At 41.3% G+C, this 142,424-nt stretch overlaps 9 protein-coding genes across 17 annotated transcripts; 5 read left to right on the forward strand and 4 right to left on the reverse strand.

Annotated features, from left to right (window-relative positions):
- The first annotated feature begins 391 nt into the window (after positions 1-391).
- sgip1a (SH3GL interacting endocytic adaptor 1a) lies at positions 392-58,022 on the forward strand. Of its 9 annotated transcripts, none has more exons than XM_083970672.1 (24): positions 392-621; positions 1,488-1,532; positions 26,777-26,840; positions 27,740-27,764; positions 28,654-28,716; positions 29,275-29,338; positions 30,236-30,411; positions 34,454-34,465; positions 35,888-35,909; positions 36,002-36,086; positions 37,475-37,560; positions 38,662-38,742; positions 39,410-39,484; positions 39,651-40,496; positions 41,368-41,489; positions 42,143-42,296; positions 46,756-46,815; positions 47,818-47,929; positions 48,986-49,141; positions 50,291-50,426; positions 51,144-51,346; positions 51,623-51,687; positions 52,942-53,106; positions 54,458-58,022. In XM_083970672.1, the coding sequence occupies exons 2-24, from the start codon at positions 1,523-1,525 to the stop codon at positions 54,478-54,480; spliced, it is 2,805 nt and encodes a 934-aa protein (XP_083826798.1). In that variant the 5' UTR covers positions 392-621; positions 1,488-1,522; the 3' UTR covers positions 54,481-58,022. The 9 variants fall into 9 exon arrangements, with proteins under 9 accessions (XP_083826798.1, XP_083826802.1, XP_083826799.1 ...); XM_083970676.1 differs by having other exon boundaries at positions 39,687-40,496; XM_083970673.1 differs by having other exon boundaries at positions 37,478-37,560.
- Positions 58,023-58,775: 753 nt separating this feature from the next.
- On the reverse strand, positions 58,776-61,399 carry insl5a (insulin-like 5a; the record flags this gene model as incomplete). The annotated part of the gene is made up of 2 exons (XM_083969701.1): positions 58,776-58,945; positions 61,228-61,399. 2 exons carry the CDS (start codon positions 61,397-61,399, stop codon positions 58,776-58,778), a joined length of 342 nt encoding a protein of 113 aa, XP_083825827.1.
- A 5,584-nt stretch (positions 61,400-66,983) lies between these two features.
- Positions 66,984-70,326, forward strand: pars2 (prolyl-tRNA synthetase 2, mitochondrial). Its single transcript, XM_083969732.1, has 4 exons — positions 66,984-67,153; positions 67,950-68,292; positions 68,795-69,040; positions 69,127-70,326. Exons 2-4 carry the CDS (start codon positions 67,969-67,971, stop codon positions 70,006-70,008), a joined length of 1,452 nt encoding a protein of 483 aa, XP_083825858.1. The 5' UTR covers positions 66,984-67,153; positions 67,950-67,968; the 3' UTR covers positions 70,009-70,326.
- A 1,117-nt stretch (positions 70,327-71,443) lies between these two features.
- Positions 71,444-75,034, forward strand: ttc4 (tetratricopeptide repeat domain 4). The gene is made up of 10 exons (XM_083969865.1): positions 71,444-71,725; positions 71,912-72,029; positions 72,130-72,291; positions 72,442-72,519; positions 73,093-73,217; positions 73,345-73,431; positions 73,514-73,758; positions 73,913-73,997; positions 74,278-74,360; positions 74,606-75,034. Exons 1-10 carry the CDS (start codon positions 71,615-71,617, stop codon positions 74,703-74,705), a joined length of 1,194 nt encoding a protein of 397 aa, XP_083825991.1. The 5' UTR covers positions 71,444-71,614; the 3' UTR covers positions 74,706-75,034.
- A 1,385-nt stretch (positions 75,035-76,419) lies between these two features.
- Positions 76,420-78,041, reverse strand: LOC310985320 (cornifelin-like; the record flags this gene model as incomplete). Its single annotated transcript, XM_083970896.1, has 4 exons — positions 77,897-78,041; positions 77,603-77,790; positions 77,347-77,493; positions 76,420-76,461 (listed from the first exon to the last, which is right to left on the reverse strand). Exons 1-4 carry the CDS (start codon positions 78,012-78,014, stop codon positions 76,420-76,422), a joined length of 495 nt encoding a protein of 164 aa, XP_083827022.1. The 5' UTR covers positions 78,015-78,041.
- A 10,286-nt stretch (positions 78,042-88,327) lies between these two features.
- On the forward strand, positions 88,328-99,297 carry LOC310985321 (voltage-dependent T-type calcium channel subunit alpha-1I-like; the record flags this gene model as incomplete). Its single annotated transcript, XM_083970897.1, has 30 exons — positions 88,328-88,405; positions 88,597-88,733; positions 88,922-89,010; positions 89,622-89,784; positions 90,211-90,493; positions 90,618-90,710; positions 90,799-90,950; positions 91,060-91,114; positions 91,196-91,321; positions 91,423-91,571; positions 92,143-92,328; positions 92,419-92,536; positions 92,647-92,802; positions 92,909-92,983; positions 93,064-93,123; positions 93,247-93,332; positions 93,426-93,549; positions 93,888-93,956; positions 94,180-94,364; positions 94,470-94,596; positions 95,141-95,266; positions 95,521-95,610; positions 95,745-95,925; positions 96,029-96,180; positions 97,926-98,035; positions 98,189-98,319; positions 98,467-98,525; positions 98,630-98,708; positions 98,854-98,975; positions 99,109-99,297. 30 exons carry the CDS (start codon positions 88,328-88,330, stop codon positions 99,295-99,297), a joined length of 3,750 nt encoding a protein of 1,249 aa, XP_083827023.1.
- Positions 99,298-101,977: 2,680 nt separating this feature from the next.
- Positions 101,978-102,740, reverse strand: LOC310985322 (cornifelin homolog A-like; the record flags this gene model as incomplete). Its single annotated transcript, XM_083970898.1, has 3 exons — positions 101,978-102,112; positions 102,364-102,551; positions 102,683-102,740. The coding sequence occupies 3 exons, from the start codon at positions 102,738-102,740 to the stop codon at positions 101,978-101,980; spliced, it is 381 nt and encodes a 126-aa protein (XP_083827024.1).
- A 5,700-nt stretch (positions 102,741-108,440) lies between these two features.
- ttc22 (tetratricopeptide repeat domain 22) lies at positions 108,441-113,356 on the reverse strand (the record flags this gene model as incomplete). Its single annotated transcript, XM_083970546.1, has 8 exons — positions 108,441-108,977; positions 109,060-109,212; positions 109,352-109,513; positions 110,258-110,376; positions 110,743-110,858; positions 110,957-111,012; positions 111,445-111,748; positions 113,094-113,356. The coding sequence occupies 8 exons, from the start codon at positions 113,354-113,356 to the stop codon at positions 108,441-108,443; spliced, it is 1,710 nt and encodes a 569-aa protein (XP_083826672.1).
- A 5,576-nt stretch (positions 113,357-118,932) lies between these two features.
- Positions 118,933-131,596, forward strand: lurap1 (leucine rich adaptor protein 1; the record flags this gene model as incomplete). Its single annotated transcript, XM_083970899.1, has 2 exons — positions 118,933-119,148; positions 130,566-131,596. 2 exons carry the CDS (start codon positions 118,933-118,935, stop codon positions 131,448-131,450), a joined length of 1,101 nt encoding a protein of 366 aa, XP_083827025.1. The 3' UTR covers positions 131,451-131,596.
- Between the last annotated feature and the right edge of the window lie 10,828 nt (positions 131,597-142,424).

Here is a 142,424-nt window from a genome sequence, read left to right on the forward strand (position 1 = left end):
TTATTTGTTTGTTTTTCAGCAGGATTGCCTAATTGTCAGTCCCCTCTTCACCTCCTCTTTCTGTCCCTCCCTCCCCTCTCCGCTGTCTCATAGAAAATTAATGAGCGCACACACATGCACACAGACACAGGAGCACACCCCTCTCCAGTGGGCTGGCCTTTCATCGGCCCTGCCTGCCAGTTGGTCGCAGCTGTAGCCTGCGTTGCCATGACGTCACACCGATCGATCCTGTTCCTCCCGGTGCAGTTGGGAGAGCACAGGGACAGGAGAGGAAAAAAAAAAAAAAAAAAAAAGAGTGAAACAGGGCTGCCAGAGAGAGGGGAAGGTGGGAGGGGGAACAGAGAGAGAGAAGGAGAAAAAAAAGAGAGGGCAGAGTGAAACCACACCGATATACCAAGGAGGGCGGGGACACGGAGGCAGGCACACACAAGCAGCCACTACAGGAATAGTCACTGTGCAGGCCAAAATATTTTGTGCAGTGGTGTGTTAATATAGAGTCTGTGTGTGAGCGTCGTCAACATGGGTTGTCACTTGGCTCACGCTTGCACGTTATTCACTCTGCCAGCATGAAATTAATGCCATTCACCGCTGGCCAGGCACGACACACTGCACTGACATAAGGTAGGATGAAAGGGGGAGGGCACATGTATGTGAGTGTTTGTTTGTGTATCTGTATTATGTTTTTGTTTACTCCGTCTGTTTGCTCCGTACATGTCATTGTCGTTATAGCTTCTTCTCTGTTTGTATGTGTCAACAACATGTCTGTGTGTCTAGTGCATGTGCATGGTGGTTTGTTGGGAAAGGGAGCTTACTAATGTAGATTTCTCCTGAGCCATAGTGTCAGGAGATTCAAGCTGTAAGCCATGTGACTCCGCCGAGAGCTGCAGGGATTGGCTGAGGCCATCCGTGACCTCAGCAAACTACCTCCGCCCCCTCCTCAACACTCCCACCCCCCTTCCCCGAACAGACACATACACACACCCACACCCCCTCCCTCTCAGTCTCTCTGCCTCCCTCCCTCCCTCCCTCTCTCTCTCTCTCTCTCTCTCTCTCTCTCTCTCTCTCTCTCTACCCTGCCTCTTTTATTTATTTTTTTTCCTCCAGTTAGCTTTCCCCCCCCCACCTCTCAGCATCCTCGGCTGAATGTGTAGGTTAGAGTCCGCAGTAGCAGCAGCAGCAGCAGCAGCAGCAGCAGTAGTAGTAGTGGCACCCATGGCTTAAGCCCCAGGTCTGATCGGCAGCTAGCCCGGCCAGGCCCCTACCCCTCCTCTCTCTCCTCTCTGTCTTTCTATCTCTCTCTGCATCTCTCCCTCCTGGGCTAGTTGACAGGCGACGTCTGGGGGTGACGGAGGCTCACAGTTAGCCAGGGCGTTAGCCACACGCAACACGGCTGCTCTGCTGCCCATCAATTCTACTGTATCTCTCTGGTAACCGGAGGCTTCTTCTCTATCTCCATCTCCCCCCCATACCTCCTGCTTTTATTTCAGGCTCCTTGGAGATAGAGGAATGCAAATCTGCAACCATGATGGAAGGTAAGATGAATATATATATATATATTTTTTTGTTTTTATATTCTTCCCTTTTTCTGTTTCAGATCAGGGTAATCCTCCTTTATGTCCTTGTCCATTGGCGGTACATCTGCCTGGAAAGCGTGTATCAGTGCGTGTGTGTGTGTTGGGGAGGTTCAGATGTCATAAGCTGCCCTGCTATTTTGAGTACATACATTCTGGTGACTTGCATGTTATCCTTAGGAAAAGGGCACAGCCTCTGAATGTCTATCCACAGAGGCACAATGGCGAGGCTAATTGAACCGTGTGTATCTTTTGTGAGTGTGTGTGCATATGTCTGAGAACCCCCCCCCCCCACCTCCCACCCCAGGCACACACACACACATACACACACACCCCTTCTCTTGCTTCCCATCGTATAGGATTATTTGGATTTATTGTGCAGCAGGGCTTATGTGCCCAGCTGGCTCACTTGTATAAATTCTCTTTGTATGGTGTACTCTGAAATGAATTCACACACACATACATGCGTTCTTGCTGTATGACTCCGCTGTGTATCTGTTCACACTGCATTGCCGATTTGCCCAGCACTCGGGTGTGGATTGTATGTCTGTGCGGGTGGGTACATGTGTACGTTTGCACCCACCCATGGTTGGACTGATCCATCTCTGTTGGGTTGATTGTAAAGAGAAAAAAATAGAATTGATGATCGTTTTAGTATCATGTCCCTTTAATTGATGACATCATCAAGGGGAAGGCCAGTGATGGAGGGATGAAACCCTACAGCTCTGCAGCTGTCACGCAAAAGTCTCCATTTATCCATCCATTTACAATATATCTCTTATTTATTTCATACGGCTCAGGGCTCTTGTATCCAGCTGCCATTATTGTTTTTTTGTGCCACAAGCAACTGCACGTTGACTTTTTTGAATCAACCTTGAATTATGTAAGCATTCATACTCAACAACACAGGCATTTTGAGGCAGACTAGGTTGTAAAGTCGCAGCTAAATGCAGTTCTTTCAGTATGTTATTTTTAGTACAATATGTAAAGCTGGATGATGTTGGCATATGTGTTTATTCCAGCTCATTTAGTAAATTAACTCAATGCCAAAGTGTCCTCCAATGAGGAGGAATCTCATTAGCTTGTTGTCTGGTGTGTTTGTCTGTCAGTGTTAGGATAAGAATGATCTTATTGCTTTCTGTTCACGTGTTGAGGTTTCTCGGCTTTCACATCAGAGAATAAATAAAATTGTTTCAACAACAGTGAACATAAGATTAGGGATGGAGTTGTTGGGTGGACTGGGGCCTATGCATCGATTTTGAACACTTAAAGTAGTTGGCATTTTCCACTAAATGTTGAATTTGGGGATTGTTTTTCTTATTTTGAATGGTGAGCCTGCATGTAAGCTTAAACTGTGGCACTTCTCTGTAAAGATACAATGGAGGCTGCTGTTATGTTTGTTTAGCCAACATGTTGAAGTTTTGTAGTTAAAATATCATGAAATCTTGAGTAAATAATCAAAGTCAGAGACTAATCCAGTAATTCAGAGTTTATTGTTCAAGAAAAGGTACGTTTGGTTTGCAGAAAGAGTAAACTGGAAAGCACTGAACAGTCCTGGCTGGGACTCTTTGAGTCATATGCCACAATGACATTTTAGCTCATGATACAATAATATACTGATTTAGAAATTTAACTTGTAATTGTGGAATCGGAATTGTTAACTGAGGAGATGTGTTACATTACTCCTGAACTTTACAGCTGTCAAATAGTCTCATGATTAATATGTTATTTTTCGGAGACCTTTAAATTGTTTTCCATGTCTGTTCCATTGTTAACTGCTCTTGTATGCTAAATAAGGGTCTGTGAACTGGCCCGCTGTGTAAATTCAGACCTGGTCTAAATTTAATGAATGATGTTTTAATCAGTTGAAGTGGCTGATTCACCAACAGTAATGGCTTTTCCTGAACGTCTCATACCTGTGTGTTAAATTGCCCTGCTAGTATACGTTCAGCCTGACAGTCTGGAGCAGGTTGTAATGACAATGATTACGACAGAATAGCTGTTTTTCATGTATATGTCATTATATAAAATGCAATGCTGCTCAGTAGGTTATAATTTAGATGACCACAAGACACAAGTCTACACCCTTTTTTTGTCCCTGTCATAGTTTGGACAGAGCTTTGTGGCTCATGCAATGATAAGCTGACATAGATGTGCATTATTTAGTTTTCAATATTAGATCACTAAGGACAATAATAACACAACACAATTACCTGTAGTTAATGATCAACCCAAAGTCACTGATTCTGTGTTATCCCTCGGGCTTATGTTTTATAAACCAGTTTGTCTTCTTTAGGGTGTTCATTAGTTAGATAGGCTCCCAGAATTGCTAATGTTTTCAACTTTTTTGTCTATTTGTAGGTATTTTTTACTCTTGCAGGGACCACACTAAACATATCCTATGGTTCACTATTTTCTGTACAAAGAAGCACAGAACAAAAGCGATTGAATCTCCCATAAGTAAGGATCTAGCTTTGCTTTAACAGCAAAGACTGATAAGCTAATCGATTGCTCCCTCTTCCCTGCAAGTGTGCTGTCCTGTCATTGTCTGCTTTTGTCATGAGCCAAGTTGTTAGGTAACAGTGGCGAAGAAGAAAAAAACTGTCTGCGAACAGCTTCCCTTTCATTAGCATGGCTAGCACAGGCTTAGCATGGACTGTGTGAGGGCAGGATTACAGTCAGGTGTTAAAATTGGATGCTAATCCTTGTTAGTTCTGCTTTTTAAAGCCCCATGCCATGGCCAGAATGGCTGTCCCTGGGTAACACAAAGGGAAGAGGACATAGGGTGATTACTTCATTTTAATTCAAAGACACAGGGTTATGCCTAATGGGGGAGGCCATTCACCACCAGACAGGTTCCCCTTTGTAAAACTCAATCATACATGTTCAGAAAACATTTTGCCACCAGAATCATTTGCTGTGGATTTGCTGGATCTTTTTTCAAAGTGGGATAACTGGTTGTGACAGACATTGTGTATACATCATTGTTAGCCACATGTCAGTTTAAATAACAAATCTTCTGTATGCTTTTCTGTACTCATGAGAGTTTGCACTTGCGTGGTGGTTGTTTGACAAGAGACTTAGTCATTTCTCCTCAAGGTAATTGTGCTGTGTAGCACGGGATTCTTAATCTCGTTGGACTTTGACGGTAGCAGCTGTGAGGAGGGGGCTCATCATCAAGGCAATTCTGAAGTTGAATCAGTTTCTAAATACATAAAAAGTAGTTGGTTGAAGGATTGGTTTAGTTTAGTTTTCCCATAGGAAACGCCCTGTTGATTTTAATCACCCCATTCCTTAACCATTTCCTGTTACACCACCACCAGGAGAAACTTAGCATCATGGTTTCAGCACTGACAAGTCTGGCGAGCGTAGCATGTTGTTTTCTGCAAGGTCTCAGTGTGTTGTCAGCATGTTGTCGGCTCCATCCAACAATTTTGTGGTTGATAACAAACACTGCAAACTCTGGTAGCCACTAGCAGGCCTTAAGTCATGTCGTCTTCTTAATCCTAGTTACTAGCTCTAGGAATCACACTGTCACAGGGAGATCCAGTACTTAGAGCTTGCCTGGCTGAAACCTGGATAAACCCTAGACAGGAATGCTGCAGAACAAAGGGCACAGAGGACATTTGGCCATATGGTGGGCTCCACTTCATTCCTTTAATGGTCTATTACTGTATTATGAAACGATATATTGGCAATTATTTGCTTCTGTTATTATGGCTGAGTTGGGGGCTTCTCAAATAGTAAAATCTTTCAGCATAATTATGTTGTTTGTTTGTTTTTCCTATGATACAGTTAAAAACTAATTAATTTCTACATTCCCTGTCCGTCTGTTTCATCTCATGACACACAGGCATGCAGGGTCATAACCACTGACTCAGCATGTCAAAAGCTGACTCAGCTCGCATGTAGCATGTATGATATAACATTATCTGGAGCAGTCATATGATTCTGCCTGCCACACAACCTCATTCAAACAATAATGATCATAAAGTTTACATTTTTAGTTATGTATGCCATGCCATGACACATTAACATTAACCAGAGATCCTTAACCTGTTACTTCAGGAGGCATCGGAGAAGGATTGTCGTTGTCATGTACTCAGCTTATCTCTAGTCAACTGTGCTCAATTGACCATCACATCCAATAGGCCCTAACTCTCCCTCTCTGAGGGACTCTGCTGCCATATGGTTTCCTGGGTAACAACCATGAGGCTGACTCATGTGTGTTTAGGCAATAAGCTGGACAGAGGCTCTCAAGTGCATATTTTCATTGATTTCCTCAACAGATAGGTATCTGGTTTGTTAAGATCGGCGTAATATCGTAGAAACCCTGCTTCCACACTGCTTCGCTGTTTCTTGCCACAGATTCAAATGAGTTATTTAATGTCCTGCCATTGGCCCCAATCACATAACTCATGTGGGCCAATGTGTCGGAAACAGCCCTCAGTAGCCTAGGAGAAAGTTTGTGATGGTTTGAAACAGAACAACGGTACCGTCTGTGAATGTAAAATGCAGAATGCAGAATTTATCTCATGCCATCAGTCATAGATGCCATTCTGCTTCCTGAGTCATAGTTGGGCTCCATCTGACACTGTTATATCCATCCACTTCTCATTGCAAGTACACACATCCATGCATACAAATATGGGATTTCTTAAAATTTCAATCTGTCACAATTTATTTAGGTGTGAAAAAACAAAAACAAAAAACTCCCCAGTCCCCACATGTTTTTTAGCCTCACACCAAGGGATGTAGTGATAGACAGGGCTACCTTTAATGTCAGTATTCTTTAGAAGTGACAAGTTTGACTCACTGGCCTTTGCTAATGATAAGTATGTGTCAGCATGGATACGACATTAGACAGTGCAGACAAGATGGACTTGTGCATGTACTCTACATGTCTGTTCAATTATCAAAGTGAATGTTTGTGTGTGTCTGTCTCACAAAGTGTGGCAGACACAGAGGAAAGCGTATTGTCGGATGTGTCACAGAAGAATGGGTCCATTGTAGCTGTACTTGACAATACGTTTGATAGAGACCCAGAAGAACTTTCCCACAACAAAGACACAAATGGGGCAGAGGCTGGGGTGAGGAGGAGGAGGTGAAGGGAAACCAGTCAAAAAGAATCGGCTCGTTCTTGTACGGACTTTCCATGCCACCATGTTCATTCATTGATAGACACAACAGCAAACCAGCCCATCCAAATTCCATCTTGTTCTCTGCGCAGACACACCCACTTGCACACACAAACATAGACAAGCTTATGTAATGATGCCCAAGATTCAGAGCCAGATAAACAGACATGTTTGTGTAATCCAGTGTCAGCTCGGGGAAGACAAGGCTCTCTCATAGGGAATCAAACTGTTTCCTTGAGTGACGACTGGATTCACTGTGAAAAATGTCCCTAACCCTGGCATTAGAAATAAACCGTTTGTTGTCAAAAACAAAACAGCAATGCATATAATGTAGCTGGTAATTTTCCTTGACTACATTTTGTTTTTATAAATGATGATCCATGCAAAATTTGCCTCTTATCTCTTATCAACACCATTATCAATGTGGTTTATTTAAATCGCAATATTACACATAGCCGTTGAAAACAAACAGGAAGTAGGACAGACCTTTAACCAACGGTCTAGGGATGCTGTTTTCAGTCTGACAGGGCCCACACAGGGACTAGCAGAGCATGCTGTCAAAACAGTAGGTGATCTGCTGTCAAAGATATGTGGCCTAATCTAATCACTTGCTCCAGTTTTAACATGAAAAGATGCTCCAGTGTTGCAGCATTAATGTCATCACTCTGATGGCACCGTGGTGAGTTCGTGTCATGGTTTATGACAAGAACGGAGCAAAGAAAGGAAGTCTCTGGTGAGTCCATTAACAAGCAGTATTCATGCAAGAACCAATTAAGCGTAGTTCAGTTCCCTGTTGGCAATGTTTATGATGTTGTATGTGTGTTGTTTCACACAACAATGTTGTTTGACTGTCCTCTCACACACATATCACAAGGATGTGGTCAGGTCACAGCCTGTGGATTACAAAGTCCTTGTGTATCTACTATCTCTGACTTCCCAGGACACACTAACGCTAAAATGCTGCTTTCATAATAGTGTCACTGACGGAGTCCATAGCAGCGCAGCTAGGAGAGCAAACCACAGTACCTAATTAGAGGAGGGACACACAAACAGTCACACACACACAGGAAAAAGGCTGACACAAGCTGGGAGATAGAAAGGGAGAGTGACGAGTCTGCCATAAAGCAATTTCCAGGAAGAAGCAGGTAAACAAAATGGGGAGTGGTGGAGATAGAAAAGGAAATGAAATGAGTTCAAATAAACAAGTAGGATAGCGTGAGAGTGGGAAGACAGACTTGGAGAGCAGCAATGCATGTCAGAGCCCCGGAGGGAGAGGGCAAGACAAATACATAAAAAGGGAGGGAGGGGGGAGAGAGAGGACAGTGTGATCATCATTAAAAGCCTGTGTTTTGTTTAGTCACTTCCTTGTTCCTTGGAGTCTGCTCAGCTCATCAGGTGGGAAGGCTGATTTAGAAACGAATCGTGGGGGGAGTTGTAGAGACGTGGTGCCCTAGATTTTATTTTGTTTTGTTATAATTTTACCTTTCTCTATCTGGAGGCTCATCCTGTACTGTCATTACAGCTTACACAGGGAGAAAAACTAAAACACTGACGATCATTGTGTTGTGCAGTCCAGGTAGAGGCTTGTCCACATCACTAAGCTCATGCAAATTGCTATAAAAACTCATTCATTGTTGCATACCTCACTTAACAGCACTCTAATTTAACATAAGCGACCTTCTCTCTAAAGCATCTAAAGCGACCACCTATTTCTATCTTCACTCATCATATCGTCACTTGTCCATGTGAGAACTTTTGTCTTGCTTGAAAGGTCTTTCACTTTCACTTTCATTCCCCGAGTGTCTCTTATTTCCCCTGCTCCTCTCATCCCTCCCTGCACTGTCTGCCATATTACTGAACTGGGCCTGAATAGACATGGTGGCAGGGAAGGCCTCAGGGAAATGGGATTTATTTGGCTATATAATATTAATGCACTTATCTGCATAATGTATTCAGGTCCCAAGCTGACTCTTAGTGCTTGGCTCAATCTTCCTTGACTATATTTAATTAATGAATCAACATGAGCTCTTATTGCAGCTGAATGGATTAAATTTGTGTGGGGTTTTTGGGTTTTGCTTGTGCCAGAGGTAAACAACAGTACACATGGTCATTATACGAGTAATAATGATGCACTGATGAGATGTGCTGTGTGTTTTTACCTTCAACTTGCATCATCTACTTAACAGTTACTGATTTCCTCGGTTTCCCAGAATACCTTTCAGTAAGCCACGGGGAAATCGCATAACTTATTCTGCGATGGGTTACAAGTGCAGCAATACTGTAAGATGGGGAATTAGATGAATACTGATGTCGTACAAAAGCCAATACACTTTTTATACTGGAAAAATCAATTAATTGTGCCCCAGTTTCTTGAAACATCACATTTTTGTCTGTGCATAATTTGGACTAATCCTTTTTTGAAAGTAGTTTCACCCTTGCTCTAGAAAGAAGTCACCCTTTGCTCTTGGAGTCTGGAAACTGACAGGAAAGCTGCATTCTATCATTGTTATTTCAGCTCACATTATGTGTCCATCTTTATCGAATTATCCATGGGAGTTGGGAAAAATACAATGAAAATACATGTAGGCCATGAAATACAAGATAGAGAGCTGTCTATTAATATCCTTCTGCTGTCATATGTCACTTCCTTCCTCCTTCCATTTTGTAAGTACGTACTCTCAGCACTAGGTTCATTAGAAAAGGTGGCATTGTATTCGTCCATGTATGTGTGACAAATCCGCTCGTTGCCATATCTGTAGATGTCTCGGGGTCAAGCACTCTGCCTGTATTCACACTGTATGGCTACGAGCCAGACCAGTGCAAACAGATGTCAGTTTCAATCAGCGGAGGATGCACTAGCACAGTGACGCAGAGACACAGCTACAGGAAGAGATTAGCAGCGTTTAGATTGATAACTGGTTGGGTTGAGCGATGTAGTAATGAGGGAGGGATTGAAAGGTTGGAGGGAAAGGGAGATGTAGGGATTGAGGGTGAGAGGAATGTGATTCATGACGGAGAGACGGACCAAATGTTTTGAGGATGTGTTTAACGGGAGAATCGCAGCACGCGTAGAAGTGTCTCACCAGCAGGACAGCGTCGTTTGCATGGAACATTTCTGATTGTGTGAATGTCAGGCTTTACGTGTCTGTGCTCCCTCTGTGTACATTACAGCTATAGGCCTGGTTTACATCCAGGTTTAGGTGAAAGAGCAGAAGGAAAATCCCTCAGCACACTAACCTCACACATTCATGAGCGTTTTAACACAGCATACATCAGTGTGTGTGTGTGTGTGTGTGTGTGTGTACATTCACCGCGCTGTGTGACTCTCAGTTAAAAATAAACATGTCTGCAAACATGATTCTCAAGTTGATGTCATTCTCCGAATTGAGGTCATTGTAATTGGTGCTTCAGATTTCACTCCATGATCACTGATTTTCTACCTCTGCATTTGTAAGAGCACTGAGTGAGCACTGAGCAGTAATCATGAGTGTGTGTATGGAAGGGAGAGATCAAGTGGGGGTGATGTGATGACAAAACACTGGCAACTGAGGTGTCTATGGAACACATAGACATCCTACCTCATCTTATAATGCTACAAATCTAAATCTAAAATCTCAGCTGTTTTTTTTTTTTTAACAAATTTTCACATAAATTTTAACCTTATAATATATTTTCTATCTAGGAATTAATTGCAAGCTGGGTGGGGGCATGCCGCTCCCATAACTTGTGTCATTATAAACAAACTGAAGGATCGCTAAGAGCACAATCAAATGAAGACGTACTTTGTGCTTGGCTTGTACCAGCGGTGTGCTTTTAGCTGAATAATGGTAATTAATTAGTACGTTTATTGCACTGTTGCTTTATGTCCAACGCTGGCAAGGCTTAATGCACTAGGAGACTAACTTAAGGACATTGGCTGTTTTACAGTTTGCGCAGAAAAATGCAGATTATGTTGACCGCAATAGTTTCTATAGAAAAACCCTGTACAAAACCATGACCTCAAAAGAGCTACAGTATATGTAAGAATTTACCAACAGCTGAATTTATACTCGGGGGGGGGGGGGTAGCATATCACCAGGAGGTTGGGCTGCTGCTGGCTTTGATGTTGCTGTCATTCTCTTTACTGACCCTCTCTCTGTCATTTCATATGAATGTGTTCTGGGACTGGCCTCACTGGCCACTCGTAGAAAAGTTTCAACTCTGATCTTGAGTAAATCTAACCTCAGCATAGGCCGTGTGTTGACATGTTGCCAAACTTGCATGGATTAGGGAGTAAAGTTTTTTTCCTCGCAATCTGATTATGTAAGTAGAAGTTGTTTTCCCGTGCAGTGTTTGGACTGTTGACAATGTTTCACATCCAGTTTGCCCAATCTGACAGAGAAGATGTATTACAGTAGTGGCGGGAGCAGAGGATGAGGAGCCATAGGGAGTGAGCGAGCAGCTGGAGCAACAGCATCAATGGCTGAGTTTGAGGGAAGACTGGAGGAGTCATTGCTGAGAGAGGATAGCTGCAACACGGGCTGATAGTCTCCTCACCGCTACTTCTTTATCCTGTCCTGTTGGACCGAGGGCAGACTGGACGCTTCAGTGACTCACTGTCACTTCTTGAGGTATGAAGTGGTTTTATCAGACAGGGCAGGTTTAGACTAGCTGCTTAGCATGCTAACTTCAAGAGACATGTGTGATACATAGATACCTAAACTTCTCTGACATTATCTTCCAAACCTTTTTTTCCTCTCATTTTGTTCATTTTTTTTTATGTTTTAAACTAAAACACTTCATAATACCCTTCTAGTTTGCCAATGAACATTTATCCCTCCAAACTCTAACCATTGTATTTGAATAATATATTCCCAATTACAACAGGTCTAAAATAAGACAGTTGCATTGTCACTTTTCATAGAGACTTGTATCTCTGCAGTCATTTTAATATGGACAGTTACATTTGGACATTAACCTAAGTTGTCAGTGTTTTTACCTCAGCATGCAACACATTTACGTTTGCATGGATGATTGTGCCCACACACGTGTTTGTGTGGGTGCAATAAGATGCTGTTTGAGATGCTGAAGATTCGGTCCTTCAGCCCGTCGCTGGCCCAGCAGCCCATCAGATGGATGACTCATAGCAGATAGGATTTCATTAGCAGACATCAGGCCCTTCCAGGGAATAGAGGAGCCATTGATTTTCACCATATCAGCGGGGAGTGAGACAGAGGAGGGGTGGGGGGGGGAGAAAAGGGGAGGACAGGAGACATGAGTACAGAGAGCACTGCAGCTGAGAGAAAACTGCACATCGGTGAAACTAAACCACACGACACAAAGCACCTGTCATTTGTAGTCCCACTGCAAGACACTGCTGAGGAGCACTGAAAGAAGTGTTGGCTGCACACAGCTCGGTATCTGTGTCGGTAATGAAAGATGACTGCAAATGATTCTGATCATCTGTTTGTCCGTGACTCATATTTAATTGTCAAGATTCACCAGGTGCGGATGGAGAGGAAAGCTTCTTCTCTAGACTTTCAATTAAAAAAAAACATGTCGTTCATTAGGGGGATTACACTTTATAATATGTACCTCAGTTTTGGTCTGAGTTTTGACAGTATTTCAGTCTGGCATGACAGTATTTGTTTTTACAGCATTACTCCACATTGGGACTGTAATCCTATCCTGTGATGATTTCAAGATACTTAAGTGTTTTGTGTGATTGTATAAACATCTGACTTCAAGCGCTGTTATAAACAAAAGGAAATGACTTGACTTGACTCAGGCGCTTTAATTTCTACTCTGGGATTACTTGTTGAAGAATTAATTCTCTCTGCCTGGATGTGTTGATAGAGGAGTTGATGGGAAAATTCTGCATAATCAGTGGGAACGAGTGAGGCCTTTACAGGCTTAGTCTGTTTTGGTAGGCACTAGGCAGTTTAATATGAACCAGGTGAACTGTCATTGGTAGCACACACTCCTGTCTGTTGCCTTTTAACTCCCCCACGGCCGTAAGGTTATGCTCTGTTGTCCAAGTATGAAGCAGTGGTGTCACCTGAGATTTCAGCCTTTATGAAATGTTATCAAATCGCTCACTTGATTTTGTGATGCTATAAAGGCAGAAATGGATGAATGACAGGCAGCGAGGGCAGGGAAGAAAAGACAGATTGATAACAAAGTGCTTCCAATTACACCACTATTGATGCCAAGCTGCTGTGTCATGCTGAGGTTATAAATGTCAAAATAACCCTGAATCGACATACAGTCAGCAAGCCAAACTTATTTCACACTTTTGTGCTTTGCCAGATTGCACAGAAGAAAACGACACAAAGAGAGGAGGGTGACAGCTTTTTTTTTAAACAGAAAGAAAAGGGACTAGATTGAAGATGCTTTGCATTTCTCATTACACCACAGGCCCATCCTTCTGTCAACTTTAAACATTTTCTCAGAGATTCAGTGCCTCATTGACCTTATTGTTCAGGGACTGAGTGAGATTGATATTTGATCATTTAACATCCTTTTCCAAAACAAATGGGCCAGGCAGACCAATGTGGTCAGAGTGCAGTTTGTCCAAATTAGAAGGGAGACTGCAGGAAAAGGAAGTTACTCCCCTCACTTCACCACGATGTTAACAAGTAGTATCTATAGTTGGTGACAGTGATGCAGGAGTGGGAACGTCTCCCTGTCTTATTTCTTATGAAACAGGATTAGGCTGTCTAACTAGGTCTTTAAACATCAGCAGAGTGTTTCTTTGAGGGTTGTTCAAGGATGATTTGCATTAAACAGAAATATAGGCAGTTTGACAAACTCCTCTCCGCCCATGCTGAGGGCTTTTTTCCCCCCAGAATCACAAGGTGTTGTTTTGTACTTTCTCTTCCCCTCTGGCAAGTCATAAGGCTCTGTGTGCAAATAGTTCTATTTGCTAGCATTTGGAAACTTAGATGAAGGTTTTTGTCAGCGCTGTTCAGAAGCATTTGTGTGTACATCAGGTATTCCCTTATGTTTTAAAGAAACATCTACACGGAGCTTCGTCTTGAATTAAAATCTTTTCCGTTCTCATGCACTGACAAACCTGAATATATATCAGCTTTCTACCACTGAGACTACGTGTTATTGAGACCATATTATGTTTTGTGCGTAGTGTGTATGAATATGTGTGGTTTACTCACCATCAGTGGTTTCACAAATGATGTGCCACTGCTGGTAAAAAATGATGCAATTGAACTAATGTTTAGTTGATGTTTGCTGATGACATTAGGTGGTTTATTGCACTGCACATTCCCGTTTAGCTGACTTGTGTTTACTCTTCTTGATCATGTCTCCTGGATAAATAACCCCAAATCTACTGTAACAGACCTCATCTCTGATAAAATATTTAGAAATGATGCCTTAGATATCACAGCATGAACCACAGAGGGATGGAAAGCAAAGCATGGTGTCATCCAGACCAGCGCCCACATTAGACTATTTCAACCTTTTACACTGTTCTTATTACTTGGTACAAGCTTATATGCATCAGTGTCAGTGTATACAAGTATTTGTGTGTGCTTGCAACTGCTTGAGGAATTCTGTTTGATGCGAGGCCACATTGCCCTCCATTTTGCATTACTTTGGTGCAGCGGTTGTAGCAGGAATCCCCTGCAATGAAGTACCAGCGCGTTACATAACATGTAGTCACTAAGAACAATGTTTTTTGTTCTACATTATGTGTACACAGTGTTTGCAGCACTCACTGACAAGTGTTAAGCAAAAACATGTCATGAACAATTACTTGAAGAAAAAGAAAAAGAAAACATTACTGTATTTCTTCTTCTTTCCTTTTTCTTTTTCGCCTTTTTGATTTCATTAGTTTTTAGTTTTGATATTTCATGTATAAGGCAGGAAATGGATGGAAGAGAAATCAAAACAAGTGAGTCATGATTTAAGCTGATGTCTTTGCAAAGGCTACATGTGGTGTTTGTGTGTGTGTGTGTGTGCAACCAAACTGATCCAACAATATAACTTATGTTAGCAGCAGCAAGGGTTTCTGTACTTAATGTGTGATAATATCTTAAGGTCTATACGGTACGTGCACCAGGAGGGACACAGTCTGCATGTGTTGCCTCAGTCAACCTGCAGGTTATGTAAGCTTTTCCATAACAGCGGCTTGTTGGGCGTTAGAGTGACACTGGAATTGATGGTGTGTTCCCCTCAAAACAGTTCCAGATCTTGTGGTTTATCATGGTTTCTCCACAATCCCCTCTCTTTTTCTGACCTTCTCCCCCTCGTGTCACTCTCCCTTTCACTCCCCTCTCCCTCTTGAGAAGCACTCAATGTTTTTTTTATTTTTTTAATTGATGGCAGTGGATCTTTATTTGAGGATGTGACTGTGAGAACATGCAGTCAGAGGTTCTTAATAAGCCCTTGTCTTAATGAACCAAAGACGGTCAGGACATTCCTCTTCCCACCAAAAGCAAACTAAAACCTATAATCAGGGTGTGAACTGGGGAGGGGGTGGAGTCGGCAGCGGTCTGCCGTAACCAGCATGAACTGAGATTAGATTGTTGGGAGCGAATAACAGAGATGTAATCCACAGGAATTTGGGCCATCTTTTTTTGGATCCTATCACAATGAGAGGGACAGGATATAGTAGATAGTAATTTTGCTGCTGATCTCATCCATTAATGAAGTGTGCAGCGGCACTGACACCTCCTCCCTGTTTCTTTTCCTCCATCACTCCTTTCCTCCATCTATTTTCATAATTAGTTGTTTTTTTTTCTTAACAAACAAAGTAATTTCCTGTTCTCCCCTTGGGGCGTGACCAAGCAGCATCTGAGCTACTGATACATATCAACTTTCTGTCAAGCCTCATCTGGACACCACCACACATACACACATGCACACACACACACATACACATGCAGCTTACTGCTCATGTGGAAACTTTTCATTCTCTGCAGACTCACAATCTGACCTGCAATCTACTGCACTGCCTCCCTGTGTCCCATTCCCTCTCTCACACACACCACATGTACACACACTCTGAAACAACAGTGCCTAGAGGAGAAGTGACAGGAGTCTGAACACATCGCTCGTCCATGTCTCTCTCAGTTGACACCTCATTTATCTATTTCTTCTCTCAACGTACAAACAGTTTTTGTTTATTTAACCAAAACAAAGAAGGAACTGACCTGTGGAGTAATTGAGAAATGGCTGTGTTGCTCTCTGGAACTGAATATTACACATTTGCACTTGCACAAAGTTGGAGAACTTAGTGGTGAGCTTAGATAAGTAAGTGTCACCCTAAGCAAACGATGTCTTTGTCTTTTTTGCACCAGTGTGGTGGAGTTTGAAAAGGTTCAGTTGGCCAGTCAGTCTCTTAAGAACAACACATCTTAAAGGTAGAGTCTGGAGGTTTTTGCTAAAAAATAAACGCAATAAAATCTGTCTTAATCATCACCTATGGGCATCTACTCACTTCTGGGTGTTTTCTCTCCAGCCAATGACGGGGCTCAGGTGAAGTTTCGTGCCGCACGAGTAGGAGGGCCGCTAGCTGTCACGGATGCTAGCGGATACTATCTGCCACCGCTAACACCCGCTAGCCCGGCGCTGACTTCCGCTAGCGGCTAGCATCCTGCCGCTTCCCAGCTCACCACAACAGACCTCCTACTCATTACAGCATAATACTTGAGGCTCCCGTTGCTGGTAACGGCCGGGTATCGGCCCGCCGCTCCAGCGCTTCACTCGAACTGTATTTCCTTTTCTTTCTAGGCCTGACAAATGCTGCTGCTGCTGTTGCTGTCAGGGGCAGGAGGCTGCACAGTTGAGCCCGAGAGGAAGGGCCCAGTTTGAATGTTTTGTTTACAAACTGCAACGAACAAACCTCCAGACTCTACCTTTAAGAAAACAGTCCCATTATTTCAGTGTCATCCTGAACTGTTGTCTAGCTCATGTTCTACCCTGACCCACATTTATACTTAATATTTGTATTGCCATTACACATTCATGCTCAGAGGTGATCCTCATCATGACGAATTGTCAACCTACAGCTCAAATTATCTGGCCAATTTCAGGGCACAATACTGTCCGAGGACATATTTTATTTTGGAGACCTTATGACCTTTCCTGTTGCACCTTTAGACCATCCACCCACGAGTCAAACTTCAGAGTCTGTCCAAGACCTTCATGATTAAGGATATAACACAATCCCACAATATGAAAGTGTGTGAGCAGCTGATCGGCCCACGAGGGGGACCGTCACATGTAGCTGTTTATTCTTAATCATTACATGGCCAGTCTGTTCTGTAAAATTGGAAAATTGATTCATCATTTAGTCATATGAAATGCCATCCTCTGTTGCTTTGAATGTAATTTTTTTTTTGTGTGTGTGGGTGTGTGTGTCCAGTGTTTCCATACCACAGACCCCCCAACCTTCCTCCTCATTCTCCTCCTCCTCCTCCATCTCTTCCCCTCACTACAATGGAGGGTTCATACTCAGTGCAAATACAGATCTCCCAGTTTTGGATAAAAAAAAAAGATCTGTCCTGTCGTCTGTGAATCACACTTTATTATACACTCTTTGTTTTTGTATTTTGCCTTGTGGCTTCACATCACTAGAATTAGTAAAATGCTGAAAAATCTCTGAACAGTTCAGTCAATAACAATTTATGTAGTATACGTATTCTCTTTTCCACAATCTTTAGTCTGTGGTTCAAGCTGATCCATATTGTTTGGCATTGAGTGACTGCATCAATATCCTCAAATTAGTCGAATGTAAGGGCTGTGGATTCTGTCATTTAAGCTCTGCCTAGGTCATTTATTTAGAAAAATGTGCTTCCCTCACTCAGTGTTTGACTTTATTCACCAGTTACTTCAGCTCTTCACCTCCTCCATTGATGGGGTGACACCTTACAACTGGCTTGTGTTAATTCATCATCTTGAGGGCACAGGAGACCAGCGAATCAAAATGTTGAGTTAAGTGTGGCTGAAAGCACCATACAACTGCATTTTGGGCTGCTGATTCATAGTTACGTAGACAGCGCCTGCAGCTCCTACAGTCATTTAAATTGTAAAAGATCATCACTCAACGTGGCTTAAAATTGTTGGTTCCTCATTGGTATCGTGCTGCAGCGCTGCAGCGGACAGATAATCCTGACAAACATGCTTATGGGATCGAAACATTGATCACCTCATAGTAAACACAGATCACATGCCAGTAAACACGCAGAGGATCATGTTGATCAGTGGGCAAGCTCTAGTTTTAATCTCTCACACAGGACATGCATAAATGAAATAAACACATGCTTCAAGTGTATGTGGGAGCTATTGCAGTAGCTGCAAATGTTTATAGACTGAGAGAGATTTCACAAATCATTTATTTATCTTTAGATTTTTTTTTTTAAGACTTCAGTCTCAAGGTAATGAGGGCAGTGATAGTAAAGGTCTGTTTTAGTCCTAAACTAACTCGAAGACAAACAGGGACCTACAGCAGGGAGGAAATGCTTTCAAATTGAATTTGCTTTGTCCTTAAAGGTCAATACAGAAGCTTTTTAAGTGCAGTTAGAGATGCAGTCAAGCCCCTATAAGCAGTGAATTAATTGTAGCTGCTCTTTTCTATGATGACAAACACTCGAGCAACGTGTTGTTGGCATCATTTATCAGAAAAATACATTTTATATCAGATCAAAGGAGGATGCAGTAATTCTGGTTTTGTTAGAGGGGCACCTGTGCAGGACACTCATGAAACTTTACAGGTGTCCAGATCAAAATGAAGGCAGAGGTTGAAGAGTGTGGTCAGGCCTAAGAGTATGGACCAGTCATGTGATAATGTTGCTCAGCCCTCTGTTACCGTGCACATTTTGCCATTTGTCTGTTATATAGGTGTGTTGCACGCATGTATTAATGCAGCGTCTGATGACTTATAAAGCAGGCACAGAAATGTGATGGTTGAGGACTGAGGTCTTCAACAAGGGTCCGCCGAGGTGCTGCAGGAGGGTTGCCAAATTTTTGGTTATGTAGACACATTTTTTAGTTTCCATAATTATGTTCAAAATAAAAATGTCAAAATCAGCCTGTATGCATGATTATCATGCAATCAACAGACACAGATGATATTGGCATTGGTATCAACAAGGTCCGTTTACATATGGCAGTGGCACTGCCCCCTACTCACTGTTCCTATATGTTTAAAATAAAATCATTAATATTATGAACATGTATTATTTGAATAGCTTAGTATTGAATGCACAATAGCAAGGTAGGTTTATACCTGGCACTGGGCCCAGTTTATTATAAAACAGCGTTATACATTATACAGTAGGCCGGGTCTCTGCTCCATCTCTCCATCAGTTTGGGGGTCTTTGACCTGAAAAACGTTGAGAGAGACAGAAGGATCTTGTCAGCTCTGGAAGCATCTCGCATTAGTGTTTTGTTGTCTTAGCGGCTTCAGCCTTGACAACCAGACAATATGAAACTAACTGACGTCACACGTGGCCTCGCCGTCCTACGTGAGGCAAGAAAACATCTCTGTCCAATTTTCTTTCTAGAGGCTGATCTTCAGGTTGCTGACATGAAGCCAGCACCTCACTTACAACCATCAGAATGTTTTTTTTCCTCTTCATATTAGTATGTTAATTTATGCAGAAAATTGTGAATACAAGATGTATTCGCCTGCAACACTGTTTTGCCGCTTGATTCAGGGTAATTTATTTTCGAGACCCTATATGTGAATAGAACCATTACCATGAGGAATGAGGAACAGCAGGCACATTTAGCCAGCACACAGCATGCTGGTGACAGAGGCTGATGCGCACAGTGAACATACTTTGCGGGGAAAACACACCCCGAGACTGATGGCCTTGCTTTTCCTCGGCGTCTGTACAATGACTGCTGATCTGGCCGAACTGATTATCGAGCGTCACTCCAAAGCTAAATCAATGTGCCAGGTGACGGTGGCTATTATGCATGAGAAGAGGATTTTTTTTTTTTTTTTTTGGCTTTGCTATTTCATCCCTCTGTGGTGATGGGGGTTCAGTTCAGCTGTGAGGCTGCAGATGACATTTCTGGGTACTGTCAGATTAATGTGGCTGAAAGAAGGCGTGAGGATTTCTACTTTTTTGTTTTTTTTCCTACCCTCAGTGGTGGCTGTGGTGATCTGTTTTGATTGGGGAACATGACTGAAATAGCCGAGGACTCGAGGGGAGAGTCGGGGGAGATTTTGACAACTGTACTGTAGTCTGGCAACATCCGAGTGCAGGGGACATTTGAAGGTGCATGTATGTCAGGAAAAAGAAGTGTTGCCCGACAACTATAGGTCACCCTTAAGATGTAGTTATACCCAAGTTTCTGAACTGTTTTCTCAATCTTCAAACTTGTTGCAGTGTTTGCAGAAGCACTATACATTAAGTTTGATAACAAAGAACTATGAGCGTGGAGCAATGATCCCTGCTGATTCTCAGGAGCTTAAAATCCCATTTGGGATGCGATGTACTTTGAGAGATGCTTAAACTCTCACAGCATGTATCTTTAATTGAATCATGCGAGCTAACAGTCGTGCATTGAGCAAGCAGCTTCATTATGAATCACATTATCTGCTAAGAGACAACCATTCATTTTCCTTCTACATGGAACAAGCGGACTTTGTAAGAGACGGTGGAAGTGTCAGACTGTGGCATGAGCGGGAGCGCTTTGAGCACCAGCTGGAGGCAGAGAGGGCACTCGGTTCCCATATCTGCCTCTGTGATCTGAGGAAGTCTTATGTCAATAAATGAACAGACTGGGGGAAAATACATGTCCTCCCTGTGTCTTTGTGGCAAAATCCATTTTAAAAGCTACTTTGTTGCCTCTGCACCAGGGCCCTTTGCCACACAGTCCTTGGTGGATGCTATTTGAAGCCCGGGGATGGGAACCATGAGTGCTGGCTGTTTATAGAGACAGAGGGGGTGAGGGGAGGGGATGAAGAGCAATGATGAGGTAGTGTGGGAGATGAACAGATTGATAATGAATACACGTACTCAGTGCATCTTGTTAAACACTTCATCTTACCGTTTTATTTATTTATTTTTTACAGTGCAGCAGATTTGGCATAAGGTCCCCACAAATAATTGCTTAAAGAAAAATCATAATGTTCATTTCTCAATTCATATACTTATATGCTAATATTGTGAGTTTATTCATTTTTTCATCAAGGCTTAGTTCACACAGAACGCCATGACATCTAGTGACCTGATATTTGAAATGATTCCTGTATTAACCAGTCATCTTTAAATGAGAAGCATGCTCTAGTTCCAGCATCACAAAATTATCTCCTTTGCTCTGTTTCATACTGTATAATTATATTTTGACTATTTTGATACTAAACTGACTAGATTTGGCCTGTTACTCAGAAAAAGACAAGCAACAATAAGTACCTTTGTTTTTTATGGTTGTTTTAAATCTTTTTAGAGAGTTAAGCGATCATTTATCAGTTATTTAAAGATATAATCTATTGATTGATTGATAGTGCTACCTGTAGTGGTTCCCATGAAAAATAAATTCATGCTAATAAATGAATAAAATATTAGATGGTGAATAGAGCGGGTGCACAGATGGATGCATCACCACCATTTCCAGGTCTTTTGTTCATCGCTGCACCAACTGCTGCTTTATGGTTTCTGGCTCTGACCCACTTTTCTTGGAGGTGGGTGACGTCACTCCATGAAACATTTCTCTTGTTTTGTTTTTTTTTGTTTTGTTTTATTTTTTCTTTCCAAAGGCTGCATCGGTACAACTAAACAAGACTTGTATTCGCCATCTGTGTGTGTGTTTGTGCATGCACGGGGTGCATTGTTAATGGAAGTGTTACAGTTGACAGCTCACAGCGCAGCCACCTGGACAGTACAGTCGAGGCCTAATTTTAGCATCCGCAGGCACAAACGCAAACTGACACCATCTCTTTGTCGTTTTTTTTCTTTCCTCTTTTTGCCACACCAACAGTGACTTAAACACACACATGCACGCACACACTGGCACAGATACACACAGTGAGGCTGCAGGTCATGGCTGTTGATGGTCATTTCTGGAGTTTTTCTGATGCCCTTCTCCCTTACCTTTCTGTTTATGCTGCAAGATACTGTATCAGTACATGTTTTTTTTGGGTGGGGGGGGCTCCTGGCTTCCTGTGTCAGATCCACCCTCCATCTTTGGGTTTGTGCCAGGAAGGTTAGAGAATTAGAAGATGAAAATTCTGAAACTGGCAGGGAAAATGTCGGTGGGGAAGACTGAATTAAATGGCTGTCGTCCTTCCTGTGCAACTTGCAGTTTGTATTTGTGTTGGGGTATGAAACTGCGTCTGAATGTTTGTTATTTCTGAGCGTGTTTGTAAAATACCTGATGAACGGGACCTTGTGGTTTTCATTAGCACATGCACCGTCTTTCCTGCTTTACCTTTTTTAACGGCCCAGCTCAGTGTTGCAGGCTGCGCTCACATAGCTGCGCATCACGTGTCTCCTCATGACATCAGAGCATTTTTCTGCCTCAGCATCATTGCAGCGTTTGCGAGGTCGTCGTCGGTGCATTTGCCACTCTTAAGCAGCATGTCTTTCCTCACCTGCCTCCTCCTCCTCCTCGTGCCTCTCAGGGCCATGAGCACAGATGAGTCACTCCAACAAAAGAGCCTTTTAAAACCTCCCGTTCGCAATATGCCTGTCTATCTCTCAGACTGTATGTCAGTCTGCCTACCTGCCCGTCTCCCCTTCTTCCCCTCCTCCCTGTTTTGTTTGTGCCTGCCAGCCTTCGCCTTGTTCCACTAATTACATGTCTCCTTGTCTTCTAACCTGTCTGACTGACTGTCAGTGCATCCACATGCTTTCCCATGTGCTTAGTCAACAGCTTGACTCAATACCCACAACAACCTGGCACATCGTCCTTGCACTTAAATACTCTTATCCCATACTCCAACCTGAGCGTGCCCTGACCTGCTTATCACACAGGATCATAAACATCAACAGTTTTTTCCCTCCTCTTTTAGATTTATTGACCATCTTCCTTCGATGCTGCACTTTATAAAACAAAAGCACCAAATCTGCTTCAAATCAGTATTTAAAACACATACACAAACACTCCTGCTTCGAGATCTCAGTGGCGTATTATCGTCCTGCCTACTTACTATGCACAGCAGCACAGGTCTCCCATTCAGACTCTTGAGAGGCCTGTCCTGGTCTACTCCGCCGTGGCTGACAGCACAAGCTGTGTGTGTGCATGTGTGTGTTTTTGTTGGTTGGCCAATAGTGCCGTTTCATCTCCTTCCCCTTTGGAGCAGCTCGTTAAACAGCATCCACTCCAGAAGTAGAGCTCTGCTTTTAAAGTTATCTCATAGAGAAGTATGTGTAACCATGTGTGGTGTTGCCCTAGATGGAGGAATGTTTCATGGACTTTCTTTAGGTAGTTTTGAATTTTTTTAGGCTCTCTGGAAAAAACAGTCAGAAAACCAGTGGCTATTGTTCATCCCTCTCTCAAAAATCAGGTGTAAATCTGCATGTTGATGGGGAAAGCTTGGTGTGAGTTCTTTTGCATGTGCGCTCTATTTAATCATGGGGAGAAAGGTATAATTGTAGTGTTTTGAAGGTGGTTCCTTTTTTTTTTTATTGAAGGCTATGTTAGTGGCACCCACTTCCTGTAGGTCGAAGGGTGGACCTCGTGTTGCTATAATAATAACACGTTCTCTGTGGCGGTGGTGTTCCTCCTGTTGTGAGGTTGTTTCCACTTCTCGGGACATTTTCTAAAGTTAGAGTTCCACTTTTCCAAGATTATCCTGAACCTTAGACTATAATATATTGTCAGAACTGAAAATATCATATTTTGAGTCCCACCGATGCTAGGAAAAGGGATTCATGTTTTCTTTTTCTATAGGTGCTTCCCAGAGCTATGACTCAATGCTGGTCAGTGTGCTGCTTTTCTTCAGTCTTCATGTAGTTTTTTAGGTTTGGCAGTGTCCTGTCCTGGTTGGCCTCATGTCCTTCAGCTTTTCCTACAATTACATTACAGTGTCTTGAGAAGAGACTGCAAATTACGTTAGCACTTCTGCTAGCAGCCCTCTGAACGGAAGCAATTAGGTCATTAAACAGTGTGCACCACATGCTGTTGTTCTCCTCTCGGTTAATGAAGCCCCACACATTACGTATTCTTTCAGATTCATGTCATTCAGACACATTTAAGTCATTTTGGAATCCAAACATGGCATAATAATTGACAGCCACTTTCAAATAATGTTGATCAGTGGAGTAGTAGTGCAGTTATTCCCACCCATAGTTCCACACATATACCATGTTGGAAGAAGGCAATGCATGCTTCTACTTGTTGCTCCCTGTTGTACCTATGCATGTTTTGCAGTAACTTTTGGCAGACTTCCAGTGTTTTGTTTTTTTAATCCTCAAAACAATTTCACAAAGAACAAGTCATCAGAATAAAGAGAAGCATTATAAAGGTCACAAATAGAAGTGAAACAAGCAACAAAAACAAAAAAACAAACAAACATGAAAATGAAGTGAAATAGAAATGTAGGTTTTATAGCATATATTAGTTGAAACACTATTTCTGTGGCCTTGGTGCAGCTGCTGTGTGCATACTGATATTGAACTAACACACACAGAATACTCTTTTATTAACACAGCTGTAAACCTGTCAGCACTTTCCTGGGGGCACCACAGGATATACAGGACAGTGACATTAAAGGAAGAAAAAGAAGGGAGGCCAAAAGAGGGGTGAGAAATATAGAAAGGCATTTATTGAAGACTGTCCTAGCCTGAAACAAGATGACTGCGTAAAGAAAAGTGCATGTATGTGACATGTTGGATGGAAAACAGCTCACTGAAAAAAGTGCTGATAAAAGAAGAGATAAGACCGAGAATCGTATGTTTTGATGGGGCCCTAAGTCAATAAGAAACTAGGAAGAGAATGAGCTAGCAGCATCATGGAGGATAATTCTGTACAACCACGTGTTGATAATGCACTTGAACTGAAATCGCACCAGTTGAATAAATATGAGGACTGAAGCAGATGGAGTGACCCCAAATCCTCAGATTCAGTTTGAGGCCAGACTGACTTACTTTGAGGGTCAATCCAGATTAGAAGATGCCAGACCCCATGGGGAGCACGTCGTGTGTTGCTGCCTTTGTAGAGCAGCTGTTTTAGGAACAAATGAAGCTCTATCACCCTTTTACATTACGGGCTGAGCGAGCAACACAGTGTTCATGCCACACGACCTCTGACAGATGCCTCGCTGCGATCAGAGGGAAGGAAACTGTTGAGCCACTGGATGAGAGAAGGCATCTTTAGTCAGGCTTTGATTAGATGAAACCTTTGTGGGTTGAGCTTGATGTCAGCTAGGGGCGAGTTTCTGTTCATAATTGCATCTCACACATATGTTTGTGTTCTCTTCGTTTCTTCGCTTCAGTAGAAATGCGTTCTTGTTTGCCTCCAAATCCTCATCACCTGGTTTCCATTAATATTCATCAATCTCTTTTTTTCCTTGAGGTGTGACCATGTCTCCACATATGCTCTTAAAGTAATCTGTGTGTGTATAAGGACAAGCCTCTGAATTTGAGCTCAGAAGCAAAGCAAGGCTGAATATGTTTGCAGGATCAATGAGAGTATTTCTGGGTAAGACTCCTTATAACCAGCAGACCTTTTTTGGATCGATTTCCCATTTTGGTTCCAGCCACGTCGATGCAAAGATCAGTGTAGTAAAAAATACAGTATCTCAAATCAAGGGAATAAAAGGTTAACACTTTCAGTTCAGGTAAAACTTAGATTCAACAGGATATTCGATTCACTGTGGTCTCATGTGCATCTTCGTGACCTCAAAGTGATGTAATTCCTTATTAATTTATTACGATGATGACGTTTGTCTTTAATTCGCAAGTCAACGGTGTTGAATTTGAGTAACTCAGGATCAAGGACGGGAGCATGATACCTTGTTTGTGTGTGTGTGTGTGCTTTCCTGTGCGTGGGCCAGTGAGAAGTACTGTAGCATCAGGTTCCTGCTCTGAGGCTGCAGTGTGTGTCTGCATGCGGTATGAGGAAGAGATCGGTTGGTCATGAGATGATGAGCTCACGATCTGACAAGGACGAGGAAGAATGAGAGTTGAGGAATTATGATGGAGGGGGAGAACTGGGCTTTCATCTGGGGTAAGAACAAGACGGGAGCGTTACACATGACGACAAAATATTTACGGGACAAAACAAATCAGCTGTACTGTATCTCTAACTGAACCGCTTCATCACGACGTTCCAGTGCTGTTTTTAGTTCATTTTGTGTAAACTATTTGTTCAAGATGCATCCTGGTAGTGCAGGAAAAACAAGAGCTTGAGCTCTTTCTTTAAAAAAAAATATGGTATGGGAGTTAGTAGTATTCTCCAGTTTCCTTTATATCCTACTTTTGTTTTCCAGCTACACTGAGCTGAGGTTGGATGTGCAGCTATCCAACTCCTGTACCTCTCTCAAAGTCTAGAGTTTGTGTGAGACCTGCCTTTATTTTTCCCAAAAGCTACAGAAAGTTTTCTTGAGGCCAATACACACACTCACAAATGTTGCCTTAACAATCCACTCAACAGTTGTGTTTCTGGTCGGTGAGCTGCTTCATTAGAGCAGCAGGAGTGCGAAGCCTTGTTCAAGGACAAGCAATTTGAACTGGCAGCCGTACGGGTAATCAGTACATCAGGGATCTCACATGCTATTTGTAGCGTAATGGACTGTAGTTTTGTATATTATTAGCTGTTTTCTATGTACTCCATGGCTGTCTAAGCTGTTCTCGTTAAATACTTGGCACATTCATCATTATTTTTATTTTTTTATAGCTCTAATGATTTTTTTTATTTCAAAAAGCAGCCTTGATGAATCCAAGGCAGTCTGTCTGTCTGTGGTGACCATGGGCACATTTTTAGTTTGCCCTCACACTGATAGACCCAGCCACTCAATAATACATAAAAGAGGCCACCTTTAAACCCCCTGGATGATGGATGTGGGACAGCTTACCTCACCTACCCTTTAACCAACCCACAGGTGCCACCTTTTAGCCACAACCCCTTGGTGTCACTTCTTGTAACGGTTTCTCTCCTCTGTTCCTTCAGGATTGAAAAAACGTACCAGGAAGGCCTTCGGGATACGGAAGAAAGAGAAGGACAATGACTCTACGTAAGTCCTCACCCCCCTTCCTCATGTGTAATCCAAAGAGCATATTAGTCGTCTGTCACTGCTGAGAGTATTTACAGTGTTGCTGAGCGGTGGAGCAGAGAGCCAGCTCAAACCTCAGAACTGGAGTTTGTTATTTTAAGTAATAAAATTGATACAGGAACAGCAGGCCGTGCTTATACACGCACACACACACACACACACACACACACTGCAGCAGAACAGGAGGATTACAATAAGTAAGAACAATTACAGGATTAGTATTAAATACAGTTCCTGTGGAAAAAGAGGTTAGACAGCTGCAGCTCCATTAACTTTGCAGTCTAAGAGGTTAGAGCGGTCATGAGCCACTGTGGTATATTGTGTATTGTATTGTGCAAGTGGATCACTTAAACTGCCAGTATGTATCATCTGTGACGTATCATCACAGAGCTTCAAATTAATGTCTCAGTACTTTAGTGCATCCAGCGGCTTTGACTTAGCTTGTTTGCACACAGCTGATGTTATTTGCGAAATGTTCTGAAATTATGCAAATAACACATGACTCAAAATACATGTAATAGACCAATTAGATAGGGTATGAAGTACTGGGAGGGTCTGATGAATATTTGTAAAAAGTGAAATCAGGGGTGTTTATCCAGTTTCTAACTGTGCGCGAGACACTCAGACACACTGTAAATGGTCTGTGTGCTGGGATGTCTGTGGGAGTCGATCTGTGGAGTGAATAAGTATAGCCGGAGTGTGGTTATGTGAGAAGATTTTCTTTGAACACCCCTTTTTACATATTTAGGCTCAACTAATTAGCCAAAGCACTTGATGTCAGAATGAAGAGCTTGCGTGTTAAATGACTTTTATGTTCTTCTCCTCTTTTTTTTTCTTCTTCTTCTTTTAATTTCTCACAGGGGGTCCCCAGACAGAGACGGGGGTGTAAGTAACGGAAAAATATTTAACATATATCAGACGTTTTATTCATTTGTAAATTAGTCTCTGATGTACTCATCAGAAATCAAGTCTGGTGACTGTGAGGTACATTATTTGCTTTCTGTGCTCTTTTTACTTGCCAGGAACCCCAAGAGGTTGAATCGGTACTGAACACAGCTCCAGTCCTTTAGAGTAGTAGTAGTAGTAGTAGTAGAAGTAGTAGTAGTGGTGGTAGTAGTAGTAGTAGTAGTGGTAGTAGTAGTAGTAGTAGTAGTAGTAGTAGGACAGTGTAGTGTGTAGAGCTTGGATTTGTTATAGACACCACAGTATGGGTTCTTGAGCTCATTAGCTGCCAGTTTTGCAGTTTCAGCCCTGTTTTCATTAGCAGCCTCCTAAAGAGGGAAGGAAAGAGGGGGGAAAAGAGGGACAGCAGGAAATTCCCCAGTGACATTTTGGGATGGCCTGGAGAGATGTACTGTACTGTAACTTGAAATATTATACAGCACTGCTGGCCAATCTGCACCATGTAGGATAATAACAATAAGTCTCATCATCACCAAGAGTCCATTAGCAACCGGGCAGATATGAATTTACGTTTGCAAAAATGTTTCAATAATGGTATTTAGTTAAATGAGTTTAGACGATGCAAACAAGAAAAAGGGGCAAGAGAGACAGAACATCAGTGCCTGTGAGAGTAATTGTAGACACTTAAGAGCAGTCTCAGATGACATGATATTCAGACACAGTACGATCAGGCTTTGTAAGGTTGAGTTAGTTGCACCATAGTTCCACACTACAGTAGAAAAAAAACATCCAGTTGTAGTAGTGCAGTGTACAGTATACTGTAGCTCCAGTGCGTGGTTGGTTTTCACTCATCCTGTTTCTCTCCTCTCAGTCTCAGAAGAAGACCAACGGGGCCCCAAATGGTTTCTATGGAGACATCGACTGGGACAGATATGTGAGTAGAAAAAAAACCCACATGTGGAATATTTATTTTACACTTATTTGATCAGGTGATTCAGCTGATTCAGTCGACATCAACTCACCTTTCCTCTTCCCCATTGAAAGCTGCTGTTTTGTTTTCCCTTGCACCGGATTAGCTTTTTGTATTGATCTGCATCATTGCAAAATCAATGATGAAATGAAATCAGTGATTACAGGCAGTAAGTCAAGTCAGTGGGTTACTTTCACTATTGTCATTTGCTACATTTTATTGCTTGCATTGTAGGCTGGGATTATGACTCTGTCAATATGTACTCGGTCATGTTTCATTAAGCAGGGAGCCCAGTGTTTGTTATGACTGAAGGTCCCTGTGTTTATCGTCTGAAAATGTCAATGGGAACTTAAACTGTAGCTTAATGAACCTGCAGCACACCAACTGAATCAACTTCTGTTTCCATTCTCAAGTTTTTATTTTCTTCCAACTAGTATCTTCACGATGTGTCACATGCGTATACAACATGACGTAATACAGATATTTTAGGAGATTTACACTTACTCACCGTTTGTGTTTCAGAACTCTCCTGAGGTGGATGATGAGGGCTACAGCATGAGACCTGATGAGGAGGAGGAGGAGGGAGATATCCTCACCTATTCTTAGTCATTTCACAGAATTAACTTGCCTTATGTTTCCCTGCTAACTTAGTCACACTGGCTTGCTAAAAATGGATTGCCTCCATTGTTGAGATAAGATTAGATTTTTTTGTTGTAAATCTCATTTACCGGGGAATGTATTTTATCCCCTTTTTTATAAGCTACTGGGCCAGTGTGGGTGTGCTGGGGCAGTCAAAACCATTCCATGTATTTTTTTATTTTTTTTACTGCGAAAAACACATGAAAATCCTGTCAATCCATTTGCATAGGATGATTAAGTGCGCCAGCTGCTTAACAAAGTGTCAAAACATCCAATTACAAAGCGCTAAATAAAGCTCAAAAGGCATGAAACAGTGCCACAGAAGAATGACTCATTGATGCACCAGACGTGAACAGGAAGTTGAAGTGAGGAAAAGCCCCACAACAAATTTGTGAAATCAATATACTGATTCATAGAGACATTTAATGTGTGCAGTAAATGCAAACTTAAATTTGTATTAGATCTTGGCCATAATCCCTCACTGTATCTCTTAGTTTATTCATTAGTAATGTGTGTAATGTCGCAATAGGTGTCACAAGCAAAAATACAGAATAATATTTTGTCCCTCCACTTTATCAGCTGCACTCAGATGCTGTTGTTTTTTCTAGAGCAGTAACACTTTCAAGACTAATTAATTAGGTGGTAGAGACACAGAGCAAAGATTGACCTTCCCCGTTTCAACTGATAAATTAGTTAGGAGTTACCAAGGATGTGGTTCTAAGTTTAGACGCCCCAACACAATCACATATAGTTGCTCTCTTAACATGTTTTATAAATACTAGACTGTTTGAGGAAAGGGACTTTGCTTTCCAAGACTTTGCTTTCCTTGACTCAGTGCTTCCACCTACCATCAAGAAACCCCACTTCTTCTCCTCTGACGAGTCGGAAGGAGAGGAGGACCACAGGAAAAAATTCAAAATCAAGATCAAGCCGCTGCCGTCAAATCAGGTCACGTCGACACCCTCGGTCGACGTGCTCAAAGCTTCCATAGGCAACATAGCTCTGTCCCCGTCTCCTCTGGTGAGTAGCTCTGACGTCACTGCTGGGTTTCACTCACCGAGCGTCTCATGTTAGTGTGCAGTTGGTTAAAATGTGCGTGTGCAAATCTCTCCTGAGTCCTCATTGTCTAACTTCCCTTTGAATAATGTAGAAGTAGTAGAAGTAGGCATAGATTTTTATGTGCATAGACATGGTCGAGCATGCGTCTTACATACTGATGATTTGTTTCCCCACTGGGATCCTGCATGATATGTGAGTGCTTGTATCTACTGAGCTGCTGCCCGTCTCTGCAGTGTGTATTCTGCTTTATTCCACTGTTTCAGGACTCTTAATGGTCAGTAATGCCAGTATGCAAGACTACGTAATGTCTCTGTGTGAGTCCTAGACTGAAATCACAATCCGTGTCCTTGTAATGAATAGGCGGCAGCTGATTATATGATTCCATATAGTTAAGTCTTAATGATTGTGATACTTCTTCTCACGACGTGCAGCTGTCAACTAGTGCAGAGTGAAGGTCCTGTTTGAAACGACACAGCTCAACTTATGAGTCAAGCTCACATCCAGTCTCTGGACAGCCTGTAATTAGCAGTACTGGGACTCCAAATCAGGTTTTGGCCTCCCCTGCCTTTATAGCTCCTACCTACATTTCCAATGTTCTCCAGTGAGGGCGATTAGCTTCAGTGTCCGCTTTGAATAATTCAGGTTGGAAAGTGGGCACAATGAGCCCATGAGTCGGTCTGCTGTATGGTGAGATTGCTTGTGGTCATTTGAGCTTCAGCCCTTAATAATTCAGTCCAGACTCAGTGTGTTGATCCACAGACTCTGTTCATCTGATCAGGTGTGAAGGTCTTTTTGTGCTGGCAATGGTAGCGTGCACATGTGAAGGAGAAATTAGGAAAGCACTGTTTATTTTTTTCCCCTGTTTTTTTTTTTTTTAATTGGTAAATAAGACAAATGTTTCATTGGTATATTCCAGTTTTACTCAGATCAGTTCAAGTCTAACTAGTTTGAGAACTGGTGTGAAATTCAGCCAGATGAGTTGACAGGGGTCATGATGCCACAATTGTGTTCCTTAATCTGTGGCTCAAATTGATTCTCACCATGTCAGACTTTTTGATCCATCTTGTTTCACGTAAAGCTTCTGTTGAATGATTTTGTAATAAAAAATAAAAAAAAACATAGTGAAAGGTTAATCATTAAAACCATCCGTTTATTAAAAATGCCAAACGTTCGACCTCTTCACATTTGAAGATTTTCCCCTCCTACATTACTGTGGTTGTAAATTGAATCTTTTGGTTCTAGACTTTGTGCAATTTGAAGAAATCAAATACTGACTCCTGAGTAAATAATGATGAAATGAAGAATTAAAGAAATGAAGTTTTGCTCTTCATTGCATTGCAGTGTTATGGTCACAATCAGGAAGTAATGTATGGGACCTTTTTTTCCTCAGGCAATTTACCCAAAATAAGCTTTTTGAAATTCCTATAACGCAGTCAGTGTCAACCAGGATCAGGACATTGGAATTACTAGTCTGTCTGTCTTTGTGATTACGAAACTTCCACCTTCACCTCGACCAGTTCAAATTAGCATCACGTTTGCCCAGACAGAGCTTTTCCCTCGCACATAAATTAAATGAGTCACACAGTCACTCCCAGTCCCTGGCAACACAGGCTAACCTTGGCTGTGGACTGACAATAAAAATGGTCTGATGAAAAGAGGCCGAGGAGCCAAATGTTAACTGGCCTCCGAAAGCAAACACCGATTCTTTCCACTTCTTTCTTTCCCTTGAACTAGTCCAGTCAAACTTTACTCCCAGACTAAAACATTCAAAAAAAGCAAGCCTCACACTGGATAACAACCCAGAGCCATTTGAATATCCCTGAAATATCTTACACACTGATTTTACTCTTCCTGTCCTTGTTCTCTTCATTTAATATGACATTGCAAGGTCTCACCCCATCTTAGAGACACCTGCCAAGTATTACACACCCATATTGATATCGGGTGTTGCATATAGCATTCTGCATTAGCTTCTTTTCTGTGCTTATTATTTGGCATATTCTGCATGAATTATTCATACGTACACAAGCGCTGTGAGAGGGACATGATGATGCAGGTTAACAGCTTATTTCACATAAAAGCTAAGCCAGGATTCTGTGTTGACATCATGTTAGACGGAGTCGTGTGTAATGTGTAGGTGGGGGAATGAAGGATTGACTGAATGCATCGTGGAGCCATAGTGCTACACCGGCTTTATTTGTCTATGTTGATGATTGCAGTTGTTGTAAATGACTGCCTGAATTTTGTTTTTCTTTTTGATGTTGATGCACTGTCTGCTCCAGTCTTGTAACGACGTCACCCGTCTCTTCTCTCTGTCTTTTTCACTCATCCTTCGCTGCCTCTAATGATGATGCTAACCTCTGTAGAGGAGTCCGGTAAGCCCCTGCTTTGCATGTTTGATGTATTTATGTCATTTTTATGTTTCTTGGCTGTTCAGTCTCTCATCGCTCATGACTGGCCTGTGAAATCTGCTGTGTTGCTGGAAATAAGCAAACCAGAAATGAAGCAAGATATTAACCAAGTGTGTTTCAACTGTAGGTTTTATAATAGGCCCAGCATTTATTACACCAATATAATGCATGTATGTGACTGCTCAGCATTTTTATGACACATGGAAGTGGATTTGTTTGCCTGCTTACAAGACGGCTTATTTTAGTTTTTTTCCCTGCTGACTAAGATATCTTAAATCTGATTTTAATTGATTCTGGAGTTTCCACTTCTCAGTCCAAGTAAAAGACTTAAAGCAGTGAAGGAGGCAAAGGGAAGGTCAAAGTTGGAGTTAAAATGTTAGAAGTTAAAAAAAGGAAAGAAAAAGACATACTTACTTACATCTTACACCATGTTTTCCATCATCTTACTGTCTGCCAGTATTTTGTCTTACAACATTTTATTTTTGAGAAATTTTTCATGTTTCAGAATATCTTCCACTGATATAGAAAGCAACAGCGCAATCTGGTCTACACAGGGAGTCCCTTCAGGGAAAGCCACTCACTCTGTGTTGAGATATGAACTGCCACGATTACAAAATGCTTCATTACTCGGCACCAGAGGCAAACATGCAGTGTTGAATTTCAAAAATGAAAATCTCCTCATCTTTTATAATGCCTGATTTCAATTATATCACACACTGTGCTGTCTGTGTACAACAGTTTTCTCATTTTAAAGATCAGTGACAGTAGCTGATGGAGGCTAAAAGGTCACAGTGCTTTACTCTGAACACTTCCTGTTTACATAGCGCAGGGAGACACTGATTGGCTATGACAAACGGTGTTGCCCTGTATCCTGCACCAACTCATCCAATAACATTAATCCTTTCCACCAGCATGTCCCACCCCTTTGTTGCATCACTTTAATCACTCATGGCTCACTGAACAACTGGAACAAGCACGAGAGAGAGAGGGCTGATGCGAGGGGGAACTGGATGCAGGCAGATGGAGAGATTTCCGTAGAAACGATCGAGACCAACAGGGCAGATGGGAGACTTACAAGAGGGAACGAGGGGAAACATACAAAAGATCAGATGGCAAAAACTACAGTTTTAACACAGAAATATGACCACATAAAGACCCAGTGATGGAGAAGTGATTGCAGCAGCTCGGCAGCGTATTTTGGGTATTATCCAAACACACGGGGTTTACATACAGATCATATTAAGGATTCAGGCAAATACCCTTCAATTGTAACATTTTGTTTTCCCTCATCATCACAAACAGAAGATTGCGATGTAAGCATAAAGACAAACATGCAGAGCTGCTTCCTGATCCCCACTTGCCTTGTTACACACGACTTATTGAGCAACTTGCATGTATAGACAAAACTCCTTAAGCTGGATAAGACAACAATCTAACACAAAAGAGCCTAACACTGTTTTTATGGACAAATCTGAGCCACCAAGCCAAAATTCTTCCTCACCCCTCCTGGTATATATAGTATGATGTCTGCTTTACTGATTTGTCACTCTCTGACCAGGTATCTCTTCTCTCTTCCTTTTTGCTGGTCACAGAGACGTAGCCCGGTAAGTGTCCTTTTCTTCTGTCTCCCAGGGGTCAGGCTAAATATGTCACACGGCTTCTTGTACCCTTTTTTTTGCTTGACAACTTGACCTTGGGTTTGGTTGAATAAGACTGAATACACATAGGTGCATCAGCCGCCGAATCGGTGGGTTAAAGCTTTAAGATAATTTGCAGATTTATGTAGAAATATTTCCAGATTCTCAAGACAAGTTGTGTGCTTGGTGCTTCTCTTTCATCTCAAATGGCGTCTACCTCAGTCTGTGTAGTGGGTAAAAATTTGCACTCTTGAGAGCTGGATCTTTTGATGTCTGTCTTCAGTCACTCCCCATCGTTGTGTCTTCTCATCTGCTCCTGTCTCTTCCCCTCCCTCTGTCTCCATATCTGCCCTCGGCCTTTCTTGGCCTCTTGTGTCCCTCTCATGGCAAATTCATACATATGCTTAAATACGTGTTTATAATCCCAGCTGGAGAGTGTTGTTTGTGCTGGTGCCTCTCCAACAACAAAAACAAAAACTCATTTCTCTTTTAATCTTCTTACGCTTCAACCTTATCAGTCTCGCACCTTCCTGAGTACCAGGGATGACTTCTTAAGACTTCAAAAGCATGTTTTGAAAGCTTTCCAATATTTCTCGCTTTGACACCTCAAACCAGTGCTCACGGCTGTTAGTTGACTGCAGACAGCAGCAGCATGTTACCAAGATGCCATTTTTTGGCTCGTGTGTTATGGTTAGTGAGCTTTACATCCCCTTAATTTGAATTTAAGTGATATAATGATATAGATATTTATCTGATATTGCTGTTGATGGGATTTGTTACAACTCTCTGGCACATATCAATGAATGTGTTCAGTTTGTGTACTGTAATGTAGTCTAAAAATACTACAGTATCACTGATAATGATGCTATTTATATTATAATCACCTCTGCAATGCAGGCCAGCAGTAGCCTATTTTGTTTGTTTGCAATTAATAAATAAGGGTATAAATAAATAAAGGATTTAAATGTGTTCTGCAGTCAAGAAGTTGATTTATGGCGTAGAAATAAGAGTTTTTCCTGCACCGCTGTGTGTGTGTGTGTGTGTGTTTGTGTGTGTTGTTGCCTGCTGCTGTGTACTGTAGCTTGTAGCTGCCACTGGTCAGGAAGTTCCAGAGGTCTCATCAAATTAAGTCAACCCAAGGCTGCAGATCATCCTCTGACCTTCTCTACTGTACACTCTGCGTCACTGTTCTGTTTGAGCCACACAGCTTTCTCATAATTAATCCAGTTGAGAGCTCTGACATTTTACATTTTTCTGTGTATTTTGCAACAGCGTGCTTCTCAGTGGTGACTTGGCTTTTGCACATAACTTTAACTCTTTGTTGTCTACACTCTGAGGGTTTGTGTGCTTGTGTTTTTACGTTTCACTGTTTTCTTTTCCTATTAACAGGGTTTGAAAAGGAATACATCCAGTAAGTATCAAGTTCACTTTTTAATGGTGATGAATTAGGAGAATTTGATGCAAGGGCCACACTTGGTAACACATCTATCATGTGGTTCCCAGGTGAGGAGATTGCCAGACCGAGACGTGTCGTCCCTACTGTTCCCACTGTGGCCCCCACACCAGCTCCAGCACCACAACCCCCCAGGTAGGTACCTCACTGTTGACTCTCCCCCCACAGACATACTGTGTGTGTACTGTACATGCATACAACACAGTCACAGCAGTTTATTGACAGAACGCTTAAGTATTAGCAACAACTTTAAGCATAGCCACTAATTGCCTTCATGGCATTGCTTTCATGGTAAATCTGCCCACACAAGCAGCCATTGCAACACATTTTGCTATTACAGTGGAGTTAGCAACCTGTTACTTGCAGCAAGTTCTCTCCACCTCTGAAACACTTCACCAGTATTTACACTTATGAGGAAAATGTAAGCGCAAACAACCAATAAAACCCTCTGAAAAAAACCCATAATTGGCTCTCACTTCTGGGCGAGAATTTCTGAAGCAAGAGAGTGTGTCAATGCTCATTACTTCTGTTTGGTAGATCCTACTATAAATTGCATCGCTTTCGTTTCGCAGCAAATCAGATTTTCTCAGTTACTTCTATATTAAATAACTACATTTATAATGGCAATAAATCTTTCAGAATAAACTTGGCCTGATAAGGCAAACCCCTTTGGATTATACTCCTGCTTGATAAACATGTTGTGCGTTAAACATATGGCTAATAAACACTACAAATATTTACAATGAATTTCCTTGACGTTTGCCCCCCCCCAAAACTTTGAGGCAGATACTGAAATAGTGTTGCTGCAGGGACTCTTGATGGTGAGAGTGTCTCTCCATTTAACAAGACTATGAAGTGCTTTGTGCCACAGGAACTAAATCTCAGATTTTTTTTTGCTCGAATTTACGATAAATTATCATGACTGTTCCTAAAGACAAGTGGGCCTTAAAGGTAGGGTTGGAAATCCTGGAAAAACGGTTCTAGCAGGCCACATTTTGAAAATACACCAGTCAAAAGTCCAAGCCCCTTTCCTCAGACTTCTCTCTGAAGCTACGCCTCCAGAGCGTCAAGGTCACATCAAGGTGAAGCCTCGCTACACGCGGCGGTACTTTCCCTTCCCTTACTTTCCTCAAGCAATTGTGTAAAAAATGCCACAGAACAAGATCCCCAACCCTACCTTTAAGTCATATCATATTGTTTTTTGAAGTTTGATTGAGAGTGTGGTACAGAGCTATGGTACAGATCATTTTCTATATATCCTTTTGTAACTCGTATCCATGTAACCTCCATTATATCCCTTTACATCACTGTGATTGAATGCAACACAGGGTCCTTAGCATTTCACATATCTTAATAACCACTGAGAGTTTGATTGTACTGTAATTGTGATATAAATTGTAGGAAAGTAGTCTTTGGTGACCTGCCACTAGGTGAACAGAAATGAGACGGTACTGTATGTGCTCTGCAACTGTTCCCTATTGTGACCTGCTGTAAAAACATCTTCTGTCCTTTCTCTGTCGCAGCAGTCAACAAACACCCTTCCCCGAAGACACCACAGCCTTATTTGGGCCTCCTTTAGAAACAGCCTTTGGAGAACAGAAAACTGAAGGTAGCAATCCTCCTGTGTCTTTGTCAGTTTGTGTTTGTGTCTTTGTCACATTGTGTGTATGTGTCTCTGTCTGTATCGGTTATTAGAATAAGTTTTGCAGACGGGTTTTTCCAGCATTGGTTTTGTCTAAATGTGTAAACAACACAATAAGAAAGGCTTTGTGAAAACACACGTATTGTCTCTCTAAGGCTGCCAGCTAAGCCCTGCTTGGCTGTCATAGCAGATCTCTCTCTCTCTCTCTCTCTCTCTCTGTCTCTCCTTCTCTCTGTATCCCTCTGTCTCACCTGTTTCTCTAGCATCACTGTTCTTCCCTCAGTCTCACTGTTCAGCTGAGGTCAAAGTTGAAATTGTTACTCAGAGCTCATGCTCATGTGCACACTGCAGCTTGTTAATATGCAGATTCTGTTGCATCCCGCTCTCTCATCCAGCCCAGTAGGATTTGGTGATGCAGGCTGTAGGAGAGCTCTTAACTGTTACGTAACTGCCATGCCAGGCATAACTAACATCAGCTCGACACAAATTTCCTTTATATATTCATTCATTCAGACCAATAGAGCCACTCTGCATCTGCCAACTGTTTATGTTTTACTGTCTCTCATATTATAGGACTATCTTCACACAATATAAGAAGCATGTCAAGTAAGAAAGGAGTAGAACTGTGTGATACTAATAAAATAATTTGATTCATGAAGTTCATTAGGACTGTCTAGCTAAACTAATAACGTCTAAATCAATAGTCTTGCTAAAAACTCTGCCCTCATTAAAGTACTCACAATCAGTTTGAATGGACTAGGCTGCAACCACATCTTCAGTTGTTCCCGTCTTGAGTCTAATCCTGTCGTACACTGCCCCATTAGCACTGACATTAGTCTTGGCAAGACAAAAGTAATGAGTTGTCTCAATGTTACAGCACATTCTGTAGTTTGCCACTAAAACTGGAAGCCATTCTTTTGCTGCCTAAAGGCGTTTATTGACATATTGATCTTTGCTCTTCTCAATCTCAAACCTTTTGCTCTTTCGAGCCCTAAACAGTGAGAAAAAATTAAGTGTTTTGGTGCTAATGCCCCTGACTCGGCCTGTTCTGTCCCCTCCTGAACTTAGCGGTTCTGTCTGAGACCGATGCGTGGGGTGCTCCTCTGTCGGAGCCAGAATCCCCTTTGACGAGGTCCTTCCCAACAGGAAGTAAGTTTTGTAAAGCCCTGCATCTTGTGCCGCACTAACTACTTCCTCTTCTCCCTGGAATGACTGCACAGACCCATCTGCTCACCTCATGAACCCCCTCATCGTCCAGAGCTGCGGTCTGATGCAGCCGGGCAATAACACTCACCCTCTCTCTATATAAACAGCCAGCTGTAATCTATTTCATTTCATAAGCCATTTCACAACCAAAATGATGCGGTGTTGGTTGTAGTTTATTAAATGGGAGGCATTCGGTGCCTGGGTCCCATACTGCACCAAACCCCTCCCCCCCCCTCCTTTGCATTTGGGCATGGTGGTGGTGACTAAATATTCTGTGTTGCATGGTGGATGGTTTGTGGGATAAAGTTTTCGTGGTTGTGTTTGGCAGGTGGAAATAACACTGTCATGTTTGAAACGTTCAGCTTTTGTTAAAAGATGATCTGTGCCGTTTAAAATCAATCTATAAATCCTCTTTTTATTTTTTGTCAAAGTCAGCCTTGTATGCAGCCCCACCGTTATGTAAAGAAAATTCCCCCAGTGACATAAGTGACCGTTCCCTTTATACACACAAGTGCCAAATAAACAATCGCTGATCATTATAAGGCACTGATCCAGGAGGCACCTGTTAAAACTGACAAGACTATTTATTTTTGTGCTTATGTCGTTGCAGCTCCACCTCCACTCCCACCCAAGAATGTCCCAACAACTCCCCCAACAAGTGGCCCCCCCTCTCCAGATGCCGACAGTAAGAAATCTTCTTATCTGTTTCTGTCTCCTGCTGTAGTTCTCCAACTTTTTTTTACATTTAATCTCAGCAGCCGCTTTATCTGCAACTCTCTGTCTTTGACTTTCTCTGTCTGTTTACTCATCTGTCTGTCTGCCATGTTTTATCTCTCTGTGTAAACAAATAGAGGCCTCTGATTGGTCGCCGGCTATCTGTGTTTCAGAAGCGTCAACAGAAGCCGACGGCAGGAAGCCCTCCATAGCGGACTTGGACAACATTTTTGGACCGGAGGCGGCTCCCCCTGCTGGCGAGGAAACGAACGACATGTGGGTCTGCTTCAGTGAAGAAGCCTCTAACCGGCCGCCTCTACCAAAGGACCCTGCACCTCCACTCCCCTCCTCCCCGCCTCCTCCAGAGGAACCAGCACCTCCGTTACCAGCCTCCCCGCCCCCGCCTGAATCCCCTGCCCCTCCTTTACCTACATCACCGCCTCCCCCAGAGGACCCCGCACCACCTCTCCCTGCCTCCACTCCCCCGAAACACGACCCCGTTCCCCCACTACCAACCTCCCCGCCTCCCTTAGAGGAATCTGCTGCCACACCTGCCGCCCCTTCAAATCCTCCCACACCAGAGGAGCGAAATCCTCCCACACTCGCCTCCTCTCCACCCCCCGCGCCACCAAAGGAGCTCGCATCTCCCCCGGCTTCCTCTCCCCCTCCTGCCGACTCACCTGTCGGCATCCCGCCAGCTCCCGTTCCTAAAGCTAGCACCCCTCCAGCAGTGACTCCCCCCTCCGAGGAGCCTACAACAGGACACTCCGTCCCACCGCCGCCGCTCGTCCTGTCTCAAGAGGAGCAGCCCAAGAACACAGACGCCGCCACCCAACCCAAAGAGGATGTAGGCGAAACCGTCAGCTCGCCCAAAGATGCCAGCCAGGGGAGTCGGAGTACGCCTCCCCCACCCCCTCCCCCCACATACCGGGCAGTAGTGTCGTCACCAGGGCCCACATCTGGAGCTGGTGGCACAAACAGCGGTGAGTTGACTGTGATGGAGGACACTGACTGATTGGCACAGTCACACAAAGAAGAGACACATTTTTATCTGGTGATTATATCGGTTAGATAACAAGTTATATCAATAGCATCCACATGAACAAGGTCAGTTCATTTTCTTTCAGCTGATTGCACCATCTCTCTAATAAACTTGCACAAGCTGAGCCGTGATTCTGCAATTTTTATTCCCCAGAAAAGAGGTCAGGTTTTGCCCTGGTTGGATGAGCAATACCATTCTGCTGCAGGACTGTGTTACGCTAACAGAGTTTTTTTGTTCTGACTGACACATAGTTAAAGGTCAGACTTGACATGGGTTGAACATTTTCATTTTTTATTGCAGATTCAGAGGGAGTTTTTCTCCTGTCAGAATCACTTTAAGGTCTTATTTGAACTGCCCATGATGTGGGAAACTATTTAAATTGTAATGAGCCAAGCAAGGACTAAAACATGAAATAAACACAAGAAAGAAAACGATTCAATGAATAAGTAATACTTATAAATGTATGATTTACTAGGTTAGTAGTTCACCAAACAAAGTGTTTGACTTAAAGCTGAGCGCAGACTTGGGGTTTAGCAGAAAGAAGTAGAGTCGTCAATAGTCAGCCGTGACAGATACGGAGGGGAAGGCCACCAAAATAATCCTTTATAGAAGTATCCATGATGGGAAATGACAGGCAGTAATTTGAGTCTGTTTTAGTGAAAATAAAACACTGCACTGAAATTGAGTAAAAAGTAAAAATAATCAATGTGTATCCAGTCTTCAGTCTGTTCTGTGTCATCCCTGTCGTGGTCCTCCAGACTGAGGTGGACTGGTTTCATTGAGGCTCGATGTCCCTCTGTTCTTCTCTGCAGGTTCCTCCTCTCCAGTGAGACCTTCCACCCCTTCGTCAGTCAACCCTACCCCACCACCTCCTCCACCTCGCCCCCCTTCAAGGCCCAAACTTCCTCCTGGGAAACCCAGTGTAGGAGATGTGGTAAGATTTGAAATTGTTGTGTTGCTATTCTCTTGTGTTGCTGTCACTCTGATGACTTTTCTTACACTAATGTGGGTGTTCAGTCATTGATTGTCTGTCATGTTGTACAGTAGCTGGCTTATGTTGAAATAAACTTTTATAACAGTGGTCCCATCAAACAAGTTTAAAGGGATAGTTCAACATTTTGGCAAATTGGCCTATTGCCATAATCCCTATAGCCGTACCTTAATTACCTTAATTGTTGGTGCAAGCTGTTTTTGGATCCGCAGGACAGAGACGCGAGCTGCTCAGCTAACGCAACGGAGACGAATGGTACTTGCATAATTATTTCATAGTGTGGTGAATGGTCACAACTTGTAAACGAGAGCGTCTTCGAGTTGTTGGGTTGTGTATTTGATGAGTTTGATGAGGGAAAGGCGAAAGTACCGTTAGACTCGAGTTGCAGCTTGCGTCTCTGCCCCGCTGATCTAAAAACAGCTTGCACCGACAATTAAAGGTAATGAACCTACCCCTAAGACTAGAGGAAATATGGCAATAGGCCAATTTGCCAAAATGTTGAACTATCCCTTTGACACAGTCTGTGTTTAAACTGATTATTCCAAACGATTTTTTTTTAGCTCATCACTCAACATTTCTCCCTTTCATCTTTTCAGAATCGGCCATTCAGCCCACCGATCCACTCGGCCAGCCCCCCTCCCATCGCCCCGTTAGCCCGGGCTGAGAGCACCTCCTCCATCTCCTCCACCAACTCGATGAGTGCCGCCACCACTCCCACTGTCGGCAAAGAGCTCTCCGTGTCTGTGACAGGTGTGTGCCCCATCAGTCGTCACTGAGCTGTGCAGCCTGTCGTCTGTGGTCACAGAGGCAGCTGAACTTAACTGTTCATGACTGATATTAAAAGTTTGTTATTGATTTTATGCACCGGCCCCGTCCTTCCTTGTGCTCAGAGTCTGTTTGGAATGAGTCATTCAGTTTGTATTTATTTATTCATCTTTTTTTTTTTTTTTTTTTTCTGGAATTGCTGACAGTTTCTCAGCAATGACGATCCACTGAATGATGAATATTAATAATTCAGCGGCACGCTCACTTTTCTAATTATCATAGATGATTAAAGCCAGTTCATGTAAAATGCTACCAAACAAATATGTAAAAATGACTACAGTTATTTTGTATACTGATTTCTACTCATTAAGAATAGGAACTAATTACTCCTTAAGATCTTATTTTATACAGTCAGTTATTAAACTGTGCATAAATATTGTGTCTGGTTTCGGTTACCGCACTAATTCGGATTCACGCACACAGTAGGAGGTGAGAATATGAAGCCGGGTGTTAATTTTAATGTGCGAACGTCCCCGGTAAACCTGCCCTTAATGAATTAATGACACAACAGTTTATACTCTGCCATCTAACTTTAGAGAAGTCAGCGGTGGAAGGGCCACACAGTACGGAGCTGTGAGTTGATAATAACGGATCTCAGTCGACTGTAACATGGCTGAGTCATAGATTAAAAAATACACACTGGAGGCAGCAGCAGTTACATAAAACCAAAATATAGTCCCAGGTTGTTGGAGGTTGCTTTTTTAAACAGATTGCAGGGACAAATAAGACAAATAGCTTCTCTAGATCCAGACTGCAACATGAGAAATTATATCTGAATGGTGATTTTACTGAAATCTCTATTACAGCCTATAATTCATACATAATTTATGTATTGTGGCTTTGTTTATAGAGCAGAAAGCTGATGATTTTTTTAATTAGAAACTTTCCCACTTTCATTGCTCTTTGATTTTGATATTTTTTCCATCATATTTATTTTATTCAGTCATATTTTCGGTTGATTCACTTTTGTTTTGTGTGCACAACAATGCTTTTCTGATTTTTCATTGTTTTGATTTTTTTTTTTCTGTTTTTGTTTTGCCGTTTGTTTGTCTCTTTATTTGTCCTTTGGCTTGTCAGAAGACGATGCTTATGTAGACAAACTGCCCACCTTTGAGAGACACTTTGATTCATTTGCAGGTATAGTACAGATCCCCTCAGAAAGTGGGAAGGGGGAACGGGTTGGGGAAAGGGGGTTTGGAGAATGTGTTCCTTTGTCAGTTTCAGTCCATCGGATGCTCTTTACCCAGAGTGCACTTGACATGGAAGGGTAAAGGCCATCGTTGAGTGTTTGTGCTTTTCTCGATTGATGTCAGTCAAAGTGCGTCGGTGTTAGGACAATGAGAACAAGACTTGTTTTTTTAATCATGATACCAGTCTTTTTTTTAAATACAAAAAGTACAAAAAGACATCTGCGTCATTGCCCTAACACCTGCCTATTTGACTAGTCTGTTCAGGTTTTGCTGGAAGTTATAGGGATATACCACACCTTCATTTTTTTTTCTTTTTAAAGTGGCAGCATTTTTCAGTGATATCGTCATTTCTCATTGTTTTGCTCTTTACAACTCAACTTCCCACACATTTCCCAAGCATTTAATAGATATGATAGCCTTTCACTCTTTCTCTCTCTTCTATTGCATCTTATTCATTCCCACTACACTTGTTAGCCTCATACAAAATCTGCCAAAAAAATGAAAGCTGTGGTGACACAAAAAGCTCCATCTATTGCATAATATTTTTCCTCTAAAAAAAGTTTTAAAGTGTCTTCCCTTTTGCCCATCTGCCCACTCGTGAGACTTTTCTCTCTGTTTTTATGACTGTGCACCAGTGGCTGTCTTGCCATGTCGCCATGGCAACCTCCCGTCTCCTCTCTTGATGACACACATTATTGTGTGTGCGTTGCGGTGCAGTCACTCCCAGTCAGATACCTTCACTCTGAGTCTGCGCCACAAGAGTGTGTTTGAGTGTTTGTGTGTGCTGTGTGTTCAATGAGCGTGTCTGAGGAGCTCCTTATCTGTGGGCCCTTGAGATCCATGTTGTCTGTCGTTCTCTCTCTCTCGCTCGCTCGCTCACACGCACGCACACACACACACTCCCAACACAAACTCTCACGCATACTGTCAGATCAGAGCTGCTGCTTACAGAGTCGTTTGAAGTCTGGCATGAGAATTAGGCTGAATTAGGCAGGCAGCAGCTGTTTGGTATTCATGCCACCCTCCGCTGTGCCGCTGGAGTAGCACGACACAGCCTCAAGTTCAACCGATCTCCACCGGCCGTAAAAGCCTCCCGTTTACTCCCGTGCTCGACCCCTGACGCCCACCTTTCACACTTGTCACTCACGCACTCTGCAGCCAAAGAAAAACACGACCCCAGTCCCCCCGTGCCGTCCCCATCCAAACACCTGCCCTTTTGTTCTCTTCGTGAAGCTTTATTATTGTTCTCATTGATTCATCACTGGACACTCACTCGCACCACACACCTTAACTGATGCGACCTCACAAATGATCAGGCAGACATTAAAACAACGTATTTGACACGGCAGGTGTCCTGTTGTTGCTGCAGACAGACAGATAGACACCCTCTCTGGTTTAGCATCTTCTGGTCCAACTGGTGCTGTGTCCCAGCTCAACATCTAAACACCACCAAGTCTGATATCCTTGACCAGAGACAACACGATCAGCTGGAAAACTCCTTTTCATGAAAGCCTCCACGAAACGTAGCTGAGAAAATGTTGCCTTTAGTTGACACAACCGTTACATCCCTTCAGCAGTACCCTGTAGTCTTCCTCTCTGCATCATCTCTCATCACAGATTTTGAACAGTTATCATTTTAGAAGAAAATCAATTGTCAGAAAAAAATAAGTAGGATCATGTGTAGAAATATGTTTTGGCTTCTTTCTCATCACATGAATCAGCTGAACCCACTGTTGCTGTTTGGTGTTTGGTTGTCAGTTGTTTACTGTTGATCCAGGCAATAACTACCGACTTACAAGCTCACAAAAAAATATTTCAAATTATTTATTAGATTTTACAGGAATACACTGTTAATTCATGTAAGCAGTTTGTTGTTACTTGCAGGGTTCTGCTGAAACGTATATGGATAAACGGTATTTGAGAAGAAGATTAGAAATACAGGGGAGATGGAGAGTGACATACTATGCAACAGGAGTTCTCCTGGTTATGTCCAACTGGGGCAATTGCAACCAAGTGGGGTGCATCACCAGCCACTTTTTTTTTTAACACAGCTGTCTATCCCGAACAGGGAACTTCCCTGAGTTTCCCACTGGCGTATTTCCGAACAATACTGAATTATTTATTCTGATACCAATGTTGCTTTTTCAGAAATTACATGCAGTGCTGATTAATCGTTTTCTTGCATAAATACATACCATAAAACTGAACTTGCCCTAGCTTCCTGGTAAACAAACTTAGTAATGGATACACAGTTTCCAAATGATCTGAAAGCAAATCTGTGCATTTCTGTGCTGACCTTTTCTTGTTATTTGTCAATATATGCAACTCTACTGATAATGTGCACTAGATAAGCCAGACTGTGTCATTTAAGGAGGCAGCATAACTTCAGCCTGGCCTCCGGGGCATGTGAAGGTTTCCAACTTCACACAGTAGTCTGTGTCCTTTGAAAGATCCAGGTGTTGAAATGAGGCCGCAGGATCTCTGTGGTGCACCACAGACCTGTGTTTGCCCTTCTCTGTGGTCTCGTGGCTGCCCCCTGCAGCGTGTCTTCATACAAGGCATCTGTTTCCTAACCAGAGAAGTAAGAGCCTGAAGGGAAACACAGCACAGCACTGAGGGAGAGCCTGAGAAAGATGCACGTAACCGAACAATCTGCCACCGATAAATAAAGTAGTGCCAACTGGAGGATCGGCTGCGGCAGATTTACACTTTTCTTATGTTGCATCCTGGAGAAAACATTTAAAGGCTGCTCACCAGACTGTCTCCTCTCAGACTCTACGGCCTCAGCTTCCTCTCTGCTGCTCTGCACATTAAAGCTGCACCACTGCCAACATGCAGCACCACACACCTGGCCCCCACCCAGCCTGAGTCCTGCCTCTTCTCACGCACGCAAACATGCACAAAAAAGAAAAGAAAAAGACATCCTGTATATCACCCATGTTGTCACATGTCCTGTCCTGGCGGTGTCTCGGCCCTCTGTCCCTTCTTTGTCCCCCCGGCCTCCACCTTCACGTTTCACCTCACTGTGACGTGTGATAGACCTGCCATGTGAGACTCACGCTACTGTCCTTCTCTCCTCCCCTCCTCACCCACTCTCCTCCCTTTCATCCCTCTTCCCTTCCACCCTCCTCCTCGTCCTTCTCTCCTCATCCCTCCCTCCCTCCCTACTCCCTCCACCCCTCAACCCCACACAGAGAATGACCAGCCATCCCTTGTTTGGTTTGACAGAGGGAAGTTTTATTTAACCTTTGAAGGTAAGTTTACTCTGCACCAGGGTAGTGTGCACACACACTCTTCAGAGGCTCATCTGTGCAAGCTTCGCCCCCCCCGCCCCTCCTGCCCTGCCCCTTCTTTCCTCCCTTTTTCCTTCTCCTCTTCCTCCTTTTGCAGTCCCTCCATCACTCTAACCCACGCCATGCTAACACCTGGCTGAGCCCCCTCATGTGTGGATAACAGTGTAGTGTTGTCAGACTCTACCTCCTCTTCCTGACATTATTCATTCTGGTTTCGTCAGCGCCGACTGCCTTTTCATTCCCTGAAGAATGATCATTCTTCGTGTACATTACTAATGTCTTTGTTGTTACTTTCTTTTTCTTTCTTTCTTTCTTTCTTTCCTTTTTTTTTGGGTTGTTTGTGGTTTTCGGTTTGATCTTCGGGCGTCCGATCCTCTTTGATCTTGTCTGAATAATTTAGCATTAACAGCATGTCTGGAATAAGCATGCACACATATCTCAGTCTTTCTCTGTGTCTTCCTCTTCTCATCCACATGTGATTATTCAATTAAAAGCAGACATCAGTGTCTAACCCTGTGTCACAACTTAAGTAATAAACTAATAAGGGAGATATTAGAAATAATTTTCACAGTCAAAGAGCAGAGAGAAATGAGTGTCTTAACCTGCTGTTTTCATACTACCTCACTAACACAAATGTGGTCAGTTCAAATAACTTAAAAGTTTCATTTCATTTCATCCCAACAGTTTATACATCATGTTTTGTTTCTCATTTCATCCACACACTGTTGGTTAGGATGAGTTAGGAGTCCTGAACATGTAGAATATCTATTCGCTAATGTTGTTTTAATCAGACTGATGTGAAACTTTTGGGCTTTGACTGAAAAATAGTTTTATGTTGATTTGGTCGGTCCTTGACTTTGGCTATATATATATACAAAAAAAAAAAAAAAATGTGTCAGTCTTCTTATCTGCATGTGTGTACGTTGTGTGTTGTATGTGTGATTGTGTTTGTGTTGCCTCCAGGCTGCTCCAGGGGGCCCAGTCCTCTCACCATGGGGGCTCAGGACACGCTGCCGGTGGCCGCTGCTTTCACAGAGACAGTCAACGCCTTCTTTAAAGGAGCCGACCCCAACAAGTAGGTTAACGGACATCTCACTTTTATACAGATTGTGACACACACTTACTTAATAGTTTTTATAGGAGAATAATGTATAGTATAGTTATCTTTTGTGATATAGTATGAACAGTTTGACTTCACTCAGTTACAGCAGTACTTGAAGGATAACACCTAGTTCTTTAATCCCCTATTTAGATGTATAAACATTTCCATGGAATTAATGTAATTTCCCTTAGGAGGCATTTTTAACAGTTACTTGATATAACCATGTTTCAAATTATCATTAAATCATTGGTTTTCTACAGAGGCTTCACAGGACAGGTTGTGTATGAATGAACTTCTTTATTCTCCATTTTAATGGACTTTCACGGGTCAGTTAGTAGGAACACCAAGCTGAAACGATTGCACTCTGATACAGCCATCCTGCTATAAAAGGTGATAATCTGTTGGCTGCGGGGCTGTTGAACTGTACTGCATTATAAAAAGAGGTGTCGTTGTTTAGTCTAACCTGTGAAGAATAACAGAAACACCTGCTAATATAACACAATACAGTTCAACGTGACCACAGACGCCCTCATTCAAACAGTTGAATCAACAGCTCTTTAACACCCACTCTAACGCTGACACCTTCAACACTGTACGAGTTATTTACCAGGACTCTCGGCTGCATTAGGGTTTAAGTGTACTTAATAGGTAAACTGTCAACTAAGTGTGCAGCACATGGCCAAATCGTTTGGGAGTGAATTTTCCAGCTCTCTAGAGTCGCTTAATGTCAGGCCGACATTGTTTGTTTACACTGCTGCGTCCATGTCAGACAATTATGGTTTAAATTATTGATTTCACATGGTGTCTGATAATGTGAGTGCTTTCTAATGCTGTTTATGTTGTGCGATTACAGTAATGATCACTAAAACTGAACAGGTAAAAGCTGTGTCCAAGGTTCAACACAAACAAATTCAGACTTCTCATGAGATACTGTACGGTACTGTTGCTGAGCTTTAAGCACTGCCTTTCTCTTCCTCCCTCTCCAGTTTTCCTCTAACCGTGTTCTTCTTCTCCTCCTCTTCCTCTCAGGTGTGTTGTGAAGATCATAGGTGAGATGGTTTTGTCGTTTCCAGCGGGAATCACGCGGCACTTTGCCAATAACCCGTCCCCCGCCGTGCTAACCTTCAGCATAACCAACTACAGCCGGCTGGAGCATGTGCTGCCTAACCCCCAGCTCCTCTGCTGGTAATGACACCGCGGTGAACTCACCACTTCACTCTCAGGGGGAAAAAATAATAGGAAATACAGTTTTTTGCTTGAGGCAGTTTCTCAGTGGAGAAATGATTATTTTTGGGATAATACTTCAGATGCAGACTGCATCCTCCTAACGTACATAGTCCAACTCTGAATGCCTAATGTCTAACTTGAAAGTTCCCATATTTTTTTTATGAGTGTCCTAATTTAACTAAACCTCATTAAATTCAAATCAAATGTTCTAACTTACTTGCCTTATAATTATATATATTTAATGTAACCTCATATATTCAAAAATGACTTTGCACCAGCATCATGTTACATAACACATCATCTTGTTATGTTTGTTGAATGTAAATATTTATAATTGCGCACCCATTCAAATATTCTTGTTTCCAACTCATGGTACTTATCATAATGAAACTGTTTTCCACCTTTTATCATATGTAATATTAGCAGAGCAAACTTGATTAACAAAACAAATTTCTTACACAGTGAAAATTTGCTTCTTTACAATTTTTTTCTCATATAAATCAGATGGAAATAGATAATAAACATAATCAAGTGGAGAATAAAAAAAAATAGTATTTCATAGTCTTGGAGCTATTTAGAATGAAAAAGCTCTGGATTTACATCTCTCTGTAAGCAGGTATCTTTTAGCATCTGATGAATGGCTCATTAAACATTCACAGTCCTATATGAAAGAGTTAAGTGATGATGAGTAAAGATCAGTGAGATGATCTCAGGCTGAATGTTGACTCATTTTGGAGTCATCTCAGTTTTCAGACCAGCTGCCTTGAACAGAGGTCAGCTTTTATTTATCATCATTCTCTGTGTAAATGTTTTAACTGTTAAATATATTAAATATAAATAGACAAAAAGAGTAATTACTGCTCTTACCATTTTTTTTTTAACAAATTGAATTTTGAAGTTATTCCAGTGTTGCTTTCCCTCAACCCCACAGAGCTGTCATGAGACGAGTGTAAAGCCTGACCTCTAGTGGCTCATTGTACAAATTAAAAAAACCTGTCAAACTGTTTTTGACCCTGAGATGCTGCAAATAATAAGCACCAAAAATCACCAAAGTCAAATGAGATGTCTGTATTTTGACTGTACTCTTCCACATTGTTTTCCCGCCAGTGACACCACCACACAAGCCAAGGCTGATGCCAAGGACTTCTGGGTGAACATGCCTAACCTGATATCCCACTTAAAGAAGGTTTCAGAGCAGAAGCCCCAGGCGACATACTACAACGTGGACATGCTCAAGTATCAGGTAAACCCCCGCCCCCTCAAATTATAATAAATTGTATACTGGTAAAAATGATCCGAGATGCACAGCAGTCACAGCTTCTCTGGAAAGCTGATTTTGCAAAACACCAATTTCAGCTATTACCTGCTTAAAGCATAAGTAAGTGATATATTTGTGTTAATATAAGTCTTAAATAGTTATATCTTCCGACAGCAATCACTTACATAGAGTGTTTAGACTGAAACACGGGTCTCTCAGTCACTCTGCTCTGCTCTGAGCCGAGGAGAAAACATTTATCGTATCCTACAGTTTTTATCCAATGAGGAGAGAGAACGGCATGCAGGGCTGTGTGTGCAGCCAAGGAACGCCGTGAATGTGGCGACGTAGGGACGAGGACTGTTATGGTGCGTTCAAGGAAACTCGTATTTTTCCGACCGTGAAGTGGTACCAGTTCGATCTGGTACGAGTTCACCGGTCGGAAGTTACGAGTGGCCGTTATAGTGACTTTCACCGGTAAAACAGGTCGGAAAAACACGAGTGGGTTGCCTGAAACGCTACAAAGTCGTAAGTTGTGACTTGAAGCTGTAATTTACGATTTCAAAAGCCTGCCTGGAACGCAGCATTAGCGAAAACGACCGGACCACTCACTTCTGCTTTAAATGAGCCGTAGAAACCAACATAACATTATGCTGTTGTAATCGGCAAACATTTGTGTCTGCGTCTCTCCCTGTCTGTGAGCAGGTGTCGGCTCAGGGTCTCCAGTCCACCCCTCTGAATCTGGCAGTGAGCTGGAGGTGTGAGCCCACCAGCACCGACCTGAGGATAGACTACAAATACAACGGGGAGGCCATGACGACGGCGATGGCCCTCAACAACGTCCAGTTCCTCGTCCCTGTCGACGGAGGCGTTTCTAAACTACAGGCTGTTTTACCTCCAGCTGCATGGTACTGTCTCTAGACATTGTCTAGACTTGTTATTATATAATAGGCAATAAAATAAACAGGCTGATGTGCTGCTGGATAGGGCTGTGTTGTTTTCAGGGAATCCTCATACGCTGGTAAAGAGGAGTTAAAATCATAGCTCGCCTTTAATCTTGGCGATGTTGAATCTACACGGGGCTTGATGATCGGTGTCTAAACTTGGACTGATGTGTTATATTTCACTTTGTTTCAAATGTGGAACAGTTTTTGATGGTTTTCTCCACCTTTTAATCCTGACAGGAATGCAGAGCAGCAAAGAATCCTATGGAAGATTCCTGATATTTCACAGAAATCCGAAAACGGGGGTGAGTACACTCTGATTATATCATTATGTACCAGTGTTGTCAGGCTGGTTATTAAAAATCCTTTTGGCTTGAGTGAAGAGCAAGTCCTGCCTATAGTTTAATATTTGTAAAGTCAAACAATAATCCATCAGACCCAGATAAAATTCAACCTTGTGCGGCCAGCTCAGCCTGAGAGAATTACGAGAGTTTTCCATGTATTTAAATGCAACTTCAGAAACGTAAAAATGATGTCATGTTAATTTAAAGTGTATATAACCTGTAATAGACAACCTCAGATAAAAGCAAGATGATTGAAAGAGATTGTTTGGATGAGAATAAAGTACAACCGTGTTCAGATTTTTCCTTGGGTTGTTAGAGCGTTTCTGCAGACATGTAGAGCAGGGCAGGGATAAAAACTGAACTAGAACCTGCACCAGGAGACATGGATGCAGCGAAGCAGGTTACAGGAAGAAAGTGAAGCTGGCACATGATGCCCCTCAGGAAAGGACAGAGCTGTAGACAGTAGTCAACTATGCCCCCTTCTGTCTACACATGGAAGCAAAGTTATTTTGGCTGATATCAGTGTGGCATGTCCGTGCAGTTGTGTTGTTTGTTTATTCTCTCAAAATAAACCAGCGCCCAGAAAATCACAAAACCAACAGTGAGATACTAAAATGTTCTCAAAGTAAATAGAGTAGTTTTAATTGTGCGCCTGACTTTGCAAACATAGGATGTAGTTTTTTCTCTGCCTGTGTCACTTAGAGCTTGGCCGTCAGCCCTCGGGGCTTTACCTGATGTCCAGGACAGTAAACAAGTTTATTTAATTTTCTTTCAAACATGATCAGTTTAACCCTGTCTTTTGGATGTGGATGATTTGCAATGGTATCTTATTGTATTGTATCTTTTATCATTTGATGTCCTCTTCTGAAAAAGTGAGCCTCTGGTCATGGTCATTTTCTTTTCAAATGAATCTTATTCATTGCTTGGCATCTGTAGCAGGTAAACATTTTGACATTGAACAGGCCTTTTTGTACAGAAACCGTCTGTTCTTGCATTCAGACGTTAAATATAGCAATATCTGTTGTCGTCTACCGCTGCAACCTGTATTTATCATCTTTGAACCAACCTATCTTTTTTTTTTCTGTCGGTTCAAAATAGTTTCCAAAAGCATCTATATTTGAGTTTTCAAACTGAGTCTCATCGTCACATCACTGTCTATGAAACATCCTAAAATCTCTGCTTGTACTTTGCTGATGTCTTTATAAATTCCCTCAGGTGTGGGATCATTGTTAGCACGATTCCAGCTAACAGAGGGTCCCAGTAAACCCGCTCCACTGGCGGTGCAGTTCACCAGTGAGGGCAGCACGCTGTCAGGCTGTGACATTGAACTGGCTGGGCCAGGATACCGCTTCTCTCTGGTCAAGAAGAGGTTTGCCGCAGGTCAGTATTTCATCTGTTTCAATAAGAGGCGGCATTTTCCAACTCAAAATGTTATCAGAACATCAATCCTACACTGATGTGTAAACATTATTTAGATATGTTTGTATCATTTAATGCAAAATACTAATGCAAGTGAAAGAGGCACATTTTTATCAGTCACAAATTTTGGAACCAACCTATCTGTAAATAGATAGTTCTTTTATTGATTTGTTCTTGAAAGCCTGTTTATCATTTTATTATATTATATTGCTCATTTGTCGGTAAATGCATAATGTGTTCTTTCTTACTGTGGCGGCACACCATGCCGTGGACAATGCAGGCTGTGGTATTTGAACGCACCTCCAAGACAAAGTGCTACTGTGTAGTACTTCTTTTAGCTGTTTAATTTCCCAAAGCAGTCGAAAAACAAAGACTTAACTTTTTCAATATACATTCCAAAAATAATGAAAATACCATCACATTAATGAAATGAGTAACTTAAAGTCCTTAAACAACAGTGATGGTCAAAAACTTTTTACGACCACAGTCTCCACCTGTCTGACACTGTTCAGACTGGCTGCCCACCCCCCACTGACGCGTGACCAAATAATGTGACGGTACAATAACGCAAAAAATTATAAATTGTAGATAAAATGTTTCTACAAAAGTACATTTCCAGTCAAAATATGTAAACATAACTGACGTTATGTGCAGCAAATAAGAATTGCGTTTTAAATGTTTTAAATGGCTACAACAGTGACAGAAGGCCATAGATACTCATTAGGGTGGGAATCTTTATTTCTGATGTGGTGGTTAACCACTGTATGAAATGAACTGTTGTTTTAGTACTAAACTATAATTATTGCAGATAATGAAAACTGATGAGACATGACATTCACTCTATTGTTACTCATGCCCTGTGAAGCCAAGTCTCATATCTCTCTGTCCTACCAAATAATAGAGGAGACACTACTGAGTCTATTAACTGTCTCTGGAGTTTACAGTATTTCTATATTCAATCCATTTGGTTACATGCTATAATCTAGCACCATTAAGACTGAGCCAAAGCCTTAGTAGTTCTTGTTGGCACATGTACAGACAATAATAACTTGGTTACGTTGAAACTGAAGAAAACCTAAAAACATGATGATTGTTAGGAGATTTGTGGAGTAATGAGAAGCATCTTCAGAGTACATTATGATGCAAATTGGAGCAATCAGCCGTTTTTAAGGGTTTTAAAGTACCTTAATAGCCTCCATCAGATGTGTGTCACTGCTGCAGCTGCGTCTCGCGTCTCTCTTGCCTCAAACTCTTGCAGGAGATCTGTTAAAGAACCAAAAATAGACTGAGACACTTCGCTGCTGTGTTGCAGGAAAATACCTGGCCGACAACTAACCCATGCTACTGAGCACTGTTGAGTAAAACGAAAGCAGTGGACTGAGGTCGACACAGAGGACGGAGGACAGACCGACACCGGACAGACTCTCCGCGGACCTTTTCCGAACCCACACAACAGGTCTGCAGCCTACCCAGCAGTATTGTATAACTTGCATATAGCATCGTGGAACTGTTTTAGGTCATGTAATTATTGTATTTGTATTCATTTCATAACATCTGTATTGCTGCAGTTAGACACCTGGGTTCCCCCCTCCTCTAAAGTCTGTGCCTCTGTCTCCATCCTCCTCTGGTCAATGTTTGGTGGTGTTTTTAAAAGTTTCACTGCAGCTGCCTGACCGAAGACGTGGACAGGAAGGGTTTTTGGTGAGATTGTAACCCGGGATGATGTTCGCTGTCCCCAGTCCAGATTATTAAGATCTTTGTGGTCAGACATGCACCTCAAGCTCTGGCACATCCAAAGTTAAAGTAAGTAGAAGTGAAGCAGGGCCCAGGACCCCATTGCAAGTTTAACACCTCCATTAATACATCACAGCTTCATTAATTATCCTTCTGTTAGGATCTGGGCTCGAAGCCAGAGACAGCTGTCCTCACTCACTTGCCCTGACGGCAGCCATTTGCGCGGCTTTGTCCGGCAATTGAACGCATTTACAGATGCAGTTTGACACATGTTGTCACAAACAATTAGATGAATGACTGTGTTTCTCACCGGTGCTTATAAGCGATCGGATGAAACACAAGATCAAAAACTATACATGAGATAAAATGAAATAAAAAATAATTTGTCACGCATCGCCTACTGGTACTACAGGGTCACATGACTTTGGATCACATCCTTTTTAATACAAATGCACTGATCAGTCAATCAAACTGTTGTTTTATTTCTCTGGAATAAACACACATGGAGAGGTTTTTAGCAAGTTAGGCAGCTGCAATGATAAATCGGTGTACTGGTTGCAAAATAAGAAAAATATGTTTTTTCCCGTCAGAACAAAAGAAGTGTACAAAGTGTCATTTTAAAATAATAATATATATCTTAAAGGGCGTTTGGTGTTTTCCTTGTATTGTCAGATAGCCTTTCTGTTGTTCCCAGGACAGCAGTGTTAGACTCCAGAGTACATGACAGCATTCTATTTTTATTTATTGATGATGATGATTTGTTGTATAAAACATGTGAGTCTGTATATGAATAGAATTTGAATGGTATCACACAACTCAGATCCCTTAAAGGTATAAATATTTGAATTCTCTCTCTTCTTTTTTGTTATCTGTGTAGTTGGGTAACCTGTGTACAGTATAAGGTATAATTTTTGAATTTATTTCAGATATAATTTTTTAACTCAAGTGCAACAGAAGATTTGAGCTATATATGGGGGTGGGGGTAATTTAAAGAAAAAAGATGAATATCTTCCTGGATGCTGTGTTATGCTTTGTGAAAGCAGTGTTAATGTAGAGTTAGCTATACCACGGGCAAGGTTTCCCGCTGTAAAGAATCACTTTGACATTTTGGGAAATGTGCTTTTTTTTTAATGTTCTTGACGAGAGTTGGATGAGAAGATGGATATCACCCATGTCTGTATGCTAAAGAAGAAGCTGGAGCCAGACAGTGGTTAGCTTAGCTAAGCATAAAGACTGGAAACAGGAGGAAGCTGTTAACTTATAACACCCTGATTGTTTAAAATGTACTCAGATGGTGTTGTTGTAGTTTTCTGGCCAATGTAACATCAATGTTTGAGCTTTAGAGGCAGCACTAGATACATTTCTAACCTTGATTTAGACTAAACTGTCTCAACAACTTAGCTTCTCCTGTATCTGGATAACTCTAAAATGACAGTCCTACTGTATCATCCACAGCTTAGCTTCATATTTAGCACCCAGACATGAAATTGTGTTGTCATCTTCACATCTAATCACCCGACAAGAAAGTGAAGGCATGTTTCCCAAAATGCTGAATCGTTCCTTTCAATAACAACAACTATACGACAACGACAAAAACAAATAGGTTTTTCTCAGCAACAGTGAGGAAGTTTGGTGACAGTTTTGCCACTACTGGAACAGGATTTGTTTACTGGGACCAGCTTGTCTTTCTTCTTTTTATTATACAAACCTCATGGTGATAAAAAAAACAAACATTCTCAGTTCCCACATCTACCTACGCAGTTGTCACCTCAGCTTTTGACCATGTGTCGTCAGTTAAGCTTCTCACCTGCCTCCTACCTGTTCCCATTCACCTCAGTGGTACCTAAACTCCCCGATTATATATCATGAGCACATCCCCGGTCATCCAGCCCGCTCGAATCCATGGCTTTATTTTGTGTAATCGTAATGGTCTCTGTGAGATGACAAGAGCTGAATGATGTTGTGGAGCGAGGTTAAGTCGACCAAAATGCTTCTTTCTTTTTTTTTTCTTTCTTTTTTTGTATTTTATGTCAGTCAGTCCTCTGTTAAGGAGAATAAGCTGAATATTTTTAAAACGGATAAAAATGAAAAAATATTATATTGTTTAATGTGAAAAAATAACACTGTGCTGATGATGTTGAACTTCCTGAATGCTCTGACACTCAACATGACGAACAAAACGTGTGCGTGAAGTGTAGCTGAAGATCTCCGTACTGTACCGTATTATGTCGGCATTCTGCTAAATGCAACCAATCATAGTCCTTTCAGAGCTGTCGTAGAAGCGCCGTAGTCTGGGCGTAGGAGAGACAAGAGACAAGATTCATCTCACATCAGTAGTCCTATTCAATGATGTAGTAGGTCTTTTGATGGGATAGATTTTAAATATGTGGTTATTCAGCCACTGATAAAAATCAAATCTGGGTCATGCAGTTTAAATCAAAATCTTGTTCTTGACCAGATTTTGTTTTGTTTTATGTTTTGTTTTTGTTTTTGTCTGTGCAGACCCAGTATGAGAAGAACACTGGGGTTGCATTTTGTCACAGTGAGGCAATGATGATGATTGGTGCCATTTAGCTCCTGGTAATACATTAGTGTGGTAACGGTTTCTTTCAGTCACGTCAGTCTTTCATCTAGTCGACTGGAGGAATCAACGTGCCTGAGAGAGAGATGTTACCTTCTGGGTGAATCTTGAGGCAACAGTACAACAGTCACTACAGCATTATCTACACAGGCCCACCATACACACACACCCTCACATGTGTGTGTGTTTTAAATGACCACTACTCTACAGCTTACAGGCCTTTCAACATGAAAGAAAAAAACAAAACTCAGTCTCATGGTTACTTGATAACAAAGTGGATAAAAACTCATATTTTCATCCACCTGGTGAATTTCAAGGTGGGGCATCTGTGGCGATAGATATTCCTGTAATGACATGTTGTGCTGAGTGTCAGTTACCTGTATTAATGTTGAGAAAAGAGCAGGGAGTGTGTTTATGTGTGCTATAAGCCAGAATGCTTTTTGGTTCTGTACCGTTAACCTCAAACACATGTGCAAGCTGTTTGTACAGTACATAACAACGCTAAGATGAACTGAGAAACTTAGTTTGCTTCTTTCCAAAACCAATAAAAGTTCTAAATGGATTCACATGTTTGCAGTTTTCTTTGTATTGTATTGTGTGTAATTCTGTGTGATTTATCCTTGTAGCAGCTTCCTATAATTAGGCCTCATCCAGTCAGTCCACCATTTTTATAAAACGACTTCCCAGTGTTTGAGACTGTAATGTCAAAAAGATGTCATACTTCACAGAATATAAATCCTGTGCAAGAACATTTATTTGACAAAAATATAGCAAAATGATGAAATACAGCTGAAGTTTCCTATAAATACTTTGAAGCAGTGGTGGAAATGTTACACCTGCAAACTTGTGGATACTCACTTACTTACATACAGGACACAAGTCTGGGCTGAGTCTTAGTATGAAACAGTTCTGCACCTTTGAATACCATCCCTGAGTGCATATACATCAACTTTTGTTTCTTAATTCTCATAGATTCACTTAATACCATAACTATTAAATGTTAGGTATTCATGGTTGCACATCGTCGTTTCAGAAACATGTTCTCAGATGCTTGATACAATCCACATGTCTTCATGTCTACAGCCCTCACAAGTCAAAGTAATAAATGGAAACCCACAAAAAATATCAAAAGCAATTAGAAAAAATAGCAGTTGTGGATACGAGCGTTATTGTACATACCATACAGTGATCATATATAGTTTTAAAAACATCAGCGTTGCGGTTCAGATTTGGTTTCTAGTAAGGCAAGATGGGAGGAAACAGTCAGTTTGGTCACATGGAGAGTGAGAGAGACTGAGAGGGAGGGTAGTCATCTTCAGCAGAGAAAGGTGAGGTCGCTCTTCCTGCAGCCCACCTGGCAGCACACGGTGGTCAGCATGTTATTAATGTCCCGTCTGGTCAGCTCAGAGCCCAGGCTGCTGCTGCTGCTGCTGCCGCCGAGGCTGCTAAGGCTCTCCAAGCTGCTCTGTTCCCCTGTCGGCAAACCTGCAACAAGAAAACATAATGCATAATATGACTTACACTTAGTCCAATTTTAGTATTTGTGTAAGAAGTATAATTAGAAAGTAATACTATGGTAAAAATAAAGGTAACCCTTCAATTTACAGGCCGCTGATTATGTGATAATGTCAAGAAATAGCCTAGAAATAATGGTCAATTTCATAGTAATGTCAAGAAATATAGCCTAGAAATAGCCCAGAAATAACGATCAATTGCAAGAACTTGGTGGAGAAAAATTCTGGCCTTTCCCAAAAAATTGGAAGCATGAAAAGTATGTGTAATCTTTTGCCTTCATGAAAAATATGACATTACTATGACACCAGTATTTCTAGGCTATTTTTGGACATTACTACGCAATTACTTATTATTTCTTGGTTATTTTTTGACATTATCGTGTAATCATCATGTAATTAGTGGCCTGTAAATTAAAGGGTTTTTCCAGTTACTTTCACAAACAATGGACAACTCTTTTCTGGTCAGTCTCTTGTAATCTCCCATGTTCTCATTAAATAAGGAAACTCCAAATGACTGTAAGGATTATCTCGGTGCTATTTGTCTTCTACAGTGTCACTCTGCTCTTTCTAATCAGCCCGACTGATGGGTTAACTGGGTTTGTGTGTATGTGTGTGACAGTGAGCGAGAGGCTGCCCGGGGAAGAGACTGCTGCTGCAGTATTTAATCATGATATGTGGCCTCTGTGATAATAACAGCAGACAATGCGCCGTGGTGCTGGGGCACCTGTCTGCCTGCAACCCACAAATTAATGCAGTGCAGTATATGGTTCATGCAGTGGGGAAAGTCTCAGCAGCCTGGTTAAAGCTGCTGGTCAGCAACTTTCAGACATGAATCCTCTTTTTTTTCTGGCGGCTGCTTAATGTTTCAGGAGATGTCATGAAAAAACTACAACTCCAGAAAATGGACTGAGCAGCCTGGTGAGCCAAAGAGTAAAATTAAAACACAAAAGACAGAAACAAATAGAAAGAAAGAAAAAGAACTGTTGGTCAGATTATCAATAGGACAAGATATTACTGAAGTCACCTACAGAGGTACGGAAAAAGAGCATGATTTCACAAAAGATGGAAAAAACTTTCTTTTTTCCAAACAAAACCATCACAATGTATCTCAGGTGTTGTTTTATCTTTACCAAATTTGCCATTTGTTATTGAAACTCAAAGCAGCTCAGGAATAAAAACAGATGTGGTCAAACACTGTTCAGAGCTGCTGAATTTAGCTATGAAGTTCAAGTGGAGAATTTAAACATCCCATCTTTTAAGAACGTATCAATTAGTCAGGCTAGATTTGGGGGAAATGTCTTGTAATGTAACATCGAAGAAGTGAGGATGATTTTCATCTAAATCGAAGCTGCTGTAAGAGAAACTATATTATTGACACTGAGAAGTGACAAATAGGTTTTGAAAAGAAACTGTGTAGGTAACGGTGTGGATATACAGTATATTTAAGTTTAAGGATAAAGTAGATATTACTATACTCCTATGAAGCTCTTTAGAATGGGTTTAGTGGAAGACAAAAGATGTTGGAAGTGTAAAGGAGAATATGGTACATTTTTGCATGCCTTTTGGGAATGTCCGGTGGTAGTACCTTTCTGGAAAGAAGTATTAAAGAAATTGGGAGAGTGGTTGGGACAAAACTTACCGGAATCACCACTGTTTTGTCTCCTGGGAGATAGCACACTTTTGCCACGAGGAGTCAACAAAGGACAGCATGCGCTAATAACAGCAGGCCTCATTACTGCAGCAAGGCTGATACTGAGGAATTGGAAGAGTACGTGTACACCGGGGCTTGCAAATTGGACTCAACTGATGACAGAGACTGCATCTTTCGAATATCTGATTGCCAGGAAGAACAATGTTAAAGGGAAGTTCCATGTAGTATGGGACTATTTCTTTCGATACATCAAGGACTTGTCACAATAAGCATATGTTGAATCACATCACAATTGATATAATCACAAACATATAAAGGTACAGAGGGGTGTTGTCCTTTTGTTTTGACTGCCTGTTGTTTTTTTTTTTTTTTTTTTTTTTTTTTTTTTTATATATACATTTTTTTTTTCTCTATCTGTTTGCTGTTGTCTTTTGTATGTATTTTATTATTTGTTGAAAAATAAATAAATACTTAAATGACAAAAAAAAAAGTTTAAGGATAAAGAGTCAGGTATGATTTTACTCGGAGTCTTCTTTTTTTTTGTATATTCACATGAGATGAGGCTTCTGTTTTTCAGAATAAAAGAAGAGAACTTGTCTCACCCTCCATGTCTGACTCGGTGAGGAATCTCCTCCAACGGGAGCCTCCGCAGGTGTAGACGACAGCCCTCAGGAACTCTCGACCACACAGCTTCACAGCCTTCACCTCTGCTCTCACCTGCTCCACGCTCACCGCTGCACACAGGAGCAGAGGCAGAAACACCACAGCGCGCATCCTGGATGTCTTGAGTGTCAATACAGAGGTTTGTTTGTCTCTTGTGTTTGGTGGTCTGTTTTCAGAAACCACCACAGCTCCTCTGTCCTGGGCTGTTTCTTCTGTCCGCCTGTGTTCACTTCAGCTCTGCTCTTCAGGAGGCTGCAGCCAGTCGTTGATCCACTGCTCATGTCTCCCTGCGTTATATAGTATCCACCTTTCAGCTCATCAATGCCGAGCATCTCTCCACCTCCCTCTAAATGGCACTCAGCCCGTCCCTGGCTCTCACGCACACACTCATGTCATGACAGTCAAGTGGTTTTATGTTTCCGGTCATCTCCTCTGTCACCATTTTTAGAGTGACGGCCGTCAGAGCTTTACAACCCTCAGCTGACAATCACATTAGTTGAGGAGCATCCCTCCTCGGCCTCTCTGTGATTGCGTGATTGCACCGACCTTCACTGCGCTGCATTGCTAATTAAGTGATGCAAAGTGACCCCCATCCACCCACCTCCTCCAGTCAAACAGATGTTTCACCTGTTTACAGCACTTTGATGGCCTGGTTGTCTTTCACTTTACAGCAGTTTGGTGCCATATGACAGCAAAAAAGTCAATGTTGACCGTCCATAATGCAGGTCATTAGGGTGCTGCTGATGATACTCAGCACCACAGTACCACATCTCAGCTCCATCATTGACAGTGGCGGTCTCTATGTAGGATGTCTATGAAATTTTATATTACCTTTGATTGGATGTGATGTGTGGTGGCGCAAACATAACAAGAATTTTCCCATAAAGTCAAAGGAAATGTACAGTAAGTAGTATAAGCAACCTCTATTGTTTTGCAGGTCAAGCACTTGTTTATTTGGTCAGTGAAGAGACTATACATTGGTGATCTAAGTATTTTCTTTTTATTATAGTCAACAAATTGTGTAATTATTACTATTATTATTATTGTTATTATTATTATTAATAGAAGTATTTTATCTAAAGAGCAATTAGCACAAAGTGTTAATAATGACAGAGTTCAAACATAATCAACATAAAAGAGGCAAACACACACACAAACACACACACACAGATTAGCTAAGCATAAGCAGATGCTAAGGAAAATGAACCAAATATTGATTATTCACTAATAATTAGACAAAGGAGACAGAGATTTTAAGCACTATCATACAGTGCATAGTTGTAGTCATGACACCATGATTGGAAATTCATTCATTTACTCATTCACTTGTCATCAGATGAATCCCCATGATAACTCTGTAAATGTAATGAGGACAAAAGCTCCACAACAAGCTGGTCAGGTGTGTTTATCATGCTGCATCAGCAGCCACAGGCTTATTAATGTTTCATGACACAGAATTGTTTTCCATTCATGGAATATTATGAATTTCAATGAGAAAACAAATGTTAATTTTTGCTCTATAAAATATTTCTGAGAATGTTCTGAATAAGTTCAACATAGATATTGTTACCCATTATTTTGTGAACATCTATAACAATTACAGCTCCTGATGAGCTGTGTGCATTGATGGCCGTAATCAGAGCTACAGCTTCTTTCGACTAATTGTCTCAGTTTTGTGGGACTGCTCTGATTACGGACTCTCTGACCTGGAGAGCCAAGGATGACCTAGTAGTTGACGTTAGAAAAGTACGTCACATGTAAAAGTGTGTGGACGCTCTGTGGACTTCTATCATTAAGCCATTTGTTCAAAGATAATTTGTTTCCATTGAGGGGAAACCTTAATGCTATCATACTGTTTGGTTGTACACACTAGCGCTAGTTTGAGGTTATGTTTTTTTTTTTTTTTTTTTTTTACATGTTTGTCTCGCTCTTTAGGTGTTTAAATGAGTTCAATTTATTTGTATTACCACCATTTTTGCTATCTATAACATTTAAATCATATTAACATCAATGATATTATATGTAACAGTGATCAATAATGGGACATTTCTGTTACTTTATGTATCTGTGGTGAATACTTTTACCTCAGTTTTAAGTTTTAAAAAACAAGACAATTTCTGATCGCATTGCTTTTGTCATCCTCTTAGCGAGAAGAATGATTTTACTAGTTGGGAACAGGCTGCCCACCCCCCTACAAACATTAGGTTAGAGATACACTACAACTCCTGAAGCTAGAAAAGATTAGACTGGCTCTCCTAATGATAATTTCAGCAGGATATGGCAACCTTTTATTAGATATCTGCTCGAACAAACATGAGATTTTGTCCTATATGTCATTTATATAATGTTTTTTTTTTACTATTACTGAAAACCACATGTTTTTGTCGATCTTGTCGATGATACAATGTCCATTCATTTTCTCTTTTTCTCCTGCTTGTTCCCTGGGGTGGGGGGTGCGGGTGGGAAAAAAGTTTGTTCTTGCATTTCTATTTGACAATTTCTTAATTGTAGTAGAAATAAGTAGAAAATCAGTATGTCTCTACTACAACTTATTGTTTATATTTGTCCAAAACCTTGAACCTTTTAAGTGGGGAAAAAATGAACTATGAAGTATGAAGACAACCAGGCAGATGTGAAGTATGCAGATAAAATCTGTCCTAATGAGATTGTTCATATCTCAAGGAGACATTCAGTCGCCCATTTCTCCGAGAACCAAACCTTACGATGAGAGCCATCAGATAAATGGATAGAACAGACGCAAACCTAATTGACTCAGGAGAACATCGACGTCTCTCTGGACCACGCAGCCTGAAAACACTGTCCTCCACAGTGTCCCCATGAGAGACCAGAGCCAGGGGGACACTCAGCTGTGTTTGTCGTGTGGGCCGACCATCAGGTGTCTGTGTGTCATTGACTGACTGGGGGAATAATGGTGTAAAATTGCTGGCTTAAAATGCTATAAAGCCATTAACACAGACTGCAGTTCAGTATAAAGTCAACAAAAGGCAACGATTGTGTGATTGTATAGTGCATTCCATAAAAACTCATCAATAGTCAGAGTATAAATAAATATTTTAGACAGCCCTAACTGATGGCAACTAAAATTAAACCCTAAAAGATGAAGATAAACAAAATAAACAACGAAAGAAGAAGCAAGTAAAACATAAAACAGCTCCATGTTGCCTTTAAAAAAGAGACATTTCAATCAAAAGAGATATTAAAGTTGACTGTGGACTAGAGGCACCTTTTCTACTTTACTGTTTCTAGCCAACACACAGTCTGTCTCTGAATAACATGCAGAATATAGGGAATACTTCAGCCAAATAAAAATGTAATTTGTCATATATATTATAGTTTTCTACCATATCTTTGGAATAGGTTTGTTTTCAGACACATTTCTTATTTTTATTCCTTTTATAAAGGTTAATTGTGGTTTAATTTTCACAGTGATATGTTTGGAAGAGATTGATCAATAGATTTTTGAGATAGATACACACTTTATCTATTAAGAATAAATAACATCTGTCTGAGTCTGACAACACTCAGTCTGCCTCAGTTAATTGAACTGAGTCGGTTTTCTGTGGGATGGTTTGGGCTGGGGCCTGGGGCCATTGCCGAGGATGCCGCCGTCACATGCGTCAGTCGGGCAGGAAACTGAATCCTTACTGAAGAAATCAGAAGAAACACAACCTGAACATGACTGAGATTTAAAATGGTTTCAAATTGTTTAAAATATTAGGACTGTACAACATTTACTCTGTTCATTGTGCCTTAGTTCAAACCTAATCTTCTTGGATGTGGAGTTTATAAATTATGGTGGTTTGCTGTAGATTGAACTACAATCCATGAGTTTATTAGTTGGCAGGCTGAAAATAAATTGGCTTCAACTTATTTTGATTATTGTAAGAGATTTAACAGATAGCCTAAATTTCTGCTCAATGTGAAATTTTCCTTGTGACCATTATACAGTAGATTGCGTTTAACTTAATTTCAATCTAAATTGTGTAATCTGCAAAGAAACACAACTATAGCCTAAATGTCATGTTGACCATTTAACTTTTCAATTTGCAAAATACATTTAATGTGTTTGTGCATTTTCTTTATTATTTTGCTATTGATTCCTGATACATTTACATAAGACTTGTAACAATGTATTCTCACACTGTTAATGCATAATGTCTTCTATCCATTAATATTAAAGGTCCAACCAGTGATTTAAAAAATAAAAATACATAACTTAGATAAATATCCACACATGTGCAGTAAACTGAACACTTTAAATGTTTGTTAACTCTATGGAAATATTTATCTTAACTTCTTTGTTCACAAACATTATCCAAACTGTGTTGCAGTAATATGTGCATGAAAATACTTGAATAGCTTCCAGAGTTCGTGATATATAAAACAGTCTGGGAGAAAATGGAGAAAAAGGTTCACTGACACAACTATGTAAACATGGTTGTGTAAACGAAAGTATTTTGTCGACATTTTTATGTAACAGGTATGACTCTGTGAGGAAGTGTAACAGCAATACAAAATGGCTCATTAAATGTGTTTTCAGGCCATTGAACCTTCATCCTCTTTCCTCTCGACTGCCTCGCCTTTTCCTTTCACAATAAATGTATCCTGTTTTCAATCGTGAATCGACAGTAAATGACCATATAGCTACAGACGACTTTGACTCATATGGAAATTATCACTGGTCAAAATGCAGCGCGAGAACCTTCTGTCTGTTTTGATCATAAACCTGTTGCATTGTGGGAGGCAAAAGACCTTAAGTGCTGAGCCAATTAAAATCACTAGAGATTTATGTTAAGTTGTGAACAAATTGCTCTGTGGAGTATTTAAAAAAAGAAAGAAAGAAATGTTTGACCACCTCGACCTGTGTTTTATACACTTCATAAAACCACTTAACAACAAACCATACAACGTGGCAATAAAATAAAAGTCAATGCATTTGTGGTTGTTTTGTTCTCTAAAGCTGCTAGATCCTGTCAATAGCTTTTCCCTTTGAGATGTGTGACAGAAATGAAATGCCTGAGAGCTCCTGGCTCCACCTGCTGAACACAGGAACAATGTTCATGTTGCCTGGCCCCAGGTTTATGATTGATTGATTTCTTTTGAGAAAAAAACAACAACATACTGTACATACACAATGCATAGACAAAAAGAAACAGACTGATAACCATTCATAACGATGGTGCTAATAAACAAATGTGAAGAACTGTATAATCCCCTATAGAAAATTCACTATAGTCAAACTATCCTTTTAACCAAAAACAACGTGGAGGTTTATTGTTAATAAAAAAAAGAACTGATAAATAATTTGATCAGGAAAGATGGCTGGACTTTAATCAATGGTTTGAGTTGGCAGTTGGGTAAGGTGCTTTCACATCTAGAAAAATATTCTCCTTTTGAATCCAGAGCTTAATTGGGAATTTTAGATTTTCTAAATATCAAGGTAATTCTTGTCAGTAGCTACATTCAGTGGTTCATTTGTAGCAAGGAGGAACTGATAACAGCAAATTCTGTGTTACTAATTATCATACAAAAAGTCAACAAACACGAGTTAAAACATATAGGCACTCTATTACTTTTTATATACAGTCTCTAATCTAGAACAAGTGATGAGTCCATTGCCTCCTCCAGTCCTGCAGAGGGCGCTGTGACCTGACAGCTCCTCCTGTCCCTGCGCGGTGAAGGAGGAGGACAGGGACAGGGACAGCTGGAGCAGCGTGGTGGTGTAGACAGGGAGCAGGGAGAGACCTTGAATGTGCTGCTGCAGCTTGTAAACTTTACAGACATGACAGTGTTTTGTATTTAACTTGTCAGATAATCGACTCGGAGCAACAGACAATAGTTGAGGTGAGTCTCACTGGTTGTGCATGCTAACAGAGGAAGCTAACTCAGCTGTGTGGTAAATACCGGTAAGCTGCGTCTCTTGTCAGTTAGATAAACCTCGTTTTCTGAACCCACTTCATTTAACAAACATGTGGATAGTTCAAAGGACCAAACTGATACCTGAGTTGTAACGACCTTGACCTCACCTGTGCTGTAGTTGTTGCATGATGGGACTACAATTTACTGTAGTTCCCTTTAAGTGAGCACTTCCTGTTTAGTTAGATTACATTCATATTAATATTATTTAAGAAAATGCAGTGGGTTTTAAATCATATTTATTAGCAATATTTACTGAAGCATTCAAGTACAAAAACTTAAAATACTCAAAATTGGCCTACTTCACTGTGTACACTGTGCAACTAAACCAGAGGTAAAGTAGCTCGTATTTGTTCTACCCAGTTGTTTTTGAGAGTAGTTGAATAACAGATGCTCTTCCTGTTTCCCCTCACTTAAAATAATGTGTAAGGTTATTCACATTAAATCCTCTCTTCATGAATGTTTTTTTTGTTTCAGAAGGATGTTGGTTTAACTGTGTTGTTTTTCTGGGAGATATAATTAGTGGTGCTGCTGTTGGCTTGTATTATATTTTACTGATGAGTGTCATATTTTGCCTCCGTTTATGTCAACGGATTATGAGTAAAATATACAAAACAGTTTCAACTCAAACAGAGCATTAGCATTAGTGGGCAATTAATCAAACATCTTATTGAATATCTAATAGTTTCAGCTGAGCTCTTGTTTGATCTATTCTCTGCAACAGCTGCACATCTGGATCCACCATGGAGCCTGTCATGTGTCACGTTTGGCCGAGAGTCCTCCAGCGCCTCCGCAGAACGTTGATTCTTCCTAAGAGGAATCACTCGGGCTGCCCTGAACACACCGCTGCTCCTGCCTCCTCCCGCTCCAGACACGTCAGACCCACGCTGCTGGTGTCGCGGCTCTACCAGCCGTCGAGCCTGCGTGACGTGGGGCAGGAGAGCCGGCTGCAGGGAGAGATGACCTGTAAGAGTCAGAGGCTCATGCAGCAGGCGGGGCTCATCCACCCATCCAACCCGGGGTGCTACTACTACCTGCCTGCCATCGTTCGCTCCATGGAGAAGCTGGTGAGACATTTTGTTGACTGGTAAAGATCAAGGTGGATCATCTTATGGTCTGTTGTCTTCTTGATATTGCATCTCATCATGACGGTTTATTCATCATGTCATGTAATATTCAAGTTGTTTCGATATTTTCATATGCAGATTATGTGATTGTTATATGAATTGTACTGTGCAGGCTTTGTAGCTTTGTTGATCATGTATATATATTTTTCATATTTTTTTCAGCAGTTTTTGATATTGACACCTATGTCATCGCACAACCTGTCGGGTGATCCCTCGAATTGATTTAAGCAGGTGCATCTCTGCAGTAGCTTCATGTCTGATGACCCATGACGTTGCATGTGGTGATATTCATATGAAATATTCGGGAGCATACTCTAGTGTGCGGACTCTATTTTTCTATTTTTGATTCGGATCCTCTTTTGGTGCCATGTACACAAATATGATGCATATGTTCTCATTTTGGTTTCATAAAATCTAATGGCTGCTTTGTATTATCAAAAAGGTGAGAGTGATCGACCAGGAGATGCAGGGGATCGGTGGGCAGAAGCTGGACATGCCCAGTTTGTGCTCGGCTGATCTCTGGAAAACCAGCGAGCGCTGGGACCTGATGGGGAAGGAGCTGCTCCGTCTGAAAGACCGCCACGGGATCGACTACTGTTTGAGTCCCACACACGAGGAGGCAGTGACGACTCTGGTGGCTCACCAGGCAAACCTCTCCTACAGACAGTTCCCCCTGCTTCTCTATCAGGTAAACATTCAGCCTGTTATCATCCACCAGCGCATTTGTTACGGCAAACTACAGTTTTACATCGAGATTTCTTTTCTATAAAACAGATCACCCGCAAATTCAGGGATGAGCCGAAGCCGAGGTTCGGTCTTCTTCGAGGGAGGGAGTTCTACATGAAGGACATGTACTCGTTTGACGTGAGCGAGGAAGCAGCTTACCAGACATATGAGTCTGTGTGCCAGGCGTACACGCGGCTCTTTGCCCGGCTGGGCCTGCGTTGCGTTCAGGTGCAGGCGGACACGGGAAACATCGGCGGTAAACTCTCTCATGAGTTCCAGCTGCCGGCGGACATCGGTGAGGATCGACTTCTGGTCTGTGGGAACTGCTCCTTCTCTGCGAATGTAGAGACCATGTCCTCGGACAGAACTGACTGCCCTCAGTGTGAAACAGGCACACTGGAAGAGTCAAAGGGCATAGAGGTCGGCCACACCTTTTACCTGGGGAAAAAGTATTCTCAAGTATTCAACGCCACCTTCAGCAATACCCAGAACAAGCTTAGTGTTGCTGAAATGGGCTGCTATGGTCTTGGAGTGACCCGTATCCTTGCTGCAGCCGTTGAGGTGATGTCAACAGAGGAGGGGATCCGCTGGCCGGGGCTTCTCGCCCCCTACCAGGTTTGTGTTTTACCGCCGAAGAAAGGCAGTAAAATGGATGAAGTGGCAGTTTTAGCTGACGACCTGGTTCACACCCTGGGAGAGGCGCTGCCTCAGTTGAGAGGCGAAGTGGTTCTTGATGACCGTACACAGATGACCATTGGAAAGAGACTGAAGGACGCCGGCAGACTGGGTTATCCATATGTTATTGTAGTAGGACAGGGAGCCGTAGAGGACGTCCCCAAGTTTGAGGTGATCTGTCAGCAGACAGGTGAGACGATGTTCCTCAGTGAAGATGGACTGATAGATCTACTGCGAAGAGTGGAAACTGTATGAATCTATTTAAGTGTTTTTGTTTGGTATGTAGGAAGCAAAAATGTGTGAGTGAGGTGGTGGGAAGAGAAGTTAAAATCCTTGTATGTTTATGCAAATGTTTTATGTCACTAATGGGTTCTATATTTGGTTTACAAAGTTTTAAATCCGGAGTTTACAAACTTGATGACATTTGCTGATCGACATTAACTCACTGTCACAACAAAAGCTTTGTAATGAACCTTAGGATATGAAATTACATTTATTTTTCTGTGATATAAGAATGTGAATTGTTTATCTGATTTGCAGACCTTAATGGTCCTGTACCAATAAAATCATGAACGCACAAATATAAGCAGAATAATGATGAATATTTCTTTTGTGATTTAATTTGCACTTGTATTTGTAAATAGAAATGTTGCCACTGTACAACTGAATGATAACTTGTGCCAAGGGCTGTAAATACAACCATAACCTGCATAATTCAAGGAAAATAGAAAATGAAAGACTTCAGGTTACCTTTATACTTGATTCAACAAATCGCCATGGCTTGCCACATTTAGCATTTTATTGTTTAGATCATTTAGCTTTACTCTCTTCCTGCCTGGTCTTCTCTACTCTCCCCACAGGCTTTAATGTGTCCCACTTTACCCCCCCAACACCTGCTGGAGCATCTTTAATGTTACAGTGCGGCGAGACATCCCATTGCGGTATTACAGGGGACCGACCACAATTAACTGAGAGATAATGTACTGATAGTATCCCCAGTGGATTGATACAACTGGATGTTGCTGTTGCAGATTAATTTGACACTATCAGTATCTGGTAGTGTAAAATGAGGGATGAGAAGCTGCTATAGGGAGCAGCTCCCTCTGTTGGCAAAAACAAGCACAACACACTGCACTCTGCTCAAGTTCTCCTCTCCTGTCTTATACTGTGTAAAAAGGTTCATAGCTTTACAGTCTATGGTTCATAGTTTAAAATGGAGATAACTCTAGACCTCCCCTAGGCAATCTGATAAAATTTGTATTAAGTTTAAGTTTATTTGGCAGTAGGCTACATTGGTTTAAACGTTTAATATATTTCTTCAAATAATCTGAATCAGAAATACTTAGGCAATCCCTCAAGGGAGAATTACCATGCAACAGTGCACAGATACACAAACATATACTCGTTATAAACAAAAGAAGAAATAGACTAACTCCTTTGTTAAAAGTACTATTAATAGTTATGTAGCCTAATATTTACACACCAGTTACAGTTAGTTTATAGAGATATGCACATAATTTGCGATCCAGCACAGGAACTATATTTATTACGCTTGACTTTGATTTGGACTTGGTAAACGCATTCAATTATTTTTCATTTGATTCTAAAATTGTATATCATTCACTCTCTCTGGTCAGGAGGAAGTGGATCCATTGCACCGGCGCTCTGTTTCTGCACGGACAGATATCCGCGTCGCACTATTCGGTTACATGTGTAAACAGGGAGCTGGATGATTTCACTGCATTGCACCATAAGTAATGTTCTTAGAGAAGACGTGTTAGTGTTAGAAACTAAGCGTTGTGGTTTATTTTAGTCTTTTAAAACAGCACAAACGAGATTTTAAAGTAGATTTTGTCTGAAAATGGCGTCTCCAGCGGCGCAATACGACAGCGACGACGGCATGGACGAGTTTATGGACAAATTCAAGACGGAGAGATATAAAAAGGGGTTCAGTGAAGACAACTGGGAAGAGGTAACACTGACAAAAAGAAACCGTTCACTGTCAACCGTGGCCAGGAAGTTATTTCTATAATAATAAATGAGCTGTTAAAGCTTCACTAGTGGTGGTGGTGTTGTTGTTATGATGAGCCAGTTAGCAGCTAACTAACATTTCTGGCCTTTATCCTGAGTGACTCCTCTGTCTTTCTGTTTCTTCCAGGAGTTTAATAAAATACCAATGTTCATGAAGACAGCGCCTGAGGAGATTGACCCTAAAACACACCCCGAGCTGGCTACTATCCAGGCCATTCTCCACGATGACGACAGACCTCCAGAGGGTAAGACCAGAGTTTATTCCCAGTGCTCAGAATAAACTGAGGAGAAATGGTCTTTCTAAACATAAGAAACAGTTGATGATTGGGTTCCTTCCTCCTGCAGAGCAAGCAGAGTGGCTGAAGAATGAGGGGAATGAGTTTTTCAAAGAGAAGAACTATGAAAAGGCCATACTGTCCTACACAGCAGGTCTAAAGAAGAAATGTGGAGACCGGGAGCTCAACACTGTTCTTCTCACCAACAGAGCTGCAGCACACTTTCATATTGGTAAAACATTATTCATCTCAATGCCATACTGATTTATAACACATACGGTAAATGTATTGTCAGCACCAGGGGATGTGAACTGTTATTCACACGCTTTAAAAAACTTGATATCTGTTAAACTTATGTCTCTTATGTATATGTTTATCACAGGTAACATGCGCTCTGCACTGAACGATGCTGTGTCGGCCAAGAAGATCAAACCAGGTCATCTCAAAGCCTTGATCAGAGGTGTGTGATATACTGTATCTACTGTATAATGTACATAATACACTGTGTGCACAACAATATGTATAAGTACTCACAACACAATTTAATGTGTCATAGTAATTATGAGAATCAAATAAAATCAATTAAATTATTAAGTTTTATTATGTAGAGTATATCAGTATATATAGGGACATATCCCTATACTGGATGTATATAGGGATATAAGTATACCTATGTAACCTAACCCTAACCCTATATAGTATCTTTAACACAACTCAAGATGTTTAGGTCAATGGATGGATATTTTTTCCCCCTACGTGAGATAATCAAGTACAATTACATATTAGTAATTGTATATATCAGGGATTTTAACAGGAATTAATTAAAACATAGTACATTCAAAATCCATCCATCTACCATAACAGTGTCTGCTCTGGCAAAACTCATGGATGCACTGTACTGTGGGAAGGTACAAGTCTATTTACTGGGTCTCTGCCGTTGTTTATATAATTCCAGCCACCAGAGCAACCATAACAAACCACAAGAGTGTAAGAATATCCATGTTTAAATATGTAAATGGTTATGTTTATGCAGGAGCCCAGTGTTGTATAGAGCTGCGCAACTTCTCAGACGCCATCCAGTGGTGTGAAGAAGGACTTCAAGCAAATCCCACTGACAAGAAGCTGCTGGAGCTGAGAGCTGCTGCAGATAAACACAAGGTACAGTCGCTGCTGAGTTCACCTGACTCTGAGCTGAAGGTTTTGAAGGGAGAGTGTATTGCACTGTGGACATTTTTGGACACTAAGTCAAGCACAAACTAATCTCTGTTCATATTTTGTTTCTCAGAGAGCTGCAGAGAGAGACGCCAGGAAAGCCAGGGTCAAAGAAAAAAAGTTGCATGGTGAGAAAGAAGCTCTTCTGGCTGCTATAAAGGTAAGTGTCCAGATGACAGAGCCAAAACCGTCTTTTTTCTGAATGAAATCAAACGTAACACATTTTTCTGTGCTTTACACAGGATCGAGGTATCAAGCTTCTGCTGTCCGCGAAGCCTCAGCGTGGTTCGGATGATGAGGATGAGGATGTAGGCTCCCGCTCCTCTGCAGCCATTTCACAGCTGAACCTGGACGGCCTCAGCTCCCAGGAGGCCACAGGGGCTCAGGTCTTCATGGACGAGCAGGGCTCTCTGCACTGGCCAGTTCTCCTCCTGTATCCTGAACACCAACAGAGTGATTTCATCTCAGCTTTCTGCGAGAACAACTGGTCAGCTTCCCTTCATGTCCAGTTTAATATCCTCATTCATGAATAAAGGAACTGTCTATTTATAAAAAATACTGATATAATGCAGCGTTAATAAGTGAAATGTTTATTCAATCACTCTCTCACTGTATCGTTCTCTTTGCCTCGCACTGTTCAGTTTCATGGATCACCTGGCGGTCATGTTTGGAGAGGAACTCCCACCTTGGGACTCAGACAGAAAATATCACCCCCAAAATCTGCAGGTTTGTATATTTACCATCATTGAGCAGTCAAATCACACCTGGTGGCTTTTTACCATAAGAAATGTCAGGAATAATTCAGAATAAGCTGGGATTCTCTTATTTTTTATTTTTTTCTAATAAACTACTGCAAAGCGTAATCAGCATATTATGCAGTCATATTTTTAACTAATTCAACTACTGTTTTCATATAATTAGGTGATAAATATTTAAGAGTGTAACTGTCAAACAAGGATCATACATCATGTAAGTTAACCACATTTGACCTTTCCTTATTTTCCAGCTCTTCTTTGAGGATGCACAGAAGGAGACACTATACCAAGTAAAACCAGAGACGGCACTTTTAGAAGTGCTGCAACATAAAAGGTGTGTTTTGGTTTTTATTTCCTCATCATGGCCACTATCAATGATACCTAACAAGAACCATGAAAAGCTAGTGCTTCCTCATTCAGCAAATAATTCAGAGGAACCTGATGAAACTGTCACAGTTGGCTTGTGACCATGTTGTTATCCAAGTCAAGTAATCTGTATGTCCCTAGTCTTGTGTTATAGTATTTCAACTTACACTAAATGCTGAAACTGATTTTCCGTCTGTTGTGCTCTGTCGACAGGTTGTTTGTTAAGGCAGGCACTCCCAGCTTCATTGTTCTGGTGAAGGGCTCACCTTTCAGGAAGCAGTTTTTAACAGGGAAGAAAATACAAGGGTTGTGAAACCATGGCCTTCAAATCTCAGACTTTTGATACATACACATCTCATTTCTAACACCGAAGACTGACTTTGTCTTTGAAAAAGACACCAGAGCAAAAATGTATCTCGTGCCCAAGAGGTTAGTACACAAAATAAAATATAAAATAAATGGGTTCTCTAAACGTCATCCATGTGGGTTCTTTGTGTATCTGTCTGTTCAGAGGTAAAACTCCAAAAACAATGCTTTTTATTCAGGTTCAATATAATATTAATAGGCATAAACAATAAGTACTTGTAAATTAACATCAAATAAGTAACCCTCTATCACAGACCCCTTTTTTGGTGTACATATAGCCCCTTTTATTTAAAAAAAAAATAAAAATAAAAATACTATATAATAGAAGGTCACAGACCGAAAGCTTGCAGAAATAAATTGATTTATGCACAGCGTTGTGTGCGATTGCTGGTTTTGTTTGTCGACTTTAAAAAAAATATACAGAGAAAGTAACATGATAAGTCTGTGACTAAATAAATGTGGGGCTGAAGAGGGTTTGACTGTTTCTCTGGGGGTAGAGCCGTCGTTTACTGGAACTTAAAGGGATAGTTCAACATTTTGGCAAATTGGCCCATTGCCATAATCGCTATAGTCATAGCAGTAGGTTCGTTACCTTTATTTGTCGGTGTAAGCTATTTTTAGAACGGAGGAGCGGAGCGGCAGGCTGTTCAGAGCTACACTATGGAGGCTAATGGAATTTCTTGGTTTCCCTCATCAAACTCATCAAATACAAAATCCCAAAACTCCAAAACGCTTTCGTGGACAAGTTGTGACCTGCACATTCACCACGCTATGAGATAATAATGGAACGTTACGAAACGGAGCCGTTTTCGAGGTAAATGCAGAGACTGCTTGCTGAAAAACTGTCCCTGAACGCAACGCGCATCAGCGGTTTTGCATGAATTTACCTCTAAAACAACTCTGTCTCCTAACGTTCTATTATTATCTCATAGCGTGGTGATTGTGCAGCTCACAACTTGTCCACGAAAGCGTTTTGGAGTTTTGGGATTTTGTATTTGATGAGTTTGATGAGGGAAACCAAGAAATTCCATTAGCCTCCATAGTGTAGCTCTGAACAGCCTGCCGCTCCGCTCCTCCGTTCTAAAAATAGCTTACACCGACAAATAAAGGTAACGAACCTACTGCTATGACTATAGCGATTATGGCAATGGGCCAATTTGCCAAAATGTTGAACTATCCCTTTAACCAAGAGGTGACACAGAACCAGCAAATGGTGTGATAAGTATCACTTTTTAACATGTTTCAACTTGTATAACAATGTATACAATATGTAAAGAAACATCTTTAGTTGAGTAAAGACACTTTTTGTTCATATTTATGTACTAAAATTGTGTTTTTTATTTATTGCCTCAGAGGAACATTGCACATTCAAACCACTTTTGCTTGGACAATAACATTCAAGTTGATGGAGATACAGCAAAAGCATTATTTGTCACCACAATCAATGCTTTTGCTATACTATCTACTAGTCCTCACAGGAAATGCAATTTTTGATTGATACATTATCATTGATGGCCAAGCATCCAAAAAAAAAAACCTTTGAAATGAAAAGTCATAGAAGGACTATAGTGAATCCCTAATGCAACATGTCAACGATAAAATGTGATCTTAAATTCAGCTTTGTTCACCACTAAGAAATAAGAAATAATTAACTTTCATTCTTATATCTCAATGATTTTCCTGTGGGCGTGCTCATCAACAGACTGAGAGGAAACAGAAAGTGACAGGTACAAATTTGTTTCGCTTCTACAGGGAAATAGGTTGTTGCCTAATTGTAGCAAACAATAGGCAGAAAGTGGCTTTTCCAGCTTGGCCAGGTTGGTCAAGTTAGTTGACTGTCACATCATTGACAGCTGCACCACAAATATGTTATCACTGTTTGTTGTAAATGTTCCCTGAAATGATTACTCACTCTGTTGGTATGCATTTGTCCGTTGGTTGCTGACGTCATGACATGAAACCTTGCTGTGCGAAATTCCTCTTTTGCTAACAACGAATGAATGAAAGTGGACAGGAATAGAGAGAGATATGTTGTGAGTGTGCTGATAAATCTCACAAAGTCTCACCTCCTGAAGCTATCTTCACTCATCAGGTTGAAATATGATAAGAGAAGATTATGTGTCTGACATGGTTAACTCGTACAAGGAAGTCTAACGTGAAAAATGTTATAGATTTAGGATAAGAACACAAACGAGACCTTGTTTGTTTCTGGTTTACTGTTTCCACTGATACAAGTAGATGTTCAAAGCTGATTGCATTGATCTGATCACATTGAACCACATCTGGTCCTCTGATTGTCAAATTCCTTTTTTTTTATATTAACTGGGATCAAAATTAATAACATTATCTCAAATTATCATTTTCAGTATAGTGTAGTGTTGATTACTGTAATTAGTTTATATTGAAAATTATTGAGAAACAGAAAACAATTGAAAGCTCACTGTGTTGCTGCAGAAAACAATATGAAATTACTACATTATTGTTAAATACAAGGTGCAACAAAATAAAACGGCAGCAAGACAAGACTAATCTCAGTATGAATTCACGACGACTTGTGGTTGGCCAATCACAACAGACGGAGCTTGTACCATAGTGGGCATCATCATTGGAGCAGTCTGCATGTTGACGATGACAGTGGTGGGCTTTTTTTTGCGATCTTTCAACTCACGATGCATCTGACACCACACACACCACACACAGAAGCAGGAGGCTGCGATGTCCTTACAGACAGAACCCTGCAGCGGTCAGGAGAATTGAGACATGTAAAGTTTGACACTCATTAATTAACTTCTATCCAACGTGTCATGTGATTGACTGTCCCATCAGCTATTATATGCATCATACCTTGATTTTGTATCTGTTTCTGAGGGCCGCCCGTAGACCCACAGCTGCAGGAGGAGCAAACATTGGTATCCCACAGGCGGCCATTATAGCTGGACTGCACACGTCACACAGTGGGAGGCAATGGTTCTCTCCAAATCTACCTGAAACTGTGCAGGCGAGGCAAGGGCAGCACCAGAAACCGTAGCAGCCTAAAACACACACAGAGAGGTTTAACACAAGAGTGGGACCAGCTCTCTCAAATAATTTACTATTGAATTTGATCAAGTTTGACAAATAAGTGGTTTTGATCCTTACATGTACTCGCATTCTCAAAACAGTCACAGAGTCCACTGTTCCAGTCAGTCAGAGTGTCTGTCGGCTGTTGCAACTGTGGCGTTGCCATGGGTTGTTGAACAACCATTGGATATGCCATTGTATGTTTAAGTTAAGTCACAGTCTGTAAATGATAAAAACAAAACAACAGCTGGTAAAGAGATTGTTAAAATTACATCATAACAGAAAGCTCTTATTTTGGAAGGCCACTGAGCACCTTTTTGCAAAACCTGGAGAAAAAAAAGTAAGTGCATTTGTTTTTTCTAATAGATTGCATCTTTGCTTTTCTGTCTATATACTACAACAACCTCCAGTTTGGCAATAACACAATTATGTTTTGATGTAACACCGGGTTTAACCTCAACACTTTACCACCTGCAGTGCAAAAGGCAGAAGACAGACATTGCTGTCCTATACCTGAGCTCTCAAGGACGCACAGACTCAACGGAAAATGAAGGCTAAAGATATCAGATAAGTACTTCTGATTTTCTTTTCATGCTATTTTTATGCACCACATTGCCTGGACAGCTGCCACCCTCTCTTTGCTGCAGGGCAGAGAAATATAGGCCTAGAGGATTCTTTGTACCTATAGCCATCAGGCTTTTTGATTCTTCCGCAAATGGTGATTAGCTGACAGACAAACTAAGTTCCCTTCGGGGATTAATAAGTATTTTTTATTCATATTGGTATTCATGTTCATATCCATATTTGTATTCTTGTTTTGTTAACAACCTTTACTCTGTTTGCAAAAGCTATAACTTTCATCCTTCACCGTATCATCTTCGAGCTCACAAGCTCTGTTTCAAAATACTATATAAAGAGTCATTTTTCTTGGCAAGTCATGAATTTAGCACATCAAGGGGGTATACTACATGCATACTAGAAAGCAAGGCTACATTTTCTAATACATCAGGGACTTGCACAAAATAGTTAATTGCATATATTTGAAATTAAGTTGTTCCGAGTCAGCAGGATGAAGTCATGAGTCATTCTTGATTTTCCCAAGTCAAGTCTGAACTGAAGGCGTCAAATGTATGACTCGAGTCCACACCTCTGCTTTAAAAGCATCAAGTATTAACACTGTTGAGTAGTTTGGCTGTCAGGTCACAGAGTACGCTCCCAAAACAGAGGCAACACTCAGAAATAACGAGAAGGACTCGTCTAACTCTGGTCTGTGGGATGCATAACCCTTTTCCTTTTCAACATGTCCGATTTCATTGAACTGTTTGAATAAAGATGTGAAGTCTTACCTGACTGAGCTCTACACACACCTGGCACCTCGGGAGGCTGTGGCTGAATGAAAGTACCTGCATGGAGAGTGACCTGTTGGCATCAAACGTACAAACAATGCTGCAAAACCTGATTCAATTTCCAAACAAATGAAACTGAAAGTATGGTCTACAATAAGTGTGTCTAGTAATCCCAATAAGGGTTGATTGTCATATGTTTGCCTCTCAAACAAATTGGAGTCCAGCATAAAAACGAAAAGACCACTGGTGCATACCGCATCCATCTGGTTGACATGGTCAAGTAAACACTATCTGAACAAAACCTCTGTGACAAAACAAGAAAGTAAACCGAGGAATAGCCTACAGACAAGTAGATGTTCAAAGCTGATTGCATTGATCTGAGCACATTGAACCACATCTGGTCCTCTTTTTTTTGTGAACAATTATTTTTATTTTACATTCATTGTTACAAAAGCAACAATAAACATTTTCTCCCCGACATAATAAATTGACAATATAGTAAATAATCCCATCCCAGCCGCCCACCCTTCCCCTCCCTCCCTCCCTCACCCCCTCCCTCCCTCCCTCACCCCCTCCCTACACACCCTTCCCACCCTCCCCCCTTCCTGTGGCGACCTCATAGGACAAGGTTAGTTCAACATTAGTCTTAAAGCACATGGTACACATTATAATACAAACAGCATACACCTGGGAACTGTGCAACCCAATCATCCCAGCCTCACCAACACAGCCATACACTCAAAAATCTTCCAGCTTGGAAGTTAAGAGTTCTATAATATTTCAGCTTCCCAAAAATAACCATCAAATCAAAAGTACAAAGTGACATCACATCTGCATAGTTTACAGTTTACAGACTTTTTCCCAAAATGTTTTAACAGGTCTACATTGCCAGTACATATGATAGAATGAGCCTGTAGAGTCCTGTGAACAGAGGGTACAGAGTGGGGAGTCAATTTTCTTCATTGTATGTTGTTTTTTGGGTGTCAGGTAACTACGGTGTAAAAAAAATAAAATGAATAAGCTGATGGTTTGGGTTTCTTGAAGACAATTTGATGTTAGAAAAAATGAGCTTCCAGGGCAAATCATTTAGAGATAGATCTTTCTGCCAGCTACTTTGCAGCACAAGTGGTCGATATGTTGACATCAAGAAACATTTATATAAAGATGAAACCAGACCAATGTTTTTCTTAGCTATAATGGAATGTTTGGGTAGTGTTTCAAATTTGCTAATCCAGGGTACCCCGTATACTTTCATTAAGGATCTTAATCTCAAATAAAAGAAAAAAGAAGTTCCAGGTCAATTGTACTGCTGTTTGAGGTCTTGAAAGGTCCGCAAACCTTCACTGTTACAAACATCTTTAAGTGTATGTACTCCTCTTTCTGACCACGTAGGAAATACAAAAGGACGAGAATTTGATTGTAATGAATGATTGTGAAAAATATGAGAATGCTGGTGCCACCTAGTGGTTGTTTTGGTAATCTTCAATGCCGATTTCCAGCTGATTAACAGATGAGATATAATGGGACCAAAAATTACTTTGGCCTGTTTAGGGGAGATTGCAGACTATACTACGTCCTGAAGTGTGTAAGGGTGGACTAATTGCTCTTCGATCTCCCTCCAACATACTTGTACATGCGGGTCGAACCATACAGAAAGTGGTCTAAGAGAAAACGCCAATGCATAAAGTCTAAAGTTAGGAACAGATAGTCCACAGCAGTTCTGTCACGTTGTATGGTGGAGAGCTTAACTCTTGGTTGTTTCCCTTTCCATATACATTTTGATATTATAGAATCGATTATTTCCCAATACTTAGGAGGGGTGGGGAGGGGGATCATTGAAGAAAAAAAATTTATACCGGGTAGGATGTCCATCTTTATAAATACATGCCTGAAGTGAACATGGTGTATTATATTTGGACCATCTTTGGAGATCTGCCTCTATTTTCTTTAAAATGTTCATATAATTACAGTAAGCGAGATAATCTAAATTTGAATGGACTTCAATGCCTAGATATGTAAAAGTTTTCTTAAACATCTGGTCCTCTGATTGTCAAATTCTTTTTATTTATATTAACTGGGATCAAAATTAATAACATTATCTCAAAATTATCATTTTCAGTATAGTGTAGTATATTAGAACCAATCATATTGTTGATTACTGTAATTAGTTTATATTGAAAATTATTGAGAAACAGAAAAGAACTGAAAGCTCACTGTGTTGCTGCAGAAAACAATATGAAATTACTACATTATTGTTAAATACAAGGTTAAATAAAATAAAACAGCAGCAAGACAAGACAAATCTCAGTATGAATTCACGACGACTGGTGGTTGGCTAATCACAACAGGCGGAGCTTGTACCATAGTGGGCATCATCATTGGAGGAGACTGCACGTTGACGATGACAGTGGTGGGCTTTTTTTTGCGATCTTTCAACTCTCGATGCATCTGACACCACACACACCACACACAGAAGCAGGAGGCTGCGATGTCCTTACAGACAGAACCCTGCAGCGGTCAGGAGAATTGAGACATGTAAAGTTTGACTCTCATTAATTAACTTTTATCCAACGTGTCATGTGATTGACTGTCCCATCAGCTGTTATATGCATCATACCTTAATTTTGTATCTGTTTCTGAGGGCCGCCCGTAGACCCACAGCTGCAGGAGGAGCAGCAAACATTGGTATCCCACAGGCGGTCATTATAGCTGGACTGCACACGTCACACAGTGGGAGGCAATTGTTCTCTCCAAATCTACCTGAAACTGTGCAGGCGAGGAAAGGGCAGCACCAGAAACCGTAGCAGCCTAAAACACACACAGAGAGGTTTAACAGAGAGGTTTAAGAGTGGGACCAGCTCTCTCAAATAATTTACTATTGAATTTTATCAAGTTTGACAAATAAGTGGTTTTGATTCTTACATGTACTCGCATTCTCAAAACAGTCAAAGAGTCCACTGTTCCAGTCAGTCAGAGTGTCTGCCGGCTGTTGCAACTGTGGCGTTGCCATTGGTTGTTGAACAACCATTGGATATGCCATTGTATGTTCAAGTAAAGTCACAGTCTGTGAATGATAAAAACAAAACAACAGCTGGTAAAGAGATTGTTAAAATGACATCATAACAGAAAGCTCTTATTTTGGAAGGCCACTGAGCACCTTTTTGCAAAACCTGGAAAAAAAAAAGTAAGTGCATTTGTTTTTTCTAATAGATTGCATCTTTGCATTTATGTCTATGTACTACAACAACCTCCAGTTTGGCAATAACACAATTATGTTTTGATGTAACACTGTGACACTGACCTCAACACTTTACCACCTGCAGTGCAAAAGGCAGAAGACAGACATTGCTGTCCTATACCTGAGCTCTCAAGGATGCACAGACTCATCGGAAAATGAAGGCTAAAGATATCAGATAAGTACTTCTGATTTTCTTTTCATGCTATTTTTATGCACCACATTGCCTGGACAGCTGCCAACCTCTCTTTGCTGCAGGGCAGAGAAATATAGAGGGTTCTTTGTACCTATAGCCATCGGGCTTTTTGATTCTTCCGCAAATGCTGATTAGCTGACAGGCAAATTAAGTTCCCTTTGGAGATTAATAAAGTACGTTGTATTCATATTGGTATTCGTATTCACATCCATATTGTTTTGTTAACAACCTTTACTCTTTGTTTGCAAAGGCTATAACTTTAGTTCTCCAACGTATCATCTTCAAGCTCACAAGCTCTGTTTTATTTACTCTGCACAGGGCGTCGCTGCCTTCACAAAATACTAAAGAGTCATTGGAACAACTTGGCATGTCTTGAATTTAGCACATCAAGGGGATATACTACATGCATATTAGAACATCAAGTGTATTTTTAAAAAAATAGCCTACTGGATTTTGTTTTGTTTTTTGATACTCTGAAAAGAATGACTCATGAACTGTTATCACATGCAGCATGATTGACTATTTGAGTTCAGAGTGGACCTGGGATTCCCAGATGTCACATTTGCTACTGAAAGCAAGGCTACATTTTCTAATACATCAGGGACTTGCACAAAATGGTTAATTGCATATATTTGAAATTAAGTTGTTCCGAGTCAGCAGGATGAAGTCATGAGTCATTCTTGATTTTCCCAAGTCAAGTCTGAACTGAAGGTGTCAAATGTGTGACTTGAGTCCACACCTCTGCTTTAAAAGCATCAAGTCTTAAGACTGTTGAGTAGTTTGGCTGTCAGGTCACAGAGTACGCTCCCAAAACAGAGGCAACACTCAGAAATAACGAGAAGGACTCGTCTAACTCTGGTCTGTAGGATGCATAACCCTTTTCCTTTTCAACATGTCCGATTTCATTGAACTGTTTGATAAAGATGTGAAATCTTACCTGACTGAGCTCTACACAGAACCTGGCACCTCGGGATGCTGTGGCTGAATGAAAGTACATGCATGGGGAGTGACCTGTTGGCATCAGCCGCTGTGTCCGCTGTCCGTAGTGTTTAGTCAAATGATTATGGCAGAAAAAGGGTTAACAGCCGGTCTCTGCTAGAAGTCCCGCCTCTATAAGTAAGTGTAAGTTACTTCAAGGGTATAACTGTTGAGCCTCAACAATACAGATAATGAATAAAAGCCAATATTTAATGGCAATTTATTTTTTACATTTTACTAGCTTATTATTTTCACATAGGCCTATCCTTTGTGTGAAAGGGAGCAACTGTTTAAAAAACAAAAATAAAGAACATTGGTCGGGAAAATAGGCCTACAAAAAAACCTCAGATTCCAGATGCTCATGTAATTTTATACATCCATATTTTGGGGGAATAAATTACTCATAAGTGTGTGAAAGTAAAAGCCTTTTTTCCTCATGCAATAACTGTAGGCCTACCACCAAGCTCTATCCCTCATGTATCTGTTTATATGTCATGCCTCAACATATTTTTGTCATGTGACAGACAGTAGAGAGGCTGGAGGAGATGGAGAAGGAGAGACCAGAGGAGGTAGAGGAGGAGAGGCTAGAACAGATGAAGGAGGAGAAGCAGGAAGAGGTAGAGAAGGAGGAGATGGAGAAGGAGAGGTAGAGGAGGAGATGGAGAAGGAGAGACCAGGAGGTAGAGGAGGAGATGCTAGAACAGATGAAGGAGGAGAAGCAGGAAGAGGTAGAGAAGGAGGAGATGGAGAAGGAGAGGTAGAGGAGGAGATGGAGAAGGAGAGACCAGATGAGGTAGAGGAGGAGAGGCTAGAACAGAAGGAGGAGAGGCAGGAAGAGGTCGAGAAGGAGAAGCTGGATGAGGTAGAGAAGGAGGAGATGGAGGAGAGGCTGGAAATTCACAGGTGAGGTTAAATAATGATGGATGTGTTAGTCATGATGATGCACAGTTGCACTTCAGTCAGAACTGAGAACTCTTCTAAGTTGCCTTCTTGTCTTTCATTAGTTGCTCATTAGTTACCCCTACATAACATGAAATTATGATTGCAAATGCAAAAAACATCAACTTTCAGGAGCGATGCCTCGGAGCACTTTTGTGTCCCCACCAATGTCAAAATCAAACCTACTCCCTTGCAAACACTGCTGCAACACCTGATTCAATTTCCAAAAAACAGAAACTGAAAGTATGGTCTACAATTAGTGTGTCTAGTTAGGGTTGATTTTCATATGTTTGCCTCTCAAACAAATTGGAGTCCAGCCTAAAAACCAAAAGGACAGTGGTGCACTGCATGCATCTGGTTGACACGGTCAAAGTAAACACTGTCTGAACAAAGCCTTTGTGACAAAACAAGAAAGTAAACCGAGGACTACTGACTCTTATGTTCTGGTAATAAACTATAGATGCACACAGGTGCATGCTGGTCCTAAACCAGTTCCACAGCACCCTAAATTTACAAAACACTGGTAAGCCTGCTAGATAATCAAATAATTTAAAGGAACAAAGGAGTATCAAAAGACAAACGTTGTTTGATTACAACACAGTCATTATTGCTTCACTGCTTTACCAGGTCCCTGGTTCTGTCATCTCAAGTAAATCCTAATAATCTCTGTCAAATTCACAATTTAATCCAAGCATTTTTAAAGTTTTGAGCTTCTAAAGGTGATTACGTTTTGCTTCACAAATGCATTTAGAGGATGTCAAATCCATTTCATTGGTGGGCAAACTGGTCTCTTCACCAGGGGCAGAGTGGAAAAAGGTTATATTCAGTCTCTTAATTATGTTAACTGTGATAAACAAATCAGGTGCCACCTTTCATTTCATTAAAAAAGGTGTGTACGTTGGTGGACTCCTGGCAGAGGTACAGGTAGACTACCTCTCTAGTGGCTGATCTGCATTAATATGCAGTTATTAAATGAGAACAGCTCTTGTTGTGGAGTCTGATGACAGCTGCAGGGAGGAAGGAGCTGTGAAAGGAGCCAGTCCCTCATGGAGTGGGAGGCGTTGTCCATCAGAGATGACAGCTTGGCCATCATTCTCCTCTCTTCAACGACTTCCACCAGGTCGAATGGACATCCCAGGACAGAGCTGGCCTTCTTAACCAAAGATTGTTTTTTTTTTTTTTTTTTTTACAGATTTTTCTGTAACTTTCCTGAAAGCACAAAAATTATGGAAATTATGAGCAATGTCTCTTTTAAGGACAACAAAGAAAAAGCCATCTGTTGATAAAGATCTGAGATTAATTTGAGTTAGTACCAATTAACTGCAATGCTCAATTTTCAGATCTGATGCTCTGTCACATTAAAATAACTTTGATTCTCATGCAAACAATAATTTCATTTATTTTTAATAACTTGTTGTCAGTAGCCATACCTTTCATACACAAAATGCTTTACACTTGAAGCAATAATGAAAAGGAGCAAATTAGCATAGAAACGTTTCTATATCTATGCAAATTAGCATAGGCTACATAAAAATGACTTTCAAATTAAAAGGGAGAAAAGTTGAAAACATAAAAATGATATAAAACAGGTGTAAGGAATAGGTGAAAGTCTTTTCAGTAGATGTATGTTTTAAATTATCATGCTCACGTGGGAATATTATTAGTTTTGCAGATCAAAGTAGCCTATCTGATTATTAGAATGATGAAAGGTCAGGGGGTCAAAGTATCATTCTAGATCCTCAGTTGTTACCATAGTTGCAACAAGAACAAGAACCAGAACAATTCAAAACATAACAACAGATAAAATGGTGACGATGTTGTTTGAATTTAAATTCGCCTACAGAATTCCAGAGTGTGATTATGTTGACACTCAAATATTTGTCTGCTTTTCTCGAGAAACAAATACTCGAGCACAACACCTGCATATCTTTTGATATTAATCGACAATTTTCGGTCTTTGAAGATCGGCGACTGACCTATTTTTTTAAATTTAAATTTAGGATTTATTTTTTTATTCCGGACTGAATTCATGATACGGCTTTTATTCTGGTAAGTCCCTTTCTCGTTTTTTTCAATATTGATGTAGCCGTGCGGTCCATGGGTTCACCTATGAATAGGCCTCTATAGCCTGTAGGTCTATATATTTAACAATAGACGGGACAGGACAGGAGACGGGATGACATGTCCAGCAGCAGCTCTGCTTCTATGCCGGTCCGGTCGTTTTGTTAACCCTCCTCCAGACCATGTGCATTTGTTTAGCTACAACAAAGCTGGCGAGAAATCAGAGCGTAGTAGATAACGTTATACGATGTTACGACGTGTAGGCTACTATATGTGTAGTTAAATCTGTCACAAACAAGAGACTACGGGTTAAGGGGCGTGGTTGTGTTGAGCCGATCTTGCAAAGTTGGTGTTCAGCCCAGAGACGCAATAAATGGCATGCACATGGAAGGCAGAGATCCTCCATTCTCCTTCATAACAAGCCATTTATTAAACCATCACAATTGCTCCAAAGCGGTTTAATTAAGGTAAAAAAAAAAAAGAAAAAAAGTAGCATAGTTCCCCTTTATTAATTTCTAACCTGAGTGTGAGACACAGCCACAAAAAAAAAAAAAACTCAACTAAGTAACGCACTTACAATGATCTGCTCTTAACTCTGTTTTTAATTGTGTGTGTGTGTGTGTGTGTGTGTGTGTGTTTAATTTTCCACATCGATTTATTGTATTGTATTGTAACCTAGGAAAAAAATGACTCGCTGACCCTTAACCTCTCATGTTTCTGCCTTCCTGAAGTAATAACACGTTTCCATCTGAAACAGCCAGTACTAATTAAAATTATGATTAATTTCCTACATAACCACATTAATAAATGAATAATTAAACAGACAGTACATGCCAGTGGAAACTACTTCAACTTCAACTTCAAAGAACTTTATTTTTCCATTAGGAACTTCAATTGTTAAGAGTGTCAGTGCATATTTAAACTAACGGACTAATCTTTACTTTAGATAAGATGCTTTTATAGAACATGATGATGCAGTGCAATGTTATCTAACATACATTAGTGTTATCTAACAATCATTAGTGTAATCTTTTTATAATCCTTATGTACTTTTTACTCCTGTGACTTCTTCAATGCAGTGAAAGATTCATTTTTGTATTTGCAGTTTTTAAACTTTAATTCTAAGTAATATAAAATCATACAGTAGTAATATAATTGAAAACACACAGTGGAATCAAATTATGCAGACTGGACTACTGTGAGATGTAGCCCAGGGTAATAGCACTAATATTTTATATTTCACAGACAACAACATCCCAGTGAGTTGATGACGATGATCCACCACCTGTCTTGTTTCTTGTCTTCTTCTCCTCCTCCCTCCAGACTTCGCCTGTGCACCATCATGGCTGACTTTGATGGAGACAGGAGGAGGCAGCTGGAGGTCAGCGTCCCTATTGATGTCGATGGAAGAATGGAAGCGGAGCAGCTCCCCTACCCGGACCTGGCCCCAGTTGTCCTCAGACTCAGCCAAACTGCGTTCCCCCGGAGGTGGTTCCTCACTTTGACTTGCGACTTATATCCTTATACTGCTGTGACCACAACCTTGTCTAATGTGTGTAATACTATTAACTTTAGCTCACACCACTGTGTGTGTGTTTCAGTTTATCTGAATATCTTTTCTCTCCAACCTAATACTTAATCAATTCAACCATTATTTAGTGTTTATACTAATAACGCTCCATCTCCTTGTGAACTGTATGATCCAATGAATATGTGCTCAACCTTAACTTACTTCCTCCACGTGGCTGGATAATATGTCACTCGTCGTCATCCTCGTCAACTGCGTGTTCTTGGGCATGTACAACCCCCATGAGGACATGACTAACTTACAGGTAAGAAATCCACATGCACTGTTTGAACAACTCTTTTACTCACCACACAGTCCAACACAGCGTTTGTTTCTGCATGTGCTTGCTTATTCTAAATTGAAAATGTCCGTCTGTATTGTTGCACTTACAAGGATGTTGCAATGTTGTATTTTTGTCTCTCCTGCATGTTTAACCATATATATTTTTGTGGTCAGATACTGGATCATTTTAGCATGGCCTTCTTCCTCATGGAGAAGGCCATCGAGGTGTTGGCGTTCGGGCTCTACGGCTATGAGGGAAGCTACCTGAGCCAGAACTGGAACAAGTTGGACTTCATCCTCTACTGTGGAGAGTCAGTACCCCACAAATCTCTTGTCCCTGCTTTGGCTTTATAACCATTTTTTGTTTTTAGTCATGAACTTATTGACTTTTAAACTGTTTAAATGTTTTTATGACTTTATATTCACTCTTGAAATGCATGTGTATGTGTATTTTTTTAGCGATGTTCTCCCTCTTTATTGTCTGCAACTGTCTCTGCAGGGTGCTGGATTATTTCCTGGCCTTCTGTGGTGTCCAACTTCACTTGCGTTTTGTGCTCAGGCTGATGCGGCTTGTCACCAGAGTCCCAGGTGAGTGGTGCTCTGTAACATCCCAAAACGTATTTATCCCAGCCGTTTGATATGTAGGCCTATACAGTGGCTGAGAAATCATTAGAAATGGATTAATGTGCTTAAAGATTTTTAAAGTAAAAAATATTTTTTCCAGTGAATTTATGAGCCTTTTATTTTTTAATTCAACATTTGTTCAGTATCATCACCTACAGTCCATCAACATCCATCAGTGCTGCTTTTGTTACTTCTTGTCTACTAATAATGAAACTTACAAAAAGACAATAACTTGTACCTATAGCCTACTATTCTTCCTCTTATAGTTTGTACAATTGTCTGAAATATTTTCATCTTTATTTTGCTCTTGTAGGAATCTTGGGCATACATTAGTTTGCATTCTTGTGTATCTAGGTGCATCTATATTTGTTGATATTTGAAAAAAAGAAAGAAAAGAAAGTGTGATGACTGAATGCAACAACATGCTCACTGTCTCCACGATATCTAACACCTGGATGTGGACATCATGTGTGTGAACTACAAATATGAAAGCATGTGTCCTAGGTGCATGTGTGCGTCTTTGAAGTTTTGTCAGAGTGATCGTTGCTCATGGAGTCCTCCTGTGTCCCGCGCAGATATGCAGGACCTGGTGGTGACTCTGATGGACGTTCTCCCGATGCTCTCAAACGTCCTCATTATGTACCTCGTCTACCTGGTTGTCTTTGGCGTGGTGGGAGTCCAGCTGTGGAAGGGGATGCTGCGCAACCGCTGCTTCCTTGGAGTTGACATCCCTGGCAAGTAAGGAACCTCTCTAGGCATTCAGAACAACGACAAATGATCCAAAATAACTTGTCAGCTTACCTATTATTCATTTACTGCTAGAAAATTGCTTTGACTTGTCTCGAATCTATCAACTTAATTTTAGTGAATATTCTTCCACTAGACTCTATGATTTATTTGCTAATAATTTCAGATCTTAATTTGCTTTTATAGTGGTTATTAGAGAAACAATACAAACACAATAATGTGATATTTAACATATCGCTCTGCCTTTAACATGTAGAAGAAGGCAAGCTAATTCAGATGATAAATAACAACCTCCTTCTCTAACCCTAAATAACTTTTGGATATTTCCACGTAGTAGGTTATTTTTGGCCTTAAACGTTATGTGTTCTGTGTGATATTCCTAAAGATGTTCACACTTTCCCTGTCCATAAATCACAGCGTATCCCTGAGACCATACTTTGTGCCAGAGAATAACAATGACAAAGTAGACGCATTCATTTGCTCGCGTGACCAAGTGGGGCTGCGCCACTGCCACGACGTGCCGCCTTTTGTCCAGGACGGGCAGACGTGCACGGCGGCTCCTCCGCACAGCGGCTTGGCCTCCGATGGCTGTGTGAACTGGAACGTGTATTACAACGTCTGTCGCCCGGGGGACCACAACCCCTACAAGGGAGCCATCAGCTTCGACAACGTTGGGCTCGCCATGATCACCATCTTCCAGGTGAGAGAGCACTTGCTCTTTCTCCTTCCTCCATCATCCATCCATCAATGCTTTATCATCATTCTGGTTGTCCTCTGGCTTGGAGAACCAATCATTAGTCCTGTCATGTCCTCTCCTCCTGCAGGCTGTCACACTGGAGGGCTGGGTGGACATCATGTTCCAAGTCATGAACGCCTATTCGTTTGGGAGCTTCATATTCTTCTTGCTCGTCACCGTTGTAAGAAGCAACTTGTTTTGGGTCGGTGATGTTGTATTTCAGTCTCTCCCTTTGTGCTCATGTCGGGGTGCTTCACCTTCCCACCCAGATGGGCGCCATCATCATCATGAACGTGTGCGCCGTCGTCATCGCCACGCAGTTCTCCAAGAGCATGACCAGGCCGAGGAAAGTGCAGAAAACCAACCCCATCGTGCTGCTGTGCATCCGCTTCTTCCGCTGGCTGTGGGCGGCCGCCATCAGGTCGGACAGTGTCGAGTGTCTTTGTGTCCAACTGCAGCTCAGATGTGCAGTGTGCATTTATATCTCCTGGCTGCCTGAACAATTTCATATCATGTCCTTCTACCAACAGATGTCAGAACAGGGTGCACCCGAAGCGCAGCAAGCATGGCACCGCAGGTGTACTGGTGAGACTGGTCGACATGTTTTGGTTTTTTTCAGCAATGGCAGCTGCTTTGACTCACTCCCTGACTCCACCTGTCTCCCAGGATGAAATCCTCAGTCCACTTGAGAGAGCGTTCGAGCGGTTGATCAGCAGCAGGTGGTTTGAGCGGGTGATCATGTTCGCCGTCTTCCTCAGTGTCCTCACCATGGCCATCGAGCACCATGGACAGGTGAGGAGCAGCTCGGTCTCATCAACAACAAAAGACAGGGTTTTATGTTTTTTTTCTTTCCTGCTTATTTCATGTTGATTGTCTACGTTCTCTCTCTACAGCCTCAGCGGGTGGCAGAGATGCTGAACATCAGCAACATTGTCTTTGCCGTTATATTCGCTCTGGAGCTGTGCATAAAGCTGCTGGCCCTCAAGTGGGGATACTTCAAGTGCCCCAACAACATCCTCGACTTCATCATCGTCGTCGTCAGGTAGAGTTAAAACTCATGGATACAGGGTGTAAAAATGTAAATCAGACAGACCACAAATGAAGTTGACAGTGAACTCCATTTGAGATTTAAAGTCTTATCTACTGTATATTGGACTGGTATAGTGGTTACACTGGTTACACTGTTACAACGAGGTTTAGGACTCAAGCATGTTTGTTGACTGTTGGTTTGAAGATAGCTGTGCACCAGGGACATCACCTGGAGCTGAGCAACGGTGCTTCCGGTGAAATTTAAATGTGCTTTATTTTCTTTCTTGTGATTTTTATTTTTTTTATTGTGTAATACAAGTGGCAAACATAAAGCAAACATAAAGACATGACACAGCAAAAGACAAGAAAAACACAACACCCCAACACAGCAGCCAAAAAAGTTGAGAGTTAAATAAGAGATAGATTGTGACAAAAGAGAACAAAACAAGAGAAGAAGATAATAAATACATAAATGAATAATAATAAAAAAATAAAAAAATAAATTAATTAAAAAAATAAACATCTTCAGCCAATCGATCAATCAATCAAATCCCTCCTCCCCTCCCTTTCTTGTGATCTTTTAGCTTCTTGGAGATCAGCAGCAAATCGTTTGGCAGGCTGTCCATGCTGCGCATGTTGCGTCTGCTGCGGTTCGTGCGGCTGCTTCACTTCATGCCGCACCTGAAGCGACAGCTGCTCGTGCTGACCAACACCATGAGGGAGGGGAGCAAGGTCTACAAGCTGATGCTTTATGTCGTCATCATTTTCAGGTATGCGCAGACTAAATTTTTTTGTTGTTGTTGTTGGTGGACACCTGTCCCATGACAATGCTGTAGTAACATGTGACGGTCTCTTTGCAGCGTGGTGGGCAGGGCTCTGTTTGGAGGGAAGTTCCAGTTCAAGACTCAGGACGGGAAAACCATCCACAGCCGCATGAACTTTGACTCCTTCCACTGGTCCATGGTCACTGTGTTCCAGGTCAGTGTTTGACATCCTAATCTGAGCCAAACTCCATCATCATCATCAGCATGCCGTCTCTGCATGAATCTGTCTGTCTTGTTCTCTTCTATCTGAACCAATCGATCCAGGTCCTGACCGAGGAGGACTGGAACCTGGTGCTCTACGACGCCATAGCTACAACCTCCTTGTGGGCGGTTCTCTATGTCTTCCTGATCATCATAGTGGGAAAACATGTCCTCCTCAACGTCATGGTGGGCATCGTGGTCAAGAGCTTCCAGACTGAGGTGAGACTACCTCTGCTCTGCAGGAGGGCGACATCTTATGAGCTATTGAATATCACACCCAACACGTCTGTGTACACACGTTTATGTTGCACTCTGTTTGTTTCAGCATGGTCCAGATGAGGGCAGTGACGGAAGCTCTTCTCCACCCGGCGAGACATTTAAGATCGCCCACGGACCAGATGTAAATTCTTCTAGTGTTTCCCTAAATATATCAACATTGCAGCTGACACCTTTGCTCAACTTATCTTCATGTTGTCTCAGGGCGCCTCAACATCTGGAGCCGGCAGTGGCACCGACACCACACCTCCGCAGACCAGAGACGTGAGTTCCTCAGAAAGATCAGCATTTTGGGATCTTTGGCCTAAAAGACTTTGTGTTTGTTTAAAGCAACATTTTGCTGGTGTTGGTTCCCGTTGACTCATGTGCACCTGTTCACCTGTGCAGACCTCTCTGAGCATCATCCACAGAGCGCTGGGCTGGTGCCGGGGACACAAAGACTGGTCCTTGTTTGTGTTCTCTCCAAAGAACAGGTAGGTCTGATAGGACGAAACCTGAAAGCTCAAACTACGGTGGCCCTGAGAGCTCAAGAAAAACTTAACATGTGTGTTTGTGTTTGGCTTCAGGTTCCGCATCTTGTGCCAGCGTCTAATCTCCCACAAGATGTTTGACTATGTCATCCTTCTCTTCATCATCCTGAGCTGTGTTGCCATCGCCATGGAGAGGCCTGACATAAAAAAAGGCAGCACGGTGAGACACACATGCATGACCTGTGTGTGTGTGTGTTGACAGCCAGCGCGTGCACACACACACACACACACTCAAGCCAATCCACTCACAGACACTCATTAGCATCTATCATAATGCATCTCTGTCAAAATGCCATAAGTAAAAGAAAAGAAAAGATTACGATAAAGATTTTATTCTGCGGGTAATGGGGGCGGGACTAGATAAGCTTTTGCTTCTCCCGCTTTCCCTTTCGGCCATGTGTATTGTATTATTTGAACTAAGATGAAGTGTGATGATGATGATTTAATTGACATGCCCGAAATAAACAAATAAATAAATAAATCTCCTCTGCCCTCCAGGAGCGTTGGATCCTGACGACATCCAACTACGTCTTCTCTGCCGTCTTCCTGGTGGAGATGATTTTCAAGGTAAACCCCAGTGTGTTTTGTTTTACCTGCAGTGCTCTGTGGTGAGAGTGAAATGACACTGGAGCTGTTGAATGACCTTTCTGACCTCAGCTGATCCGGGTCTGATCAACCCAAAATGGGTTTTTAGAACTTTTTTCATCTTAATTGATCTTATTTCCAGAGATGTTCTGCTAAATAATATTTTAAATTTAAGCGTGTTGATGTGGTGTTACTCTCACGCCAGGTCGTAGCTCTCGGCCTGCTGTACGGGAAGGACAGCTACTGCCACTCCGCCTGGAACAGTGTGGACGGCACGCTGGTGATTTTGTCGTTGGTCAGCATCTTCGTCTCGCTGAGCAGCCCCAGTAAAACCAACAACCTGGGCATCTTCAAAGTGTTGCGTCTGCTGCGAGCCTTCCGCCCTCTGAGGTGCATCATTTATTTATGTCATGTGCCCAAACCCACGTGTGAAGATCCAATCTGAATTCCTGCTTTAGTGTGTGTGCAGAAAACAAACGTCTGTGTGTCCTCCAGGTTGATCAAGCGAGCCCAGAAACTGAAGCTGGCCGTGGAGGCGCTGGTAGCCTCCATCAAACCACTGGGGAACATCGTCCTGATTTGCTGCACCTTTTTCTTTTTCTATGGCATCCTGGGAGTGCAGGTAGGTTGGCACACGCACACTCATGCAGAATATTTGGTAGCCCTTTAATTTACAGGCAGGCAATTACATGATAATTACATGTCAATGTCAAGAAATAACAAGTAATTGCGTAGTAATGTCAAGAAATAGCCTAGAAATAATGGCCAATTTTATAGTAATGTCATGTTTTTCATAAAGGCAAAAGATTACTCATGCTTTTCATGCTTTGAATTTTTTGGGAAAGGCCAGACTTTTTCTCCACCAAGTCCTTGACCATTATTTCTGGGCTATATCTACGCAATCAATAGTTATTTCTTGGCTATCTTTCTTGACATTACTATGAAATTGACCATTATTTCTAGACTATTTTGAGACAGTATGATGCAATTACTTGTTATTTCTTAGCTATAGCTTGACATTATCATGTAATTAGGGCCTATAAATTGAAGGGTTACCGAATATGGGATATTTCTTTTACCCAAACTGACAATGAAGCCATTAAAATGGCCTTTATCTATTGAGAATAATGTCTCTGTTCTTCATAAACCATCTGCTCTGTCTGCAGCTGTTTAAGGGGAAGTGGTACCACTGTGTGGGCGAGGCCATCGGTAACGTCACCCACAGGAACGAGTGTGTGACGGCTGGCTACAGCTGGGAGAGAAAGACGTACCACTTTGACAATCTGCCTCAGGTGAGGCACATAAATAACACATTTAAAAACAGGTCAGATATTCCCCCAATCCAATCAGCAGGATCACACCATAGATACCATGAAGCAGACGTGGATCCAGAGCATGCTCTAATGTTACAGTAACAAACACAGATAACTAAACAGCGCTGGACTCTCTCAGTGACATATAATGAATGAATTTTGATGAATTTGTAAACTGCAAACTCACCATGTTGACGAAACTGTAATTTGTCTGTCTGTTTGTTCCTGTCCAGGCTCTGCTGACCCTGTTTGTGATGTACTCGAAGGACGGCTGGGTCACCCTCATGCACGACGGGGTGGATGCTGTGGGGGTGGATCGACAGGTACTGTGTGGTGATCTAATAATAGGACAGGTCACACCTGATATTCCCACACCACATTATACTCCGCCTTAGAAATCAGTCTTGTGATTTTCATCTGGCCTCTTCCCCTCTTCCTTTTTTTCCCATATGTTTAGCCTGTGAGAGACCACAACAGGTGGATGGTGCTGTTTTTCATCAGCTTCATGATCCTCAGTTTCTTCCTCCTCGACATGTTCATCGGTGTGATGGTGGACACCTTCCAAGAGTGTCAGCAGAGGCAAAAGAGGCAGAGGAAAGCAGAGGAGGGGGAACACATGATGGGAGACCAACCCACAGGTAAGGACAAGGGGGGTTAGTCGCTCCCGTGATGCATTATTGATGTTAAACTGTTGAACATAGAGCAGCAGTGATTGTGAATTTCTCATGTGCACAAATACAGGGGTCCAGAAGGTGCCATATTACGCCAAATACTCCCCTTTCCGTCGGTACATCCACTCCATTTGTGAAAGCCGCGGCATGGATCACGCCATGAACGCCGTAGTCCTCCTCAGCATCCTCGTAATGGCTCTCGAGCACTATGGCCAACCTCTGGTAATGCACACACTCACACAAACGCACTGTGGCTGCAACAAGCTTTAACCTTTAAACCAGTTTAAATTGAAATTCTGTTGCACGAAACTAGATTAAAGGTTCATGAGGCAAGAAATGCACATGCGTTTTAAGTTTTTTACTGCTAATGGGCGATGACGCGTTAAAAACCAAAAAGAATGAGCCCACCCGCGTATCTCTCCGTTGCCTTGAACAGGCTGTGTGCTGCATAATGCGCTGCAATTCTGGGTCCGAATTTCCCGCGCTGTCCGCGGATGTGACGTCAAATGACGCTGCATGCGCGTCCTCGACAGCTTCGGCTTTCCACCGCTTGCGACTAGCCGTCGGCGGATGTCTTGCAGCCTGAACAGTTATGTGAGCAGCGAGTAGAGAAATAACGTCACTTTCTTACATTTTAATATTTTTTCATGCGAGAAAGTGACAGTTTAGAGTCCCAATCTGCTGTCAGTTTATCCAAATAACGTCTGTAAGTAGGTTTGCTCCGACATTTTTTGGAGGAGTGCAGAGCCACACACGAGTGGCAGCAGCAGCGGCTCGTCACAGAGGCTGCAGCCGGGGAGCTGAGCTCATCGGCCGGGCAAACTTTGTCCTCCTCCCAGGAAAGAAAACGAGCCGAGCAACTTCCCCACAGGTTTTTAGCATAGACTGTAAAAAGAGGTTTTTAGAGGTTTTCTGCCGGCTGGTTGAATTGTTTTTAGGAGATACATGCTGATCTCATTGATGAAATCTAACAGTGGCACTGTGGCAGTCGCATTAGTTAATTTGAATGAAAAGTGAAGCAAGCAAGCAAACTTTATTTATATAGCACATTTCATACCGAAGAAGCTTCAGGTGTGTGTGAGCAGCGCAGCCTTGGGGCTCTGTACGTACAAAAATCACCATATTTAGGCTACTTCAATAAATAAATAAATAGTTTTACAATGAGCCGATTGATTCATCCGCGGTCAGTTTATCCAAACAACGCCTGTAAGGAAATTCTCTGACGTGTTCGGAGGAGTGCAGAGCCATTAGAGCAGCCGAGCGGCACCAGCGGCTCATAGCGGCGGCGGCCGGTGTGTTGACCTGATGCCCGGGCGGTCAACCTCCGGGTGTCGCGGTAAATTGAGCACTGTACAATGAGCGCGGCACGGCGCATTTACTGTTTATTAACAGCCAAGCGCGACGTGTGTGTGTGTGTGTGTGTGTGTGTGTGTGTGTGTGTGTGTGTGTGTGTGTGTGTGTCGTGAGAGAGACAGCAGGTAGAGGGGCTGACTGGCAGAGATGAGAGATAGTGAAAGCTGTTCTTTTTTTCTGTGAGAGACTGCTGCGGCGGACACAAACGAAACTGTGGCGGCTGATTAATGGAAAACACTGGTATAGTAACGTTACGCCGTTTCCAATTCAGCCACAGTGTCACTGTCACAGCATCAGCTGCACTGCTGTGGAGAGTTGATGCGCACTCCCGCACCAGCTTGGCTGATGGCTGCAGTAACCCTGACGGCCGCTACGGCCGTTTTATCGCTAATGAGTTTTATTCCTTGATCTTGCCTCAAGCTCCTTTAAGATTGAGAGAGCTTAAATTCAAAACTTTCTTTAAACTCAGTTTAGTTTTTACCTTAAAAATTTGATTTAATTGTGTTGCATCACAACTTTGAAGTCCAATTTTAACTGTGATCTCTGGTTATCCTTGAACTGTAAGCTGAGGAGGTTTAACTTTTGCAACTTTTGCTGTTTGTCCGTGTTTTCAGTGGATGGAGATGCTGATTGAGATAAGCTTCTACATGTTCACCGGCTTCCTATTCATGGAGATCCTGCTGAAGCTCACGGCCTTCGGCTTCAGAAGATACACAGCTGCCATGTACTACACTAGAATTTGAGAGAATTTAACTTCTGAGTTTGCTTTTGTGTGTTTAGTATAGTAACCATGGTGTGTGTGTGTGTGTGTGTGTGTGTGTGTGTGTGTGTGTGTGTGTGTGTGTGTGTGTGTGTGTGTGTGTGTGTGTGTGTGTAGATGGAATCTGCTCGACGTTTCCGTGGCCTTGATTTCCGTCATCAACATCGTCCTCAACAATGTGAACGCAGCAGCAGCTATCATCAATCCCAGCATCTTCAGAGTCCTCCGAGCACTAAGACTAGCACAGGGTACACACACATGCACACACACACACACACACACACACACATACACACGTGCACACACATGCACACACAACAAGCTGAACATGTATGGGTTTGGGAGGTGTGATGTGTGAGTCTGAGTGTGTGAACAGCTCCTGTGTCTCTCCCCAGTGCTAAAGGCAAAAAAAATACAGCTCCTCTTGAAGACCGTCATGAAGACGCTGTCACAGGTACACACACAAACACACACACACACACACGCACACACACACTATCAGGTTGTTTGATTGCAAGCATGAGATAAATGACTTTTTTTTTTTTTTTTTAATTCCAGGTTGGAAACATCTGTGTGCTCTTCATGTTCTTCTTCTTCATATATGCTGTTTTGGGAGTGGAGCTCTTCGGCAAGCTAGGTCAGCACACACACACACACACACACAGATCCCATGTTTCCACGCTATCCACCTTTTACCGTTTGCACATTCCAAACAGTTCTCTATTAAGTCCAAACACAGATCTGAAGGATTTTAATCGTGTGCGCTGCTGTCTGTTGATCAGAGTGCAGCAGCGATAATCCGTGCCTGGGTTTACATCAGCACTTCAGCTTCAGGCACTTTGGCATGGCCCTGCTCACACTCTACCAGGTGTGCACCGGGGACAACTGGAGCGAGATCATGAAAGTACGTACGCAAGCGCACAAACAAATAGATTAACACACAGACGCACAAACATCCTCCAACCCACAGATAAATACAGGTTTATATAAGTGTTTCTCTCTAATTATTTTCTCTGAATTTCACTCTGTCTCTGCAGGACACGTTGAGGGAGTGTCGGCCGGATGCCATCAGCTGTCAGAGCTACCTGTCCTGGGCCTCGCCGATTTTCTTCATCACCTTTGTGATGATGGCCCAGTTTGTGCTGATGAACCTGGTGGTGGGGGCCATCATGCAGTCCCTAGAGGACAGCTATGAGGTACAGACGAGCACCACAGTCACTCTCTGACAGCTTTATTTCAAGATTTCATTTTGTAGAGGCTTCATATTTTCTTAACATCTTACCTATAAAGTTCCTTGATGGGAACAATGCAACCTGGAACTAATTACAGAGAAAATAGTCATGATTTTTACTTTACTTATATTTCTTCAATTCAGGGTGGCAATCAGATAGTTATGGATACTCAGGTACCAAAGAATCTACTCTTTCTGTAAAAAAAAAAAAAGGCATTAGGGTGAGATTTAGTAATAATGCAAAGGAGCAGATGTACGCATAAGAATCATCTGTAGTCCAGTGTCTTGCAAGGATAATTCAGATGAACTGAGGTTTGTTTTTCCTTGTAAATATGACGTATTGCCTCAGTCCTGCTGTCAGAACACAGCCTGTAGAGAGTGACACCAAACAGAGGCTGTGAAGTGAAGCTTAGGCACAGCTGTCAGAGGAGAATATGTTAACATTTCCCAGAAATCTAACAATCTCCCGTCTTTGTCAGGAAGTGAGACAGAAGGAAGGTGGGAATACACCAGAATCTCAGGTGGAAAAGCCAGCAGTGACGCCAATTATTTTGTAATTTGATGTATGTGTGTGTATGTGATGTATATATTTTTTTTAGCAATTTAAATTTTCATAATAAAAATCAATTAATCAAATGCACTGTTGTGGTTGTTGAGGGAAATCCTATTGTTTTGATTGTTCTTGTTGATAAAGAGAAAACATAGAAGCCTTATAACAAGCAACCAAAGCCATGTTAGAGTTAAGGCTAGAGTGTGTAACTTCTGTCGACCCCTAGTGCTAGTCTATGTAATTACAAAAAAAAAAAAAAATCTACTGGCACTTCCACAACATGTCTGGTAGTATCTGTGGTAACACAACCACATAGGAATGCAGGCAACGACAGGCCAGGGATAAGTACCTATCTTTGGTGAATGTGGCTGTGGTCACATTCGCGAATAACATGGCACGCCTCTTACGCTCTAAGTCGCGGGCTGTATTATGTAGTGTTACCGGGACTTCTTCTCCACTTTTTCCACAATTCATTTGAAATCTGTATAGTATGTTCCATTGCTGGCACTCACAGTGTCTCCTATAGACAGTAAAGACAAATCACTTCTTGGATTTCATGTTTTTATTGTAGATAAAGAACATTCAGAAGAAGAAGTCGATCCAAATATTGACAGCAGTTTGTTAGTAGTGTTGATAGTAGTTCAGATGATATCAGAGCAACCCAGGCACTTGCCTAGGGTCCCAGGCTGGAAGGGGCCCCCCAGAGATGCTGTGCTTGGACACATCAAATCTCTCTAATGGGGCCCCCTACCGGCTGGCTTGCTAGTTTGCTAGTGGGAGGGGCTTGTGTCAAATGCATGCAAATTAGCCATGAAGCAAACTTATCCAAGTGCTATGTTAGAAATAAAATTATTTATTATTTATTGAGTCATCAGTGGGTTTGGATTTATTAACGGTTAATGTTTGTGGCTGTGGCTATAGGTTGTGAGGACTCTTGCTTGTGTGTAGAGTGTCTAGAAACAACCTGAATTAGGCTATATATTTCTCCATCCCTAACCTCACATAATATAACTCAAATTAGTATAAGTGATGGTTCAGTTCAATAAAAACTGATGTAAGGGTTCACAACTCAGGGTTACTTAATGTATTTATGACAATATGGCCTGTTTGTGTTACAACACCTCTACCATAGCAAAAACACTCCTATGTTTTGGATTTTGTTTAGCATGTAAATCATGACCCTCTTCACTTCACAAACGTCTTTGGCGCCCTCTGTTGATTCTCTGATGCAGTGCTGTAAATATTAGTAGTGTCTTAAAGGGACAACGAGGAGTTTCTATTCGGTTATAAAAAAAGTCTCACGTTAATGTGGATGAATCTCCGCTACCCACACTTGTTAATGGGCCCATTTTCGATAAATATATCGTTTTGTCTCTATCGTTATTTTGTTATTATTAGTGGTGGCGGAAGTGCTGGTCGAGCCGACCAGCGTTTCCTTCGTTGCGAATCATGAGAATAACGCAGCCGCATCGCCGTTTATGGTCGGAACTACGGTGGTATGTGAACTTCTTTGAACCTCTGACTTTAATTATTGATGAATGAAAACATGAGTCCGTCTTGCGCCGGTCAAAGAAATGTACAGTGCGCGCGGAGGCTCATAAATGTAGTGTGAAAACGCTTCGCTTTTCCAAAACTCCTCGTTGTCCCTTTAAGTTAAAGCCAAGTGTTATGTTACATACTATCCCTTGGATATTAAACATTTTGTCATTATACCACACAGTTGTATATTTAACAAAAATGTTTGCAACATACAGTATGCATATTAAGGTGTTTTACACAATAAAGATTTAGCTCACATAAACTCATACTACATGTTTAGTAGTATTAGTTTGATCTCTTTCCAATGGTCAGAAGACATGATCATATATACTGACTCTCAGCATGAGGACACAATTAAAAACAATTACACCTTTAGATTTTGCTCATATAGCTACACACTATCCCTCTGACTTCTGTATTGTCCCTGTCAGGCCCACACCTAAAGCAAATAACTATCAGCTTTTGTAGCGAACCACCACAACATCACACTACAGATAACTGATCTGAGCTTAATCAAATTTCCCCTCATTAGTAAGAACAGGCTGAGAAGCCACACAGCTCAGTATGAAGCTGACATAACCCCTGACTATCTGGCAGGAGCAGGCTGCATGTTGACGACCACGGTGGAGGAGTTCTTGCGAGTCTTTAACTCGCGATGCATCTGACACCAGGAGCACCACATGCAGAAACAGGAAGTCATGATGTCCTTACAGAGGGAACCCTGCAGAAAAACAAAGCACAAATGACTCTCTTTCTAACTCAGACTCCTGAAACCTTATATGTATTTTTTATATGTATTTTTGTCTTTTCCACAGAATCATGACAGTGGCGTTTCTCCTCCATTACTTCCACTGAAATGACTGGATGGATGGTTGCCCTCCACTGCCAGTATGGACCGAGGAGAACACTTACAGGGATCGGTTTCAGATAAAGTGGGCAAAGGTAAATCTGTTCTTTAAACTATTCACTTACCTTGATGCCATATTTGTGTCGAATGCCAACCCTCAGAGCCAAAGCTGCAGGAGGAACAAACAGCGGTATCCCACAGGCTGTCAATATGGCAGGGCTGCATATGTCACATAGTGGTAGACAACGGTTATCTCCAAATGTTCCCGAAACTGTGCAGGCAAGGCAAGGGCAGCAGAAGAAACCATAGCAACCTGAAAAACAAGAGTTGTAATAAAGCAGCTTTCAATCTAAGTTTCTTTATATGACTGGAAGAGAGAACAAAAAAATGTGATATAAAATATAATTTGGTATCAGTGTTGAGTGTGAGGGAGTTAACTCTTACAGGAGCTCACGTTGTCACAGCAGTCAAAGAGGCCTGAATTCCAGTTTGTCAATGCCATCGCCTCCTGAACTTTACCACAGAGAGAGAACAAAGAGCCTTTTACCACAAACATTTCAACATTCAGACGTGGCATTTTTCAACACCTCATTACATTAATTTGCATGTTATTGCAAATTCACATCCTGTTGAGTTCATAGAGCATTAGATACAGTTGTGTCCTAAAAATAATTAGAGTCGAATTGCAGGAAAAAGGTTTTAATCTTTGACATCTGATCTGGGTAACCAAACCAGTCAGTGTCAAGTGCCTCCGGGAATTTTTGTGTCTTTGATTTCACCAATGTCTGTCAAGCTGCATTGAGATTGTATGAATAAGGACTGAAATCAGAATAATAGTGACAGCAATATTGTTTATCTAAGGTTAGTGTAGGTAGATTATAAATAACCTGCAGTTTTCTCTCACATCTCATTGATCACTCAGTGTTTTACATGACAGGTCACATTTACCCATTCACTCATTTGTTCATACAGAAATGTTTGGCACTCATAAAATACACAAAATACACAATAACACCCCAATGTTGCATTCAGTATCTTTTTCAAAGAAGAAGCTAAAACTCTTACCTGATCAAGCTGGAAGGTGTGTTATCAATTGGGAACACTGCAGCAGAGTATCTCTTGTGTGAGGCGTCAGGCGTGGCATCTAATGCATGTTTAAAAAGGGACACAAACATGCTGCAGAACCTGACTGTGTGAGTAGCGTGAAGTGGGAACAGCAGCAATAGGCTGAACTATGACAACACTACTTCAGTACAGATGCTGGCAAATGACTGAAGGTGGACACTAAGCGCCAAAAAATGCTGCAATTCAAGAGCCACACAAACACAAAAGTCCCAGTAATTAATAAGTTGTTTTAGATTGCTTTTTGCTACTCAGTTGGACTTTTGCAAGTCCCCTTTTCCCCACAATCCTTCTGAAATCTGGATTGTATCGTCTCCTAATGACAGTAAAGACAAATCACAGCTTGAATTTATGTGTTTTATTGTCGATAAAGAATATTTAGAAAAATAAATCGTTCCAAACATTGACAGCAGTTTGTTAGTAGTGCTGATAGAAATAGTAGTCTGAGTGATATATTTCTCCATCCCCACCCAACATAATATAACCCACAGTCCCAAAGACAATTTTTCTTACAGTTGTCTGTTTATAACAGTTCCATAAAAACTAATGTGAGGCTTCATAACTCTGGATTTGTTAATGTCTTATCACAATCAGGGCCGTTGTATAGGGGAGAAAGGTGATGATAATTCTAGGGGCCCAGCGCCCAGTAGGGCCCACAAAAAAACCCAGTAGTTTCATCTGTATGACTGAATTATTCTGCATAAGACCCTGATTAATACTCATAGTAATGCTGCATTAGCATCAAAACAAAGAAGGCTAAATAAAAAATAATAATACATATGTAGTCTAAGAAAAAAAGTGGTAAAGTCAAGGGCCCACTTTAGTATTCTTTCAGGGGGCCCAGAATTCCTAGTAATGGCCCTGATCACAATACATCCTATTTGTGTTATTTGTGTATTCCTCTACCATAGCTCAACAGTGAAACTCAGTGGACAAAGCATGTAAACAGGTTCTCAGTTTTAGTTCACAAACTTCTTTGGCACCCTCTGTTGATTCTCTGATTGCACTGCATGTTAGTAGCTCACAAACTCCTACTACATGTTTTGTAGTATTCATTTGAGGCCATATCATCATTCAGGCAGATACGTCATCTCAGTTTCTCTTTTGAATGCAAGAAGAACTGATCATATCGTAGCGTGAGGACACGATTCAAAAATCTTTGAATTTTGCTCACAAGCCCTCCTTCTGACTTTGGTATTGCCCCAGTCAGCCCCACACATGTAGCAAACACTCACAAAATCACTTGATCTGAGCTAAATCATATTTACTCAATGAACTCAGTATGAAGCCACTATATATGCTGGCTGGTGCAGTGGAACTGACATCACAGGTGCCGCTATCACAGGAACGGGCTGCATGTTGATGACCACAGCGTTGCTGTTTCGATATTTTAACTCACGATGCATCTGACACCAGGAGCACCACATGCAGAAACAGGAATGTGTGATGTCCGAACAGATAGAGCCCTGCAGGAAAACAAAGCATGAAGGACTCTATCTCTGCTACATCATACAGTTATTATCCAAAGTCCAGTTATGTTTTAGTTATGTATGTTTATGGAAAAAATACCAAGCCACTTCATTTGTCTCACTCATATCAATAAAACCTCAAACTAACAATATTATTTCGTAATTATGTGCATGGTCTTTGTTCCCTATACTTCCACTGAAAGGGAGAACAATTACAAAGTTCAGATGAATTGGAAATAGGTGAATTCATCCTTTAAATTTAAATATTCTCATACCTTGATGCCATATTTGTGTCGGATGCCAACTCTCAGGGCCAAGGCAACAGGGGGCGCACAACAAGGACATCCACAGGCTGCAAGAGGGCTGCATATGTCACAAACAGGAAGACAAGGGTCCTCTCCAAATTGTTCTGACACTGAGCAGGCAAGGCAGGGACAGCAGAAGAAACCATAGCAACCTGGGAAACAAGCGTTGCAATATAAGCAGCTTTCGATCTATTTTGCCTCGAGTAGATCCTAAAAATATATGATATAAGATCTTGTGAAGTTTAATTCTCACCTGATTTTGGGTCATCACAACAGGCACAGAGGTCAGAGTTCCAGTCTGTCATGGTATATGTTGCCATCGCCGGTTGAACTTTACCACAGAGAGCACAAACATTATAACACATTATAACACATTCATACTCAAGGTCAAGTTCTGATTACATTTTTCAGCACCTTGTTACATATTTTTTATGTAAATGTGAAGTTGGATATTGCTGGATTCACAGATCATGAGACCTCATCGTGCCCTAAGTAGAATTACTTACTACTAGTGATATAATTAGCTATTAGCTATTAGCTTGCTATGGACCCAGAGTCCGAAATAAAGAAATATATATAATTAATGTGACATGCAAGCTAAGGGGCCTTTTGATTTAACAGTGGTGACTGTTATGATGCACATTTATTCACTCTCACTACAGAACCATTAAATTGTGAAAATAAGAAGAATAAAAATGTTAGTTTTAGATTAAATGAGCTATAGTTTTCTGTTTTTTTCTGGTCTTATTGATCACTCAAAGTGTTTTACACTACAGGTCACATTCATCCATTCACTCACTTGTTCATAAAGCATTACATTAAAAATACACTCACTCACATATGATCCTAAATTATATTGAATTAAAAAATGTTGATAATTGATAATGGAGACGGAGCTGTGGATCAAATGACCAACTTTCTGAGTCACAGTCAGCACATATTTTTCTATTTCTGGCCTCAATTTTTTTTATTCATTGATTTATTCAACCTTTATTTTAACTCAATAGAGACCTCATTTATAATGTAGTCAAGCAAAAGGTAAATTAAAATGTCTTTGACACAAGAAACAAAAATGCCAAACCAAACCACAATAAATTCAAGAATGTGTCAAGAAAAAGAACAGGATGAAAACCACAAACACATGAACAATAATAATAAACTTTACAGTAATTACTGTAAGATAGGGGTGCATAGGGCGCACAGATCAGAGGAGACAGAAATGTCATCTAATTGAAGACTCAATGTGCCCTCAGGATACAGTATGTCAAGAAAGTATTTGTTCCGCGTTGCAGCTGTATTACTGGAAGAAAGTTATCTTCCTTGTTTGCTAAAACCACACCTGAGTGATGCAAAACACCTGAGCACGTTTTATAAAAGCCCACATTAAAAGAAAGCACTGGAGTAAAGTAAGGAGGTAAAAGACCAATAAAAGCTTTATAAAACTGATAAAGCTTTTATTGATCTTACTGGTCTAATAAGTAAGTAAAATGTATTCATATAGCACTTTTCTCAGAGAGGACTCGTAGTGGCCTATAGCAGCACGATAAAAAGAAAGAAGATCTGCTAAGTAAGCAGGTGCCTGACCATGGAGGGCTCTGTGTGTGAGCTGAAATCAACGGGGAGCCAGAGTAAGGATGCCAAAACGGGAGCGATATGACTGAATCTATGAGATCTGGACAGAAGCCGAGCAGCAGCGTTCTGGACTATAGAAGTTTTATTGAGACAGGTGAAAAGAGAATTGCAGTATAGTCAAGACGTGAGGAGACAAAAGCATGGGTGATCATTTAGTAAAAACAGGAACGAGTTATATTTTTAACATTCTCATCAAGAAGCATGGCCTGATCAAATATACAAACAAACACACAGAGGTTTTGCCCAACTTCCTACACAAGTGACAGTGATGTGTTATGATGATTCAATACATCATACACATTAGAGAAACACGTTTTGTACAGGGTTGGTCTGCACTGGATGTTACACATTAACTGTTCTTATGATGACAACTTCTACAGCAGTGAGATTGAAGACAAAATAAAGATTCAAAACTCTTACCTGATCAAGCTGGAAGCGTTGTTATCACCAGGAGAAGCTGTAACGATGTGCCCCTTGTGTGATGAGTGGCATCTTATGCATGTAGAGAAAGTGACACAAACATGCTGCAGAACCTGACTGTGTGAGCGGTAAGAGGTGGGAGCTAATAGTAGGCAGAACATTATGGTAACAACAGTAGCCTACTTTAATACAGATGCCGTAAATTATAGGTTAGCACTCCACATTTTTCTGAAGTTGCATTTGCACTCAGTGGGACTTCTGCAATTCCCCCTGTTCCCACAATCCTTTTGAAATTTGGACTGTACGATTTTCAATTGTTGGCGTTCACATTATTATACATAGTGAAGACAAATCACTGCTTGATTTTCATGTGTTTTATTGTGAATAACACATATTTAGAAGCAGATGCAAATCCAAATACTTACATAACTGTATTTTAAAGGTTGACCTCTTATCTCCATTCAACAAAATATAACGTACTTTTGTGAGATTGTGGAAAAACAGTTTAATAACACAATGAACAAGAGGCTTTGTGAGTCAGGGTTGGTCAGTTCAAATTAAATTTTAAAGTTTATGTTTTTGTAAGCATACACCCTTCTGTCACTACCTCTACTGTATAACAAAGCTCAAATATGAAACCCCTTACCCTGTAACTTTTTTATTTGTTTTTCTCTCTTCTTATTTATTAATAAATAAATATAGGGGGTATTTGCTTGATAAGATGCTGCTTGTTGAATTGCAACAACCAACTACTGTAATGGCCATTGTATGAAAGAGCTTTGGTTTCCACACCACCACAATGATATCAAAGAGTTTGTCTCCAGTTGCCATAAAGGGGGTGAGTCCTCCTTTAACTTTAATGAAACGGCAACTTTGTCTTTCCATTGTGAACAGATCCATCACACCACAGTTTCTGGCGTTACTGCTCAGACACAAAGCTGATGACCCAACAAAGGTTTATTTACTTTTTCATTATTTGCATCTGCATTTATTGTTGCTCTGTTTGAATATTCATAATGCAGGCAGCAATGGTTTAGTAGCAAAATGATGAACATTTACAGCTTTTTGCAACTTAACATCAAAGTGTCCTCAAAATTGCTTTATCATGTTTTAGTTACAAAGAAAGAAACACAATGTCAGCGAGCAAAGGTTGGGCCCTTTTTTTTTTGAGTGACACACTCACCTGCCTGGCATCAGTTTATTGTTTTTAATAGATGACAGGAGAAAGAAGTGTATCTACTTAAGTCATTTCCCTCATGTGAAGGAGTAAGACTTTGCAATCTGTCTCTTCTTAGCCAGTTGTTTGGGCACCACTGTGTCCAGCAGCCTCCTCACTAGATCCAGCCTGCCGGTCCTGATCAGGGCCTTGGATAACTCTGTGACGTCCTCTGTGTGAGTCCTGTAAAGGCACCTCAGCTCTGCCTTCACAACGTCCTTCGGGTACCTGTCCTCTGCCTTTTGCACCCACGTCTCCAGCTGGGAGATGGCAGGTCTGGGATCAGGGCCTCCCTGCATGAACACAGCCAGGAGGGCCTGCAGGAGGCAGCGCAGGGCTGTGGTGTCCGTGCTCCCTTGCCTCTCCAACTCCACGGCCTGTTTGAAGCAGTCTGCGGCGTTCTGCTCCTCGCCCTTCAGCAGGAGGCAGCGTCCTCTGAGCACGTGGAGGTCTGGCAAGCTGTCTCCCAGCTTAGACTGTAGTGCATGGGACAAACTCACCAACGCACTGTTCACTGCACTCTCATCCACCAAGAGGCTCTCCCGCAGCGCGTCCACCCCCATGTAGTAATACACCTAGAGACAAAGATGTGCATCTGAAAACTCTGTTGCTGCACAAAATCTGTTAACCTGACTTCTTATCTGTTTACACCTTTACCTGTGCCATCTGTAGGTGAGTCCGCAAACATGGATGCACAGTCAGGACCTTGTCCAGGTCATTTCTGGCCTCAGTTAGCCTCTGTCGGTCCGGGATTCCACCTTCATTATGTTTTGCCTTTTCTAGATCCCTGACGTAGAGCATCATATTGATCTAAAAGGAACAAATTCATGAATATTTGTAGTAAACACTATTTTCTTAACATATTCATTATTCATTTTTTGCACACCAACTTCAATTTTGGGGGCATTTAAGGGATTTCACATCGACTCATGCTGGCAGCCTGCAGTACCTTGGCGCGGGTGCAGTAAGCCTGCCAGTTGAGCTCTGGGTCTGGCAGCACACTCAGAGCCATGTTGCTGATCCCTGTGGCCATCTCATATTTCCCCAGCAGATAGAAGACCTTGGCTAGAAGGTTCAGGATGAGCGCATCATCACTGGCCATGTTTATGGCCTGAAGACACAGAGACATGTTGTATGTTTTAGTGGAGCTGAAGCATACAATACATTGGTCTATAGTTTCTATGCTGCAATTAGTTTGCTGTTGTCACTGGAAATCTGTAAAAAGTATTTCATCAGAGCAGTGTGATGAAACATAATTCAGCTTGAAGGGGAGTACACTTGGTTGGACATTTTTCAAACCAATAATACTGATACAGCTTAAAATTCTTTACCTATTTGATTGGGATCTCAACAACCTACAGCATGTGAACATGAAACAGTAACACATACAAACTGTACAAATACTAGTGCTAACCACACTACCACAAGAACAGCAAACTACCAACATAACACAACACAACATAATTGATAGTGATTACAAATCAGAAAAACAAATGAACTAATGATTGAGCAGTAACTTACATCCATTTTTGTGAGCTGTAATGTTGTTTGTCTTCTACTACCTGCTGTGGATGTATATTAGCATTTTTTCTACACCCAACATATTTATATTATAGTAGCCTATATTTCAAACCAACTTACTTTTATTATATTGATACAATATACAGAATAAAATAGAATTATTATCAAATAAAACTCTCCGCTCTCCCTAACACCAGGAGAAGATGAAAGAAGACGTGTTGCAAAAGTGGTTAAAGTGGAAAAAGCGTTTCAGAGCAGCTCTATGTAAAATCGTCATTAGTTTTTCCTGCTAGTTTACTTATTATTTGATGAGAGAATGAAACAATGAACTTACAGTCCCATAGCAGGACAGAGGATCTGAGGCAGAGAATCCACAGTCGTGTATAGACATGGGCACGGTGCTGAACTCTTCCTTCCTCTCCAACATGATGCCAATGTAACACCAGGCCAGAGCTGAGGACAGAGATCCAATTGTTTTCTTTAAGCATTCACTCTCCTTAGTTAAGAAATAGTACACAAGTTTCTGAACTGAAATCTGGTCCATATCCAATAGATTGCAGAACAATGGAGGCATAATAATTTCCTCTTCTTTCCTCTGTAGCTCAGGTGCTTGTATGTCACTTGTCCTTTGATGTTAATTATATTTAACTTATCTGACTTCTTATACTAAGATACATCAGTATTGTAAATGTATCATAGTCTGATGATACACTAGTTTACATTACATGTAATAGAGGTTGTTTTTTTTTTTACAGTGATTTATTGCAGCTTTTGCAGCAGCAGAGCAGATATAATCACACCGAACCACACTGTGTTTACCTCTATGTTGTGGTTTCTCAGATTCAAGTGTTTCTTTGAGAAGCCTCAGTCCCTTGTTGTAATGAGAAAGTCTGGAGTATTCAGAGTCGTCTTTGCTCTTTACTATGTCGTCCAGTCTGCACAGCAGGGAGAGAGCGATTAGGTAAACATCAACATTAATATCACTGTGTTTTTTATTTTTTAAATCAAAATCTTTTGATGGTCAGTTTTGTACCTTACATAGATGGTCGCCATTTTAAAATACCAGCTCCGTTTTTCCTCGATCGGTATCTGAAAGACATCATGTCTTCAATAAAGACTGAAGTTATGTTTTCTAAGCAGGAATAACAGGAACTTGATAGTCTTGATATGACCCATGATTTTGGGACATAAACAGAAAACTGATTTGATTCAGAGTCTACTTTTATTCTATCTCCAAATTAATGTGGGAAAGCAGAGCCATCTCCTCTAACCTCAGCAAGACTTCTCAGGGAAGATGAGTCACTGAGAAACGAATCAAATAATAAAATGGTGAGTAACACTGCATGTTTAAAGTGACAACCAATACAGTCCCTGAAAGCTCATGAATCAGAGACTGGTGCATTAAGAGTCATCTAACCAGTTGTTGTTTTAGCTCCTCCTCAAATTATCATTCTACACGTCGATGATTTAGCTCCTAATTAGACTTTTAACAGCTTTATCCTGTGTGTGTTTCCTCCTCACCAGTTGTCCTCCATGCACCATGGCTCTGTTGTACAAGGTCAGCGCTGTGGTCAGTCTCTCTCTCAGGTCATCCTCGCTGTCCAGCTCCACATCGTATGGATAAGTGTAGGCCTGTTCAGCCATGCAGCGGGACGCCAGAAGTCTGCTCTCCTCCTGAGAGGCCTCCCCGCCACTATCTAAGCCCATGAGGTGAGACACCTTCTCCACACACTCCCCTGCATCCAGCTCCCTCTGCAGCTTGTCGTACACGTAGCCCAGGTTGGCCCAGGCATTGAGGTTCCCAGGGTCTTCTTTACAAATGTTTCTGAAAGGCCAAGACACACAGAAACAGAGGTTTTAGAACGATCCCCTGTGAAGGTTGTCAGCATTGGAAGTCAAACACTGGTCAGCTGTGTGTTGATTGATTGGTTGGTTGGTTGGTTGGTTAGTCCACCTCGTTTCTTCAGACTGAAATTTCTCAAGATTTATTGATTGGATTGACAAATTTATAAACATCCATGGTTCCCAAAGGATGAATCCTTTGCAGACTTTGGTGATTGGACAAATTTTACTTTTGTGCCACCATTAGGTTGACATTTTGTATGTATTTTTTTATATGGACATCAGGTACACTGAGACTGTCCCAGTGGACAGACCAGATGCTTTGCTTGGGTGTGTACAGTGTAGCACATGTGCTAATACTAATAACAGTCCGTCCTACCTGTCCTATGTGTTTAATGTTAATTAGCAAATGTTAGCATTTTCACTGTGGATGTACAAGACTGCTGATGTTTAGTTGAACGCAACACAGTGCCAAAACCACACAGAAGGGTTCGGTTAACTCTTGTTAACCGTTGTAGTTGACTTATAATAGGTTTTCCATTGAGCTTGGTATTTGAACTCTGATAACATAACAGCTAGCATTGATACGTTAGGAAATATGATTACAACCTCTCCTTCTTCTTATGAGGAATATCACTTCAGCATGTTGAGTTTTGGCCAACAATATTTTTTGTGAGACAGTGAACGTTTGTGCCAAATTTGAAGAAACACCCACAAGGCGTTTGGGACAGAGACAGATGGACAGATGGATGGATGGACCCAAACCCCCAAAACATAAAGCCTCAGGCCATGGCTGCCCCCAGGGCAGGGGTGTAAAGCAGGGGCACAAGAACACATGTCTACCTCAGATGTAAGATGTAATCTAAAAACCTAAAATAGCATTATTTATAGCCGACAAACATCTATTATAATAAGCATTAAACAAAATAAATACAACACAAGAACACAAAGTACACTTAACAGACATGAAATCATTGGGTAGTATACTACATTAGCCTACCATATGTGCAGACAACCAGGTTTGTCACGCCTGCTTTTGTTGAAGGTACTTGATTATTCTTCTTCTTTTTTTCATGAGACATATGTTATTCAACATGTTGCATAAGTGACTCACTCTCGGTCATCATCTACACTGTAACTGTGTAATATAATGTGAATTTTCAACACGGTGGTGCTTTACTATCATTGCTAAAAGGTCAGATTAGTTTTTTGTGCTGGATGTTCAGTATGTAGTGGTTCTAAGTGAGCTCATAAAGGCGAGGCATGTGCAAAACACAAATTTCAACATCACAAAGTGCTGTCACAGTGACAGTGTGTCTTGTCTTCACCTGAATATTTCCTCGGCTGTGTCCAGCTCCTCCAGGTGAAAAGCCAGCAGACCCTGGAGATTTCGGACAGCGTACTGTAGATATCCAGTTTCGGCCTCTAGCTCTCCCCACAGACTTTCCTGTTTTAAAAATGTATCCCTGTGTCGCAGCTTTACAGGCCCGACCGGATCACAGTTGAGGTTGAGATCCAGATGGAAGTGTCCAGGGATAAAGTCCATACCCTCAAAGAGAGACTCAATGTCATCTGTGCTGTCTGCTTCCATGGCCTCCAGCTCCTCCTGCTCTCCAACCTGTTAGAAGAAGAAACTTTGATACACAAAAGGGGAAAAAATCTGTATATATTTTAATCAAAGATCCGACACAAGAACATACCTTTACCTCCTCACCCGATAGTTTGCTGTCTACTGGGACAAGATCCACCCACCTCTGTCATTCGTGTGCATACTGGTTGAACAGGTTATGCTCAGCGGTAACTAGGGAGTGGAGTGTAGGGGGAAGCCAGTGAGGTGCAACCATAAGTAAACATGTTCTACACCTGGTACTACACCTTTTAATATTATATATCTTGATACTGATTCATACCATTCTTGTAATGCATATAGCCTATACATCAAATCTAGTCATCTCTAATCAGCTGTCTTTCTGAAAATGGAGATTGCAACACTTCTGAGTTGTGCTTCCTCTGCTCTGTGTCTCTTTCTCTGTGACCGTTTGGCTCTGTAACAGAAATAGCAGCTACAATTCCTCAAAGTCCAAACTGACAGGATGATATTTTCTTTATCTATTTATGTCCTGAGTTTTGTAAAAACTGTTTTCAAGCATTGTTTTGGAGAATGTTTCAGCTGCTTTAGCCCCTCTGCCTGTGTCAGCTGTAGCCAACCCAAGAATGTGAACCATCAGGCTCAGTGTGACATAGAAGACACTGAGGGAAACTCAGTCAGAAACTGTTATTACTTAATGTTTATGTGGCCTTTTATTTCCACAAAACAAAACAATTTCACATAAAAAACATGAAGAAACACGAAGCAGTATGATAAGCTGTTTGCAGAGCAGCTGGGAGTAAAAACCTGGAGGAGAGATCAACAAAAGCAAACAATGACTGTGTGACTTGTTATGCTGCAAGTCATCATGTTATCTGTCATCTTCAACATCTGATACACACCATGATAAGCAAATTTTTCTGGTTCCTGAATGTTTTGCATACTAACCCAAACTCTTCTATCAGAGGGTAAACTTCACTAATGACCAGTCAGAACAAAAGGGAAGAGGTGTTGAGTTGCTGTAAACCCAACGTCACATTCAAGTGCCTTGGGCTTTTAAGGGGCAAACATCAAAAGTGTCTCCCACCAAGAGTAAACGCTCTAAGGACAAATTGACAAAGAGCCTCAGAACATAACGGACATTGGAGAGAGAGCCAACTCAAAGAGATCAGTCCTCCTCTGGCAGCTTGTAACATAGGAGACATATAAAAATAAAACTAAGAGTAATTTAGATATAACGAGACCTGGTTCAAAGAGATAAATACTAGGCTATAGGTATAGGTATATCTATACGTCTTTGCAAGCAGCTCGTTCTAACCCATAGTTATGTTTTGTAATTGTCTAATGGAAGTAGTAATTATAAAGTCAAGCTATGTAGGCGTATAGAACAACGCAGTCTGCGTTATGAGGGAGTTGGTTGTGGATGGGTGCGTCAACAAATCACAAGACTTTCACAGTGTAGTGTGTTAGGGATAGGGATGGGATGACTGGACTGTATGGTGGTTCAGGTTGGAGGCATTTTGCCTACAGCTGGAACTGCAACGATGATTAGCACATGTTTCCACGTCCCTGTAGGTGGGTGATGGGTTAGGTGGTAAAACGATATGTCAGAGAAAAATGCAGGAGGAACTGCCGAGAGTGGTATGCAAATCCATTAAAAAATGAATATGTAATTGTTGTGGAAAACAGATGCTTGCAAAAAGAAACCTAACCCATCTAAAAAAGAAAGGAGCCTGCATTTGGCAGCAGTGGACCATCAGCCCACAGGGCACACAGGTCAATGAGAGTAGTCGTCCTTAAAGCTGCGTACACACACCTGTATTTTGATGTGGATAGAAACTGGATCGCCACAACAAAAGCCTCACTGAGGTTTGAATCAGAGCTGAACCCACAGTTGCCCGAGCTCCCGTCAGGATGCGTTGCATAATGTGTGTTTGATACAGTAGATCAGCCCCCGAGTGGGCGGCCCTCTTCCATTTGCACCATGTGGGTGTGCAGAAATCTGAAAATGTTCTCTCGACAACGGTTGCCATGGTGGTCATCATGGATACCAGGCTGATTGCATAGTAACATAATGACTACGGATGCTTGTTTTTGTGGCTGTGCAACCCAGCGCAGCGCGGCCGGCGAGGACAGGATTTCAACAGCATTTCCACAGTAGCCTATAGACTTTAAATTCCAGCAGCTATAAGGAACAAAACAAAGGTATTATGGGGGAGATGTTGACCCCTAATAATCCCTCTAGTCTTCACAGCGCTCCCCTGTAAAGTGGGATTAGGATATGTGTCCCACATACTGGCAAAGGTTCTTTTGCTTTCAAACTAACCCCTTGTTAACCTACTTAATTGGTTTGGTGTCTGTCTTAATTCCTGACACAGAGGCAGAACAATACAGCAGGGACATGAACTATTTGATATATGAACAGGACCTGTCCTCTGACCAGTTTTACACAGCATCCAAATGTATTTGTTTATGTCATGGCAAAGCTTGTAATGAAAGTCAGTAAACTATTACCGTTTTTAAGAAATAGCTCAAATACAAATCATTATTGTAATATTATTATGTTATCACGTTATTTGGTATACTTTTGAAGCACTAGACACACACAATCACTACAGTAACATTGGAAAGTTGGCTTGCTAATAACTTGAATACAGGTTAATTAGGAGATCAGAGACCACGCATCAAAGTTCTCCAAATTCCATCTCTGCAGAAACATGACATTTACAATGACAGGAGCATAACATGTGAAATTTGGGGCCCCTCACAAGATGTGACACTGAATACAAAGGAACATGGGATCAGAGGAAACCCTCACTAATGCCAGTCTTTGTACCTTACCATCCGCTCACTCTGAGCTGAGCTCTCTCCGTCAATTAACACCTTTTTTATCCCTTTAATATCTGAGCGTAATACTGCTCTGCATCGCTCATAAGAATAGAGGGATTTAACAACCTAGTATATGCTGTAGGACAGGTCCACCCCCACTACAAACAGAAACCTCACAGTGGCATCAAGGCTTCATGTCACATCAGAAAAACCGAGACAGCAATAATCCACCTCAGATCCTGACCTTGCTCTTAAACCATTGTTATACTGACGTCCATCCCCCTTTTTATTGCAGGCTCCCTCCTTATCCCTTTTATTCTCCTGAGACACACTAGTACATTTAATTAGTGCTTATAGCTGAGAACTCCTCTGTCTTTCTAAGCAGTGTTGACTGTGACTGTATTTCTGTATTCTTAGTCAGCTTCTCTTCTGGCTCCCTGAGGGAGCATTCACTGTGAAAAGCATCTCTTCAGCTCTCTGAAGGCATTCGCTGACTGCAAATTACACCAATGAATGTCCCTCTGTTGTGTCTCTGAGACACTAAATGGACGCAACTGTTTCAGGAAGCTGTATTTCCGAATTGGCAAAAAAGTGAAAATAGTATTCATCCATATGATAGATTTGTTGGTACAATTGTAGATGTCAGGGGAAGCATTAACCACACCGTACACCTTACTGAACATAATCTCCATTACTCCAAACAATGTGATAGATACAGTACATCATCCCATAACCACTAGCTTTAACCTATGGTGTTATTACGGCAGCATAGCGCCACATGAGGAGGTCCAAGCTTGATGAGAAGAAATCTGTCTGACTGTGGACTGAATCTCAGTGAGCTGGGAGAAGTGTGTCATGCAGAGCTGCAGGGTGTGAGTCTGTGCAAGTGTTTTAAGAGTAATGCGATAGTCTTTAGTAACACAGACAACAGTCGCACCTCATTACGCTGACTAGACTCTCCATCCATCCCACCCACAGGGACTCTGCTGCATCAAAACAGCTGCTCAGTGAAATTATCTACAACAGCAATTTGCTGTTAAAAGGAATAAGATTTAATAAGCGTATGTTTTTGTTTTTTCTTTCTTTTTTAGTCAGCTGCAGCAAAAGTCTTGTAAATTGAAAACATCTGAAACTAAAAGGCTTACTGCTGGATGGATGGGGCCTTGATTTACTATTACAGAATGAAAATGTGCATTTGGAAGCTTTAGGGTTCAATTACACTGGTTAATTAATGAATCTATAAATAAGCAGGACTGTTTGATCTGCCACAGTGTGTCCTTTGATGTACAGTGTGACAGACATTCATGGAGACAAGTGTGCAAAGGAATCACATATGTGCTACTTTGGGTCATGTATCATTGCAACACATTTCGACACAGCTTTTACTTAAATTTGTGGACAGTTTTTGACACTAACCACATCTTACTGGTTTGATCTATTGTGTGCACATGGTCCATATTACAAAATTACACTGTGTCAAAGTCAACATTCGTTCAAATGCTACTCTGTCTAATCAGCTAGGGAGGATCCTACTGCCTTGGATCTCCGGTATGATTATATTTTGGTATATACCGATAAGTCAAACTTGCTATCAGATGAATTGTGCATCATCATTATTTCTTCAGGCCCCTAAGATGATCCTGCACTTTTGAGCTGACCTGGCGATAACTGGTGAAATGTTAATATTTGTTTTTTCACAGTGTTGTTTTTTTTATTTTTTAAATTACAGTTCATTTGTGATTTGGACTCTTTCTACTTTGAGACAACAAAAGTGAAACGACTTCAGTATCTGATGTTTTTTGCACTGAGCAGTCCAACACGTAGGCTATTATTTAAAAAAAAATGTCATGTAGATGAAGTGATAATACAGCCATTCTACTATTATGGAGTAATAGGCTATTACTTTGCCCAACTTATCAGTATAACATAAACATGGGCATATGGGGAATCTGCATTTTTTTTTCTGGTGGGAATCCAGACATATATCCTCTATTTGATCAGTTATGTGTTTCATGGGCTTCCACACTGTTACACACTGGGACGAGGCATATTGTAGATTCAGACAGAAAAAAAGTTGTTGTTCTTTTTCATTTTATTTTGGTAGTCTACTGCTCATAAACAACGTCTTCCTTTACACCAATTTTATTTTGGAAATCCCAACCAGATGTTGTGTGATGACGTCATTGTGGCTGACTTGACGGGTCTGGGCTCCGCTCACTCTCACTCTCTCTCTCTCTCTCTCACACTCTGCGGTTGCTGGTCGCTGTCATCATGCAGGTGGAATCTGCGCAGTGTGGCTCAGTGTAGGGATCTCCAGCCAGCGAGCCGCACAGCGCTCACACACACTCACTCTGCACTCTGTGTGGACTGTGGAGATCACACTGTGTCCACGGCTGCTGCTGCTGCTGCTGTGGAGGTGGAGGAACCTTTTTCCTGCTTTCACTTGATGATCACCAGGTTGTTTTAGCGCTTTTGTGTGTGTCATTTTCACACAGGGCAGTGATAAAGTGAGATAGAGAATATATGATAATAATAACAAGGCACTGTCATTTATCTGCTGGAATAACCACACGTTGTGTTGATGCTGTCGGACTGTTTTGCTCTCCTGGCGCAGTCCAACTCTGCTGGGGTCGCATAGGATGCCATACAATCCTATAGGAAGTGACTCCTCCAGCAGCAATTTCCAAGAGACGAGGCGGACGTAGTCTCTCCGTCCTGAGGGATCTTTTCGTCTCAATCACACGGACACGATGGAGGAAGGCAGTGTCAGCGAGGCCATCCCGGATCTGAAAGACATAGAGATAAAAATCGGCAGGAAGACCCCCGAGGGTTTGCTCAGGTGGATGCGGGAAGACGCTTCTTCTCTCCGGATTGACGCCAAGATGAGCACCGCGCTCGACACCACTAAAGAGACGGGGGGGAGGAAGAGTTTGGATGAAAAGATCAGGAAACTGAAGATGGAGATGGTAAGAGTGCCAAGGGTGTGTGTGTGTGTGTGTGTGTGTGTGTGTGTGTGTGTGTGTGTGTGTGTGTGTGTGTGTGTGTGTGTGTGTGTGTGTGTGTGTGTGTGTGCGTGTGTGTGCTCGGGCTGTTGGACGTGATAGACTCTCGTTTTCCAGGATGTGACATTCACTCCAGTCACACCAGTATTGAGCTGTCACACTGATGCTTAGCTCAGGCTGAGAGACTGATCCAGCAGCTCCCTGCTCCACTGGACACACCGACACATTCAGCAGCTGATCAGCTTGTCGTGACTCAAGCTTATACTGTAGCTGACAACTACTGTAGATACAACACACTGTGCCAATCCTAATCAATAAAGCGGTTAGGATTATTTTTTCCCCCTATTGTTAGAAGCTACTTTTAGATTTCCTGTTGTGAGGATAATCCCCCTTCTGTGTGATTGGTCATTCAGGTTTTCCATAAGTGAGAATGGAGATTAAATGTCCACAATGTGTTTTTTTAATAACATGAGCCATTGTTATTGTTCAGTGTAATGTGCAAAATGGTTATGTGCTGGTCTACAGTACATCCCATCTTGAGCAGGTACCTAACTTCCCAGGTCAGAGGTTCACTGCACTTAAGCACTATGTGACTTTGTGCTGCGAAAAGTGCTATATAAATAAAGAATTATTATTATTATTATTATTAACACTGGTACAATGTGAATATTCGGATTGTGATACAAGACATTGAAATCTCTCCTTACTAGTTCCTTATTCAATGGGATTGTGTTTGTAGATTAATCAGGTAACAGCAACATAAATTCATGTTGTTTATCACTGTGCACTGCTTATAGGCTACATTAGAGAGTTGTACCAATATCGGATTACTAAGCCTAAACAACACTGTTGGTAGCTATTTTACATGGAGAGAAAGATGTAAATGATGTAGTGATCGTGTTCAGTGATATATATGATCGGTAAAAGGATTAAAAAAACAAAATAAAACAAAAAGTTTTTTTTGGATCTGCCCCTTTAACCAGATCTGGACCAGAAATGGTTGGGTTCTTCCTCACTTTGTGCAGCATCACTCACCAAATTCAGTTTCTAGAATATTTTTTGCGAAATCTTGCTGGCAATGAAATAAACACTGGAGGTTGTAAAAGTGCTGGTGCACTCTCTGGTGGACAAACCATGTAATAACAACATCGTCATTATATTAGGCTAAATCGGACCAATCATTGGCATTTCCACCACAATTTCTTGTCACTTTTCCCAAAAATATATGCCTATTGGTACAACTATTACTACTATTTGACCGGCTGATTCATTGGTTTGGCCTTAAAAAAAAAAACTCACAGTTTGACTCAGTCTGGATATAGATTAAGGTATCTATAAATCACAGAGAATTATGATGATAAAGAGTGGTGGTTCAGTCAAGATTAATGATTAAAATAGATTTTACGAAAGGCATCAGTGACACAGCTGTTATCTATCATCTTGAGTGATGAAAGTCTTTTCATTCTCTCTCTTTTGGGAATTCAGATTGCTCCTTGTAATGCCAGCGGCTGCAGACAGCTGTGGTTGTTAGGAAACGAGTTGACCACTAAAGGCCTGTAGTTCTGCAGTGAATTCACTCTCCTCCTATTGTCAAGTGTTTATCACTTATCACTCAGTCTCAGCGTTCATATAAATGCATAATCTTTTCATCATGTAATTTCTATCCATGTGATATATTTGCACATCGTCCCTCTGAAGTATATCGACAGATAAGAAAGCTTATGAACTGCAATCAGTTGTTTTCTTTGGTTCATCCGAGGCTGTTCTTTGATTATTTTCCTGTGAGCTGTGGTTGATTTCTTCTTCCTGCTATACAAACACTGAAGCTATCTGTCTTATTGTTTACTTGAACTCCACCTCGTCTAAACACAGAGGTCTGTAGCAATATTAATGTACCACTCCACTCACTGTTGTGTTCTTCCCCTCAGTGATCACTGAATGTTGTACATTCCTGTGGCAGATGCAGGCGTGCACCCAGTCTGTGGTTGTGATGGAGCACATGCATCGCCACAAACCACCTCTCAAACAAAGCAAGCTGTCTTGTGTGAGAGAGCTGCTCCAAAACACGTCGGTTTCATCCAAACATCCAAAACACATTATCGGCTCAGTCACATGTTAGAAATAGAAACTTACTGAACGTTCCAGGTTTCTAGGTTGCTGGCGATCGAAATGCACTTTAGAAGCACAAGTCTGTGAGTCTTAAAGAGGAAACGGTGCTCTCCCTGTCTGTAACTCAACACTTCATGAAATAACATTATCAGCAGTAGTTTTAACAAGTTGGACCCTCTCAGCACTCGCTCTCCATCTTCCATCTAGATAATATTTTAGTGTTATTCATTTTTGTTTGATTTGTATTGAACATTAAAATCTTTGTCTTTGACACAAACCATGCCACTACAGGCTATTTAAGCAGATTACGCATTAGACATGTCACATTAATACAACTCAGTGGGGAAATAGTTGCGTGTCTCATCACATTATCGCACGACTGAAGTACATAATCAGATGTGTCACGCTAGAGCTGCAACAATCCCCCGATTAATCTTCACATAATGAATCAGCAACACTTCTGATAATCAATTATATGACTGAAGCTGTTTACATTTGCAAAGCCAGATCATCACTGTGAATACCTCCATAATCTACTGTACTACAACTGCAAAGTAATATTTGGGGGGGATTTGGGCTGTTGGTCAGATGAAACCTTCAACATTTGAGGATTTCCTGCATGCTGTATAGCTAATTATTAATTAATCAGTAGATCCAGACAGATTACTGTAATTGCTAATGACAAATAACATTACATTATGGTAAATATTATAGATCATTTTGAAGGTATTTACTCCCATTGTGTTAAGGCTTATATGAGTCCATACTTGAAGCGTGTCCTTTCAGCCCTCTGTCAACACTCATGCTAATACAGGTTGGAAGCAAAGTCTTTACATTTGTATTACTGTAACAGTCATCTGTCAACCACAGGTAGCACTGTGATGGCAAGCCGGTCCATTTGAGAGCTCTTTGTCAGTAAAAAATGGATAGATTTATGAAACAGCAAGTTAGAAGAAGAAATATATTTGAAGTCAGTGGTAGCTGTGTGCGTCTGGACTCTTTCAGTGACATTATCTCCCTTAGTTTTTTTTCTAAATCAGAGCAGACAACGGCTTATATTTGGTTTCCAGCCTTCTCATCAGCTTACATAGGAAACGATAAAATTGTCAGGCTGTCAGAGGAGGCTTACAGAGAAATTAACTATTGTAACCTCCAGACACTGATGTCAGTTGGTTCCCAAGTGTGTGTCTGCCCAAAGTGCCCAGTTTGAATTCGCTCGGCATCCAGAGAGTTTCCATAAATCTGTCAAGAGCGGAGCAGCAGACTGATTTGTTAACAGTTTTAGCCATTAATCTGTTCTGCTGCAAAGGAGGGAGGATAGAGAGAGAGAAGTGATAAAGAGCTACTGGAGGGGAGTGAGAAGTGTGTGCGTGTGTGTGTGTATGTGTATTTGTGTGTTTCATTCATCTCTTGGAGTGAGGGGAACGTGCAAGAGAGGACCTCTGAGCGTTGCACTTTCATCAGAAATCTGCTTAGTAAGATGTGCAGTAGTGCATACAGTGTCTGCAAAGTAATGCTAAATGGAAAGGCTCACATGCACACACATGCACATGCACACTCATACCTAATCTGGTAGAGTCTCTTTTCTCACTTTTTTTCAAACTTTCTGTCAGACTGAGAGACTCTGAGGAGCCACTTTCACGTCCACACACAACATCCGATATGGATGTTTTAGAGGAGGCTGATGTCTGCTTCTTTTTCACACTTTGCCTGCATATTGTTATTTGTGTGAGTGTGACTGTGCTGAGCTTTATTTTTGAGTCTGTTCCTCATTCATCTGTTAATTCAGTGCAGCTGCAACCACACAGCAATTCAATGCATGACTACTGTAGCCTTTGTCTACTGTAAGATCAAGAAATGTGTATGTACTATGTGTGTGTACGTGTACGTGTGTGTGCTATATTGTCTGTGACACTGCCAGAACTGCATTTACTAGTCTTTACAGTGCAGACATATGTTAGAGTGGAACAACCTGTCTTTACCTCTCATCAAATGTTACACTACAAAATTGTATGTAAAACACAACAGCATATAAGCTCAAATGGGAGTCGGACTTTCCTTTTTTTTTCTTTTTGCCTTGCAATTCTAAAAGAAACATAATAAGGAAACCATTTATTGTATGAAAGTTTATTTAATTTAAAACTTATCAATCTTTTTTTATATATTAAACTATCACCTGTCCCAATCGCCCCTTACAGCATTGAATGATTTGTGAATGTACAATGTTTTTTAAAACATTATAATGTGACAGTGAAGTTGACTTTTGGCCATTTGCATGTAAAATTGAATCGCTAAAGAATTTGTTTTGTTTTTTTGACCATCAAAGTGTTATCAGTACATCTTTCCCGTCCCAAGTGTAACACTTTGTTGAATCTGAAGAAATTCCCTATAGATGGTTTAGAAACAACTTTCGAGAGGCGAAACTTATGATTTGTGAGGTTACCGTGACCTTGACCTATGACCTATGACCTTTATCTTTTGACCTCCAAAATCTAATTAGTCACCTCCTTGAGTCAAAGGCGACATTTAACAGGATTTGAAGAGATTCCCTTGAGGAGCTCTAGAGATGTTGCCTTCACACGGCCAAAACCGTGTTTTATGAGGTCTCAGTGGCCTTGACCTTTAACCCCCATGGAAGGAAGGATAAAAATATAACATATATGAGAGTGTATTTCATTTCAGCTGTCCTAACACCTTGCATTAGTGTACTGTGTTGTGCTCTCTCGGTGCTCATGGCTCAGTGTGGGTAGGGAGCAGTTCACAGCAGTGCAGCTGAGAGGAGATAAATGTTGTTATTAGTGATCTCAGTGTTGCTTCTTCATCACTTTTAAAGCTTCTGTCTTTTGCATTTGTCTCCAGCTGTCTGACGGAAGACACACTCCACACTGATATAAACAGATTTACTGGATACAAAGACCAAACCGCAGAAGATTGGCAGTTTGCCACATTCAAGCAACACACCGCGCACAAGTAGATATAGTCCCTTTGAATATTAGCTGCCTTGAACATTTTATCCATGTTCAGCTCCTGTATTTTAAGATATCAAACGGAAATTGTTGTGTAATCGCCCAGGATACGTCACTTTCCTTTATTGTCTGTGTCTTCTTGTCTCTGAACCTTTTCTCTGTCACTCTCTATCTCTGTCTCCCACCTCTGTGTGGACGAATGTCAGTGCAGAGTCAGCTTTGAGTGCAGAGCTGCTGAACTTCAGGGACTCGTCTCTATCTAATCTCCAGTCTTCATCTGGCTACCGGCGATTTCCTTACAGATAATGTCAGTGCAAGATTGTCAAATTGAATCATTGCTAAACAATACCAGCTCCTTTATTCCCCCATCGCATTTTGTTTGCTACATCTCATTTCCTTCCTGTCTCTTTCTGATGCCTGTAACTTTACCAATGAACCTGAATGGACCTCTCAGATTTCCCAGCAGCTGGAGCATTAGGGTTTATCGAACGCACAAGAAGAAAACCACAATCAGGTTTCTGACTGTAACAATTTAGCATTGACATTTTGCTCTTGCCATTACATTTTGTCAACACTTGTATTCACAGTAAGTCTTTCATGAAAATACAGGGAGAGAAAGAGAGTGCAGTACTTCAAAATAGTACTTCAAAATATGGGCAATTTTTCTATCAATCTTCATTTGGTCTGACTTGGACTCTGAGATTTAATCCAGCAATTTTTGTCTACGATACAATACTGTAATAGAGAAACAGAATAGAATGAACAGGAATAAAGGAGACTGATAAAGATGCTGTTTTCTTTGAATCAAATAAAGAGACAGAAAAACGCTAAATCACAACAAGGACAACAAGGATGAGTTGATGTTTTATGCAGCATTCAGAGGTGAACATAGACAGATGGAGCCGGTGGGGTTCATGGAGAGAGACAGGGGCGACCTTCTGCTGTCTGCGAGAGACTGGAGGGACTCTGCAAGGACGCCGTGTGTCTGCAGAATACCCGAGTTAGACTAGGGATGTGAAATGACAGACAGTGACACCAGGGGATGAGAGAGACACAGAGAAAGAGACTGTGTTTATTTTGCTGGTGTATGTGAGATGGAGAGTGTGTTCGTGCTGCACCGAGTGAATCAGCAGACTGTTTGCTATGTAGCTGTGTGACATTGGGAAGCTGTTTTCACCACACAGGAGCCGGCTGCGTCACAGATCAGGCTGCTCATACGTCATCACAATGTACCGTATCATCAGTGTCTCAAATGACTGTGTTTACACACCTGGTTTGTCAGTGCAGTGCCGACCTAGACAGAATAAAGGATAATTCTGCTTTATTATAAAGAGCATTTCATTTTCACAGTCATTTATGGTTAAAATAACTGATGAGTTTATTGCTGTAATGGAGACAGATGGGTGTAAGGAACATGAGCAGTCAGCCAAAGACTGGTTGTAAACAAGCCAAGAATATTATTAGCACAGATCAGAATGATGGCCAAAATTACAAAAATGATACTCACATTGTATCAGACTTGAAGTTGATTAGAGATAAACATCTGGGAACCAAAGCTAGTTTTCAATAACATTTTGCACATTTAAGCAACAAAACAAAAGATAAGAGAGCACTGAGAGCAGTGGTCCCCCAAACGTCTCCAACTCTCAAAAATGTCCAACACTATATCAATACAGAGGCCAAATTGTGTTTTTTCAGAGTGTTTTTTATTCTAGTGTTAATGATAGATTCACAACATTTGTCTTGTCAGGAAAACATTCCAGAAGATAGAGAGTTATAATGATATGAAAACAAGACTCAGGACTTGTTTTCTGTTCTTGAAAAGTTCCAAGTTCGGTTCTGGCACTGTTATTTTTTGTGCATTTGATTAGTTGTTTTTTAATTTATTATCAACTTCCAGATGAATTTCCATGAAAGAAATGCTTTTTGCAATGCAATTTTACTCCCTTATTTATATTTGGAAACATAATTCTTTGTGCTAAATTGTTTGCTCGTAGATTTTCCATGTGACTCTCACCTGCTATTTTCTGAATAACAGAGGCCAGGCTTTTCTAGGCCCTGGAAATAACTGGAAGCATGCCATCTGATCCATCTCTGTTACCCATAATCACAATTGAATAATATTTTTCTTTCTAGAAATTTGTATAGGATTATTTGAAAATAAAATAAAATTTACAGACCTATGAAATAAAGCAACACTGCTTTATTTTTTTATTATTTTATAAGTGACATCTTACTCGGTTAGTAAAATTATAAACATTGCATTGATGAATATTGTTTGCCGTGCACATAGATACGCTATGTACCAGATATATAAGACAGAGAATGAGCTTTCCAGAATCCTATGGGTCAGCCAGGAGGTGCCTGGCCTCGTGCCTGAGAAAGGAAAACTGGAATCTGTTTGGCTGTGTACCGTTGGCTGAGAAGAAAAAAATGAGAAAAGATGATTAATGGCGTTTCAGTCCTGAAGGCTGCACAGTCGTGGACCTCCATCCCCCGCTCTCACATAAACTGCTGTCACATACAAGCCTTTTGGCCGCAATTTGACCTTTTTCATTTGACAGGGTCCTCTGTTGACTTCATCTCATAATTAAGGGCTGTAATCAATATGGAAATAATGAGATTATTAATAAAATGAAAGAAAAACCTCCAGCAACAGCAGCATAGCACACAATACACTACAGATGCAGTGCAGATGCAATTCTAGTCTTTGGCAAAAATATGAAAAATCTAATTATGGAAACATTTGCATATTCTTATTGTGTAAAATTAGGAAATATCTACAGTGTTGGTTGATGACAAAGATATAAAAAAGTTTCTGTTTTCTGCACAAACCCTAGTAATTAAGTTTGAATAATGAAAATTAGTTTTTAACTAATTAATCACCACAACAGCTCTTCCTCTGAAGGTGTTGGGGTAATACTTAGCCAGAATATATTTTTGAATCCAGCTTCTCCAGCACAGGAGAAAATAAATTATTGAATTTTGTAAGCAGCTATTTATTAGGAGTAGGATCTATACTCTGAGACAGGTCGAGCTCAGCAGAGCGCTCAGCTCCGTTAACACTGTGCCACCTCAGCACTGACAGGCATGGAGCTGCTTTTACTGCTACCCTCATTAGGTCTCCACCCTCTGCCAGCTGAAAAACCTCAAACCTGAGCCCCACCCCAAATGACTGCATGCCAGGCTGCCAACGGGTTCATAGTCTCACACACACACACACAGACACACAAACACACGCTATTTTGTTGTGTTACTTTCAAGTACAGTAGAAGTGGGCAGATGGGGTGTAACTTAAAGCCTATTTATATTCTATTTCATGTCTCCTCTTTAGCTCACTCCCTTTGTTTCTTTGCCCTTCATCAGATGTTGTCAGAGCTGTCGTTGTAATTTTAGTGTACAGTGTGACTTTGGCATCAGCAGATCTCAGACCACACAGCTCGTGCATTTACTTTACTGCAAATAAGCTCCTGTGTAAAAGCCAATTTTCTGCCTCGTGTCCTTCCCCAGGTGTCTTTTCTGCTTTTCAGCTAATGTGTGTTGTCTCTGTGTGTGTGTGTGTGTGTTCAGTATGTGTGTATACTTGTATCAGTCAGTGTGAGGACAAACACCCCAGGCCCACTTCGGTGACTCATCATGTTTGTGAGGGAAAGACATTGGTCCCCCACAAACTTCATTCTTTATGTATTTGGATTAAGACTTTGGTTTTGGTTTTGGTGAAATATCAAGATGCTTTGGTTGAGATTTGGGGTAAATTCTGGGATTAGGCATGTAGTAGTTATGGTTTAAAGTTGGGTAAACCTCTAAGACTTCATGTAAGTCAACACCATGTCCTACCAAGTCACATAAACAACCAGTTTAAGTGTTTGGAGATGTTGGATTGTAAAAAAGAAACAGTGTTTGAGCTAATGAATTCGCCCCAGTCAGCCATTGGGTGTGATGATAACTGATCATAATTTGATAATAGGATAATAGGAACCAATCCAACCCTATTCTATATAAGGATGCGGTGTTAGTCCATCTCTGTCAGCGGTTCCCAAACTTTACGACTTGCAATCCTGCATTTATGATTCCTCATCACAGCACATTGCTTGACTTTTATTTTCCTCTCTGACTTTTAAAAAGGTCTGGAGAGGTTTAAGTATCTATATTCAACATGAAATACCAAAACATTGTAAGGAGTTATGGAAATTGTTCTTTTGGTCTTCCCATTTATCATCATGTGACTCCTATGATTCATCTTTAGAGATTTTAACCTCCAGATTGGTGACCACTGATCTGAATCGGTTTCCTCCAGTGTGGTTTATCTAAGCACAGTGGGCATGATGCTGAGATAGAAGCCACTGAACTGGAGAGGACCCAGCTGCCTGTCCTGTCTGGTGGTGACAGATTCATACGAAGGTCTGCCACCCTCTGCTCACATGTATGATGACGTATGAGGGAGTAATTCATTTCTGCTCAAACAAAGTGTCGTCCTTGCAGAATGAAGACTCTCAGGTTCTTGAACACACGGTACTTGTTTGTTTTGGGCAACACAGATCGATGATCATGATCCATGACAGAGAAACCTTGCACACTAATCCATGGTGCATCATTGCCCCTCTGGTGGTTTAACCACAGACGTTAATACTATGCAGGACCAAGAAACAAGAAGCTTGGCAGCTTTCAATCAATACGTTTTATTGACATAAGTCAAAGGTCATAAGGACCCGAAATAAGAGCTACACAGAGACTCTAGAAAGGTCAGTATAGATCTGAGCAGCTTTGTACCATTGTTCTTCTACCTCTCATAAAACATTAGATCTTAATACATATCCTGCTTTATTACCCTTGCAATAACTTCAGTCTTAGTGCAATCTATAATCTGTGTTTATGGATATATGCATGGATTTTGTCTGGCATGACTTGAAGCCTTATTATATTTGTTATATTGGCATTATAAGTGTGCTAATTATTATGTGTATGTATTATATGTCCTGGTTTGGGGTACTTCACTTCAGGTGTGATTTATTACTGCCCATCTCAGTGATGATAAGTGAATTGGAAAATGTAGTGAGTGAGCAAGTTTCGCACAGTGTAGTTACTGTACATTAAATTAAGCTTTACTCCTTCTTTTTAAACCCCCAGAGGATTTTACACAACGTACTGAACTGATTTGCACTGCACTTGATGCAGGAATCAGGAATGAGCCAGCGAGGAGCCTGGCAAATTAGGGGGCAGATCCAAATCAGAAGAATTGATGAATTTTAATTTCTTTTTTCTGCTCTAATCAGCAGTAGAAATAAACCAGAACTAAGATTAGGCAAAAATTGAAATTCATCTTTGAGGGGCACTGAGGCAGGAAAAAAAAAAGATGAGCAAAAATGATGAGATACAAGGACTGACTCAAGGCTACAGCTTTAAGAGTGACTGGTTATCTGCAGAGAGAGAGGTGGAGATCACCAGGCCGAGCTTTGAATGCCGGTGCCATATATCACCTCCTGGCCCTGCGCTTCACCGCAGACCTCTGCTAATGTATTCTGGGGAGGAATTTTCCATGACTGCAGCCGTCGTCTTCTTTTTATTCTCCGTTTAGCTTTTTCAACCTCCCCCACGCAGCAGCAGCACATTGGAAGACATTAGCGGCTGTTATTTATGATTTATCATTACTTTATTTATTTGTACCAGATGACATCATTGAAAAATAAACATTTGATCAGTTTGCATCATTTAAAGGGCATTCGTGATCGTGAACATCCTCACATAGCTTTTTCAAGTGATGTGATGTTTTCTTCTTGATTCTCTCTTCATACTTTCCATTGTATCAGATTTCTGTCCCCCAACAGCCTCTGCTTCGGTGTTACTTCAGGTCATATAATACTTTTAAAACAGCTTAATCCACCACACTTTGCTACTCTAAACTTTCTTCTCCCTCCTTTATCTGTTTCTCTCTCGCTCTGTTTTCTTTTCTTTTTTACCTCCAGCTGCTTTTCCACTACCTTTACCTTATTTGTTTCCACTTGTAGCAAGCTGTATACTCAGACCTGCCAGCTTCTGTTATATGTTACTTCCAATTATGGTAATGTGAAGTGGTTTAATAGCATTATAATGGTGTTTGCACTGGTCTCTAGAGCCAAAAATGACTGCGTAAAATAAATATCTGCAGAGTCCAAACGGTTCCCCAGGTTCAGTGTGTCTGGTTCTCATATATAACTTTTTCTTTCTTATTGAAAACTGCCAAACATCCAGACATGAGTGCAATAAAAAACACAACTACTGTCTCCACGTATTTTCATCCTTATCTTCTTTTTTAAAATTTCTCCTCAGGCCCACTTGCGCTCAGTTGATGTGAAGATCTTGCAGCAGTTGCTGGCGGTCCATGAAGGTATCGAGGCGGTGAAATGGCTGCTGGAGGAGCGCAGCACGCTGACCAGCCGGTGCAGCAGCCTCACCAGCAGCCAGTACAGCCTAGGAGAGGGCCCCGACACCTCCTGGAGAGGCTCCTGGAGCAGCCTGCAGGACCCGAATGACAAACTTGACAACATCTCCATCGGCAGCTACCTTGACACCCTTGCAGACGACATGGATGAGTACTGCCCCTCCAGCTCGGAGTCAGTCATCTGCTCCACCACACCGCTGGTTTCAGAGGCTATCGCCGGGGGCCGGACTGGAGGCCCCGTGGCCACGGCTGCTGGGTTAGGGTTGAGGTCATGCACTGTGGCTGGAAGTGGGATTCGGCCTGGGGCAAATGAGAATGGAGTTGGGGCTGGAAGTGGGATGGAGGTGAAAGGTGGACCAGGGACTGCGGTTACAAGTGCTGTGATGGGGAGTGGGATTAGTGGGACTGCGACCGAGAAACCAGCTGTTCTTGTCAGCTCCTCCCAAACCAAGTCTGAGGGCCCCAAGCAAGATGCTCCTGTGTGGAGCAAGTCTGCAGAGACTGGAAAGGGAGCCAGCACTGTTTCTAAGAACAATATCCAGGCACAATCCGTCAAGGTTAACGGCGTCGTGGAGAAACCAGCCACACCGACAGGCAGCCCAAACCGCCCCAGCCTCACCGAGAAACTGGGAAACGGCCAGAGCCCCAAACTCAAACCTTACAAAAATGGAAAAATTGAGTTGGATACTTGCAAAATGAACGGCAAAATGCATCTGGAGTACGATGCACACTGGCGGTGGGTGCAGTCGCAAGAAGATGTGACGTTTTTGTAGGAGGGATAATACAGTAACAGTGGGGACTGAATCCACTATTAACCACTCCCGCTGTAACATCAAAGACTAGATGAGTGAAGGTTAGAGTGAACTGCTGTTATGAAATGCACATAGTGAGGCTTTCTTCTTTGAAAGACAAATAATATTTTTTTTTGTGTTGTGTTGTTTCCTCCTTCGACTGCACTAACTTTCTATAAAACATTGATGTCAGTAATAAGAATAAGGATGCACACTGCAGGATTTTAACCATACTTAGCCAAACTGGGCTGCCTCACACAAACTTAGGCAAATTTAACAATCCTGTGTCATAGTTTTCTCAGGGTTTTTCTTGGCATTCCCTGATTTAATTTAATATAATCTAAATTAACTTTATTTTACCCTAGAAATTAAGCACAGAGACGATCTGCTGGAGAGCTGAAACATGATTTCAGATTGACTTGTGGTATACAGTATCAATTAATGAAAAATCTCAAGATCTAAGGTACAATTAAATTTTTTTTTAATTCTCCCGTATTTATTTTATAGTGTACTGTACGTCCTGTTGAACATTTTATGGATCCTCTACAACAGTGGTTCTCAACTATGTTGTGTGACCCCTTAAAGAGGAACTATGCAAGATTTACGGTGAGTTTTTACAACAGGGAAAATATGTACTCCAAAACTATAGGGGAAGATCTGTAGAAAAAAAAGTGACCAAAACAGCAAAATAGCAACCAAACTTACATAGTTCCCCTTTAAAATGGAACAAACGTGGCCTCGTTTCACAGATTATGGCCTTATTGTGGTCATGAGGTGAGGACAGCTCAATCAGAGATTGAATTTTTCTCCCTGGATTTTTTTATTTGAAGGCATTTAAAAGAAAGAAATCTGGGAAAATACCCAATATTTCACAAAAATATTTATATTTCTTTAATTTTTCTCTGGATCCTTTGGGGAGGTCATGACCCCAAGGTTGGGAACCACTGCTCTATAAACATTACTATTTCCACCTCACAAATAATAGCACTGAGAGCCTTGTGTACTGCATTTAAGGTAGTAGTAATAGTATAAAACCAAAGTGTCCCCCTTATCAACCTCTCATTAAAATCACAAAATGTATAGCCCCCTTACTTTTGAACAAGATGTCCAATAATATAGACAGTATTACTTGTTACAGTGTTGACAAACATGTTAATTATAAGTGTTATGATAAAACTGTGAGCGTGTTTCTCCTCAAACACTTTCCTGAACAACAGAAGGGGACACAGCACTGACGTAGGTAATGACGTTTCCCCTCATTGAGAAATAATGTACCCCACTGTTAGTATTGGTGTTTTTGTGGAGCTACAGTAATACCTTCAGAGATCAACCAACCATCTGCAATATTGTATATTCACTGACTCCCAGTACAGCTACTCTCTGCATCAGGTACTAGTCGTGACTGGTTGTAGACAAATCCTGAATATGGCTGAATATTTTTTTTTTAAAACCAATATAGTCATCTGTATTAGTTTTTAAAAAGCAGATGTTGTGCCTGATTGGTGTAAACCTTGACTACATATGCCTGTATTCCCCCTCCTGAGATGACTGCACTGTTGTTGTTATAATAATCTGGGGTTTGTCTTGACTATATTTGCTCTCCTGGCCACTGCTTGCGTGTATAAATGGCTAGACCAACAGCAGTGTGTGTATGTGCTCTTGGAGTGTCGAGTGGTAATTGTGTTATGTTGGCTGGGTGGATATTGCATGGCCCATGTGCTGAGAGCTTTTATTGGTTGAATTGTGCGAAGTGTGCAGAAGACCCAACACAATCAGTGAAGAAAAGCAATATTTTTGGAAGCCTTTCTACTGGCTTATGTAAGAAGCCTCTTCTTCTGGAGAATGAAAATGAAAATTGTCTGTTCTTCATGACATGCAGAGTGTGGGATGAGTGTGTGTATGTGTGTGTTTGCCTGCTGCCTGCCTGAGCACAGCTGGCCTGTCAGGTTTTTTGGATATAAGAAAAGATGAGTCCCAAAGGTTTTCATGCGTTTTCAGCTCATTCGTCACAGTGTTACTACACCGCTTACCAGTCAGCAGTTTGTCATGTCAGTGCTGCAGGGGTAAGGCAACACATTTGATGAATAAATGGAGGACATATTACATAATCAGTGTACCGGTGCGTACGCTGCAGCTACCGTGTCAAATTTCTTTTTCTTTTTCTTTTTTTTTAAAGTTTGGATGACCTTCTGAAAGTTGACATTTAAAGTGAATTTCCTTCTTCCCATATGTGGGATCATTGTGCCCTTCATCTGTTTTACTTTTTACTCTTTGCTTTTAGTGCTGAGAATTGTTGGAAATGTTTCAGTACTGGTGCAAATCGATATTAGTGACTGTAGAGGCTAAGCCAATGCTTTAAGCCACTGAGGCTTTTCAACAGGAAAACATTGACGCGCTTTACTTTACCATGACAGATGAATGAAAAGTCCACTTGCATTTGCGTTACCATGCACAAATTTCATTTACTTGACATCCAAATTTACAAAAGTCAAACATTTCCGAACAAACACTTTCCTCACATTCCTCTCACCCTTAAAGTATTATGGAAGCAATTCTTGCCTTTTAACAAAGATTTTTTTAACCACATACCTGACTCTTTGCCAGGTCCTATCCTTGAGTTGGTGTTGCCAGTTTTTTATTGCTAAAAAACTGCAACATGGGTTGAGTGATTTTTTACTTCCCAAAACTTAAAGCAGGTTTCTTATTTCTAGCTGACAACTCTAGATTTTGCAGTCCAGTTGGATAGTTAGGCCTAGTTGAAATTGCTTTCTCTGCCTTAAAGTGTCAGAAAATGAGACTTTTGTTGTGTATTAACACACCCTGAGTTTATTTATTTAGTACAAACACTTTTAACACGAAGACAAGAGACTTTGAGGATCACAATGCAGTAACGTGTTCTGCAAATGTGATGTTAGCTAGGATAAAATGGGTGTCAGTGGCCTCTGACCCAAATCCAGTAAAAAGCGGCATAGGCTACATTAGTCTTAGGTGCACTGTGTGGTGGAAAGACTTGTTACAGTAGGAACACAACTTCTATTTCAATTTTATCTATTTATTTCTCCAATCCTTTTTTACATGTAAGCCTCATATCTCTCACTGAACTACAAGAAGTAGCTCAGCTACTTAAGGTACTTAGCTAGTTAGCCAGACATGGTTAAGATCCTTTGTGCACTGCTTCAATTTGTGGATAAATTCAAAGCTTGACCTGCTATTTCTGGATCAGGAGACTGACTTAGAAAACAGTTAATTAATGGATCTGCCTCTTTTTCGCCATTAAAAAAGTTAACTACTTGTTAACAGCTTGTGTGTTCATACAATGCAACTCCTTGTTACTTATTGACTCTGAGTCAACTTAGCCAGTCCATCTTAATTCACTCTCTGCTGGATCTCTCTGCTCAGAAACTCTATCTCTACAGGCAGCTACAGAAAGATGTTAAACTCAGCATCTCCATTTGTTTGAGCCACTGAAGTGTTTCCTCTCTTCCCCTCCTCCTCCTCTTGCCTTTCTTTTCATCCTACTTTCCACCACAGCACTGGCTTGATGGAAATGTTCAGTCTGTGCCAACACACACATCATGCACACACAATGCCCTCTCACTGGAGACAGCACCATAAAACCGGCACCGCAGAAACAGGCCTGTCCTGGAGACAGGCAAGGAAAACTGAGCTAAAACTGGACCTTGAACTCTGTGACAAGTTGGAGTCTTTTCCCTCTCTAAATACAAGTAGAGCATCTACTGGTCTCTGGACGAGTGATTCAGCCATGTATATCATCCAGCCACAGTATAGACATGAAGTCATTTGAAACCTCCTTCCTTCTTTAACATATGTGTTGGCTGTTAAGCAATGTTGCATGCCAAAGAGACTGTCTGTTCTGCTAGTTTGTGGTTTTCTTTCCAAATTAGCTGAGCCATGTGAAAAAAAAAAACAGTTTAGTGCAGGGAACAAACCTGTAAAACACATTACACCGAGCTATAGTGTGTCTCTCTGAAGATATAGTGTTGCTCATGATGGTTTAATGTGTTTTCACTGAGCACATCCAGTCTAAAATTGGAATATCAACATTGTTTTTTAACTAGTCTGGCAAAAATGAAGTGCCGAGCGCTGACAGTAAACAGGCATGTACAGTATGTGCCAGGAGGAATCGCTTGTAGTTTGATATTTGAAAGAGAAGGATCATAGTTACTGTGTGCATGCAAAAAAAATGGAAGTGTTACTAACTGGCAAGCTTGTGGGAAATACCTTTTTGTCAAAGTTAAGATAAACGTCTCTCCTCACTTTCCAGAATTTTTATAGGAAGTGAAAATGAACACGAGTCAAAAATATCCCTGCGTTCTTGTGAAGTCCAGGATTTATCTGATGCCCAGTGCTTCATGTGTTTGCTTTGGCTTCAGGTGCCAGGCACCCTCCAGCTATTCTGGGCACAAGACAAACAGCATGATTACATAGATGAGTGGATATCCACACAGTTGTCATGACAATGAGACCGGCCTGGTTTCAGCTCTAGTGGCTGCATGAGACAGTGTTTACTGCAGCAGCAGCAGCAGCACTGTTTGGGTAAAGGCAGGTGAGATAAAACAGATGACTCCTGACTCCAGATTAATATTAACACTGAACATTTAAGTGACGACTGACACCGTTGTGGTTACATTTTTCCAACAAGACACCCTTTATAAGAAATTGCCTTTATTCATCATTAATACTTTTAATTTAATAGCCTTTTGTTTTACAGATCCGTTTTAGGCTACCGAATGGAAATATTCCTTTTATTTGTCACATAATTTGGCCATTAATTTGAAAAAAGCTACAGAAAACTTGTTATTAAGTTATGAATAACTTAATAACAATTTTGACTTTATATTAACAATATTTTAACATTAGTCTAAAGACTCAGTGATGACATCCATGAATAACATGCACTTTAAAAAGTGAGGAACCCATCGACAGATTGATAGAATACACACACTTGACTGCATTATTAACACCAATAAATGTAATTGTGAATTCATAACACCAACAGGTCTGGCTGCTGCAAAAGACACTATCTATATCTTTAGAAGATGTTATCTATAAAACTATTTCTATTTCTATAAAAACATTTTAAACTCTGGCTGTCCAGGCATTGTAGAAATTTTATGTATTGGTCACTAAGAATAGTTTTTGGCCAAGATACGTTTAAAAAAAAGGGCCCAAAACTTGTGATTTCTCCCTGTTAGCTCACAACACTGTTGAACTCTCCCTTTCAAGTTTCACTTATTGCATAGGAATCAAAGTTATCGACTGAGCCAACTTTTGTTTGATGGTTAATGGGTTTTTTTGTGATGTCAGAGCATTAAAAAAAGTAAAAAAAAATAGGGAGTGTTGTGAGTCCTTAAGAAGTAGAAATCAGAGGTTAAACAGAAGGTTCAGTGTCAGCTTCAGATGAAGATCATGTCCCTTGATATTAGGAATTCAGCAGGTGTTTCATTTTACACGCTTCCTCTTTCTCACACTCCCCCACTGCTCTGTTCAGTATTCATACACAGCACAGTCACCCTCTCTGTTAGGCCTGAAACCTGAAAAGCTGTCAAAAGCTCTTTGCTTGCAAGTTTTTGGCCATTTCTGAGAAGCTAAGAAACAGAGTGTTTGCGTCTCCCTGGAGGCCGAGTGTCGAGGGAGAAACAGCGAGCTGAGCAGTGCAGCACGCAGCGTTTGGCTTATAAAGGAAGCTCCCATTCCTGGTGCCCTGCTGTTTTCTTCCTTCCTCTATACACAAACACACACAAGCACAATTTAACCCAGAACTGAGACGGGGGTCTCTAGGTACCTGACAGCCACTCGAAGAGAAGCATTAAGCATTTCCTGTCTTTGAATCTTATTTACTTACTTTATCCCTGTGTGTGTTGTTTGTTCACATCCCAAACAGTTCAAAGAAATGGACGTGAACTGAAATAAACCCCGCTGAGTGCACGCTGGGCTCTGAACAGAGTCCAGAGCTTAACTTAGGCAACACAATCCGAGGAATTGAAGAAAAAACAAAACACTGAGACCGACTGCAGTACACTGGATCAGTCGAATCAATATCTTGCTTGAGTGAGTGGAACTATTTTTATTTCCTTGGTATGATGCATTGTTATTTTGTTATGCAATGTGCCCAGAGAAATGTTTTTTTTCTTCGTAAAGTGAAAATGTTCAACAAATACCTGGTTATGTTTATTGATGTAGAGAATTATATTATGCTGTATGTAAATTATACAAGCTTATCCAATGATTAAAGATATTTTAAATGTTTTTCTTGTGTTTTTATCCCCATATGAGATAGGGAAGTGGGAAATCGTGATACTGTTGCTTCAGTAAACTTCCTATTTGGCATGTTTGACCTCTCAAACCCTTAGTTTGGGAAAAATGTTGCAGTGTTTCAAATATTTCCCACAGGAAAGCAAGAAACACAAAACCAAAAACCTCTCCACCTTCTCCTGATCAGCTGCAGTTTTTTTTCTCTCCTGACCTCTTAATGTAAACTGCTCTGAGTGCATTCACTGAACCTTTTGCAGATTTATAATCAATACTTGGCCCAACCCTCTCACAAAAGGTTTATCAATGAAGATCCATTAGCACTCAGAGCACTCAATGGTAATTTCCCAAAACGACTTCAGAGAAGTTACAATGTGCTGCTTGGTGAAATTAGACCAGTGTCATTGTCATTCTGACAGAAGGTAACTGAAAGGTATGATGGATGTAGGGAAATGATTGAACTGGATTTAGAAGAATACCAAAGTATATTTTAATCAGGACATCATACAATGTACCAGAGATGGGACCAAGTCACATATGTGCAAGTCTCAAGTAAGTCTCAAGTCTTAACCTTCAAGTCTCAAGTAAGTCCCAAGTCATTTTTCTTTGGGCAAGTCAAGTCAAGTCAAGTCACAGGTTATGTCAAGTCAAGTCCAAGTCAAGTCCTGCGTAGGTCAAGTCAAGTCCAAGTCAAGTCACCTTATTATTGCAATTTCACCCGCAGAATCTAATCTAAATAAAGTGAAGACAATATATTAGAATAGAATATAATATAATAGAACATCTATTATGTCTTATGTCTTATCATGTCTTATAATGCATTAATGAGCCTCTTCATACCTGATCACAAAAGGTTAACTCCTACTACAGAATAGAATATAAAATCTATTAGCTATATTCTATCATGACAACACCATTCTCAGCCTGCACTCATACCAAGTAGTTAGATATTAATTTGATATTTTATATTCAAAAGTCAAAGAATGTGTACCATTGAAACATTCCTGGATGCTATGAGTGACAGGCAAACAGCTGTGTAGTCACTGCAGATTCTGCAGCAGTGAGAACGTGAGGCTGAAGGAGAGGAGATTTTTTTATTTTTAAAAAGGACACGTTAGCTTCTCGCTATGGTAACGCTGGTAACAGGTGACTGTTACCATATGTCTATTGGTTACTGTGCGTTTGTCCCGACTCTGAACAGCGGCGGCGACGCAGCGTTAATGAAGCAGCGTCGGGCCGCTCACCGTCACTGAAACTCCGGATGAAATCTCCGTTTAAAAACACTGAGCTGCGAGCGTGATAGCACGCCATGGATGTATTATATTATAGCCTAATAGATCCATGTAGCACGCCCGCTGCAGCGACCCTGGAGGCCCCTCCGTACCAAACCCCCCGCTCACTCTCTCCCCCTCCCTCTCTCTCTCCAGCGGTCCTTTCAAAATAAATGCATAAAAAGTCCGGGGGGAAAAAAAACACCGACTGAGCTGGTGCCGTGCCGGTGAAAAATTCAGCGGTGGCGGCTGGTCATTCAAGTCATTCAAGTCATTCAAGTCATCGTGTCTCAAGTCAAGTCAAGTCCCGAGTCTTTAACCTTCAAGTCCGAGTCAAGTCGCAAGTCTTTTATTTTTTGTCAAGTCAAGTCAAGTCGCATCAAAATAGCGACTCGAGTCGACTCGAGTCCAAGTCACAGTGACTCGAGTCCCCATCTCTGCAATGTACACAATTTTACAGTAATTCAACACCTAATATGCAAAACATTCAAACCCACAGCTCTGAAAACTCCTATAATGTTAAATAACAGTTAACTTTCCTTGAAGGCACTGTCTGAAGACAGATAGTATGAAGATAGTTGAATGTCCAATTTCTTTCAGTTTGAAGTGTTTCAGCATTTTTCTAAATTGATGATTGTAAACTGATGTTGAATGCACTCACACAGCACAGTGCAGTGTGGTCCTTGTGAGTGTTCACGTAGTCTATAGAAATACATCTTTAGTTTTTTGTTTGTTTGTTTTAGTCTGGTCAGAAATTCTTTAGTAGTAAGTCGTACAAAAGTGATGAAAACAAATTAATGAATAATGTGGTCACTCACACCTCACTGACTCCTGAAACCGAAAAGAAAACAGACACTTGGTACCACAGGGGTGCTGCTGCATCAGGAGCTGGAAACAAAGGGGCTGCTTATTTAGTTGGCACAGGTGCGTGTCAATTAGGGGAGGGTTAGGGTCCACCACTATTCATCAGTTGAGTCTATGAATAAATCCAGTGTTAGATCTTCACTTTATGCAGATACTCTAAAGATGAGTGATACCATAGCATGACATGTAATCTTACAACAGCCTCTGGCCTCCTTTGTGTGTTTTCCAGACGAGTGCATCCAGACCTGCTCGAGTGGGAAGAGGTTGGTGGGATTATAAACACGGGGGGGGGTGAGGATGTTGGACATGCGATACAGTGGATCTAAACATATACAGACTGAGGTGGTGACAGCTGGGTGTGTGGGTGAGAAGGTCACGAATAGGACAGATGTGAGGATGCCCTCCGGGTGTGTGAGAGTCAGGACACACAGCTGCTGTCACGGCTCAAATGTGTGGCGGCCTATTAGTGAGCGAGTGTAACATCAACCAAGCGTCCGTTCGATTGAATCAGCTGATTGTGTGCTGTTGCCCCCGACCCACTTTAATCAATCAAACCTCATAACAAATGATCTTGTTGCTTTCAGCTGTCACTTCAGAGCAAAGCGGACGCAATCCACCTCCACATCCTTCCTCTTTCATCAGAGTCAGCCCAGAGTGTGATCTGACTGCTGATCCAGACTCAGGAGCTTCTCTACAAACCTGAGAAAAATCTTTTAATCTTCACTACCACTCGGAAACAGCCATTCACACTCACACTCACACTAACTGACAGATGATCTCAACCACACACTTATATATCACAGTTTCCATATAATCTCTAAAATATTCGCTGAACCTCTAGAGAGACTAAACTGTACAACAATGGGTGGCTTTGTAGACATGATGTACTGCTGTGTTTCAGTGCTGGTTTGTGGAGTGTCAGCCACTGATTTTCACTGTCCAGGAGACAGTGGTTTTGTCTGGTAAGGCATTACTCAGTTAATTGAAGCAGGCTAAACATTTGCAGATGGTGTTGACGCCTGTGTCAGCAGAGATTTTCGTTTTACAACCAACAGCCACAAGAAGCCGTCGTCAGAGACTGGAGCAGACCGGAGAGCACCGCTGTTTAAGCTGCAGTTAATCGACTGATTATGTAAATGCCACTGCTTCAACCTGAGCTCCACTCAGAGCCCTGATGGGGTCTTTTTATTTCCATTCAAGCATTTTTTTTTTTTTTTTCCACAGCGGTATATGGGGTACACACAAACAATGTGGGGAGCTGTAAAAGCACAGTGAAACAGTAGGAAGGAGGAAGGTTTCCTGCTAACAAGACAGGGAGGAGGACCAAAAATCATGATGGGGGTTGGAAAAATATGCTTATTTGCTTTTTTCTGGTGTTAGATGATGATTTGCTTAGTAGCTATAGCATGAAGCATTAAGGCAAGGGCAAATTATAGTATAGACGTTGTAAGAATCATAGCAAGGGAAAAAATCCAGCACATAACTTGCTCTGAAACTGCAATTTGTCATTTTTACCTTTAGATTTAGAGGCTGACTAAACTAACAAGTGTGATGTAACACGTAACATTTACAATGGAAAAAAATAGCGCTAAGTTTTTCCACATAATGAACAAATATTTGGATTTCTCATGTCACAGAGAGGCAGCACAGCCAGACACACCTGCCTTCAATCGGCCACATAACATGAATCACAGCCACTGGTTCAGGGCCAAGGTGAAATCCATCCACCCTCCGAACACACACTCACTCAATCACTCACAGCGCCTTCGAATTAGTGTCATTGATGAATGGCGATGATACAGGTTTCTCGCGGTGAGATCAATCTTCCCATCACACCCTCAGCAAAAATGTTTCTAAGTTCAACAAGACAAACTTCAAGATTGAAGAGCTTGTTGAAGAAGAACATAACACATTAACATATCGTAAGGGTTCCTTATGTCAGTATCATTATTTTTCAGTTATCCTATCAGTGGGTTGTAAAGCTGTCAAATTCACTAAGACTCAAGTCAGCTCCTGATGTGCACACACAAACACACCACTCACCACTTACAGTACATATAGGCTTTAAATCCCATTGCAGATGAAGAGGGAAAACATCTGCTCACTGCTTCCATCCCATTAAGTTAAACATAACGGTTACACTGAGCCACAACCCTCAGCCACACATTACCACTTATCTTTTCAAGTACCCCTCAATGTCATGACGGAGACCACTCAAAATAGTTTGTTCCATCTTTCAAAACTAGAGAGAAAAACACCACAGTGGCTCCTCCACTCCTCCTTATCCTCGGGAGTCGTCTTTTGACCTCACGTGACCACAGCATGGATGAATTTCAGGGACAAGGCAGTAAACAACGAAAAAAAAATCAGGGAGCATGGACAAGAAATACTGATTAATCTCAAACAGTGACAGAAGGTTGGAGTTTGAAAAGCCGAGGTGGTTTTCATTTGTGGTTTGGTATCGAGTGGATAAAGATGCCTGACTAAAAATAGACAGTATGAGCTCACCAAGTTGAACATAAGTGAAGCAGATGAAATTTGATGTGGA

The sequence above is a fragment of the Trachurus trachurus genome (assembly GCF_905171665.1).
Source record: "Trachurus trachurus genome assembly, chromosome: 4".
Lineage (NCBI taxonomy): Eukaryota > Metazoa > Chordata > Actinopteri > Carangiformes > Carangidae > Trachurus > Trachurus trachurus.

Excerpts from the sequence above, each read along its gene's own strand:
- pars2 (XM_083969732.1), top strand. The coding sequence starts at position 67,969 with ATGGAGCCTGTCATGTGTCACGTTTGGCCGAGAGTCCTCCAGCGCCTC. Across the intron at positions 68,293-68,794 it reads TTCGCTCCATGGAGAAGCTG|GTGAGAGTGATCGACCAGGA; the intron begins GTGAGACATTTT and ends ATTATCAAAAAG. Across the intron at positions 69,041-69,126 it reads TCCCCCTGCTTCTCTATCAG|ATCACCCGCAAATTCAGGGA; the intron begins GTAAACATTCAG and ends TCTATAAAACAG.
- ttc4 (XM_083969865.1), top strand. The coding sequence starts at position 71,615 with ATGGCGTCTCCAGCGGCGCAATACGACAGCGACGACGGCATGGACGAG. Across the intron at positions 72,030-72,129 it reads TGACGACAGACCTCCAGAGG|AGCAAGCAGAGTGGCTGAAG; the intron begins GTAAGACCAGAG and ends TTCCTCCTGCAG. Across the intron at positions 72,292-72,441 it reads TGCAGCACACTTTCATATTG|GTAACATGCGCTCTGCACTG; the intron begins GTAAAACATTAT and ends TGTTTATCACAG.
- sgip1a (XM_083970672.1), top strand. Across the intron at positions 36,087-37,474 it reads CCAGCACCACAACCCCCCAG|CAGTCAACAAACACCCTTCC; the intron begins GTAGGTACCTCA and ends TCTCTGTCGCAG. Across the intron at positions 47,930-48,985 it reads AAAGGAGCCGACCCCAACAA|GTGTGTTGTGAAGATCATAG; the intron begins GTAGGTTAACGG and ends TCTTCCTCTCAG.